The sequence below is a fragment of the Pipistrellus kuhlii genome, unplaced genomic scaffold, assembly GCF_014108245.1.
Source record: "Pipistrellus kuhlii isolate mPipKuh1 unplaced genomic scaffold, mPipKuh1.p scaffold_m20_p_10, whole genome shotgun sequence".
NCBI lineage: Eukaryota > Metazoa > Chordata > Mammalia > Chiroptera > Vespertilionidae > Pipistrellus > Pipistrellus kuhlii.
This window is the reverse complement of record NW_023425405.1, coordinates 45,712,801-45,856,979: the sequence shown is the minus strand read 5'-3', so window position 1 is coordinate 45,856,979 and position 144,179 is coordinate 45,712,801. Positions and strand designations below refer to the sequence as shown.

Here is a 144,179-nt window from a genome sequence, read left to right as displayed (position 1 = left end):
ATGCTATCGATATTTGATAATATATATCTTTATGTCTCCTGCTAGTATTGTTTTGTTATGTTTTATTTTGTTTTAACATTTCTTCTACTAGGCAGTTAAAAGAAATACCAGTGTTTTCTTAGTTAAACATTGATTAGTTGTATGTTTCAAAGTGGCTCCATTTTATATGCTATTCAATTTCACTCAAAGGTCTAGGTAACTTGGCTAAATATAGATTAAATTGAACAAAAAAGATAATGAATTAATTCCAGATTCAATCATAAACCCAAAGTGCAATGCCTTAAACTAGGGGTGTCGAACTCAATCAGAGAAGGGGCCAAAATCTAAAATCCAGCCTAAATCGCGGGCCGAATGGTTTACTGAACAGTCATAAACTGTCATTGTGATGGAAACGCAGCAGAGTGCAGTGATGACAGCGCGGTGCGGGCCACATTGCAAGGCCTGGCGGGACGGATTTGGCCCGTGGGCCTTGTGTTTGACACATGTGCCTTAAACCTATTTAAAGAAGGCTGTTTGATGTTAACTCCTAGAAACAAGAAAATGAGTTGCTCTTCCAGATCAAGAACAGGAAGTAATTTCTGAAGAGTTGAGAATGTCATCAAATCTCAAACATTCCCCCATCATCCTGTCACACACATCTTACCCTTTAAGTATCATTTATTCGTACATATCATCAAGTGTCCTTTAGAAAAAAAACAACAACCCTGCTGAGGCTGTAAGATATTCACTCAAACCTTCTTAAGCAAACTTTAAATAAGTGTTTACAATGCACAAAAAGAACTTGAGTCCAGTAAGGGGCTGATAATGATTGTACCAAAGTCTCTTGGATAGTACCAACATAGCAAATGTCATAAAATGAATTGTAGCTATATAGTGGAAAAATGAATTTGTCACTCTTAAAGGACTTAGCAAGAAATTGTTCTTTTCTACCACATTAGTTTCAAGTTCATTTATAAGATTTATACCCAATCTTAGCTTGGCTACCTATATATGCTTTGCCAACTTAAGTGGGACAGGATATGAATGCTCAAATAGTTTCAATATTAAAATTTTAAGGTTTTTAAGTTCATTTCATTTATTTGATCTTCAGAAAGATTTAAATTTTATTGATTTATTATTTAGTTTTTCTGATTAGAAAGCTACTTAAATTTTTTTTCTTTAAACTTCTTTTAGATAGATCTAAGAAGTTAAGATGTGATCTCTGTTTTTAATAACCACAGGCTTTAATCTAGACTTTTGATGAACTGCACTAATTCTCATAAAAGAATAACACAAAATATTACTTTCCCATTAAAATAATAATGTGTTTAATTTTTCAGGCAGAGGTCAACATTGTAAAAAATATGTCACTCTATATAAAATAATAAATAAATATATTAATTACTTGATATCCAGCATCAAAATCCAAGGTATCATTGCCTCTCAAGCTAACAACACCACTTACAGAATCCACTCCAAAACAATTTGCTCCTTTTTTTGGTCCAGATAACTGTGTCTCAATGGTGTACTAAAAAATTAAGATATGCATTAGTCACACCAAAATAAATGGGAAGGTATTTGGAAGATCATTAGGATATAATAATAAAGCAAATATGTAGATAGTTTTCTATTTTCACACTAATTATTCTTTATGATCTATTTTGTATTAAAACCACCCACATATATTGATGCAGAATACAGGAAACAGAGTAGGGTAGGATATTAATGCAAATTTTTAAAATATATTTTTATAGAGCTGCACAACACTACACAGATTTTTCTAAGAAAAAGTTTTAAATGCATAATTTTAGGAAACAAGACAGGAATTAGTATGATATAAACCAATTTTGAATATTAATATAGTTAAATATGAAGTTTTATATTCATCACATATTTTTCAGTATTATGTGTATAATCCTCACCCAAATATATACTTATTGACTTGAGAGAGAGAGGAAGAAAGAGAAACATTGATGTGAGAGAGAAACATTAATCAGTTGCTTCCTGCATGGACCCCGACTGGGGATCAAACCTGTAACCTGACTGGGAATGGAACCTGCAACCTCTTTAATGTACAGAACAATGCCAAAGCTATTATTTTCCACCAACTCTGAGAAGTGAGAGTAGATATATACTCACACAAGTATCTGAAAAAATTGTAGTTTGCAATGAGGTAAAATTTTATTAATGAAAAATTCAATTATATCTGCATTTTGTTTGTTTGTTTTTTAATATATTTTATTGATTTTTTACAGAGAGGAAGGGAGAGAGATAGTTAGAAACATTGATGAGAGAAAATCATCCATTAGCTGCCTCCTGCACACCCTCTACTGGGGATGTGCCTGCAACCAAGGTACATGCCCTTGAGCGGAATCGAACCTGGGACTCTTCAGTCCACAGGCTGACACTCTATCCACTGAGCCAAACTGATTTTGACTATATCTGCATATTTTTAAAATCTGATAAAGCTCTAACTTTTAACAATGTTACTAGTCTCAAAACCCTAATCCTATCTAATAAAAGAGTAGTATGCAAATTGACCATCAATCCAACACACAATATGGCTGCCCCCATGTGGACAAAAGATGGCTACCACAGATGGCCAGCAGAGGAGGGCAGTTGGAAGGGACCATGCCTAAAAAGGAGGGCAGTTGGGGGCCATCAAGCATGCAGGGAAGGGCAATTAGGGGTGACCAGGCAAACAAGAGGGAAGTTGGAGGTAACAGGGCCTCCAGGGAAGGACTGTTGGGGGGGACCAAGGCCTTCAGGGGAAAGCAGTTGGGGGGACCAGGCCTACAGGGGAGGGAAGTTAGGGGTGTCCAGGCCTGCAGGGGAAGGCAATTAGGGGCAAACAGGCTGAGAGGGGAGCAATTAGGCATCAATCATGCTGGCAATGGAGTGGCTAGAGGATGATCAGGCTGGCAGGCAGAAGCGGTTAGGGGCACTCAAGAAGGCAAGCAGGCAAGCAGTTGGGAGCCAGCAGTACTGGATTGTGAGAGAAATGTTTGACTGCCTGTTTAGGCCCAGGCATAAATGGGCAGTAGGACATCCCTCGAGGGGTCCCAGATTGGAGAGGGTACAGGCTGGGCTGAGGGACTCACCCCCCTCCCTCCTGTGCACAAATTTTGTGCACCAGGCCTCTAGTTTTTACAATAATACCTGCTGGGTCCCTTCACGTTGCTGCAAATGACAGAACTGGTAGTAACTATTTTCAACTGAACTATAGGATATTTTTTTAATCTTTTGGAAAGACTTACCTAATAGAAAGGTCTCATATTTCTTAACAACTTAAAATGAATTTTATATTGGCTGGTCTACCAACAAATATTTTTGAGCAGGAATTTTGAATACTTTGACTGACAACAGCCACATCTCACTGAAGGTTAACTGTGGAAGTCAAGGGTGAGAGAGATTAAGTGTCTTCCCAAGGATCACATCGCTAGTTACTGGAAAAGCCATTATTTGACCCAAGTCACCTGACAGCTCCATTACTTCACCCTGATTCAGTGCTCCATTACTTCATACTGTGAGTTACTAAATTAAAAGTAGTAAACTCAATACATGTCTAAAAAGAACAGCTGCAGAGCCAAGCATGCTGACTTTTGTAGTGCAATGTACCACTAAATTCTCCAGATAGAGCTTTATAGGTTTATTTTATTTTGCCAAATCTCTAAAAGACTTTAAAACCAGGAATCAATTATGAGAAAAGCAAATCTAGTACAGTTAGTAATTAGGATACTGAAACATCAAAAAAAATATATAATCACATTCACATGTGTCATTGAAAATAGCTAGAGAAGTGAAACAGTTCTCAAGAGCATCCAAAAGTCAAAGCCCAGTTTCTGCTCAGCATTGATGTCTTTCAACCAGCTGTCCACCTCCCTTGGAAGTCATATAAATTTCTTGTACGCATCAAGAAAATATCTTCCAGCCCTAACTGGTTTGGCTCAAGAGCATCAGCATGTGGACTCCAGGGTCCCGGGTTCGATTCTGGTCAAGGGCATATACCTTGTTGCAGGCACATCCCCAGTAGGGTGTGTGCAGGAGGCAGCTGATTGATGTTTCTCTCTCATCCACCGATGTTTCTAACTCTCCCTCTACCTTCCTCTCTGTAAAAAATCAAATTTATATGAAAATATCTTCCATAAATCCTATTTCTAACACAAATATTTCATTATAGTGGTTATCAATTTCACTATACCCTCTCTAATTATCAAATTAAATATATTAACTTCTCTTGAAAAATATATCCAACACAAAGCTGTATGCCAAAGTGATATATACATCTCCCACCATATCCATATTTACCATCAATCTGTCACCATGTGAAGAGTCCTCATCTGTGGCTGTCACTCTGTAAATGGGCTGAAATAAGGGGTAGTCCTCATCAATTTCTAAGGTAGCTGTGAAGCCAAAGTTAACTTGTCACATAAAAAATTAAAGAATATGATGCAATACTAATTTCAGATTGTATGGTATTTTTCAGATAATACTTTAAAATAGCTACATATTTTTTCCTTATATTTATAGTTTTTCCTTTGGCTTCCTATCATCTCTTCTGCACCTACAGAGTGCTTTTTCTTACTTCCTGGATCTGTCTGTGGCAACTTTAGCTTGAAGAAGAGCATGAAATATATGCTGACAGACTGTCCTGTGGGGAGCCAGTAGGGGAGCCGCACAAAAAATTCTGATGCTCCAGTTTCTAGACCTTATCAGCCATGCATGGAGGAACTTTTTCTTAGAAATACACTTGCAGACAACTCTCACATCCTTTCTTTCCATAATCTTGACCACATTTGAAAAACCCAAACTATATATAATATGGGTGAATAGACTAGGAAAGACTCAGGGTTATTGTGTGTGTGTGTGTGTGTGTGTGTGTGTGTGTGTGTGTGTGTGTGTGTGTTATTACAGTTCATACAGTATTCGTTTGAGAGTTTAACTCAAGTTCATTAATAAGACATGTTAAGATTTTCTATTTCTTCCATATACTTGAAGACCAAATGTATCCAGTGTAAAAAAGCCTAATATGCTAAGTGTCCATTTGTCCGGTGTCTATTCAACCAATCAAAGTGTAATATGCTAATGATATGCTAAGGCCGCTCAACTGCTTGCCATGATGTGCACTGACTTAGGAGGCAGACGCTCCAACTGGTTGGTTAGCTTGCTGCTGGGTCCCGCTGATCTTTACTAAGAGAGACAGGCCAGACATGCCCTCAGAGTCCCTCCTGGTCTGGCCAACCTTCATATCCCTCCCTGACCTCGATCATGCACCAGTGGGGTCCCTTGGCCTGGCCTGTACCCTCTCCCAATCTGAGACCCCTCAGGATATGTCAGAGAGCTGGTTTTGGCCCAATCCTGCTCAACACAGGAGATGACCCATGGTGGTCACTCCCATAGAAGGACACTGCTCAGCCTGAAGCTGGGCTCATGGCAGTGGTGGGAGCCTCTCCTGCCTCCACAGCAGCACTAAGGATATCTGACTACCAGCTTAAGCTCACTGCCCAAGGGGAGGCGTCCCAAGCCTTTGTCAGACATCCCCTGAGTGCAAGAACTTTGTGTACTGGGCCTGTAGTATATTATAACAAATTTAAATTTTCACAACTAGCCCAACTATCTTTAATTGATCTGTTTTCTAATGTAATTGCATTTACAATGGGTTACCAAGAGATTTGAAGATAGGTGAAGAAATAAAATAATAAAGATAATGGTTGCTGCCTAGAAGCATGTCTCCCAATAATTTCTCAAAGAGCATACAGAAAAAAAGAAGAAATAGAATTCCACAAAAAGCCTGCCCTCAGTGTAACTTGAAGATAGATTGTGACCAAACTTTATAATAAAGTTAAGGTTTTTTGTTTTTTTAAAGAAAAGAAACAATTTTAACAAATCCTGGCAAATAATGTCTCAAGTTTCCATCCTACCATGAGGCCTTGTGTTATGCAAAGGGTAACACATAAAAGCTGTTGGGAAAAGAATAAGGGAAAGCAAATTGCAAGCCTAAGAGTGATTTAAAATTGCTGCCAGAAAGAATAAGTAAAAGTGTAAAACAAAACAAAACAAAAAACAAAAAACAAGAATCAAAACTTCTATTATGTTGAAAGTACCATGCTTGCAAGATACATAAGTTAAAAAATCAAGTTTCATATTTTCCAATTTTGTTTTGTTAAATGCAAAGACATACTTTAAAAAAAGTGATTTTAAGATAAATATTTTTAAACAAAACAATAAATGAAGTACAATATGTGTTAGAAATACACTGGCATCTACCGTATAACATGTCTTTGACTCACATAATCTGAAAATTGAGTTTAAATTGTTTTTCATTGTTTAACATTTAAATAAATGTCAGATTCTGTGATACTTTTGTATAAGCCTGCACTATTTAATGCACAGAAAATTAATAGAAGAATAAGTGGATAGGACCCTCAGTGTTCTTGAGCAAGTCTCTGTTCTATTTATTTAACTTTCTACAATAATTATTTCAAACTTTGCTCTTTTGCCCCAAATCTTACCCTGTCCCTTCTATCTTACTTCCCATAGGAGATCTTTCTTTTTACTGCACAGAATAAATAGAAACTTAGGCTAGTGATAGCTCATCTTTTCCCATAAGATCTACAAGCCCACTAATGATAGTGTTGTTATAATTAGGTTATTTTTTTTTTAACAGGAAAGGACTAAAGGGAAGACTAAATAATATAGCCATGTCCTTTGCACAGTTTTGCTAATTTAACACTCTCCAAATCTGTTCCCAGCTGATCCAAGGGAGAAAGGATTGGACAAAGGCAGTTTTGATGAATGCCCAAAAGACAAAGTCAGAAAGGCCTGTTTGACTTGGGAAGCACTTCCCTGGCTGTCAATCACATCTGGGAACAAGTCAGTGGTCACAACAGATGTGGCCACTGCAAGGGCTTGAAAACTAATTTAAACTTCTGAGCAAAGGAAGTTCTCTTTCTTGGCTCTTGCTCTCCTGCCAGCCTGCACCCCTGTGACTCCTGTTGCAGGGAATAAGCCCCCCTGCATGTGCCCATGGAGCTCTCTGCTGTGTGGGTCCCACATAACGGACTGAGGGGCTTTCATTAGCCCGACTGCTGCACTGGACCCGGCTGCAATATGGAACAGAAGCTCTGGAGGATGGCTTTCCTTGTGGCTTCGCCGAATCCACAGCTGTTCCTTTTCCAGGACTGGTTTAAAGGGCATGGGACTTTAAACCGGAGGAATGTAACTGCAAATAAAGTCTTCTACCCATGCCTCATTCTCCAGTGGGGGCTTCTGAAAGTGCTCATTTCAGCAGCTCCTCAAGAACCCCTGTCCCACTAACAGTGGAGGAATCCTACTCATGTACTCCTCCGATAGCACCAACACCTGAACCTTTTCCCCTCCCCTTAGAGTGAACAGAGAGAAATTCATTAATGATAAAACCTGTCCATTGGACGGTGTCTCCTCTTCCACTTTCTCAGGAAGTTGACTCTAACCTTATTTTTCATTTTCAGAATACTCCCTCATTACGGTCTAATTTCCATTAGCATGTCCATTAAAAAAAGAAAAAGGAAAAGAAGTACCTGACCTCAAGCAAAGTTTAACTATGGCCCTGTCTAGATCCTGCTCTTCTTTGTATATTTCTTCACCTCCCTGTAAGTCTTTAGTTCACTCTGCTAGAAGTTCTGCCCCCACTACAAACACTGAAACGTCTCTAAGTCATCAAAGGCCTTTTCCATACTCAGTGTCCATCTTAACTTTTCTTTGGTGTTTACACAGTTGACTATTGCTTTTTCTCTTGGCACAAAACGGTCATTGCAAATCTAGAGGATTTGCTCTAAAACTTCTGAGTACCTCTAAAAATATTGCCTGGGAAAATAAAACTTGGCAAGCTTCCTAGACATCCATTAAGTCTTCAAATCGGACAAAATCCTCATGATTGCTTTTCAAATAGTTTTTTTTAATATATTTTTATTAATTTCAGAGAGGAAGGGAAGAGAGAGCTAGAAACAGCAATGATGAGAATCATTGATCACCTGCCTCCTGCAGACTACCCCCCCCCCACCCCCCATAGGGATCAAGCCCGCAACCCAAGCATGTGCCCTTGACTAGAATGGCTGATGATTTCTTTATCCACTAAGCCAAACCAGCTAGGGCTGCTTTTCAAATCTGAATCAGACAATTTAACAATCTTCTGTCTCTGTTATCCACTAACCTATTCTGCCATCCCTGAGTGCACACTTTCACCACCTCATATCCTGGACCAGATGACACTGGGGATGGAAAACAAGGACTCAATGGTCCTCAGTATGACACAGAAGGGGGGTTGGAGCCCAGGAGAGCTTGGAGGGTTTGCTCAACGTATTACCCCTTGATCAAAAGAAAAAGACAAACAACAAAAATGATGCAGGTATTGTAGTTACTTATGCACATTGATACCCAATATCATTTTCAATAAGTGTACTTATGTCTGTGTGTACATTTGCTTAAAAAAACCTTGTATATGAATATCAAAGATTATTGCCTTTAACAATGAATATAAAAAAATACTTTCGCATTAACATAATAACAATTACATTTCTGTTTGTAATCAATGTCCCTTTTTTAAGAAAATGAATGTGATATTTTAGCACAGTATAATAGAAATGCATGTAGAAAATCCTAGTTTATTTTTTTAATCAATTTAAAAAATACTTAATATGGTAGTTAAATTAAATGAATAATTGGTTTGTATTTATATGGTCCAAATTTCAAAATATTGGGTCGGCAAGTAAGTAATTGCGGGTTTCACACATATATGGCTTCAGTTGAATTTTTAGGTTTGCAGACGTAGTAAAAATGTAAAACACATTTTGTTATTTGATAGTTGGCTATTCAGCTGTTAATCAGTAAAAAAAGTTTTTTGATCTGTTTTGTAGTTTTCGTTTGGCATTCGTTGAAAAATGGAAAATCAAAAGGAACATTTTCGTCATATTTTGATTTTTTATTTCCACAAAGGGAAAAACGCATCGCAAGCTCATAAAAAGTTATGTGCTGTTTATGGTGACGAAGCCTTAAAAGAACGGCAGTGTCAAAATTGGTTTGCCAAATTTCGTTCTGGTGATTTTTCACTCAAAGATGAAAAACGCTCTGGTCGTCCAGTTGAAGTTGATGACGCCCTAATCAAAGCAATAATCAATTCGGACTGTCACAGTACAACACGTGAGATTGCAGAGAAGCTTCATGTATCACATACATGCATTGAAAATCACTTAAAACAACTTGGCTATGTTCAAAAACTCGATACATGGGTTCCTCACGAACTGAAAGAATCACAGTTAACGCAACGCATTAGCAGCTGCGATTTGCTAAAGAAACATAATGAAAATGATCCATTTTTAAAACGACTGATAACTGGCGATGAAAAATGGGTTGTTTACAACAATATCAAGCAGAAAAGATCGTGGAGCAGGCCAGGTGAACCAACTCAAACAACATCAAAAGCTGATATTCATCAAAAGAAGGTTTTGTTATCAGTTTGGTGGGATTACAAAGGAATTGTCTACTTTGAACTCTTACCACCCAACCGAACGATCAATTCTGATGTCTACATTGAACAACTAATGAAATTAAACAATGCAGTTGAAGAAAAGCGGCCCAAATTGACAAATCGAAAAGGTGTTGTATTCCATCATGACAATGCAAGGCCACACACATCTTTGGTCACTCGGCAAAAATTAATGGAGCTTGGTTGGGATGTTTTGCCACATCCACCATATAGTCCTGACCTTGCACCATCTGATTACTTTTTGTTTCGATCTTTACAAAACTCCTTGAATGGTAAAAATTTCAATAATGATGATGATGTCAAATCGTACCTGATTCAGTTTTTTGCTAATAAAAACCAGAAGTTTTTTGAACGTGGGATTATGATGCTGCCTGAAAGATGGCAAGAGGTCATTGATCAAAATGGGCAATACATTACAGAATAAAGTTATTTAGTTCCATGAAAAAATTGTCTTTGATTTTCTTTAAAAAATCCGCAATTACTTACTTGCCGACCCAATACTTTTTAAGTTCTTTTATATATAGTTTTTTATTATTATTATTGATGACTTTTTTCAAATTAAAGGATAATAATGAATTTTTTCAAATACTGTATTTAAATACCAATGATAAAGAAAATTTATTTCAGGTACACACTCGAATAACCTGGGACCCTCACTTCACTAGCACTTTTTCAGAGATTAGAAGTACCATCTGAAAGGAGAAAATTTAAAGCATCATGAAATTTTGAATTTTCTAAATATAAAAATAAAAGTGTGAAGATTGATATATAAATGTTTATATGATAGCTGAGATTGATAAATTCTTGATTAATTGATCCCACCTAAACATAGATACAATCTCTCTCTTACTTTCTTCTTCATGTATCTTCAACCACCCAGTCAACTGTATTCTCCCCATTTGTTTGTAACATTACCCCAAAGTCTTCTTTTAAACCATATACACCAGACACAACTCTTAATCCAAAATAATTTTGCCATTGCTTTCTCTCCATTTTACATGCTAATTTCCTTTAAAAAAATGTTTTTTATTTCCACAATCTCAATGCTAAGTCTGCTTCTCTCTGGCTTCTACTCCTGTAAAACCAATAAAATAGTTCTCAGTAGGCTCATTAGTTATCACTAAAATACCTCATTTTACTTGATTCTAGAATTCAAATCTGCTAACCACTGGCACTTTCTTTCAACACTCTTCCTTTGCCATTCAGGATATAACTCTTTTTTGTTCCACCACCAGTTTAGCTGTTCCTTAATCTCCTTGGCAGGCTGAGTTTCTTCCTCACATCATTGAGGGTAGGAGTTCCTCAAGGTTTGGCCCTATGCCTTCCTTTTTTCTAATTCTCTACTCACCAGCTGAATAATCTCATCCAAATCCATGGTTTCAATTACAAAACATTTATAACCCTAGGCAAGACCTCTGAGCTCAACTGCTTACTTAAATCTCTCCTCTGAATAACAAAGATATATCAAACACACGATATTAAAAAATGGACTCATAATTTTTTTTCTCCAAATTTGGTCTATTTCTAACTGAGTATCTCCAAATCACTTATATAAATCAGAAATCTCCATCTTCTGCTTTTTCTTATATTAATTTAATATAAGAAGAAAAATGTTCATTTACTATTTAAGTATCTCCATACTATTCTTTTATCTTTATCTCCATAACTTTCCTGTGTCAAACTATATGATTTCTTGCCTGGATTACTGAAATAAATTGACAATTACTCTTCGTCTCTCTATCCCATGGGTCTTCAAACTACCGCCCAGTAGCCAAATCTAGATTGCTTCCTGTTTCTAGATTTCTTTAGATATTTATGCAGTATTTATATAGCAATGTAGGAGAAAAGTTTATATAAATTTTGGCCTTTAAGCTAAACTTGGTTTTTATATTTATAAATGGTAAAAAAAAAAAAAAAAAAAAAAAAAAAAAAATCAAAAGCAAGAATACTATTTTGTGAGATTAAATTTACATGAAATTCAAATTTCATTGTTTATAAAGTGTAGCAGAAAACATACATATGTAAATCCACTTGTCTACATATTGTCTATTGCTGCCTTCTTAGTATGGTGGCAGTTTAGTAATAGAGATAGAGACCATATGCAATGCTCTTGTTATTTCACATACTGTAAATTCATTAATCCAGTCATAACAGCATTGTGAGTAGTTATTACTTATTGCCAGGCCTACCTGTTATGCATATTATTATATATATTACCATCCCTACCTATCATGGCTAAACAAAAAGAGAAATGTAAATTTTGAATGCTGCACTTTTAAAGCATGATTGAGTGTGGATTATTCGGTATTGAATTATGTCGCAAAGCATTGTGTTTTTGATAAAAGGTCACTGTAAGTGTCATAAAGGAACATGATGAACATAAGAATTATAAGACTAAGAACTCATCACAATATCCTCTTTGGCAGAAGAACAATGGTCAGGGGGGAAAATTAATGATAAATGATTTTATTCACAAAAATAAATTTAAATTAGGCTACAACAAAAATAAAATTCTAAATGGCTAATTTCTTAGCCAACAAGGAAAACTATTTACTGATACAAAATTATAACCAATTATTACTATTATTATATTTTTAAATTTTTATTAAAATTTATAAAAACTTTTCTCCTACAGTGCTATATAAATACTGCATAAATAGTATCTTTGATTTTACCTTTTAGCCTTCAAAACTCAAAATATTTGCTATCTGGCTCTTTATAATATCTTTTGACACCTCCTCTAAGTTTGTTTCCTTCAAATCTTGCTCTACTCTCAACCAGATGAATCTACTGAAAATACTTAACTGCTTAAAATAGTTAAGAGGATTACCACACCCTTAGAGCAAAGACAACATTCTTAAAATACCCATATTTTTTTTTTCAACAATTATTTTGAATTACTTACATAGTGTTCCCTCCTTTGCAATTATGGTAGACATTCCAATTTTATTACCTTTTATACTACCTCTAGGCATTTACTTCCTTCTACATGAAACACTGTTCCCTCTCTTCTTGCTTATTTACTAAGAGGTTGGACCTAAAATATTGTCAGTTCTTAAGAGGAAGTTTCCCTTATGTTTCTGACTTGGTCAACCCCCATACACAAACACACACATTATTTACTTTTATAGTATGAAAATACCCTTTGAACCTCAAGGGTATTAAAGTCAATTATTCTTTGTGACATTTTTATAAGAAAATATTTAAATTTATCTACTAAGTTGTCAAAGCCTTTTATTTTTTCTCTCTACTGCCCCATATATTTGACAATAGAAGAATCTCTATTGCTGTTTTTTAATATATTTGCTCTCTAATCTCTTAATTGTAGAGTGAGAATTTCTATCTGGCAAATATATATTTTTTTCAAATAGTTCTATAGAGATATTATATGTTTTCTTGTATACATGAATAACTGCACATATTTTGGTATATTTATATAAACACACATTACAGTATATACATACTAAAAATCACTAGAGTTTCCAACTAGACACATGTGCCTGGTCTCATTCATTATAGATAGCTGTTAAAAGTAAATTATAAGAAAATGATGTATCATACCTGTGCCTGAAGAAAACTGGGGATCAGCAGTACAGTCTGGAGGTTCCGGAACATTAATGATATTAATGGTCAAAACATGTCTCACAAGTCCTCCAGTATCGACTATCAATAGAAACCTTCTAGGATCAGTTTCATAATTAAATATTTTGGTAGAAGTGATTACTCCAGAGCCTAGTAAACAGATAATAATATATTATAATACACATAAATATATAGAAACATATTTTTTGAGTCTTGAAAGATTTTAGAATTTCCCCTTTTTATTTTTTGCTACCTCACAAGAGAATATTTAAAATATGAAAATAAATAATAAGCACTAATAGTTGACTTATTTTGTAATGTCTGTTTAAACCTATTTTAAATAAACTATATTTTGTTTTCAAACATTTTCATTAAAAACCTTTTTGAAGATTAGAGACTATAAGTGACAAACATCATATTATGATCACAATACATGTCTAATTTTTATTAACAGCAAAAAAAAAAAAAGTTGCTTGTTTATATCCAAATTCATTAGTTACTGTGAGTTTAACTGAAATCATATAATAGGTTTAGTATAATTTTGAGCAGATATTTTACTACAAAGATATCTGTTATCAAAGGAGACATGGTCTCCGAAAAGGTACTTTTATATGCTATTTACTGTAAAAGCAGACAATTCCCTGCTGGGCTATCCTAAGACATTGATGTAAAATAATTAACTTTTTTTAAGTAAAGACAAAAGAAAGTATAGGTAAGGTAAAGGAGAGAATAACATAGATACTAATAAAAATAATATTTTATTATACAGTTAAAATTGTGGGAATTTTTAAAGATAATCAATTTCTAACAAAAAAAATCTTTTAAAATTAGTGAAATATTTTTATATTCTTAGAAACCTCTGAGTCACAAAAGCTATTTTATTAGAGGAAGTGAAGCTATCCTTAATTCTTGGAAAATCACTCTTCTCTATAGGCAACTTTTAAAAAGCATTTACTAACTAATCTTAGTTAATGGATTCAATATAGATAAAAAAGTTTCTCGGTAACAAATAAGATTTACTTCAAATTTTTGCAACATTTAAAAAAAAGGTATATTGAATAAATGCCCAGCTTTTGTGGCAAAGTGGTTGAGCATCAACCACTGAACAGTTTAATCCCTGTCATATGCCCAGGTTGCTAGCTCAATCCCCAGTGGCAGATGTTCAGGAGACAGCTGATTGATGATTCTCTCTCACTGATGTTTTTGGTTTTGGTTTTTTTCTCTCTCCCTCTGCCTTCCTCTCTGAAATCAATTTTAAAACATTTAAATATAAATAAAAGGTGTCGGGGGTTTTGTCCCAGCATTACAGAGGGGTGCAGCAATCTGGAGAAAGGAGCTACTGCATAGATTCAATAAGGAGTCCAAAGACGAAAGATAGTTTTGAAAGACATTTGGGGGGTCAGAGGAGCTCCAGCTCAAGGAGCTAAACACTACCCCTTGACTCAGGATCCTGTGCTATTTAATAACACAAATTGTCCTCCTAACATAAGGTGGAGATAATACACTTCAAAGGATAGGGTTTACAAAAGCATTGTCAGATTTGGAACTAGCCTACAGCTGTTCAGGTGTTTGGCCAGGAGGCAATAACATGCAGATTAAGATGCCCTCTGAGCTGTCTAGCAGCAAAGGATTATCCTATTCAGGTTTGGGGGAGTTGCTTTTTAGCCATTTCAACAGGTAAACTACATATGTGGCTCAGCCCTTGTTGAGCCCCCTTTTGATGAAACTCTTATAATCATGGCATGTTGGAATTGGTTCCCAGCAAAGGTTTAAAAAATTATATTGAGTGATTCATCAAGCAAGCTCATAACAAGAAATAAGAACAACCCAATATTGAACTTCTTTCTAATTGAAATAGAGCTTGTATATCCCTTCCCAAATAGGACAATAAACAATTTAAAGTGTATCATTGGGTCAAACCTGGAGGGAATATTAATAGCTTCAACCACTGGGTGGTTATAGTTTCCTAATAGGTCTCCTCCAGTCAGATTAATGGGACTAAAACTTCATTGAATAGTCCTATGAGTCTCCCTTGACCCCTGTCTCCAAGCAGGATATTTTTAGCCTTCATCTTTGGTATCAAGGATACAAGGGAAGAAGAGTCTCAGTGTTAAGTCTTGCCAATGTATTAAATAACTTGTGGTTTAATGGAATCAGTTGGATTCATGAGGGTCCAGAATTTGACAGACAGGTTTCAGAAGTTGTCATGCACTTTCCTTTGAAAAAGATGTGAAAACTTTTGGAATTCAGCCTTATCAGTGAAATAGAAAAACTAAGAAAAATAATTAATCCAATTCACAGAATTGTGAAAAAATAAAATAATCATTTAAAGCAATTATATTTTGGAATGGTTTGTTATGAAGCTTCAAAAAGCTGATATATGAGGCATGTAGATTTGAGGAGTTGGGAGAAGAATTAGAAACACACTCAAGAATCTTGTAACATAGAAACATGCACACAGATATATTATCATGATGTAAAACAATTGAAGTAGGCATATTCATTTTGCTTAAGAAATTCAACTAGAGGGGGGGAAATTGCTAAAGAGTGATCTAAAAATACAAAGAAGGACATTTTACCTAATGTTGGAAGGAGGATGGATGCTAAAATTACTTTCCAGAGGGAATTGTTTCTGACTAATGCTTGATAATGTGATTGAGTTGGTCAGGTGGAGAGGAATAAAGGAGAAAAAAAAAAGACATGATCTTTGCAGAGGCTCACAGAGAGAAGAGATTTTAGGTGAGTAGGAGATTTGAAATGGGATTGGAAAAAATTTAAAATAGCCAAGTTGGCAAATTAAAAAGACATATAACTAGAGAAATTTTGAAGGATTACCAGAAAGTATTATATATTGGGCCAAGTGCAATTAAGGGTTAATATACTGGTTTATGTAATTTCTTTAATAAAACTCGTCAGCCCAGGTATAATAGACAACATCAACTATTTGATCTATTTCATGGTGGAGTTTTGCTAGGTAAAATTTATAGAACAACAAGCAAATTATCTGAGGATATTGTCAAAGAAGGGTTGAAAGATAGGTCAAAGTACTGGATAGAAGAGAAAAAAGAAGAGGTCAATGATAGAAAAAAAAAATTCAATGAGTTTGTGGCCTTCGTGATATCGACAAAACAGCATAGTAGGGGAAAATGAAATACAAAATCTGAAGAAAGTATAGGAGTGAGAGGTCTGAGATTAATAATAGGGAAGAAGAATTGTTGTAGGTACCTGATGAGGTTCTGGTTGCAGCCATGGGAGTGTGTGGATGAAAGAAGCTTTTAAAGTGAGAGGGATTTAGGGAAGGGAATTGACATCAGCTAAGGTAGAGGGTTTGAACATGCTGGATGGGCCATTATGTGAATACTGAAGTAACCTAAGAAATGGTGGCAGAACTGAGAAAGGGAAAAACACTGTAAATAATATATTCAAGTCCCCAGGGCTAGAGAGGGAGTGATTGGCATGTTTTGTAAGGAATCAAAAATCCTCGAAATGAGTAAGGGGATCAGAGTAATGGTTAGGAGTCAGCTTGGGCAGTCAGAAGAATGGCGACTTCCCACAAACTACTAACTGATCCAGAGAGATGGGATGTGCGGGTGAATGAGTAACATCAGCTTGAGGCATGCTGTGGTTATTCCACACTGCAACAAATTTTAATTAAAGTAAGAGGTAGAGAAATGCCACAAGATAGGTTTGCTTGTTTACGTATGTGTTTGCCACATAATGGGGATTTCATAGGCTATAATTGAAAGATACAAGAATGAAACAAGAATGTGAAATTAGGTTATGGGAGAGGAAGCTTGGAATAGTATAAAGATGAGAAGAGACAAGGGGATAAATATATATTTGCAGGAGCTTTAATCTTAGGCAATTATCAAGGGTTTAACAAATATATGAGAAACAGGGAATTTAAGTGAGTACAAATTCTTCATATAATTAGATTCAGACATTTTCACATTATTAAGGAAGTGGTGTGCAAAGAGAATGGGGGATTCTTCTGGGATTTGGGCCAAGGTCTGTGGTATCACTCCCACCAGACCTCAAATAGAAAAAAAAAGAAAAAAAAAAAGTCTTCGTTCCAAAAGGCAGCAATGAGAGAGCCTGAGAAGGTAGATATTATTGCTGTCTGACCACAAGGAATCAGAAACTCTCCAATCAAAGAAAGGTTTCCAGTATCTTGACCCTTCTTGGGAGGTAACAGAGGGTCTAGGGTGGCTCAGATATTTGGAATTTGGAGATTTAGGGTATAGTCCTAGTCACTGAGAAAAAGAGAAAAAAAAAAAGCAGCAAACGAGTTAACTGAGTTTGGAATTGACTTCTGAGGAGAGGGGTTGGGTTTGTTCTGGGTGTGGGACTGTGCTGAACCACAAGCCAAGTGCTCAAGTGAAGCAACACTGGGCAGAAAATGAGACAAAATACTGTCTATTCTTGTTTGCAAAACCATTTTGTTTAATTTGCAAAAAAAATAATGTAGGACAATATTTTAACATTTCCTAAGCATAACACACACAGCTATACATACACACTATGATGGCTATCTGAAACATGGGCAAAAGTTATGCTATCTTAGGTCTTAGCTTAGAGTGAACATTTAATTATATACACCCATAGAAATCATAATCTGAGCAGAAAACACCCAGGTAAGAAAATAGGTGGACTCTCTTTCATAGAAATTCAGAAACATGTTTGTGCTTGTAACAGGATTTGGTTGGATTATTAATTGTTAAAACAAAGCTTTTTGAATTTTGGTTTTAACTGAAATATGCTTTTGCTTTGGCCCTGCTGTGCAAACCACCTGGTTAGACACTGGGTGCTGTGAGGAACACACATTCCCTGTTCGAACTGGCTAATTTATTCTCCCTTTGCACAAAAATTTTAATTCCCTTGACCAGTTTCATGAATTTTCTATTTTAATTTATTGATCATTTGAGTCCATTTGTTTTGTATATTCACATAAGCTATATTTTCCATGTAAATTTGTTGCATTGTGCTTATTATTTTTTTGACATTAGTACAAAAATATATATTCTGGATCATCTTTCCTATTATTGAAAAACCTTTATTTTGCTGAAAAGAATAGGCTGACTCTCATGCCAAATTCATGCACAATGATTTTTCTTTTTTTTAGAAATATTTGCAGCAATGTTGGGATATCAGGAATGTGGAGTAGGGTAATAATGGGAAACTCTTTTAGAAATTGTTTATATAACTACCTGCAATGGGTTTTAATCCAGAAATACAATGGTTAGTTTTAATTTTTTAAAGTCTGAGTCTTAAAAGCAATAAGGATAAAATTAAAATGTCAAAATGTATTTACTTGCATCGATGATAAAGTCCTTTGTTTTATTCAGAAAGTGGTAGGCATCTGCTTTTCCAACAACATCCTTATCATAAGCTCGACTTAGTTGAGTACCAGGAAGCATGTTTTCAGGTAAATTTACTGGGTTAATTAATAGCTGAATTTCTGCTGCAGTGTATGAAAGTACTGAGAAAATAACACAGAGAGACTTTTAAGTAAAACCAAGTTAAAATATAATCTTGAACAGCTTTATTAATAATTATTTCACATATTTGTTCTTATAAGTTACATTTACAGGTATTTGTGATTTTGGGGGAAAAAATTTCAACTCAAACCAAGTCAATATTTTTTTCACTCATATTTCAATATTTTTGTGTGTTATACAGAACAAATTTAAAAGAAAGAACAAATTGAGATCTCAGATTTCCTACATCTTTATTTCATTCCTTCATGAACAACTTCTATGTAGAATGGGTATTTTAGTTAAAAGCCAGTTTCATTAATTTCTCCTTGACTTTATTGATCATTTCAGTCAAATTGTTTTGCATGTTCACATAAGTTATATTTTTCATGTAAAAGTTTGTTATATTATATTTTAAAACGCTAGCTGAAAGCAATCAGTGAAGCCTACTTTCTGCATTTATTTACTTATTTTCATTGCTTTTCTTTTTATTAAAAAGAAAAGAGTCTCTGTTTTTGGTTAAGTTGTGACTCATTGTAAATTGTGTTATGCTGTACCTCTAAAGCAAAAAGCAGAAATAGGCATATCCTATAACTCAGTCCCAGAGTATGTAGTTTGACTGAAAGGAAATATAAATTACATTAAAAGGCCCAATATTTTAAAATAGCCCTATAGTAATAAATAATATTTGAGATGACATTTTGTTACAAATGAAGATTTTTTTATATAGCAAATTACTTTAAGAAGACCCCAAAGGAAAAATAAACAAAAATAAAAAAAAACACCAAAAGTAAAATTCTGTTTGAAATAATTCAAGATTTAGTAATGAATTTTTGTTCTGTATTTAAACACACAAATGTGCCCCCATAAAGAAACTGAGAATGAGAGAGAATAATATTCGTGAGTAAAAAAGTATCTCAACAGGAATTCAAATTCCTTAATTAACAGGTAAACTTAAGTTGATTAGAAGCAATGAAAACATCAAAAGTCAAACAAACCTGTGCATATTAGTAAAATCTTGAAGGTGTTCATATCTACATCAGCTTTCCTAATGCCCATGGCAATGTCTACTAACAGATGCATGGCTTTGGCTATATATACAAATGTAATCTGTATTATAATTAAGCCAACAGGTCAACAAATTGTTACTCAAGATTGAACCCTATCATTTCATTCTGTTTAGTGAGTCATTGTGCACATAGGTCATGTTTCTGTTTCCCATATTTATCAGGTAAGAGGATTACCAGCAAAGCCAAGATCATTATATAACATCAATTTAAATTATAAGTATTTAGAGTTGAGTAGGGTGCCCTATGGAGAACTTTTGTCAATTAATCTAGGTGATTTGCTCTTTACTCGTAATCCTTGTTTACCTAACAGAAGGTTCTGTAATAGGATAAGGAGTTATTTTTAACACGATACTCCATGCATACTTGCAAACCCACATTTTTCTTTCTTTTTCTTTTTTCTTGCAAAAAGCTTTATTGTTTCATTTGGCCCAGTGCATGGGAGAGAGCTCCAGGGTGGTTAAAAGAATAGCTAGGAGTCTCGGAGACAGAGTGGCTCAGGTAAAAGCCAGACCCCAGGGGAATGCAGAGGGGCCCTCACAGGCCTCTGGGCGCCAAAGGCTCCTGGTTGAGCTTGAGGGTGAGCCTTTTGAAGAGCTACTGGCCCAGCCCAGCTTGGAGGCCAGCAGCCTTGGGAGCTGAGTCAGGTGTCACCCATCTTCTTGATGAGTTTCACCTGCTCACCCGGAAGTGGTTCTCCAGGAAGCCACAGGAGGGTCAGTGCCAGGAGGGCCCAGGGCCTGCAGCTGCACAAGAGCCTGGGTCAGGTTCCTCTCCAGGGCCAGGAAGGCTCCCATGGCGCCCTGAGTTTTGCCCACTCCCCCTGGGGAGACTTCAGCATGTCCTGGAAGAGAATGTGGCCACCGCATTGGTTTTGCAGCTTTAAGAGACACTCAGCACCCTCGGGCTACGGGCTTCTCCGCCAACTCGTGATAGAAGCTGCCCGCACCCTCCAGAGCCACATCCTCCACGGAGATGGAAATAGAAGCCCAGAGAGAGGTAGGAGTGGGAGGCCGGCGGTGCAAGCTGGCCGGGGGGGTTGACCGCAGCCTCCTCCTGGGTGGCATAATTCTGACGGATTTGGGCGCTCATGGTTGTTCAGTAATAAGGAGTGAAGGTAGAAGAAAAACAAAACAAAACGGGGTGTTGGCTGGTCTGGGAGGTGGTTCTGAGGTGGTGACTGGATAAGACACTGGAGAGTGGCCTGAGGCTGGAAGAAGGGGCGTCCCTGGGTCTGTTCCGCCCAAACACTGTTGGTGCAAGAGACAGATCCGGGACCACGAAGGGCACTGCCAGTAAATACGGATTTCTGAGTGTCACTAACTAGGTGTTCACTACTTGGTGAAGACGAAGGTGCTTCAGAGATGAGCACACGCTATTCTTAGGTAGCGCATAACCTAGTAAAGATAATGAATAGATTTTAAAAAACTGTACCAGTTGTCTAAATGTACCACGGCTCTTTAATCCCTTCATGTATGGATGGGCACTTGGGCTGTTTCTAGATCATAGCCATTGTAATTAATGCTGGTATGAACATAGGGGTGAATAAATTTTTTTTTTTTTCTCATTGGTATTTTGGGATTCTTAGGACATATTCCTAGAACTTCTATACTTATATGCATAGCCCACAGACACAGACAATAGTGGGTTGAAGTCCTGGAATGGGGCAGGGGCTGGGTTGGGTAGAAGGGGGCAAAGGGAGATAAATGGGGAACATGTATAAGACTGTCAACAGGAAATATTTAAAAAAAAAAAATTGCACCAGCATAGCAGATGATAGGTTTCAGTAAAATCATATGAAAGTTAAAGAGAAGAAAAAAAAAAAAAAAAAAAAAAAAAAAAAAAAAAAAAAAAAAAAAAAACACTTTCAAAAAGGGGATAGAGAAAAAAGTGCAAGGAGGCACTTTTATAAAATGAAACTTGAAAACACAAAGTCTTCTGATAATAGCAATGTATTAGTGAAATGGTTTTAGTGTTGTTTCCTAATATATGTCTATTTATATATTTACTAGAGGCCCAGTGCACAAAATGCATGCACTTGGTGGGGTGTGTGTGGGGGCGTAAGGGGCCCCTCAGCCAGGCCTACACCCTCTCGCAGTCCTGGAGCTCTCCGGGGATCCGGCCTAAGCCGTTGTTGACATCTTTAGCACTGCCACTGCTGCTGTGCTCACCAGCTGTGAGCCCCGCTTGTGGCTGAGCTGCACTCCCTCTGTGGGAGCACACTGCATTGAGCGCCTGCCCCCTGGTGGCCAGTGCACATTATAGTGACCAGTTGTTCGGCTGTTTGGTCGATTTGTATATTAGCCTTTTATTATATAGGATCATTTATTTATATGTAACAGCATATTATATGTGCTCACAAAATATAAATTAAAATAATGATATAAGGATGAAAAATATATAACACCTATATAAAAAAGAATTTTCATTATTATTCTCTATCTCTTTACAAAATTGTGATTCCTAAAGATCCATTTCCTCAATCTAACCCACAAAGTAGTCATAGTGATAACCAGTTTCCATTTCTGCCTTAAATTTCATTATTGCTGCAATAACTTGCCTATGAATAATTCAGTGAATGTATTTCTCATATGATGCTATTTTTGTAAGCTAATTTTTAATTATTTATTTTTTTAATTCTGTTCAAACAGCCATTTTATTAGAGATTATCCTAATATATTTCCCCCCAATATTTTACTTTGAATAGTTATAATTCTTGAGAGCATTGTTCTTTTTTTCTCTTTTCTTTTTATTATTCAATAATTAAAGTTGACATTTAACGTTATATTAGTTTCAGGTGTACAGCAGAGCTGTTAGACATTTATGTAACTTAGAAAGTGATTCCACTGATAGGTCTGGTACACACCTGGCATGATATTATCGACTATATTATTTAGTAAACTCTCTAGTGGTTCAAAAAAACAAACAAAATGATTTTTAATTTTTGTTGTTGTGGTATAACAGAATCTAACAAGTACTGTAAACTAAGACATGTTAGAAACCTGTACTTTCATCCAACTATTGTGTATACCTCTCCCACTAAGTGATTAGTTCTAATAATTATTTTTTAAAATCTTTACATCTTTTAGAAATTTTGATATCAAAGCAATTTAATTCACTTTGTCTATTATTATACATAAACCCTTTTAGTGTTGGTTTTTTTTTGTTTGTTTTTTTTACTTTATGAGTGATTATTATTAACTCAATCAAATGTGGTTATGAATTTGCACTATAATTTATTGCTAATTGGTAAAGTTTTGTCAGGTTCCATTTGTACCTCTAACTTGCAACACTGCTAAAATTATTGCATAATTTTGACCTCATAGTCTGGATACAAAATTTTAACCATTTGCTAACTATGATGTGTGTAATTTACCATGAGCTAATAATTCTTAGGTTGAAATTCATCATTTATATAGTACATGTAAATAAATACCACAAATATTTTTTTCTGAATAATGTTGAATTTTTTTGGCAACTTCTTGGTATATTAGATCAATGTTTAGCTTCTACTAGCAGCAGACATGCAGGTCTAATGTCATTTCTTGCCCTTCCCCCATATTTCCTCCATTGTTTTTGTATTTAATTTAAATTTATTTTGTAAAGATATTTAGTTAAACAAGATGATATAATACATAAATTCATTTCATCTACATTTACATGAAGTGCAAATGAGATCAATATGCTGGACATAAACAAGCATGGGAGAAGGCCTTAGTCTGTACAATGGAATTCCCCCCTGCTCTCCGTGTGGCACATAACTCTTTGATATGAGGACCGAGTAAGAATGCCACTGCATGAATGTTAAAGCTTAGTTTCTCTTTTGTATATGAGATTTTTAAAAATAAGGGTAAATAGAAGTCCTAATAGTATTTTTTTTCTAGCACTACATTAGATTGCTTTCCAAATTCCTTCATGTATGAAAATCACACTTTGGGAAAAAATTAATTTGCTTGATTTGTATGATATATTCTATCTATAAATATGTGCCCATTTATCCACTAATTTATACATAATGTGCAATAATGGAAGAGGAAAAGAACAGAATGAGACATTGGTGAACAGGTCATTATGAGCAAAAGTAGGATAGTAGGAAAATTTTTAATGAAATACATAGAAGTTTCATTATTTGCTTCTGAATAAGGCTGTGACATCTATACTAATAAAAGGGTAATATGCTAATTAGGCTGGAAGTCCTTCTGGGAGACCTTCCTGACAAAGCCATAGTTTCGGGACGAGGTAGAGGTGGTTAGGGGCGATCAGGCTGTCAGGGTGGGGCAGTTTGGGGCAATCAGGCTGTCAGGTGGGCAGTTGGGGGCAAGCAGGCCAGTGGGCGGGGAGGGGAGTTAGTGGTAATCAGGCTGGAAGAAGTCAGTTGGGGTCAATCAGGCAGGCAGACAGAGTAGTTAGGGGTGATCAGGCAGGCAGGCACTTGAGCAATTAGGAGCCAGTGGTCCCAAATTGCAATTGGGTCTCAACTGGCAGTTGACATTCTCCTAGTTGTCCCTGATTGGAGAGGATGCAGGCCAGGCTAAGGGACTCACTACCCCCCCCCCCCCCCAATGCACAAATTTCATGCACTGGGCCACTAGTTTATATATATGATTAAAAATATATATTTTTTTAAATCATATATTTGTATGTAAGGATAGGTAGTCTTTGCTTTACATGACATTGCAAGATGAAAACATGTAAATCAATCTTGATAATCAGTAACAATAATACAGTTGTTCTAGTACTTTTAAATTTTTTGCCAAATATGATAAATTCTCCTATCCCAGGTAGGGAATTTTAAAAAGAGTAAATAAATATTTATTTGATATATAGTGAGAATTAACCATTTGTTCGCATAAGCATCTATAGACACAAGCAGTGGGCCTTTTTTAATTAAATTCAAAATATTGGGGCAGTTAACTGGCTAAAGTGTTTTTTTATTTCTTTGTATAAAGACTTATTTAGAGTAGTCTGAACAGTACTGACTTCTTATATTAATAAAAAAGATAAGGAGCAAAGATCTTAACAAATTGTCCTATTTCTTCCTAGGTTTAGATCAACTTCCCATATGTTATCTTTTGCACTTTTGATGTTCTTAAATGTCTTTGAGATTAATGTGAAGTTTTTTGTTCTGTTTGTTTGTTTGTTTGTTTGTGGGGTTTATTTGTTTTGTTTTTTTTACAATGTCCCACTTCCTCTGGGGCATCTTTATTTTTTTTGGTCACAAGACTCTCTTCCTTTATGTTGTTAAGTCACCTTTACTAAGTTTCTCTGACTGCTTATCTAGAGTTCTATAAATTTTGGCAGTCAACAATCCCACAATCAGCTATTCTATTAACTCCATTTATGCTCAATTGAAACCTGCAATACATTTGCACAGTACTGTAAATGCTTCTGCCATACAACATCATTTTATATACTTCTTTTTTCCTAGATGTTCTTATTATTTCAAATACATCCTTTATATCACATTTCACCCAAAGTTCAGCTAAGAAAATTGCATGATATTAGTTGTGTGAATAACCTTTCTGAAAATCCATCTTAGGGTATAGGCTTTACAAGTTAAAATGTCTCCTTAATCTGTTGACTGGAATAATAAAGTTTTATTTGGTAGTAAAAAGAACATTTTCACACTTTTATTCACATCTCCAAGAAAATCAGAATGATGGGAAGCATTATCCAGCAATCAAAGTGCTTTAAAATAGTAAGTTGTTTTGCCTACAGAATCTCTCTATCACTGAGAACAAGGGTATGTATAATTCAAATAGTAACAGTTCTAGAAAAATACTTTGAGACATTTAGCAGTGGTATCAAAATCTACCAAGGAGTAAGAGTTTTCTGTAATTTGATTAAAAATCAATTTCACAGAGACTTGTTCATCACATAATGAAACCTGCAAACATTTACACGGCTCTGGCAGTGGAATAGAACTTGGCTTAAATTATCCAAGTGAAGTTCTAGGAAATTTTTGCATTTCCGGTCTGCAGTGGGATTCCGGACATATAAAATGGAAATGGTGGTTTGTTAGGCTTCCTCATATACCCGCTAGCACAGGTTTCCTATGGGTGAGATGCTGGGAGACAATCTGCCATGGGCCTCTTGCATTTCTCTAGGTCTCCCAAACTAAGGATCTGACCAGCTTTGTTCTAGACTATGTGTTCAAGGGTTCTTGCATAGGAAATCATCTGAAAGATAGAAGTAGTATCTCTCTAAAACAAGGGATGGTTTGTTTCCTGTCCAATATAATATAAATGTAGTTGTCCTAGAAGGCAACCATTAAGTAGACTTAATGCTGCTATAAAAGAGTCAAGTTTTCTAAACTCACTCCAATGCATGGTCCTCTGCATTATTCTTTGGGACTTGGGACTTAAGGAACCTGTATGAATGCTGACCAGCTTCTACCATTCCCTTGAGTAACAATGTCCTTTGTTTTTTACCTTAGTCTATCATGCTTTGTATCAGCAGCCATGAAGTGTGGGAAGTAAACCCCTGTGCCTCTGTAAGCAAGAGAAAAACTCATACCCCTCACAAGTTCTTGTCGTGAGAAACCTCAGTATATCCTTCCAGTCACTAACTCAGGTCTCAGTGCATAAATGGAAGCAACTTCAAAATTTATAGAAGAGAAAATATCAGGTATGTGTTGTGCTTTAATGGGAAAATACTGCAGACACAAATACGTGCCAGATTTTCAGAGAAGTGGTATAACAAAGCACTTGCAAATCAAAAGTACCTGATTCCAATAAGAACTGCTTTAGCTATTATGTTACTTAATCTTCATACATATCATTTTCCTCATTTATAGGAAGTTATGACTACCTCAGAGTTGTTTTTGAAGAGCATATGAGGTAATGCATAAAAGAAACAAGCATACTACAGGATATACGAGAAGCACTCAACAAATATTTTATATTGCTTTAGAGTTACTTAGGATACCTCATTAAATAACCCAAAGTCTAGAATGGAATGTTGTGTACCCTCATATTGTACACCCTATAGGATTGCGATTTAAATATTTTCGGAAGTAACCTATCCTGTTCTGAGTTCTGTTCTATATCACACTAGCAGTAAGGTTTCTATGTAATCTTATAAAGCTTTCCCTGATGAATTAAGTCATCTTTATACATGTATTTACAGAGATCTCATGACTAGCTGGTAACTAGAAAGTTGCCTCAATGGGGCAATCCATCCTCTATGTCCACCATCAAATAATTCTCATTTACAAACCTGATTATGTCAGTTTTCTACTAACATATCCTGCTGACAAATGAGAATCCAATCCAGATCACCTTAGTATTTCACAACTTACTCATTTCTACTTTTTCTTCTCTTATACCTGTGAAGCCAAGATTTCTTCATATTCTTTCCTATATGTCCATTTTTACAGATATGCTTCTGTGCCCAGAAATACCTCTCTCATATTTCTTCCTTGTGAAATCTTACTTGTTCTTCAGGAACCAGATCAAATATCACTTCCTCAGTAAAGCCATTCATGACTTCCCCAGGATGGCTGGTCACCACTCTTCTATCATCCCAAAGCATTCTGTAAATACCCATGATTGTGGAACTTACAATGTGAGATGTAAAGATTTGCTTACATAAGAGTTTCCCTATTGTCCAACTCATGTTTCCAGGATTTAGGATAATGAAAGGCTTAGTATTAATTTGCTTGGTCCCTGAATGAATAAGTGAATGAACAGAGGACTCTGTGTTTACTATGATAATCTGGATTAAATTCTATCTGAAAATTTACTTCCTTGGGGTCTTAAGGATGTGTATTCTCATAGAATCTTATATTAAAACCCAAAACTTTCTGGCAGGCACATCGTGTTAAACACACGTGACCTCACCATTCTCCCTGCCTGTAACATTCTCTGATTGGAAGATTATATATCCTGATCCATCATCTCCTTCAAGTTTTTGCTCATTTTCCACTTTCTTATTGAAAGTGCAACATCTAATTTAAATAAGAACTCCGCATTCTCCCCTTTCCCTGTCTAATTTTTTCCATGGAGTTATCATCCTTTAACATACCATGCAATTGTTTATAGTATAATATCTATTGCTGATTTCCACTCACTGCTGTGTAAACTATATGAGGATATATACATACATATATACATATATATACATATATACACACACACACACATATATATATGTATAGTTTTTTTTTCTTGAAGGAGGCATCTCCAGTAACTGAAAGAATATCATCTGAATGATTTTTGAGAATAATAACTCTAAGAGACAAACTATGACAAAGCTTTTCCATTGCATTCTTTATCAATTCAGCATACTACAAAAACTAATTCAGAGAAAAATATAAGGATTTTGTTTATGATATTAAAATGAGTTTTGAAATGCTTCCAATACAGATTTCACATTTCCTTCCAAACCCTGGATGGATAGATAGTTGGATGGATGGATGGATGGATGGATGGATGGATGGATGGATAGATAGATAGATAGATAGATAGATAGATGGTAGATAATATATTTATATATTTTTTCTCTCAGTGATTATCTGTTAGCTTCTTCTAGAATATAGATTAATGTATAAGCTAAGTATAGTTATTTAAAGCATTATTGATAGTCAAGAATTAAGATAAGCAATGGAAGGTTATGCCAAAAACAAGCAATTAATTTGTATGTTCTGGCTAAGCAGGGGAGAACAGAGGGGACTGGGGGATGGAAAGAAAACTACTGGCTGTTATTAATCCTGTGAGTCACTGGTTGCATGTCTGAAAAATACAGGTCTTTCATGAGTAACTCGAGCTCTTTTGAACCAAAGGTTCAAGAAATGCTTGGAGGAAATGGCCTTTATAATTGATCTTATAACTGGCACAAACCTATAAATAAATACATGAATTTCATCATTTCAGATATCAAACTAACAGATATAGATATATATTAACAGTGTAGTAGTTTCTTTTCCTTAGTTGATATGTTTATTTTATTAGGGCTAAAAATCATGCAGGTAATTGATTATTATTTGCTTGAGTGGTGGGTTTTTAGTTATTTTATTTTACTCCAAAATCTCCCAAAACACTTCAAAGACTTTAAATATTTTTTTTAAATTCTAAATTATCTTATATAGAAAAGGTATAGGGCTAAAAGGCACTCCATTTGTTTTGTTTTGTTTTGTTTTCCTGAACAAAATATTTATATTGACAAATGGAGAATTAAGGGGGAAAAATCAAGAGCAAATACTTTTCTTCTTTTTACTTTTTTTAAAATTGTTCTTTTGAAAGTTTCATTGTTTATGCAGTATGGAGAAATAGGCAGGCCTTAAATTAAAATTATTGACCAGTATATGGGTCACACCCAATCAATCTGTCGCAAAATGAACACTGGAAAAGATTTTGCTGAGTTTTAAATACACTGTTAAAAGTCAAAGTTAATTACACTAGTTCCTCAAGTTTTTACATTGTAACAAAATAATTCACTAATACACTGAATTATATCAACTAAACATATGAATACAATCTTGGTTATTTTGATGTTATGCAAATAGATGATGAATTTAATAGGAGAATGTGAAGCAAAGGGGTATTCTTTGGAGTTGGAGAAGACATAAGTATCACTTCTAGTGTTTTCTTCACATAAAAAAAGACAAGATTATGAGTGGATATGTTTGATATTTTATTCCCTTTTCAAGTACTCCATTTACATACATTGTTGAATGCTGAAGAGAACTGGAAAGTTGCTTTCCACTTAATAGTTCTGTTATTTATATCGTCTGGAAATCTCTCACTATTATTCTCTTTAATATAAAGATAACATTTTATCAAAGATATTTAATATAATTGTTTTTTAATTATTTTTACTTAAGTATATTTGGCATACAATAATATATTGGTTACATTAGTTTCAGGTGAACAGTACAGTGATTTGACATTTTATACCTTGCAATGGAACCACCCCACTAAATCCAGTAAGCATCTGTCACTGTGCAAACTTATCACAATATATTGACTATATTTCCTCTTTCCCTTTTCACTCATCCCCCACCTCCTCCTTTCTGATAGCCATTGCTTTGCTCTATGTTTCTATGAGTCTGTTTCTATTTTGTATGTTCATTTGTTTTTGCTATTTTAGATTTCACATGTAAGTGAAACCATGTGGTATTTGTCTTTCTCTGCCTGACTTATTTCTTTTAGCATACTACCCTTTAGATCCATCTATGATTGTTGCAAATGGCAATATTTCACTTTTCTGATGTTGTATAATATTTCATTTTATATGTATCCACATCTTATCAATTTATGTATTGATGACACCTGTGTTGCTTTCATATCTTGGCTATTGTAAATAATACTGCAGTGTATATAAGGGTGCATGTATCTTTAAAAGAAGTGTTATCATTTTTTTATTTTATAAATATCCAGAAGTTGAGTTGCTACTTTGTATAGTATATCCACTTTTAGTTTTTTGGGGGAATCTCCATGTTATTTCCCATTGGGATTGCAACAGCTTGCAATCCCAGTTACAGGGCTCAAGGAAAATTTAAAAGTACATACATAAATGGAAGAATATACTGTGCTCATGCATTGGAAGGATTAATATTGTTAAGCCTGGCTGGTGTAGAGCTCAGTGCTTGAGCATTGACCCATGCACCAAGCAATCACTGATTCAATCCCTGGCCATAGCACATGCCCCAGTTGAGGGGTCAATTCCCAAAAGGAGGCGGCTGATCAATATTGTTGTTTTTCTCTCTCACTGATGTTTGTATCTCTCTCCTTCTACCATCCTCTGTCTCTAAAAATCAATAAAAACATATTTAAAAGATATTATGACCACACTATCCAAAGCACTCTACAGATTCAATGCAACTGGATGCCAATCAAAATGCCAATGTCATTCTTCTCATAAAACAAATAATCCTAAAATTTATATATAGCTAAAAAAGACACTGAGTTGCCAAAGCAATCTTAAGAAAGAAAAGTTGTAAATGTCATGCTCCCTAATTTCAAACTACTACAAAGCTATAATAATCAAAACAGCATGATACTGGCACACAAACAGATACATCAATCAATGGAACAGGCTAGTGAGTCCAGAAATAAATCCTTGCTTATATAATGAACTAATCTATGAGAAAGGGGGTAAAAATATACAATGGAGTAATGACAGTCTCTTCAACAACAACAAAAAAATGAAACTGGAGTACTCTCTACATAAAAAAGAAGAAAGAAGAAAGCAAGAAGGAAGGAAGGAAGGAAGGAAGGAAGGAAGGAAGGAAGGAAGGAAGGAAGGAAGGAAGGAAGGAAGGAAAGGAAGGAAGGAAGGAAGGAAGGAAGGAAGGAAGGAAGGAAGGAAGGAAGGGAGGAAGGAAGGAAGGGAGGGAAGAAAGAAAAGAGAAGAGAAGAGAAGAGAAAAAAGAAAAGAAAAGAAAGAAAGAAAGAATCTGGACTACTCTCCACACAATATATAAAAATAAACTCAAAATGGGTTAAGCACTTAAATGTAAGGCCTGAAAGAATAAATTCCTATAAGAAAATATAGGGAGTGAATTATTTTACATCAGTCTGAGTAATATTTTTGATATGTCCCCTATAGCAATAAAAATTAAATAAAAAATAAACAAATGAGACTTCATCAAACTAAAAAGCTTCTGCACAGTGAAGAAAACCTCCAACAAAATAAAAAAGCAACCTACTGAATGGAAGAATATTCTCAAGTGAAATCTCTAATAAGGGGTTGATGTCCAAAATATATGAGAATCTCTTACGATGTAATAACAAAAAAATTAACAATCTCATTTAAAACTGGGCAGAGGACACAAAAAGACATTTCTCCAAAGAAGAGACATACAGGTGGCCTACAGACATATGAAAAGATGCCCAACATCACTAATCATCAGGGAAATGCAAATCAAAACCACAACGAGATACCACCTCATACCAGTCAGAATGGCTGTTCTCAAAAAGTCAACAAATAACATGTGTTGGCAGAGATGTGGAGAAAATTGAACCTTTTAATATAATTATTATACATGGCATACATATGACATGTATCACAATTTTTTGGCTCATAGAGTTATTATGTATGTTCAACTTCATCATCCCCAATTTTTTTTCTGGAGATACATTAAACAAGCCTCATTGCAATTTTTTTTTTTTTATTGTTTTATGAATTTGAAAGGGAACCATTTTTTAAATTATTCAATTATTCTATTGTCTAGGTTAAACATTACTAAACCTGTAACTTTTTTCGATGATGTAATCTCAGGTGTTCTACAAAAAGTAGTTATTTCACAGGCACATCTATAAATTTCTGCAATGCAATGTCTTGAACGCTACTCAAAACCTGCAAGGTATTGGTTCCAAGTAGAGTACAATTATCTTGAGATGTTCATTATACTTGCATAACAATGGTAAGATGGCAATGATATTTTTTTATTCTCTACTAACTTTTTTTTTTTATATTCTTCTGTAGTAAAGAACAAAATGGCTGCCAGTAATTATATTCAGCCTTGGCCAAGTGGCTCAGTTGGTTGGGACATCATCTTGCATGTCAAAATAATGCTGGTTCCATTCCGGGTCAGGGCACATACCTAGGTTGCAGGTATCATCCCTGGTTGGGGTGCATACAGGAGGCTACTGATTGATGTTTCTCTCTCCCTTCCTTTTTCTCTCAAATCAATAAACATATCCTTTGGTGAGGATAAAAATATAATAGTAATAAGTATTATTATATTCAGAGAAACTTAAATTTGAATATAAACTGCATATTCAAAGCCTACAATATATCCCATAGTTTCTATTATATTATTCTAAGAAGTGCTGACTTCATTTAAATCATTTGCCCTTTCTGTCAATAAGGTTGTATTAAGTATGAGTGTTTAGTACTTGGAATAAACTTTAATAGTGATATTAGCTGAAAATTATAGTCATAGTTTTTCACCATCAACATTATGGAGTGTTATAAGAACTTGCATGTCTTTTAACTACCCTATCTTTTTTAAAGAAACTAATCTTGAAATTGTAGTTTTGAAATATTCCTTTTCTTTTTTAGTCATGATAGTTTTAAGCTGTGAAGTCTTTTTCTTGAAATTATAGAAATCCATACTTCTAATGTATAGGAGATATATTTAATCACACCCAGTGTTTTCTACTTTCTAAAATGGCCTGGTCACCTTTTCTCCAAATAGCATTAATGTTACTTAATCCTCATTCTTTCAGACTTAAATCCAAAATAATAGCTCTACCAATTACTTCCTTTATCCTCTTGAGGGGAAAAAAGTATCTAAAACAGAATAAAAATATAATAAATAAAATTTATATTTGCTATCTGCATAATCAAATTCCCATATCACAAATAGTTCTTGACTGTGACTTAGTTTAGTGATCAAATCTTTGTCATATCATATAACTCACCCATCAAATGCAATTACTTTGGGTTTGAAATGACTGACATTTATTTTAATACCAAGCAGACTATGGTATATTTATTTTTCTTTCTCTAAGATTTTTATAAAAAGTTTTCTCCACCACCCTGTACATTTTTATATACTTGGATGTTTTCTTGATATAAAATATACTCATATATGCTTCTTTGGAGAAAAATATACCTTTTCTTTGAAATACTATAGACATGGGCCCAGTATAATCAGTATTAGTGATTTTTTTCTGATTTATCATTTTTCAGATACTATTCATGAAAACACATATTTGTCTGGAACATGCATGCTATTAAATATTTCAGAGATTGGTGACAAAATGACTATCCCCTGGTTGGCCTGGGATAGTCCACGTTTGTACTTGTTATCCTATCATAATTACCAACTATCTTTTCACTCTCAAATCATGGCCATTTTAGAAGATAAATTATACAGTTTCTCTTGTTGAGAATATCAGTTCACTTAAAAATTTACAGCATATTGATATAATACTAAAAACTCAGCCCAAACAAGGTAAATTTAGTTAGATTATACTCCAGATAACAATATATATGATTTTACAGCTAATAATTTTTGAAACATTCATTTATTCCTATGTATCCTGATTTTTTTTTTAAAGAGTAAAATACCATATTGATTTTAGTGCAAACATTCTAAGGAAAGCTGCCATCTGATTCATTCAATATGTTTGCTCAACAAACAGTTAATGAGTAATGTGTGGATAGGCCAGTGGTGCTGTGACAGTTGTCACACTATATAAGGATTATTATTATGGATTCTAAATTCTAAAGTGTAATTGAGGAAAATAGTCAAATACACACATATAAGTAATATGCTAATAAATATAGATATGATAATATGACCCATGTTCCTATTTAGGAATAAATGTTCCATTAGATATTGTTTATTCTCACTGGTCTATATCCTTTGGTTTCTACCACTCCTAATAGCATCTTCTGTTCAGGCCATATGGAATTTTTCAAGTTTCCCAACTGTACTCTGCTATTTTAAACTACCTAGGCTTTCTATATATCATGCTTTTCATGTCTTTTCTCCCTGGCAAGTTTGAAGTTATAATTAAATACCATCCATATATAGAGTTAATTATACCTTCCATTATTAATGCACTTATCAAAAACATTTTAGTTGCTTGTTACTATGTCTCTTTTCAATATCAAATTGAAAGCAGGGATAATTCATTTTTATATTTGTACTGTGTGCATTGAACATAACATGGAATTCATTGAATGATAGAAAAATGAATGAATGTATGGAATACACAAAAGAATGAGTAACTAATATTATAGGGATGGGCCCAGTACAATCAGTGTTAGTGAATGAAACACTAAATGTGTAATGGTTAATAAATGAGTTAATACATAAATAACTATGAAGAATGTTATTTCCATTCATAAAAATAAATGAGGGGCCAAATGGATCTTATTTAGGCATTGCCCATTAGAAATCCCTATTGTTTAGAAAAAGGTTAGTAACATGCCAATAATTAAAAATCTGAGTATTGCACATAAAAAAATACACATTCCTAATTTCCCTTGAAAAATCATAAGATTTGGCAGCACATAGTATGTGCTCCTACGTGATGACCATTGACTCATGTTAGATGGTAGCTGCCCCCTTTAGTTTGGCACATAGAGTCCTTGTCTCTATAGTCTTTTCTACAGAATTCTCTCATTCACTACTAGTACATGAATTTGACCCTGGGATTCAGTGAGTTTTATTAGAAAACTAACCTGGGACTGTTTTAAGTTGAACACCACTATTCTTAGTAAAAGGGAGTAATAGACATTTTAGGGAGGAAAGAAAAGAGGAGAGAAATATGTGAAGATAAAGCAAATGTAATAAAAATGAAAAGAACATAGAGGATGCTAAAAGAAGTAACATAATGCGGTCCTTAAGAGCAGCAACCTTGGATTCAGAGATCCAGCCTGGAATTCTGCTCCAAGGGGCAAACCATTAACTTTTCAGAGGTTAGGTTTCTTCATCGGAAAAAATAGGAATAATAATAATTATATTATTTCAGATATGCCTCTTAGATTGTTGTAAGAACTAAATATGATAACTTATGTGCAGGCTCACCTGAGCAAAAATGATTTAGTCATGCGTACACATGTGTAGACATTTATAAGGCCTAGATAAGCACTTGAGCCCTACAGAAAGAGGGGATGTCTAATGAGGGTCTCTGAGAGATAAGAGGAAACAAGCAGAAATGCTTGTGAAGAGTGGTGGAATATGCCCTTCTAAATATGCCACTTTAGCATATTTTGAGCTACAGACGCTTGAAAAACAGCAGATGCAAGAAGAGCACTCTGATCTGCCCTTTTGTTTCTAAAATAGGATATAAATCTCTTGTGTAAAAGATTTTCTCCCTATACCAGGAGAAAAGAAACGTTCTTATCACCAGAGATGGGGAATTGAGGCCAAGAAAAAGCTAGACAAACAGACCATGTTATAATTACTTTTATATTTCTTTGGTCTTCCCATATATTTTAGGGTTTTTTTTTTCCATAATTGCAATTTTTTTTTCAACTTAGTATATAATGTATAAGCATGCAGGTCTATCAGCTGTTTGGGTCTTCATTTTTCTATAGAAGATCCTGCATACATATGAAAATGGGTATGTTTTTCCAGTGTTAATATGTCTCATGTCCATTGAATGCTCAGGCTCAGGCAAAGACTCTAGGAGGTTAGAGATAAAGTTTTGCCTCCCCTCCACCTGGATGCACTTCTAACAATCTTTTACCCATTTTGCAACAGAATATTGTGTAAATATAACATCCCATAGGTCTATGCTATCTTACTTTCAAATATGCACAGTAACCAGCAGTTGATCCATCAGAAGATGCAAGTAGATATAGTAGGAAGTGGTACATAATGAATGGACATAGTGGTACTCAGCAGCCTGCCTACAAGATACAAGATGGTGTGGCAGTTGTAGGTGTTTTCAGGAGTACCCACAAGACATTTTTAGAAGCATACTTTAGGATTAATTTATAGATAGTCAATATTCTATGTGAAAAAGAGAGGCACAGTCTAGTAACATCTATATATATATAAAAATCTAATATGCAAATTGTCCCCTTAGGAATTCAACCAGGAGATTGGGAATTTGATCACTCACTATGACAAGTGCTGACCACCAGGGGGAGTGGTGGAATGAAGGAAGGTCCCAGCTGGCAGCTGGCAGCCCGGGAAGGGAGGCCCTGGCTGGCAGCCAGAAGGCTCCGATAGGCCCTGATCACTGGCCAGGCCTAGGGACCCTACCCATGCACAAATTTTGTGCACTGGGCCTCTGTCCTATCTAATAAAAGAGTTATATGCAAATTGACCATCACACCAAAACACAAGATGGCTGCCCCCATGTGATCAAAGATGGCTGCCCCCATGTGGACACAAGATGGCCACCAGAAGATGGCCTGCAGGGGAGGGCAGTTGGGGAGACTAGGTCAGTAAGGGAAGGCAGTTGGGGGGAACCAGGATAGCAGGTGAGGGCAGTTGGGGGGCACAAGGCCTGCAGGGGAGGGCAGTTGGGAGCCAGCAGTCCTGGATTGTGAGAGGGATGTCCAAGCGCCCATTTGGACATCCCTTAAGGGGTCCCAGATTGGAGAGATAGCAGGCTGGACTGAGGGGCACCCCCCATGTATGAATTTCATGCACCAGGCCTCTAGTTTTTTATAAAATAATTAATATGACCTTGTTCTGACATTTACATTATATCTATAATGACATATAAAATATTATATTTTAATAGTTGAAAGACTTTCTATTTAAATCCACTCCTGAGTATAGCAGATATAACTCTGCATTTACCAAAGACCATATCCTATTTCTCCTGGTACACAGCTAGAGTACCAGAGTCTTCCTTTTACTAGCTGTGGTCAGAGAGACCTGGAAGGAAGTACAGTACACAATTCCAGGCCTGGCACATAAAAATCTCCAGTATGATCCTATAAACTCTGTCTGATGAGCAGATACAGACTAACCTTCAGTAGTCTTGGAACTCTGCTGATTGAGAGAGCCACATGATTAAAAAAACAACAACTGGAACCTTGAAAGACAAAATAGAAAGCTGCCCACCAACCAAAAACATCACCATTGGGCTTCAATGAAAGAGAAACTTCTATTGTGTTAAGACACTAATATTTAGGAGTCACTTGCACTAAGAAATAAACTTAGTTAACCAGACGCTGTAGTCTGAAATTCTAACTCTTCACATCTTTTCAGGTGGTTATCCTTTTGAGACAATGTGAATAAGAACAAAACAAAAGAAAACCAAAACTAGCAGAAACCAGAAACCACAAGCAGTCTTTGTTCACAAGTAGTTATTTGATCTGATCCACAATCATCATTATTTCAGTCTTTGCATTGTCTACCTGAAAACTATCAAAATCACTATCTGTCATACTCTGTTCCTTGTCTGGAAGAAAGTAGACATGTTCAAACCTCCATGGTCACTCCAGCAGCATTGTTAGAAATCACTGAGCACTCACAAATCTGTGCTTCCCTTCCTAAAAAAGAGTGCTGACCTCAAATGAAAACAGTTTTAGGCTAGCTACATATATATGGGTGACCATGTGTGGCATAAAATAGATTTTCCAGCTTGCGTTTATTTGGCAATGGCTTAAAAGTACAACCAGATGTTCTCATGGAGAACAGCTCTTTTAGCCACAAGTGTTTCCAATTTAAATACGTTTGTTTTGACTCTGCTTTGCTGCAGATGGAAAACATCCATTTTTTTTTTCTTCTTCTTCTTTCCAGTGGGGATAGACAGTGAACGTTGGCAAATCTCATAGAAAATGATTACCAGTGTAGACAAAACTTCAGGGAAAGCTGTGTTTCCATAAGAACAAGTTTTAAAAGACAATTTTGCATTTTAAACAGGTTGGCTCTTTAAGACAAAAATTTTCCCTTCTAATTTGTACCACAGGTTTTAAACATCTGTCTGTATTTGATCAAAGGGAACTACCCTACTTTTAAGCAGTAAGTCAGGTGGATGTTTTCAGAATGACAGCATAGCTTCTGGATGTTGCATCAATAGCTACTACATATAGATATTTAAGAATTTCTTCTCAAAATGTGTGATATGTAGAAGCTCTCTATCAAATTTACTTGCAATTGGTAGGTTGAGAAAAATAACAGGAATTTTAAATATCATATAAAAATAACAGAAAAAAAAAGATTTTCTTAATTCTACAAAAGCAAACTAATGTGTTTGTGGCAAAATATATATATGAATATCTTGGCAAGTGTATAAATTTGGCCGAGACTGGTTTGGCTCAGTGGATAGAGTGTCAGCCTGCGGACTGCAAGGTCCCAGGTTCGATTCCGGTCAAGGGCATGTACTTTGGTTGCGGACACATACTCCTGTAGGGGGTGTGCAGGAGACAGCTGATCGATGATTCTCTCTCATCGATGTTTCTAACTCTCTATCCCTCTCCCTTCCTCTCTGTTAAAAATCAATAAAATATATATTTTTTAAAGAGTTTAAATTTGTTTTAAGAAACTAGGAGTTTTAATTCATAAAATATGTTACTGTCCTTAACCAAATTTCTCTTAAAATTTGCTATTACAGTTTAACTCTATGATTTGTAAGGAGCTTCTTGAAAGACCAAAATAAGCTTTAATGTTTTCTTATCTTAGGTATTTAAATGAGTTAGAAAGAAATCCAAATATTGTTTTGAGCAGCAAAATTGTAATTGTTATTTTTCCTCTGAAAAAATGTAATCTCTAGCAGCCAGAATACTTCCATAGACTGAGCACTATGACATACAAATGTTATTTTAAAAATATAAAACTTTTAAAAAGGAAGTAAAAATGCTAAATATTAATGTTTATGTTAGTCATTAGATTAATGCAAGAACCATTGTTTGTTCCCCCCACTAGTCTTCCCACTTTTAAGTGTCTTTATTTAATGTCATTCCTTGTCTAAAATATTCATGTTTATGTTATTCATATTTTATTTCCAGATAACATTGATATGTACATGCTAAATATATTTTGATTATTCTCTTCTGTCATTAAATCCCTAATGAAATTTCAACATTGTCAAACAAAGGTCATGTTCCTAATACCTATTCATTCTAAGTATAAACAGAGAGTGTCCAGTGTATGTTAACTACTTAGGTTTTTGCCAACCAATATAGGATCATTTTGTCATTAGTTATTGTTATTAGTTATATTCATTATTTTGCAATATATTATTATTTGGAATTAGTTATAATCATTAGTTATTGTTAACATAATAGTTATTAGTTTAGCACTATTGGTCTCATAGTGCCTACTTTTGGGGGATAAACTGAGTTTCCCTATATTCCATTTAAGGAAAAGAACACTGAGATCTTGACCCTATTCCAAAACCTGTCTAGTGGCTTTTCCAATTTGATATGATTGGGGAAAAACTTATTTATTAGATCACATAGCTGGATGGGGCCCTGACATTCAAATGTGGAATAGTCATAGATTATTTGAATGACCCATTGGAATTGGCTATTGGCTGAGAAAATTAAAAGGCACTTTTTTAGCAGCAGAGTTTCAGATATTATCTGGTGTTATCTAGGAAAAAAAGCAATATTTGTTCATGCATATTTTTAATAATACTTATTTTGTTTTATTTGTAAATTACAGTGATGAATAGAAAATATAACCCTTTCCCTATTACTTCAATCTGATATATATGATCAGAATTTTGATGGGAGAATAACAGAAGAATATCTCCTTGTTTCTCTAAAACTAAATAGATAACTTCCTTTTTGATTATTTCTTTCACCCATTGGTTGTTCAGGAATATGCTGTTTAATTTCCACATTTTTGTGAATTTTTAAGCTTTCCTTCTGTTATTGATTTCTAGTTGCAGACCATTGTGGTCGGATATGATATCAGTCTTCTTAAATTTGCTAAGAAAAAAATTGTGGGCTATCATATTATCTATCGTGGAGAATGTTCCATGTGTACCAGAAAGAGAATCTTTATTCTTATCCTTGTGATAGAATGTTTTATGTATGTTAGATTTATTTGTCTAATGTACAGATCAATCTCAGGGGTTTCTTATTGATCTCTCTGGATTACCCATGGTTGAAAATAGTTATTGTTATCTTTATCTCTCTTTAGATACGTTAGTATTTTGCTTAATATTTAGGTTCCCTGATGTTGGGTGCAGTACACTTATAATTATTATATTTTCTTGATAAATTGACCCTTATATCATTGTATAATGACCTTTGTTTCTCATTAATCATTTTGTGACATGAAAGCTAAGTGAGTCTCCTGTTGCAGCATATAGTTGAGTTGTTGTTGTTTTTTTACTTTTTTTTTTTTTAATCCATTCAAGGTCTTTATGTTGTTTTTGTTTTTTTAATTGCAGAATTTAACTCATTTACATTTAGAATAAATATTTATATATTTATATATATGGACTTACTGATGTTATCTTATTGTTTTCTGGTTTTTGTTTGTTTGTTTTTGTTTTGTAGGGGGAAGTTGTAGTTTTCTTTTCCTATCTCCCACTCTTGTGCCTTTGTTTATGAATTGATATTTTCTGAATTGGTATAATTTTATTTTCTTCTGTTATCTCTTTTAAATCTACTATAAGTTTTAGCTGTGTGATAATCACGAGGCTTAAATAAAACATCTTATAGATATATCAGTGTATTTACACTAATAACAAATTAACTTAAATCACATAAAAAACTTTACCCATTTACTATTCAACCCTTTTGTGTTTTTTGATGACACAATATAGCTGTTTTTATATAGTGTTTCTATTAACAAATTAATGTAGCTATTATTTTTTTATATTCTTGAGACTTGTAAGTGTAAAGTTGCTCTCCGATGAATCAATATTTTTCTTAGGATGTTTGCTTTCCCTATTTTATATGCACCTAAGAACGAGTTGAGATAAATTTTAGTATTTCTGAATCTATTAATAAAATGTTCACTTATACTCATTTCTGTTCTTTTTAAATCAGAAATCCAAAGGGATCCAATTGATATTCTATAGTTACAAATGCAGTTACATTTCATAATTATTTGGAATGTGAAATAATCTCTAAAGTACATAGATGTTGAAAATCAATGTTCCATGCTCTATAAAAAATGAAAATAACTTAATTTTAGGAATTTCAATAAGGGTAAATTTGTGACATCATTTTTGCTTATACTAAATTTAGAAAACTGTTACTTAAATAAACAGAAAAAAAGATTATGATTAATTTGTAAACAATAGTTTCCTTTCATAAACGATTTCATGGACCTATGGGAAATTACTGGGCTCTACGTCTGATGGTGACTAATGCTGAGCAATCAAATCAGAAGATCTTGAGTCAGTAACATTGAGTAACTTTAAATAAATTAAAACCTCCTACAGTAACTCAGTGTTAGTCAATAAAAAACTAGCTCCCATAAAAATCAAAACACTTGATTTTGAAATGCATTTAATAAACCTCTATCTAAATTAATTTAAATATGTGAAAAATTAAAATCCTTATTACTTTCACCACAAAGAATTATTTATAAGTCAATGTATCAGAAGTCATCAACTAGAAAATATAATGGTCCCTAAAATACATAAGGTCCAAAAAAACCTCAAAAGCATAACTGAGAACTTGACAAACAATAGACTCACTTTATGACAAACCTCCTCAGTCATTGATTTGTACCAATACTGTGGCAAATTTGGAGAAAATAAGGATAAATTAGTAAAACTATCAGTCATTTAATAGTGATTCTAGCATATTCATCATATATATTATCTTATATTCTCTACCTCTAAAAGAGAAATCATAGGAGCTTATTTCCTTGAAATCTAGATTTGGCTGAGGTTCTTTTTAACCTCATTTATACTGCTTTCTCCTCCACAACACTTTACCCTATTACCTACTTCTAGAAACAGCAAAAATAACAATCATTTTAAAAATATATTCTTGCCAAAACCGGTTTGGCTCAGTGGATAGAGCGTCAGCCTACGGACTGAAAGGTCCCAGGTTCGATTCTGGTTAAGGGCATGTACCTTGTGGGCACATCCCCAGTAGGCAAAAGTTAATGTATGTAGTATTTTCCCTATATAAAAATAGTCCAAATGACTCAGGATTTCAAAAGCAAGATGTTATAAAGGTACTTGATCTCTATAGCTGCCTCAAAACTCACATAGCATTTCTTCTGTCATACTCTATTGGTCACAGAAGTCATAGCCCACTCAGTTTCAAAAGGAAGGAACATAGACTCAACTTCTTTATAGGAGAAATGTCAAAGAATTTGCTGCCATCTTTTAAAAGTGCATACAGTATGTCTTCTGACTGTAGTTATTAAATACCTCCCAAAAGCAAATGCACTCATCCCTTTCAAGAACCTCCAAAGGTCTTATCTAGTGACCACATAGTTCATCGTCAAGAATGCCATCATTTAGCAGAAACCAGTTTGTCTACTGAAACTGGTTTGGCTCAGTGGATAGACTGTCGGCCTGCAGACTGAAAGGTCCCAGGTTTGATTCTGGTCAAAGCCATGTACCTTGGTTGCGGGCACATCCCCAGTAGGGGGTGTGCAGGAGGCAGCTGATCTCTCTCATGGATGTTTCTATCTTGCTCTCCCTCTTTCTTCCTCTCTGTAAAAAATCAATAAAGTATATTTAAAAAACAAAAGAATGTCATTTAAATCAGGTAGAGATACAGATGAAGCTCCTCAGGTTCAAGTCTTTAGTTACAGTTCCTCTTGATTTGCCCCTGCCTTTTGTTACCATCACCATGTCCAATGTTCAGTTGTGATGAAGCATCCATTTAATATAAAAACTGCTGTTTGAAATTTTAACCCTGTTATTTGGCTTCTGTAAATGCTTGCTTGCTTAAATAATAAGGAAAATAAGACTACATTTCAGAGAGGCCATAAACCTTCCCCAGACAAAGTTATCAGTGCTGGTGCCAGGCCAAGCCTTTGGTTGTGGTCTCAAAGCCCCAGCTCATAGGGCTCTTTAAGAACTTGCAAAGGGGACTGGAAAACCCATATTTGGGAGACAAAGAAGGTAAAAACATATAAATAGGGAAAGTTCCTTCATGTTGGGGCCCAAAATTTGAGAGACATTTTCCTTTGGGTCCATGCATAGTAATAATAATAATAATAATAATAATAATGATAAATATAACTCCATCTCTCTAAGTTTTGCTTGGTTCTTCTCTGGTTTTCTGTAACAGTGAGACAGCATAGATATAGTAGTCAGAAATCTCCAGAGAAACAGTATTAAAAGGAGTGGTATAATTTAATCTAAGTCTGAAGGCCAGAGAATGGGGGGGCGGGGGGTAAGGGGCAATAGTGTAATGTCCTGTTTGAGGTAAAAACAAACAACAACAAAAACAGAAGTAGGAGCAGCGTTGTTCAAAGGCAGGAGAAGATAGATGTTTTCAGCTAAAGTAGAGAGAGTGAATTTACCCTTTCTCCAATGCTTTGTTCTATTTATTTAAATCCTGACCCCAGGAAATGGAGAGAGAGAGAGAGAGAGAGAGAGAGAGAGAGAGAGAGAGAGAGAGAGAGAGAGAGAGGGAGAGAGAGAGAGCGAGCGCGAGAGAGCGCGAGCTCACGCGTGAGAGAGCTCAGTTACCTTCCATTCCTATCCAATCAGACTTAGAACAAAATCAGCAACATTTTGTTGCATAGGACTTCACACAGCAATCTGAACCACTCAGGCTAGCCAGGTTTTTGTTCTATTTAGATCCAAACAGATTAGCTGATGCCCAAGAGCTTTGTTAATAGTACTCTCTGTACTCATTCTACTAATTCAAATGCTAATCTCTTGCCCTGGCCTGTGTTGTTCAGTTGGTAGAGCATCACTGTTCTATGCACCAAAAGGTCACCAGTCCATTCCTGGTCAGACTATATCCCTAGTGGGAGGCAGCCAATTGATGTTTCTCATTTTCTCTTCTGCTCTCTCTCTCTCTCTAAAAAAAAAAAAAAAATAAAAAAATAAAAAAAAAAAAATCAGTAAAAACATTTTTAAAAAGAGAATTTTCAAATGCTAATCTCTTCCAAAGACACTCTCACAGAACCCCACACAAATAATGTTTGACTAGCTATCTAAGCATCTCTTAGCCCAGTCTGGTTGGTACATAAAATTAACTATCACACGAGATTATCTGAAGAGACATTTTCAAAAGTAGATTTTACAATAGATTTCAAAAATTCTCATCACAAGAAAAACAGTAATTATGTGTGGTGATGGATGTTAACTAAACTTATTGTGGTGATTATTTTGAAGTGTGTGTGTGTGTATATATATATATATATATATATATATATATATATATACTGAATCAGTATGTTGCATACTTAAAACGGACATGTGATATATCTATTATATCTCATTTAAAAAAAAAGTAGAGAAAAGACCACTTTGTTATTTATTTTACACTGTATCTACCCCTTTAAAAACACTGCCTTTTTAAATGCATAATTTGCAATTCAGTTAATTAAACAAAAGCAATGACTACAAATATTTTCTACTTAAGCCTTTCACTACCTTAAATCCCATAACTTTGAACCTGTTGCATGACAAAACCTAAAAATTCTTAGAAATTCTATGACTTAACATACATGCAAGACCTACCCCTAATATCATTTGAAAGCCTTTTGTCTTTCTAAAAAATCTATGAGAAAGTACCTTAAGTCTTTTTGGGACCTCAGCAAAGAGTTTTTCTCTTAAACCTTGGCTTTGTTTTTCTCATGAGACCATGCTTTCTTGGCAGGGTTCTGGATTTGATTTTTTCTTGCTGTCTTTTTTACATTGAGACTCCTTTGCAGACTAGAAGACAGTTCAAGGTAAAAGTCCTCTTCCCTTAAGCTTCCAATATATTTTCCTCAATTCCTTTCAACCCCTCATAGATAGGCTCTTTAAGGATTGGCAGGTTTCCATATGTTTGATCCCCAAACCACTATGTCATAGTGGGGTTTTTTGTTTGTTTGCTTGTTTTAATGTAACTTCCCAGATTTGGGTTCTACTCTCAAATTATCTTCTGGTTTTCCATTTTTTAATAGTATTATTACTGGTGGAAGTAGAGTTCTTGGAGTGCCTCTAGGAAAAGAATTTCCTGAGGACCTCACAAGAGGATGGGAATTTATGGAAAGCTTTATTGATGGTGTAAAATTAAGGGGGTTCCTTTCAAGGTGCCCTCTCTGCCCAGCCTGGCATGAAAAAAGTCTAAACGTGCATTCAGCAGGGCCAAAATAGAGGCCACTGCCCATAGTTTCTGCTCCATATTAAAATACAGTCCCGTTCAGCATCCTGTGTATGGAGTGTGCGTGGACCTGGGCCATGCAATTGCTAAGGCCACATGACTATTGAGAGAGAACACATAGCAATAAAACAACATTTTACTTATTGTGGCTTTACAATAATATATAATATGCTATAGATAAGTCTTCCAATTTTCTCCCTTTATCATTTTCTGATTGCCTTAAAATTGTCTTGACCCAGAGAACTGATACTGTTGTGATAGCCTGGCTATTATTTAATAAGAAAAAGAGAAAAGGGAAGACCAGATCAAGGCACACCCAGTAAGGTCTGAGTGAGGTGGGAAGGTTCCTACCACTCTGTCAATTACACCTGTAAACAAATCGTTGGCCAGGATGGGCGTGGCCATAGCAAAGCTGAATATTTAAAATTTCCAAACAATGAAAGTTCCCTCTCTCTCACTTTCATACACACACACACACACACACACACACACACACTCATGCACCAAATTAGGCCCTCCTGTTTCAGGAGGCCCAGCTTTCCTGTGCCCACGTGGCTCATGGCCATGTGGGACCCACACTATAGATGAACGGGCTTTAATCTAGCCTGAATGCTGAAGCACACCTGATTGCAACATGGAACATAAGCTCTGGACACTGGCTTTGCTTCTGGCTTTGCTGAATTCCCTGCTACCCCTCTTTCAGGACTATAATATATATATATATATATATATATATATATATATATATATATATATATATATATTTTTTTTTATTATTATTATTATTTATTTTTTTTTTTTAAATGTCAAGGACAATAGGCTGAGAAATGGAGGAAAAGGAAAAAAGGAGAAATGGATTGTTACTGGGAATGGAAAACAAATATTTACCTTCTATTTACAGAAACTGTCTATATTTACAGAAGTGCTCCCAATAAAGCCATGAAATAGGTTATTTTTTCCATTGGAATTTAACATTGAATAGCTATTAATGATATGGCAGGAGGAACATGTAAGTTTGTGCTGCTAAAGTTGGTGATCTTCCAACTCATCAAAAATGTATCAGAGTCACCAGAAGTGATTTAAAGATGGTAAATCTCTAATTGTGGCACAGTTATTATTTGTAGTCTCTAGAATTATAGGCTTTGAGAGGTAGAACGAGGTCAATTTTGCTTAAAGAAAAATATTCAATGTCAGCCAACTTCGGGGATCTTTGGTGGCCCCAAATGACTCATAGACTAAAATATATGAAAACTAGAATTCTAGAAGGTATTTTCTTTGCCAAAATTCTGTCTACTTTTATAGATAATCACATTTCAGCGAATTTATCTTTTGTATGAACTAATTCTCTCTGGACGTAAGTGACTCTTCACTTGAGTCTCCTGGTTTGGACAATACTTATTAAGGATCATAAAACACTTCATTATTAATTTGTAGAAACTTGAACAGTAGATTTAAGAACTGGAGGTAGGAAATAAAAAATAAGAAAGCTTTTCTTTTATACTTTCAACATTTTCTCTCAGATCACAGTATTATCTTTCACTTAACAGCAATTTCAAAAGTCTGACTCTTGGTCAGTTCCCTAGAGAAAATGGTAAACCAATAAAAACAGAGATAGTGCAATCCTTTTTGGCATGAGAACATAACTTATTTGAACATATCAGGAAGCATCACTAAAATATAGTGACGTACAACATAAATGGAAATGTGATATACTATAGAGTTATAGATTAAATAGTGTATCTTCTCCTAATATACATGTCAATCTAGCAAGGAGATGGTCTAAAGCCCTCTGGTATCTCTCAGCCAGGGGTCATCCTGAGAAGATTTAGTGCAGATGATGTAGAGATCTCCAAGTAGATGACTACAAATACATAGAGGGATTTATGTCTACGGATTTCAGGAGATAACGTTTGAATTAGACAATTATAGTTTTAGCCCAATGGAATGACAGAGTCCAGATATAAAAATATCTGAGCTGAAATAGTCATTTATGAAACACTTAACTCCTTTGATTTTGTATATATACAAATATATATATATATATATATGTGAAAAAAATGCCAGTTACTGTACTCCATTTCACAGAACTTCAAGTAATAGGAAAGTAACAAGGTCATGCAATAGGTAAACCCTCAAACCAAATTATGCCTATCAAAATTATTATTAACAATTATAATATGTTAAATTTGTGCTCTACTTCAAATTTCTAAATGTGAAAATACATCTTAATCTTTGGAAAGTAGTAATATTAGAAGGCATCAGTTTCACTTTACTTTGAATTTTACAGTATCACCTTCCACAAAGCAAACAATGTACTATTATTAAAAATATCTATAGTCAATGAAGAACAATGAATAAGAATAAAGATTATTTTAATTATCATACCACATTAAAAAAATCTAAGTCCGAAAACACTTCAATTATGTATTTTTCCTGACATATATAAAACATGTGTTTGTTCAATTAAAGATGTAAATCCTTATCAAAGGACCATTACCTACCTCACTACTAAATGGATGTTTAGGGAGAGAAAAATGAGTAAGATACCAATTTTACATGAGGGAAATTACAGTAATATGAGGAAATGAAGAGGCAAAATTAATTTCAATTTACTATGGTAATTTAGGCAAGAAAGACTTGTATTGAGGAAATTATTTAATTAAATCTTTTTTAAAAAAATCAGAAAACTCTTCCCTGAGGAAATAATACAAGAGCTGAGTTTAAATGAATTGTGTGTTCTAAGCAACCTAGAAATGAAAGGAAATCCCTTCCACTGAGAGGAAACAGTAGGGGAAAAAAAAGCACAGAATAGGAAATGACATAGTACATGCAGTCCTCTGTGTGTGTGTGTGTGTGTGTGTGTGTGTGTGTGTGTGTGTGTGTGTTTGTATGTGTGTGAGTGTCTCCCTGTGTGAAAAAGGGAGGCAGTTCAAATAATGAGTAAAGTATGAGGAAGGGCATGACAGAGGATGTACCTTATGCAGCCCCCTTCTCCTCCATTACTCCCTTCCACCCAGTTCCCACCCTGCCCCAAGCCTTCAACACCCTTTTGTCTGTGTCCCTGGGCAATACATATATACATATAAATTCTTTGGTTAATCTCTTCCCATTCTCCCTCCCTCTTCCCCCTGAGATTCCTCAGTCTGTTCCATGTTTCCATGCCTCTGGTTCTATTTTCTTCTTCAGTTTATTTTGTTCATTAGATTTCATATATAAGTGAATTAATGTGATATTTGGCATTCTCTGACTGCCTTATTTCACTTAGCATAATAACTCCCAGGTCCATTGATGCTGTGGCAAAAGGTGTATTCCTTTTTTAATATGGCCATGCAATATTTCATTGTGTAAATAAATGGACCACAACTTTTTTATTCACTTATCTACTGATGGGCACTTGGGCTGTTTCCAGATCTTAGCTATTGTAAGTAATGCTGCTATGAGCAGAAGGGAGGTAGAGAAAAAGAGAGAGAGAGATTCAGCAAAGAAGTGAGTAATAACCTAGTAATTATGGTAATTATGTAAAACAAGTTAAACTCAGAAAGACATCCAGGAGATCTGGCAGTTAGGAGGACTTGTTGTCTCACCTAAGAGCATGTCTCTGTATTGAGAATCTGACTGGTTTAGATGGAGAGGGAAACAGATGGCTAGAAATTCTAGGGAGCCTATTTCTGATCAAGCTCACAGATTCAAGCTTGATCATATGTGTTTTAAATTCATAAACATGAGTGTGAATGGGCAGAGTACCTGAATAGACACTTCTCCAAAGGGGACCTACAAATGGCCAAGAGACATATGAAAAAATGTTCAACATCACTCGTCATCAGAGAGATGCAAACTTAAACAACAATGATGTATCACCTCATACCTGCCAAGTTTTAAATCTCAATCCTGCCTCTTAAAAACTGTCAACAATTTATTCAGCCATCTCTGTACCTTTCCTCCCACCCCATCTGTATAATTGATTCAATAATAGTACATAAATCATACAGTATTGTTCTGAAAAAATGAGTTCATGTGTAGGAGTTGCTTAGGAATGAGATAATGCATAGGAGGTGGACAGAGTTAGTAGTTAATAAACTTAAAAATAAAATACACTCTGATCACACATTTTTATAAAACTTACTATAAAAAGAAACACAACAAAAATGAACATCTATATAATTTTAAAACTACATATTGGAGAAGAAGGCAGACATAAGAACTCTACAATATATTTAAAATTGGGGAAGTCTTTGTTTACCATAAACTAAAAACCGACTGCAAAAAAAATTAATTATATTATGTACTTTGATTTCACACAAAAAAGTTCAATTTTACCTTTGAAGTAATCTTCCCTTCAAATATCCTTTATAATATTTTTATGCACACTTTACTTTAGCATTTATCAGTTTAAGATTCTGCACCATACATTATGTTTACATTTTAGTTTTACTCAAGCTTAAAATATTAAAATTTTTATAAATTAAAAAAGTAATTAAGCTGGAAAAATTGTACTTTGATTTTATTTGCTTTCCAGTTTAATCAAAATGTTATGTTTCACTTATTTATCCTTTAACATCACGAAGTGTTGAAATTTTTTTTTAATGTTGTGGTTTTCTTGGACATTGCATTACCATGAAAGTGCAATGTTTTAAGTGTGAAAGCATTAGAGTTTCAAGTTTGATTTGGCTTGAATACTTTCCTTTGGCAAACCTTCAGTCTCAAAAACATACATGCCTATTTGTGGTTTCTTATGGTTTTGAGACTCTTCGGGAGGAAAGGAATTAACTTAGTATGGTTAAAAATATCTCTGTGGGGGTGCTGGCAGGTAGAAAGGGAACCAGACAAGAAAGATTGTGTACATGAAAGATTCTCAATAGATGTGCTGGCAAGATGGGGGGCAAAGGGGGGGCGGTCATTCTATTAATTATGTTAAACATAGTACCCATATTTAGTATAGTTTCTACTTGCCGAAATTGTGTTTGATATTTATTTTAGCTAAATTTGCCTTGTATTAATCCCAGCTATTTGGTTTTCTATTTTTAGAACTTGATGAGTTGTCTTTACCTTAGAAATGTATCATCTCATCTGAGTAATCCTCAGTGGTTCCACCCAATTCTCAAGCTCAATTTCTCCAAATACATTATCATCAGCTCTCTCTCGTATCTTTGTGTGGTTGTTTGTTTGTTTTGTTTTATTTTTATGATTTAGGGGACTTCAGGATCTCCTTTGTTCTTTCAGTATAATAATTCAACAAAAATTTTTGGGTAGTTAATATGTGCTATACATTATATGTGCTAGTGAAAGGAAGATGAAGAAAATCTGTTCAAAAGATTCCAGTATGGGACATTCAACTTAGTGAGCAATCAAGTCAACAATAATTATTGAAAATAATTACAATCACATCTTTTTAATAGATATGATGAAAAAAATCCATAACACCTAAAGTTGTCTAAAATCAGTCAGCGAAACTAAATTTCTAAAGTGAAAGAACAGTAAGTGTGAAAATCATGTGAAAAGTAGGTATGCATAAGAATAAGGAATAATCATCAAGGTATTTATAGAGCTGTAAAAAGGCAGTAAGGCTGGAGTTAAAGCTGACTTGTAGACAGAGTGTTGGGATGTTATGAGATAAATATGAAGATGAAGGCAAGAGTTATATCATGCAAAACTTAATATATATTAAGATATTTATTGAGAGCTTCCTAGGCACTGTTCTAAATCTACTGTTATTTAAACCTGCTTAATTTTCACAGCAATCTCGTGTAGGTACATCTTTATCCCCATTATATAGAAAAAGAAACTTGGCACAGAGGATTAAATAACTTGCCCAAAATTACATAGTAAGCAGAAGAGCTATGACTTGAAGTGACTCCAGAAGCAGTTTTATTAGCCAAGGAGTTTTACTGTCTCACTAGATGGACTGCTGGGTGATACCAAGGATTTAATATTATTTTAAATTTAGATTATTCTAAATGCATTTTAAAATGGCATAAATGAGGCTAAACTTTTAAGGAGATAAAGGAACAACATGATCATTTTGTATTAGAAATACCCTGAGTTCATTGGGATTGAAGTCAAGGTACTTATTGCATTTATTAAAGTTTTCTGGTAGTGTAATAATCCTGGCTTAGACTTGGATGATGGCACCAAAGATATTGGAGAGTGGACAGAACTCAGAGTTACTCATGATTTAGAATTCAAAATGGTTGACTGTTGGTTAGGTTTGGGTGAGGGAGATATATGAAAGACAGCTAGGTTACTATCATAAACAATTTTGACTGCTAGAATATGGAAAATATAGGTCATAAACTCCAAAATGGTAAATATACTAATATATGGATATAAATGTGGATATTGTTTATATGCTTCAGGGAATTAATAACCACATAAAGCAAATGCAAGGGATACTCAAGGATTCAGGGATCTCAAGTTAAGAAATTCTGTCCTTCCCTGGCCTGTGTGGCTTAGTTGGTTGAAGCATCATCACTTATAACCAGAAGGTTTGAGGGTTGATCTCCAGGAGGGGTGAGTGCAGGAGATAGCCATTCAATGTCTTTCTCTCTCTGTCTCTCTTCCACTCTGTAAATATCAATTTTAAAAAGTAAATAAATTCTTCCTTATTTATCCTTTGTATGATATTAGAGATGAGCTCTCTTGCTAGTGGAGCCAAAATTCAGTGCTCAGCTAGTTCACCAGAAATTTGACCATATAGTATTGAATGTGAGTTGAAATCTGAATCCATAATAGTAGAAAATAACCACTGTGAGCAGAGTGAACCCTAAAACAAAAATTCAAAGAGCAAATTCCATATTTGAGCCAGCAAGCAAAACTTAGAAGTCACAGCTTTTTTATCCGCTCATCTACTGTTGGGCACTTGGATCTGGCAATTGGTATCATGCTAAGCAAACTAAGCCAATCAGAGAAAGACAAATACCATGTGATCATACTTATATATAGAATCTAAGGGACAAAATAAACTGATAAACAAAGTAGAACCAGAGGCATAGATACAGGAACAGTCTGGCAGAGGTCAAAGGGGAAGGGGGTGGGAGGACTGGATGAAAGAAGGTGGAGAGAGTAGTCAAAGAATATACATGCACAGTCCATGAATACAGACAACAGAGTGGTGAAGGGCAGGGGAGGGGTGGCAGGGGCTGGGTGGAGGTGGGCAAAGGGAGAAAAGGGGGGACATCCATAATAGTGTCAACAATAAAAAACAAAAACAAAACCTTATCTTTAATGTTAAAATAGCTACAAAATAAAACAAAAACTCTTTTAAAATATCCAGAAAATATTCTTACAAATGGATTTAAATGAGAAAAGTGACTATTGCAACTTCATGTTTCTCTAAATCCTGATAAGTTTCATTTTTTTATTTTAAGTTATTTTTTTTCAATTACAGTTGACATACTCTATTATATTAGTTTCAGATATACAACCCACTAATCAGACATCATATAACTTAATAAGTGATCACCCCATAAACCTTAGTACCCATCCAATACCATACATTGTTACTATGGTATCATTGACTATATTCCTTATTTACATCTCCATGATTATTCTGTAACCATTCATTTGGACTTCTTAATCTCTTCACTTTTTTCACCCATACCCCTAACACATTTTTTTCATTATCAAAGAATAACAAATGTGACTTATAAAATAAAATTACTAGATTTCAGTGACATTTAGAAAAAATCAGAAGCAAAATGCTTTGATACTAGAAGTTGTGTAATTGTTGTGGCAGATACCCGTGAAGCCCATAACTAGATTATCTTGGTTTTTTCTTAGTTCTTCTTATAGGAAACATATATTTAGCCTGTAGTATGAATTTATAATCATTTTACAAAATTTCTCTAAAAAGTTAGTAAAAATCTTTTTTCTATTTCTATTGTGACTGTCCTATTTCATTAAACTATAAGATCAAATTGGCAGATGATTGCCAAAACAGTTCTGTATCTCCAACATTTAGAAGAGTTTTCAATCTTTCAGTACCACTGCAGTTCCTCAATAATACTTGTTAAAATATTTACAAGTGTTATACTCTCTTTGTGTTGGATATAAGCTAACAAAATAGCACCTTGCTCAGTCACATATAACAATATATTTGGTAGTTTTCAGAGTGAGACATGAATGAATGCTTTTTTTGTTGTTGTTGTTTTATCCATTCAGTAGTTATAGAGTAGCAAGAAACAAATTCTGGCCAAAACCGGTTTGGCTCAATGGATAGAGCGTCTGCTTGGGGACTGAATGGACCCGGGTTCAATTCTGGTCAAGGGCATGTACCTTGGTTGTGGGCATATCCCCAGTAGGGGGTGTGCAAGAGGCAGCTGATCAATGACTCTCTCTCATCGAAGTTTCTAACTCTCTCTCTCTCTCCCTTCCTCTCTATAGAAAATCAATAAGATTTATTAAAAAAAAAAAAAAGAAAGAAAGAAAGAAAGAAAGAAAGAAACAAATTCTGTTGCCAAGAATGGTAATCATAAAATGTATATAATATTAAGAAATAGCCATTAGAAGGATTTAAAAGAATAGCAAAGGCAGGTGGGACTTAAGGGGTTAGATTGTTGAGACAGGAAAACATATTAAAGTAAGCCCCAAAATCTTCACTGATTTTCAACCCAAGGCATTTGCATATAGGTGATTTATGCAAGCTGATCAGTAGTTTAACAGTTTGGTGGTTCGTGGAGAGGAGAGAGGCAAAAATGGAGTTGATAAGTACAAACTAGTTGTATAAATTATAATAACTACAAATTATATCTGAAAGGTTTAAGTCATAGACAAAACAAAACAATAGGGGAAGAGGCATAGAATTCTGAACTGCTTTTTCTGGAGGCATTTTCTAATCCCTATGTTGTGTATGATAAAAGGCCAGGAAGCCAAGCCTCAAGCATCAAAGGCCAAAATGCTTAAGCAAAACTTTAGCAGTAGCATAGTGCTAGAGAGACAACAGGGGCGCTCAGGGTGTATTCAGAGGGAAGATACCTGCATCACAACCCTGGCCTTCAGCTGAGACTTATGAACCACCTCAGAGTGTATGAGAGAGAATTCCAAAGGAAGACAATGATCGCATCATAATAGTGAGCAAAGACGTGGTTAGTATGGTGTAGCCTAAGTGCCTGAAGGTTAGCTTTTTCTGTTGTAACGCAAGTGCCTGACATTAAGTTTTTGATTGATAAGGCATGCATTTCAAGGATCTATATCTCAAATAAACACATTTCCAGCTATAAAACTAGAAAAAGAGCCAGGCTGCTCCACCCAAGGAGTTTTCCTTTTAGGAAGCACTGAGCCACCTAGATAGCTATTGACTAAACCTGCTTTTCCCTTCCCATGCTTTAGTTCTTGTTCTGTTTTAAATTTACAAATAAAGAGTGAACCCTCAAAATCATTAAGGTCTTAGGACAGTTCATGTCTGGCCAGTATATAGCCGAATCTCAGGTATTTTCTCTCTCTCTCTCTCTCTCTCTCTCTCTCTCTCTCTCTCTCTCTCTCTCTCTCTCTCTCATGTCTAGCCAGTATATAGCCGAATCTCAGGTATTTTCTCTCTCTCTCTCTCTCTCTCTCTCTCTCTCTCTCTCTCTCTCTCTCTCTCTCTTCACTCTCTCTCATCTTCTCTTTCTCCTTGTGACTTCACTGTGTGGCTCTGGGAATGCTGTGAAATCTGCAGGACTTATGAGTAATAAAACTTGTTTTCCTAAAGCTCCCTGATAGTTGTTGCTGAGGTGCATCTTGCAACCATAATGAGAACCACAAGGGCTGGCCCAGCCACAACATTGTCTCCCACCAGGGAAATGTCCGTGGGAGTTGGCCCCAGTAGTATGGCCTACAAGAGTACCCCAGGCATTCCTAGCCCATAGCTGAGACCAACATAAAACATAAAACATAAACAAAACTCAGCTTCAAAAACATATTAGCTTGATAAATGGAGGCAGCCATTTTTTAAGCTACCTAACAAATCAAAGAGAGACATAAAAGTAGCCATGTAGTTTATATAATGTAAGAAATTACTCAGATGAGGCAGAGCTTTCCTGATGACAAAACCAGGATTGAATTTTCTCTAAGTGTTCTAATAAAGAAGATATAGTTTAAAGTAATGCATACAGCTGAAAAAGAAAAGTAAATGGTGTAAATTGAAAGATTGAATTGACTTTATTAAACAATTCATGAATTGGACAGCATCCAACTAGAAGGATGCTCCAGGGACTGTACAGAATGGAAGTTTCTTTTTGTTGTTTGTGTGTTTTGTTTTGTTTAAACGGAAGAAGTATAGGGAGAGTGAGCAATTAACAAAAGGGAAAAAAAAGCATATATTATTTTGGAGGAAAGAAAATGGGTTTTTACATGTATATAGCTCCCTTTTTTTATTGGTGGGGGGGGGGGGGCTAGTTAGGGACAATCTAGAAACCCAAGTGACAGATTACCTGCTGGTGCTTAACAAAGAATTCCAGATGGGAAGAAGTTTAAGTTTAAAAAATTTGGCTCTCAAAATAAATTTCATTCGTTTTACTGTTGATATTTGACACAATTCCTTTCAAGGTGCATGAATTTGTGCACTGGACCCCTAGTATTTTACATAGTTACTAGAGTCCCGGTGCATGAAATTTGTGCATGGGGGGAAGGTTCCCTCACCCAGCCTGCACCCTCTCCAATCCAGGACCCCTCAGGGTACGTCCAACTTTCGGTTTATTGGGCCTACACCAGCAGTTGGACATCCTCATATCGGGACCACTGGCTCCTAACTGCTCACCTGCCTGCCTTCCTGATTGTCCCTAACTGCCCCCTCTGCCAGCCTGGTAGCCCCTAGCTGACATCCCTGCTGGCCTGATTGTCCCCCCCGCCAGCCTGGTCGCCCCAAACTGCCCCCTTGCTGGCCTGCTTGTCCCCAGCTCCCCCCTTGCCAGCCTGGTTGCCCCACACAGCCAGCTGTTCAGTCATTTGGTTGTCCCTAACTAACCGCCCTGCTAGCCTGGTCACCCCAGGCAGCCTGCTGTTCAGTTGTTTGGTCATCCTTCACTTACCCCCTGCTGACCTTGTTGCCCCATGCAGCCTGTGTTCAGTCATCTGTCTGGTTCTTTTGGTCATGACGACCCTTGGCCTTTTATATATTAGGATGATATAGCAATGCATGAAGGGCCAAAGTGGTAAAAATAATAGCACATAATAAATAGTTTACCTACACTACAATGTTAAGAATGCCAATGTATTAAGAGGTAGTAGCAATTTCATTCCTATAAAATGGCACAGTTATCTGATTTAGTATAAAAATGCAATTTATTCAGTAAATCTTAATTTTTCCTTTTGTAGGGATTCAGAACACACTTCCCCCAAATGTGTCACATTAGTAAATATATTATTTTGAGTTGGAGATAATCAAGACCCTATAGGTTCACAAGAAACTTTTACCTCTCCCTCAAAGAATTTAAATTAGGGGCCTTGCCTACAATAAGCATTATAACCAGGAATAACTTTTTATGACCTATTTGCAGATCAGGACAAACTTCTAATTACTGAATATCTGCTCTTATTATTGTCCTACACTGACTCTTTGGAATTCCAAGGCACTTTATTTCAACCTTAGTTCAGAATGCCATATATACCTCCTTTTAACTTCCTGTTCCTAAACCTCTCCTATGTGGGATTCCCATTCATATGAATGTAATTAAATTTGTTTTGCTTTTTTCCTATTGTTAACCTGTCTCATGAAAATTTAATTATGAGGCCAAGCTAAAAACCTGAGGATAGAAGAAAGTACCCTTTCTTTACTAATAGCTGAAGTACACATTTTCTTTTCTATGACATTTTTTTTCTTTTTCAGGGTTTTCACCTAGTTGGATAATTACTTCTTTCTCCACTGCAAATTCCTTCTTGTGCATTTCTTTCAGCCAGTCATTGCAGTCCATATTGGGTTTAATACCATTATTCATTATCTGCACAATCTTGGGAAGTTTATTTCTGTTTCCTTATCTATAAAATAGAGGCTGTATTAGAGCTTCCTTGTTAGATTAGTATGATATATTAAATTAATATTTGTACATTATTTAAAACATTGTTTAACATATACTAAGTTTCACAAAACAGCTAGGTTAAGTTAATAAACACAACCTTCAATATATCTGTTTTACAAAATGAATAGTAAAATGATCTTCTTATAATGAATAAACTTTAATATGACTTCAGCTGGTATCCCATTGTGTTCAGCCTATGAGTGGCACTTTTGGAAGACTGGATGGGATCCAGGGGATGGGAGAAGCCAGAGTACTTCTTCCCCTCTCTTTGTTCTCTGTAGATGCGGTCAGTAACCGCTGCTTCTCTGTGGCCCTGGTTCCTGCCAGACAGGCCTGCAGCAGGTCTAGCTCCTATGAGGAACCTTCAGTCCTTGTGTCCCATGAACACAGCCTCATCACCAGGTCCCTTCAGCTGCAGATGACAGCTGCTTCCTGCTGTTGTTAATTTCTGGGTTGCCTCATTGTCCCTTATTTGGTCTCTCCCATACCTTATCACCTGTATAAACAATGTCTTCTATTAAATTCACTTTTATTAAAACATGATTAGACCGTTTTTTCTGTTTTCCTGGTTAGAGCCTGACAGTTATTTTGCTGAATTTTATGTATTTACATAAAAGTTGTCTTAACTCCTTTTGGAATAACAAACCCAGAGACTGGATATATGGGGCAGGGGGTGGGGGGACAAAGAGACAAAGGGAGACAGAGACAGAGTTGGACACAGAGAGAGACTATAAATAGTCTAACTTTATAATGATGTAGATTTCTAAGGTAAAATTGCTTTCAAAGTTGCATTTTTCAGACTGCAATTCATTCAGGTTTCTAAATTCAGTTTTGCGTTCTTCATATTCTTTATAAGACTGTTGGGAGAGAATGTTAAGGAATCTAACTTATAAAGAGAAACAACTGCGTTGTTTTTTTTGCATGACTTTGAAAGTAGTTGAAATCTTTTAGCACTTTCCATTCTCATTTGATTTTATCTAAAGCATTCTTTAGGTTTGCCTAAAATAATGTTTCTTACTTACATGCTCTTACACTTTTAGTCAATTCAAAAATTACGTTCAAAAATCTCATTTTTCAAAGAAAGACACACTTGTTTTCTTTTTAATGTCCTTAATATTAATCACTCCTAGAAGTTCTTGATATTAACATGTGGGGAGTATAGTGGAGATGTTATAAATCTGTTTAACCTTACGGCAACAGAACAGCTGTCTTATTCCACATGTGTTCCAGATATTTTTCCAGAGTCCTGTAATGAGACATACTTGTATCATTATATACACGCAATTTTAATGTTGGTTCGGAATTTACATTTTTTACTTTTTTAAAAAACACATTCTTTTCTGATATGCCATATGTCAAGAAAAGACGCATGATGCCTGTGAGTTGTAGCTCTTCAGTAGCAAATGTAAGTCCATAGGAGACCTTGGGTTTCCTTTTGTTAAATATTTATGTGACATTCATACCACAAACTAAACTCTCAACAGGCAGGACTGATTTCTTCCTCCACACAAATCTCTATATCATAAATATATTGACAAAGGCAGCTATTCTCCTTTTTTGCCAAATATTAATTATTAACATAAAAATCAGTAATTAATACTAATTACAATTTTAAACTTTTGAGATAGGCTCTCTCCTCCCTTAAAATCAAGGCTAAAGTTTCACAGACTGGTAATTGTAATACTGCTAATAATATTGGTATGTATTACATTGTACCATTCATTTTTCACAATGCATACATTTATTTTTTTCATCTTAATTTACTTATGATGCATGTACTCCACTGTCTTCCAATAATATTTTGGGAAGAATAAAGTTACATATACAGGAAAGGATTAAAAAATACATTATGAAATTTAAAAATAAATTTAGGACCACAGATATAGAAATTGTCAAAACTTAGATAAACTAATTACCAAAATTAAGTGATAAGTAATGGTTATACATTTCCTGAAAATTAAGGCAAAACAAGGCAAACAAATATATCACGCACAGAGTACACTAATTATATGTATCTGGTTTGAAGGACTAAAGGAAAGTAGAGCAATCCATTAGGTTAGCTAAAACTTCCTCTGAAACTGTATTTACTTATAATTTACTTGTAATTCACTTGCAGGTTTCCTCTCCCAAGATCTCTATTTTTGTGAAGGAGTTTGCATGTATGTAATACCCTCTGATAATATTATTCAAACTATGGAGGTCAAATATTAAAAATTAAATACATTAATTTTTTTTGTATGTCACAATTTAACAAGGAGATTTACTTATAAAGTTTAGTCTTGGTGACATTAAATTTTGAAAACTCCTCTTTATGAAATGATTTTGGCTTTTTTTTTTCCCTTGCATAATTTAATTGCCCTGTACTCAGATTTCAATTGCCTCCACTAGTCCTACTGAATCGAAGTGTCCTATTCCCACAAAGTTGTCTGTTGTCACTAACACTTGGGGTTGAAAAAAATCATAACTATGAATGGTGTGACAAGGGAAATATTACATAATTTTAAAGTAGACATAAACTCTTATTCAAAGGTTATAGTTTCTCACAGAACAAAGATAAGGCAAATTGTTATCTTGAATCATTATAGCAACTACAAAGATTGGTTAGTAAGATAGCTGAATTTACCCAAGAAACCACAGAAATAGAACTTAGTTGTTGACATGCACAAGGCAGAATCCTTACATTTCAAATTTAACTCTAATTCTAAAGTAAACTTTGAAGTTAAGATAAAATGTATATCTTCAAGCCAAAGGTGAAAGAGTTAGAAAGTAATACTATAGGAACTTGGAAGTCAAACATGGTGACTTAACATTCTCTGAAAGGACAAAGGAATGAGTCCTTGGTTCTGAGATTCACACAAGCACATTTTCAGGCAAGTATGCTTAATTTATCAGTTGATCTTAATATGATTTAGTCAAAGGATATACATATATTTATATTAATAAGTTTTGCTCAACTGTGGTAATATTCTCTTTTGCTTTTATAAAGAAAAAAAGAAGGAAGAAAGAATGAGAGTGAGGAAGAAGGAAAGAAGGAAAAAAGGAAGAAAGGAAAAGAAGGAAGGAAGGAAGGAAGGAAGGAAGGAAGGAAGGAAGGAAGGAAGGAAGGAAGGAAGGAAGGAAGGGAGGGAGGGAGGGGTCTGTCAGTAAAACAACTTGGACACACATTACATTTTATTATATATCAGCCTATTATGTGCACAGGGGACAAAATGTACTAAAACATCCCCAAGAGATAAGCATTAAAGAAAAAAAAAATACAGAGCCAATTTGTGTCTGCAGTACTATCAGAGAAGTCAGAGCAGTGAGCTAATTGGAACAAAATGGGTGACAAATTGGGGTGACAATTTTCAAATTTAAAATACACACTTCTGCTTGGCCAGCATGTCTCAGTGGTTGAGTGTCGACCTATGAACCTGGAGGTCACAGTTTGATTCCTGGTCAGAGAACGTGCTGGAGTTGTGGGCTCTATCCCCAGAGTGGGTATACAGGACGCAGCTGATTGATGATTCTTTCTCATCATTGATGTTTCTATCTCTCTCTTCCTCTCCCTTTTTCTCTGAAATCAATAAAAGTATATTTTAAAAAATGAAATGTACACTTCTATTCTCTTACAATGCAGAAATATTTGTTTATTTGCTTCCTTCTTTGCTGCTAGTATTTATCTTTTTCTTTTCTTCCATGTATTTCTTTATCTTTCTGCAGTCATTTCCAAAAGAGAACAAGAATTCCACTCTTGAGTTGCCTTCCTCCAGTAGGAGCCAAGATCTACTCTTAAGAACTTTCTGGAGAAACTCCCAGTTGCTGGGACAAAAGTTGAAACCCAGCAAATGAATTTACCAATTGTTACAAGAATAAAATATAGATGTTTCTAAGCTTTAAGAACCTGCACTACAAATTAACACAGCTTCCTAGATCATATTAATGGCCCGGCCTGGACACCATTTCAATAACTGCCTCAGTTCTAAAGCCAAAACAGCTTAATTTATAAAACTGCCTTACATTTATACAAGATAAATGTGCAATACAGTTGCTTTTGCTTTTGATTGAAAGTTACATTGAATTATAAGCCATTTTTCAGAGGAAATTTTACTTTTAGATTTATTTTTCGAAAAATCAAACAGCTGCTTTTAGTTTAAATAGTTTACTCTTGCTAAAAGCGATGGCAGTCCAGAAACATTTTTTTTATCAAGGTTTATCTCCACTTGTTAAGTTTAGATAAGAGACTGCCAGATTTTCTGCTTCAAAAGAGATAAGAACAAATGTAACCACAGACACTGCTCATTTATCAGGAGCATGGATGGTTTCACAGAACAAAGTAAAAATGCATCTATCTCGGTTTAGAAAGAGGATACATTTGAATTAGCCTAAGGAGGAAACATCAGATATTTAATTTCAAAAGATAGCCACACACCATTTTTGTACAAGAGGAGAGAATAATTTAGAACTAATACAATAATGAAATTTTAAAGATAAAGTTGATAAATTAGTTTTGAACTTCTAGACTCACATCTTCTCAAGAGTTTTTGAAGATTGAACATTTTAAAGTACTCATCTTTATTCTAATGCTCAGGGTTGAAACATAGTGATTTTATTCTATGCAAAAAGATTTGATATTTTTATACTAACATATTTTTTATTCATCCATCAACATTTCTATTCACTTAAATAAGTTGGGAATTATTATTATAAACAAAATTATCATTTGGTAATTATTGGTTAGCTAGTATAGTCCAGGCATAATGGTAAGCATAGAGGATTAAAAAAAAAAAGTGTAAAGACTCTCAGAGGTAGAAGATACTTTGAAAAATGCAAGCAAGCAGAATATCATATGATAGGGATTATGGGAGAACAATGAGTGAACATTTATGGATAAGGCAAGATTCATGGAAAGGAGGATAATGGACTTAAGACTAATAATTAGGATTATACCAAATGTAGAAGGAGAAAGGGAAAGGCATTCTATTTAAGGGGCATAAGCAAATGGACTGAATCATAAAAGGATATTAGAAGTTTGGGGACAAAAATGTAGTATGACTTGATTATAAATTACCAGGTGCTGAAATGGTCTGCTGAGAAACAGAGTTGGAGATATAGCTTTGGGCCCAGTAATGAAGAAAATGCAATTGAAGCTTTGGCAAAACTCATAGGGCATCCTTGTCCTGGCAAATAAGTCAATGTGGCTACAGTAGCTTTGGGTAACCAAGAGGGAGAAGGAGGCAGACAAAGTGACCGAAGAGATAATGTATAACAGATTAAGAAAGTTTTACACATGATTACAGGCCAAAAAGTTTGTATTTAATTTCAGTCAATGAAGGACCACTGGTTCAAGGGGGGAAATAACTTGAGATCTGTCAATTGGGAAACTGCAGTGATGCTGTACAGTGTAAGAATGGGAAGGAACTGAATTACACAGCCCAGGGTCATGTTAATTTTTCCTTCCCATCATTCTTCTCCCTTTTAGTCAAAGCACTTTTTTTTTTTTTTCTGATTCTGAGAGCAAAGAACATCCTAGCCAACCTTGGCTGGGCTAAATCAAGTATCCTTTATTCTTGGCAGTAAAAGGTCAGACATTGGTTTTTATGCCTAGCAGAAGAAATTAGAGGTTTTCCCTGGTTTGATTTTTCAGCTGTTCCTGAAGAAGAATTTACTTTCATTATAAACACAAAATGTCTTGCAACCTTAGAACCAGTCTTGTGGGAATAGCTGCCTGAATATCACAGATTAGAGTTGAAGAGAGGAAGAGAGAAATTGATTCCTGATAGGCTACTGTTCCCATATCTAATCCTCTCTGAGACAGCACTATCCCATTCCTAAATTTTGTTTATGTGAGTATAGTATTGAGTGTAAAAATGGCACCAACTCTTCCTCTCCCTTCACCTGTGCCTTTTGTAGTTTTGAATTATAAGTTCCTTCCATTAAGAAGTGAAATCCATTTCCCCACCTTTTGAATCTCAGATAGACTTATGATTTACTTTGACCAATAGAATGAGTTAGAAATAACTATACTAATTCTAATCCAGGACTTCAAAAGGCCTAGGGCAACTACCCCTTTTAAAGCACTGCCTTTGCCTTGAGAAAAAAAAAACAACCCAGGGCAACCTGCTGAAGGTTGAGAAACCCAGTGAGTAAAGAAGAGCTTAGCCAATTGGTGGCCAACCTGCCAACCTCCCTTAGACACACAAACTAGCCCAGCCAAGACTATCCAAACCCAGTCCATATCTGCAGAACTGCTCCCCTAATCATAGACTTATAGATCAAAACAAATTTTAGCATTGCATTCCACCAAGATTTTATGGTTGTTTCTGATGCAGCATTATTGTGACAGTACATGATTGATACAATAAAACAATCCATTTTCTCTTAATTAAGCTAGTTGGATTTGAGATTCTGACACAACTGAATCGATCTTAATATAACTGGTTAATAAGACATTGCAATATCTAGATAGAGTTCAAGCCTGAAATAGTGTGGGATGCATAAAATGGACATTCAAAACCATTTAAATGGATAATGCACAAAACTTGTAATATTGTACAAATTGGATGTGGTTTGTGAAAAAGAGGCATTATTTAAAATGATGCTGAGGTTTCACTCTAGAAAAAAAATGCATGATTTGTCAAGTATAGGATCACAGGATTGAGCATGCACCTCTCTGCCCTCTTAGACTTTTTTTTTTTTTAAATATATTTTATTGATTTTGTACAGAGAGGAAGGGAGAGAGAAAGAGAGTTAGAAACATCGATGAGAGAGAGTCATCGATCAGCAGCTGCCTCTTGCACACCCCCTACTGGGGATATGCCCACAACCAATGTACATGCCCTTGACTGGAATTGAACCCGGACCCTTCAGTCCCCAAGCCAACACTCTATCCATTGAGCCAAACTGGTCTTGGCTAGACTTTATATTCTGTTGAGAGAAGAGAGACAATCAACAGGTTAGATTTTAAGTATGTTGGATGATCATAAGTGGCGCAGGGAACTAATGCAGGGAAAGATAAAAGGAAGAGCCAGAAGGCTAGAAATGCAGTTTTTAACAAGATGGTCCAGAGAAGCTCTCACTGAGAACATTGCACTTTGTTAAAGACGTAAAGGAAGTAAGTCATGAAATAACAAGTATTTCTGTGCAGGGGTAGAAAGTGAGAGCTGCGTGGCTCAGCTTTCATCCACTCAGCTGCCTACAGAGAGGAAGTGGAAGAAAAGAACCAAACAATGGTGTGAGGTCAGGAGAGGATATAGCCCATCCACCCTCCCAGTCAGCTGAACTGCGTCACCTGGCCAGCAGCCACAAAGAGCAGAGAGGCACATACCTTCACATGTCCTTGTGTCCTTGACAGCCAGCAAGTCTCACCAGACTCGTTTTTGTCTTGGCCTGCACACAAGCTGTTCCAAGCAGGTCCCTTCCCCCTCCCCTCTGCTAGATAGACCCTGGCCCACCATCAGTCAGCCCCATGTGTGAGTACTGAAGCTTGTGTTCTTCCCTCTGGTCCCCCTGGGTGTGTTTTCAGACTATCTAAGAACAGCAAGGCACTCCCAGCACTGGAGCTCTTAAGTTACAAATGTCATGTCTTAGATTTGTGATAGGTGAATAGAGGATCTTTGAACAAGTAACTCCAATCCATGCTAGACTGTATTCAAGGGATTCGTTTTCCAAACTGACTCCCCTGTGTTTTCACTACGTATGCATCCACGTCACTTAATTCATCACTAAAATAAAGGCTATGCTTAATAAATATTATGATTAAATATAGCAGTTGTTTTATAGTAATCAGTTAATAATAAAAGGTAGGAAGTTTAAACATCATAATGTAATTAACCACTATTTTGTTAGAGTTCTCCCACTGAAATGTAATCTTATTTTTAGTAAAATATTGAGTTTCAGATTATAGAAATCAATACTTCATTGGAAAAGAATTTTGTGATAGTATAAATATGCGTTGAACCAGTAAAGTTGCTCGTAAGAGGAAAACAACTTCCAAATATAGGCTATTATTGAAATTAATTTATTATATATTTCACTGGAAGACTTTGTTTCTAAAATTATAACAAGATGGTGCTTTAAAAATGAATCAAGGCACTCAAATGTAAAATGGCACTCAAAATCCTGTAAAAAAGACACTAACATGGCTTTCCAATGTTGGCATTACCAGGACTGGAAGAATGTTTAGCTATAATGAGGCTACTGAAGGTTCTAATGCCTTAAAAAAAAAAAAAAAAAAAAAAGCCAGGGAAGTTTGGGTCTGCTTTGCCCCCCACCCCCCCAAAAAAACACACAAACAAACAAAACAGTATACCGTATGAGATCTGGGCCAGAGATCATAGTAAAGTCTCACAGCATCTTTTGTCTTTTTATTGTTCTATGAGAGGCATGATGCATGTAATTTGTGCATGGCTGGTGGGGGGATGTCTTTCAGCCCAACTGGCATTTCCAAATTGCTTTAGTAGCTTATAGTAGAAAGTGATTATTCTCTCTGAGGAAGTTTAAGAGGGCTTCCCGGAGGTGGTGAAAATTTATTGGAATGTGAAATATGAACATAAGTTCAACATTTGTAGAAGTGAGGCAGGGCAGCAAGTGAGAAAGTATTCAATATATGCAAAGCTGTGAAACAATATGTCATAATTGGTGAGTGAAAACTAGTTCTGATGATAGTTTGTATAAAGAAGCAGGTGACAAATGTGTTGGAATAGCTTTTAAACATTATCAATAATTTAAAACTATATCCTTTAGAGAATTGGAAGCCGCTGGAAGTTTTAAAGTAGGATTATCACATTTTATTTTTAGAGATAAATTGTGGAGAAATGCAAAATAAATACTATTCCTTACAAACACTTAAATAAGTGACATTAAATTATTTAATGGAAAGAATAAAGGCTTTTTTTGTATATGTACAGACATGTTCAAATACTATCATGACCACTTATTACCTACTTTTTAACCTTTGGAACCATTTTATTTTTCTTCTGTAAAATGGCAATAATGTATCTAACTTACATGATTGCTGAACAAAATTCACACAACATCAAGTACATGGTAGGCGTTTAATAAATATTTTATCACCAATGGCTTTTATTCACAGGGTTGTTGTGACAATAAAAATAATTTATTTGTTTGAAGTTCCTAGTGTAAATCTTGGCACAGATTAAGCACAATGTTTCATTTCCTTTCCTCTTTATTTTTAAACTGAAATAAGTATTCTTTTATGGTTATTTTCACAAGAAAAGACAACAAATAAGAACTTTCTTTGAAAATACCATTAGAAAATCTTGGGAATTAAGCAGTGTAATTTTTTAAAAAGTGGTAATAACAAAGTGATATACATTCATCCAAAAAATAATAATCTTCAAGTGAAATGTTGACTTTATATATAACTACAATATATAGTTATTTCATAGATGGGAGAGAGAAATGCTGTATAAATGTGATCACAATATGTATAAAAAAATAGAAAACATCTATAGGGTAATCACATTTTAGGGGGAAAAAACTGTTCTGTTATTATGTAAATAGAATATTATTTGAAAAGTATATGCCGAACTGTTAATGTCATTTCTGTGATAATGTGTTACTTTCAGTTTTACTTTTTATTGTTAGTGTTCTGTATTATTTGCATTTTTTCATAAACCTGTGTTGCATTTATATTATAAATACAAAACTTAGTAATTCTCTCTCTCTCTCTCTCTCTCTCTCTCTCTCTCTCTCTCTCACACACACACACACACACACACACACACACACACACTCAGCAAGCTACTTATTTATTTTATACTAAGATAATACACCAAAGATAATACACAAAACACCAATCCCTTTTACACAGGGGCCCAGCTCACAAAAACACAAAGGGGAAGTGGCAGCTTTACCTTAATGAAGATAAAGCTGACACTGAGAAAGTCCAGGGGAAGGTAATTGAAGAGACATGCAGAGGTATGTCTCCACTCATTTATGGTTACTGACTACCAACCCTGCTGCCGTGCATGGATGGCAGAGGCAATCTGTGAGCTTACAATTAAGTAAATAAAGATAAATCTTCCCCTTTATGCTACACTGAATTAGAAGCAAAAGGGGTCAGGGACCGAAGTGATAAATAGCATAAAATTAAACTTTCGCATATGGTACCTGCAGCCACACAGGATGTGCTTTCTGAGATTTCAGCTAGAGTTAAGAAAGTTTGTGTCATTTTCAAAAGATAAATTTGAGGTATAATATTATGAAATGGATTAATGTGGAGTCCAAAAGACTCTCATTTTGAGTTGCACCAAAAGAAATGCTGGCAATGTTAAGGGGGGAAATGCTATTTTTCATGTAGAGGAGAACTCATATTTTCTCTTTTAAAAACATTTTATGAACACTTTGCATTTGTTTAGATTATGTTTTCTGATTGGATAATCCCAGAGAACATTTGGAAAATCACAAACTAAAATTACCTGCAAATCCAAGATACCGTGCTTAATTTATCTTTTACCTCAATTGAATCTTATCTGTCTAAGATCAACCATAGCACATTCTACCTGCCAAACCTTATAGCCCCTATTTTTTCCTGTATTAAATGTGGGTGTGTGCTTATACTATGGAGTAATAAAAGTTAGTAAAAAGTGGCAAGAGTAATTTAAATCACTCCTTAGTCACTAGTTTAGTGCCGAAAAAGAGAGAGAGAGAGAGAGAGAGAGAGAGAGAGAGAGAGAGAAAATCTCATAAGCACAAACATTTTACATGTAACTTCAGCAATGTAACATTTTAATAGCAATATATATATATATATATATATATATATATATATATATATTTGCGTTTGTAATATATATTCTAAAACTGTATATGTAGATGTTTTTTAGTATATCCTATATAATAAAGAGCTAATATGCTAATTAGACTGAACAACAGAACAACCATCCAGATGACCATCCTGATGAAGTCAAGACAACAGCAGGGGTTGGGGTGGTTGTGGGGGAGGGAGGGCTGTGAGGGCTGATGCAGCCGGGGCTGTAAGGATCTACCCTTGCATGACTTTTCCCGGATCAGAACTCTAGTAAGTATTATAAAATTCTAATGATTTACACATGTTCATGCTTTTTTTGTCCCCCATATATGTAATAGGCTAGATGAGTTAGCTTTTTTGGCCTTGCTCTCAGGAATCAATAGTAATGCCTGCGCTACCACTGCAAAGTCTGGGCGCTGGGTTTCAGCCATGGCCAGCTGCCGGCAAGAAAGGAAAGATCCAGTCATATTTATGACCAAAGAAGACCATGAAACTCCAGGCAATGCAGAGCTGGTGGCTGAGGATCCCCATGACCCATTCAAGAGGCATAGATTGACCCTGCCAAATGGAGACATAAACTGGAACTGTTCCCACCTTGGGGGAATGGCCGGTGGTCCCTGTGGAGAACCATTCAAGTCCCCTTTTCCTGCTTCACCCACAGCACGGAGGATGTCTAGGGATCAGACTGGGTAAGCCAGTTCCCAGTCATGCATCAATGGACCTCGATTCCCAAGACAATGAGGAGAAGGAGGGGGAGAAGCCAGCAGAACATTTAGAAGAGCCAGAGCTCTCGCTGAGGCCACCAACCAAAGAGGAGGACTGTCAAGCTAATGAAGGCCGTGCTGCTTCCCTGGGCTCCAGGCCTTCCTCCTCAGAGTGACAGGAACCTTTTGCAAAATGTCCCTGGTTCACTCTCCAAGGAAGTGTCCTTCCTCTAATGTTCTGTGCACTGTAATGTACAGAATAATGTATTTCAATGATCAGGGGTCTTGGTCTCTTGACATATACAATGAAAAAATAAATGGGTTTATGAGTGTGTATCACATCTATCAGTGACTGCAGCTGTTCCTTTAGAATTCCCCTCTCAAGGCGACCTGAATTTTGCCACTTAAAAGTCATGTGCTGCATATTCTCAGCAACCAACAATCATTCATTATCTAGGAGTGCCTCTTATAACTGAGCTGATTTATTCTGATTCATTTAGTAGATTTTATACCTGCTTGGGAAATAAAATAGAAATAAAATTATCTTTCTTTAAAAATTCTGGAATGGGGTCACTCCTAATACAAGAGGCCAAAATAATCAGATACTTACTCCTCAAAAACCATCTTGACCTTGAGTATATGAGGAAGTCCTACCCTTCGTTTCTGATGTATTTTGGTTTCCATTTTTCATACCGAGTTCCAGATTTTCTTTTAAGAAAGTAGAACTTTGGACCCTCCGATTCACAATCTATTTGTAAACAAAGCAAAACATGGGTTTGCTGCTTTTGTTATTCTAAAAGCCCTCGTGTGGAGCTGTGTTCACACGGACTCTGTCTCAGCATGTTCAGATATAATATTATTAAAAGATGTGACCTGCTTATTACCAAAGCAGCAGCCAAGAAAGAAATATAAAATAAGTGGTCAATTAAAAGGAAAACATGGTTTGGGGGGGAAAAAATAATAGATAGTAATTTGTATAATAAGTAGGTCCCTGACACCAGTCACCCTGGTCCAAAACAGAGTTGCCTATGGGCCTTAAGTCTCTTATGCAATCATGACTGGTTGTGTAGTCCATACTGAAGCTTTTGCATCAGGCTGAGTAAGCAGAGACCCACCACCTTCACCATAAATGCAAACCCCTAATCATGGCCTAGAAAAGTCTGCCTATCTGAGCTGGCTCCTGTCTAGTACTTCTCAAACTCATCTTCCACTACTCTCCAAACTCTCCCCAACACACTCAGTCTTCAAGCCATTGCACGTCCTTTATTCCTCACACAGCATGGCTTTATTTCTCTGTCTATTCCCTGTCTCTACCCAAATATGATCTTCATGAAGAGAGAGGTCTTTCCCAACCAGAAATCCAACTCCTTATGATTTATCTCCCTACTCTTTTTTTATCTTCTATAACCATTGTTTTTAAAATATAAAATGTACTTACTAACTGCCTGTATCATTCACTCATGCATTCCCAGTGCTTAGGAAAGTACCTGACACACAGCATCTGTTCAGTGAATATGTGCAGGTTAAGCTAGTTAACAAATGTAATGGAACATGGCTGAGTTTCACACTCTTGAGGAGTGCTTTGCTGTCTTTTGTAAGGAATTTCCATAATTATCAACATGCAGAAAATAAATTAACTGAAACACCAGGAAGGCAGAACATATAAATATGACAGTAAAATGAACATATATGTTAAAATACATATTTTAATTTCTTTATCTGGATAGTGTAAAAGAATGAGAATAAAGTACATCTTATGATAGAACAAAATGAAAAATCTATAAGAAAGAGCACAAATTGGATGCTATCACTTAAGACCTATCGTGATGCCTAATTCCTAATGTTCTGTAACTTGCAGTAAAGTAAAAATACGCAGATTATTGTGAAGATTAAATCAGAAGTCTTTATTCATTTCTTAGTCTAGTATCTGTCATAGAGGAGGCACTCAATATTATCTATTTTATATTATCTTTAATAAGTATGCTTTGAATTTTAGATATATAACATCATTATTTGGAAGTAGATTGCCTAATCATAAATATTTTCCAAATGAAATGTGTAGTTAATAATGAAAATGTAAGCATTACATTAGATATATACTTTAACCAAGAATTTGGTCATTGTAAAATAAAACTTTCTTCCTCATAAGTACAAAGAATCCAGATTAGAAATTCCTATAGAATATCAGGTGTTAGTGGTATTATTTTGATGTACTACATTTTTATTATTAGAATATAAATAGGTTTAATTTAAATAGAAATATCACTAGAGCATGCATAAAATAAACTATTCCAAATTCTTTCCTGTATGAAATATAACGCTTTCATAATTATCTAGTATATCATCAAATCACATGAGTGTTACCTGAAATATTCATGACAAGATGTTAAGAACAGTTTTATCTTCTGAACTTAACAAGGGATTTTTAGATATTTTTTCTTGTCTTTACAAAAAGCAAACCTATCTGATTGTACATTTTCTTCCTAAAAATTATTAAAAAATTGTTATAATAAAACTATACATAATATACACATTTATGCCAAATCATTTTATGTTCAATTTTTAGAAACACATTTTAAAATATAACTTATTTTCTTGCTTAAAATCTTTTAATTATTTTCCATTGCCTACACATATCTTCGTTAACAGTCCTTGACTGTTCCACTCATCCATCACTTCCTTTTGTTTGCCCACTGTATCCCAGCTACACTAGACTCTTTCCATTCTGGGAATAGGCTAAGCTCTTTTCTTTTTTTTTTTAATTCTTTGCATCTGCTATTTTTTTCTGCCTGAAGTCATTCCTCCATCCACCACTATTTGCCTGACTAATGCCTACTTCAACTTTTAGTTTAAATGTCACCAAATGTCTTGCACCCACTCTCCTGACCCAGTTACACAACTCAAAGTATGAAGCACCAGTTAAATTATTTACACACACACACATGCACACACACACACTCTAGAGGTCTGGTGCATGAAAATTCATGCACTGGAGGGGGGATCTCTCAGCCCAGCCTGCCCCCTCTCACAGTCTGGGAGCCCTCAGAGGAGCGAGGCAACCCAGCAATCATGGGAAGGCAATACCCCCATCACACCTCTGCTGCTGCCATTGCCAGCAGCACAAGCCTCAGCTGGCCCTGGTCACCTGAACCTTGGGTGGCCCTGGGCAGCTGGGAAGGCAACATCCCAGGCTTGCCTGTGCCTTGGGCAGGTCCTGGGTGGCTGGGGGGCTGAAAAGACTGGGGACTCTGGAGGCAGGTGCACAGAGTGACTGGACCTGCTTGGGGGCCGTGCCACGCACCTGCTGCCCTGGAGGAGCTTAGGGGACTGGGCTCTGCCATCTTGTGCCTGTTGGTGCCTCTATCTTTGAGGACATGGCAAACAATTAGCATATTCCCTCCTTATTGTCTGTGGGTGCTGCCATCTTTGTGAGGACATGACGTCAATTAGCATATCCCCTCTTTATTAGATAGGATGTGTGTGTATGCATTTATGTATAGGTTCTCCTACTAGCTCCTTGAGAACTTAGGCTAAGTCTAACCTCTTCACACATATATCTTCATTACTGGGTAAATGCTACATGGTAAATATTTGCTTAATGAATGCACCAGTAATTATCTGCTTGCAGAATTATTTTTTAATTCAATTCCAAAATACAATTACTTTACAATGTCTATTATTTTGTTTACTATTAAAATAGTAATATCTCTGAATTTTTTTGGTGGTAATGTTGGTAGTGTTGTTTTTATTGGCTTCTGTCATACATAAGCCCACAGTTATTGATCACTTACCATGGGAACACAATAGTGAATATATAAACCTTGAAAGGCCAGCATAAAATCTGGGAGGCTAGCATAAAATAAGAATCTCACAGTGTTCACTGAGAAGTCCAAGTAGCTTCTGGAGGGTATTGCAAGATTTTACTCAGCTTTTTGGCTCACCTTCCCTTAATCTTCTAATATTGTTATAATCTTAAATCCTGCCAATTTGAATATTAGTTTTCTATTTTTTTAATACTTTTTCCATTGTATTACTAGTAATTTGACTAAGTTTAGATTTACTTTCTTTTATTTTCCCTGTTTTTTGTTCATTTCTTCAAGTTCCTAATATTTTAAATTCTGTCCCTTCTTCATTACATTCCCAAGAATCTTATGACACTCTTAGTAGATTCAGAGACACATTTATTACCAAGGGAATAATGTAACTTTCCAAATGATAAGTACACCGACCATTTTTAGAGATAAAATTACGTAAAGGTTTCTTTTGCTAGCTTAAGATTAATAAAATGTTTATCATCATAAGTTTTTAATTATATTTGAAGATGATCTAATAATGATAGATCATGCTTATTCAGTGCTTTCTACTTGTCACGCTCTGCTTTATCTCATTTAATTGTCATTATAATATTCCATAGGCAGGTTACATCTATTTTAGAGAAAAGGAAGTATTCAAAGGACTTGTAATAACACACCGAGGGGAAGATTTTCAATATTAATTGTGTTTGACCTTTTAGTTCTAACCTGTCTAATGAATACTTAATTTAATTCTTTCCAGAAAAAAAAAGAAGAAAAAAAAAAAAGAGGAACTCATTTAAACAACAACAATAAACACTGCCATCATCTGGGCAGGATATGAGCAAGAAGCTATTCAGAAGTCAGACTGCTTTTCAAGCAGGCCTTGCCCCCAGAGCATCACAGAAAGGAGCATGGCCTCCTCACCGTCAAACAGAAATGGCTCATATGAGTTCCTTGAAATGCTAACTCCTGTAGAGTTGAAGGCTAGTGGGGTAAGGGACTAGTTTAGCAGGAGAGGTTTCTTTAGATTTGTTGGGACAATGATAAAGCTTTTGGTTAAGAAAAATAACAGGCTTATGAGATAGAAATAGTAAGAACTGCAAAGAAACATATAGCGGTAAAAGTTTAAAGGAGCCGGAAAGAGAAAAACAAAGAAGCACAGAATTTATTCTAAAACAAACAAAGATTGCTTTCTCTTTAATGCAGATACCAGAAGGTGTTTTATGAAAAAGGAAAAACACCTACAAAGGATATTATAATTTCTTATATAAAGCCACTTCAGTCCTGGTAAAAATACAACTTGATTTACTTTTTCTTTTTTGGCATTATATCATATGGAATAATAGGCTTTTACAGCTTCAAAGACATGCTAAAAGTCACCTCATCAATTTACAATGAAAAAAGAGAAAAGTGTAATGACTTTCCCAAGGTTACACAGAGCCAGCGAGAGACAGAGCCAGTCCCAAAAACAAAACCTACTCTTTTAAAATTAAAAATCTTGGTTTTATTATTTACTTATATTTAAACTGAGATCATAAACATAAAGTACATAATACTGAAATTTAGTCTAAGCCTAAAAAGAATTGAAATATATTAAAACAATTTAAAACAGAACTTAAAATGCCACCCAACCAAAAGTGAGGTCTAGTCTACCTGACAGCCTAAAGGGACCAGTACCAACCCTGGCAGAGATGGCCACTGTAAGTAAGGATCTAGCAAACTCCTTCATGAGGACTGAGCCAAGATGGATGTGATTAGGTTTTCTTCTCAAGTCCAGTTTGTGACCTGGCTCCGTCTTGGACTGGTAAGAAGTCTTCCCAGTAAGGACAAACTGGGGGATTTTTTTTTTTTTTTTTTTTTTTTTTTTTTTTTTTTTTTTTTTTTTTTTTTTTTTTTTGCAGAAGTGCAATTGAAATGCAGAAGAAGCAAGAACACGCACTACCAAGCAGTAGCATCACATGGAATGAAGAGTGTATGGCCGTCCTTCCCAACTCTGGGGAAATGAACCTGCCAGGACTAACCAATTCAGAAAATTGCAAGAGTTCCTCACCTAGAGAGGAGATTTAATTTTTAAAGCAGCTTTAAAAGATTGGCTTTGTTGGCAGGTTTGAATTGCTTGTAGTTCCTTAGATAGGGCTAGGGGTATTCTGTGGTTATGCAATCTGTGAGGAGATGAGTTTGAAACTCTAGCTCTAAGTTTCCCAAATACATGCTTATACAATGGGATTAAAAGCTTATTAAATGTACTGACAGTTCACAATGTTATGTCTTGGCCACCTTAATTCAGTAGTTTGAATCTTCAAATTCTTCTATCCACCTTAAATATTATGAGTGTTCTCAAGACATCCATGTATCTAAAAACATAACATAGCCCACCTTAGTCCAATGGCCCTATCTAGAAACTGCAATTTCTTTCCTTCATCTAACAGTCCTGATAGGGAAAGAGGTAAGGTTGGCAAACATGGTCTTCTGATCATTTGAAGTTTTATCACTTCAGCACATGGTCAGTGGTGTACAGTGGCATAAGTTGGACCTTTTTTCTTTTTTGTAATAGTAATGACAACCTGAAAATGTTGACTTTATTAACTTCACAATAATGTGGCATGCATTTTAGTCGATTAAATTTTTGTTACCCATACGGTTATGCTTCCAGTTGATTTTATCTGGAGTCCAAAATGTTCTCCTGAGGTTTACTCAGAAAGACAAACCCCTATGCCTGTCTCCACCTACGTGCCCAATAGGGGCTTCAAATAGTATCTTCCCAGCCCAGAACACGTTGCTTCCCCCTCACACGGATTTTCCTCTATTTTCTATTCCAGTTGAGGCAGTAACATCTGCAAAACCACCAAAACTAAAGCCCTGCCTCATCTATTCTTCTCCCACTTGCTAAGCTCAGATCGCAGGGTCTGCTGATTCTGCCGCCAAGTTATGCCTGAAAATGACCATTTCTCTTCCCGTTTATCTCCATTTCCTGGTTGAAGCCTTCATCCTTTCCATCCATGATTTCAGCATTATAAAAGGCTACATCTAAAGCGGTTCTCCCTTAAGCCATCCTCTTCTGTGCTGTTAGAGTGACCTATGGAAAAGGCACATATGAAAAGGGCAGCCCATGCCTATAGTCCTTCTCTGGCTCTCCATCTGAGCCCAAGCTTCGGAGTGACCCCAGAGCTCCCTCCTCCCCTCCTTCCCTCCTCCCTCCTCATTAACTCAGCTTCTGGCAGAGAGGTACCATGGTAGCTGCTTGAAAGACCAGTGACTTGTTTTGTTTCATTGTTAATTTTTATGTCTCCTTTGTGTCTTGCTTCAATTACTTCAGCATGGAGCCGTGTCTTCCTGAAATAGTTCTGCCTACCACCTCCATTGGTTGTTGAATTCTACTGAAGTTTTGCATTTGACCCTAAGGGTAGCCTCCTCTTTGTCTCAAGCAGCTGGCTGGCTGTTTCCCCCTTTCGTGTTTAGTCCTGCCAGCCTCATGGTCTGGGCGGAAACCACCGCTCTAGATCTGTTCCATCTGTTTTCAGCTGGATATCCTTAAAGAACCTGTTTTCCCTGGGGCACCAGGATCTTGGCACTGCAGCTCTGAGCTGGGCCTGGACAACTGTCACGTGGAAGACCCCGGGGGCATGGTTCATACCCTCAGGCAATCCCTCTTCCTTAGAGCTTCGGCTTCCACATCAAATGTGCTCAGGCCTGCAGGGGGAACGGGTGTTTATCACTGAACCAGAGATGCTGAGGTTTTTGCTTTTCCTTCCATGAAACGGAATTCAGAAGATTGCACACATAAGTGTCTTGGCTTTCATTTAGATTATTTTTAGTGAACCAGCAGTAGTTTGGATCACTCTAATTTCTACTCAAGAATATCATTATAAGATGTTAAGGGAATCTGTATTTTTGTGGTTTTGTTGTAGTTTGCAAGGTTAAGTATTCGGATAGCAACTGTTTTGTTTATTAATATAAAAGGAAGTCCCATAGGTGTGGGGTTATCAGTTATAATTAGATTTAGCTACGAATGACAAAAACTGGAAATAATAACTTTATATCTGTTTCATATAAAAGCAGTCTGGAAGTAGAAGTCCAGAGTTGGCAAGGTCAATTCAGGAAATCATCAGGGACTCAGGCTCTGTCGGTGTTATTGCTATGTTAGTCTCAGCGCTCAACTCAGTTTTATGTCCAAGTGACTGATCAAGGTTCTGTCATCAAGTCTGAGTTCCAGGAAAGGGGAAGGGAGAAAGAAAAGGCACTCTCCCTTTAAGAACACTTCCCAGGAGTTCCCAGGCCATAACCTAAGTAGCTGAAAGGGTAAGTAACAAGGATATATGACATCTTAGGCTCCATGTGTCCAGCTAAACATTGGGGATTCTGTTACAAAGGAAGAAGTGGAGAATGGATTTAGGGGAATACTAGAGACCTCTATACTAGAGGAGATTTACTTTTATCAAGAAAACCTTTACACCTTCTTTTTGTATTTCTTCCCAGCCACAGTAACACACCTCCCCACCCCCAAACCAGGGATTTGTTCAAAGACCCCATGTCTGAAACCTTGAATAGTACAGATGATGACAAAATTAGCACAAATTTCTTTTTCATTCTTCACAAGTTTACAGATAGAAAATTTATCCTTACTGTAGATCTTAGCAACCTCAGCATCCATTTTTTTCTTTCCTTATTAAATCAATAAATTTCACTTTTTTACTTAGGGGAAGCATTTTACAGGTTTTCTCTGGCATATCTTAATGATCAGCATCGCTGTTTTTGTGTTTGTGGTCATTATTAAGTAGCATAAGTGTTACTTGAGCACAGGCACTGCAATGCCATAGCAGTGGATCTGATCATTGGGATGGCCCCTGGGTGACTAATGAGTAGATAAGCTTATAAAGAGTGGATTTGCTGCTCACAGGGATGATTCACATCCTGGTGGGGCGGAGCAGGATTGAGCAAGATTTCACCATGCTACTCAGAATGGCACGCAATTTAAAACTGATAAGTTGTTTATTTCTGGAGTTTTTTCTTTAATATTTTCAGGACACATTTTTGACTACAGGTAACTGAAACAGTGAAGTGTGAACCCGTGGCTAAGGGGGACTCCTGTATTCAGAATTGTCCCTAATTTGGAAGAAAATACAGAGCATACAGCTCTCTTCCAACTATAGTAGACTTAGATAAAAAGGATGGGAAGTAACAAGATAATATTTGCTTAATACTGACTTAGAGGAAGTATTGATATAATTTCCTAAAACACCCAGTGATAACAGGATTTCACTTAAATGACAGGGTCAGGCTACATAAAGGGACCATTTGGTATTTGTAAGGGGTTCAAATTAGCATTTCCAATGTCTAGAGTACGAATATGAATATTTGCTAATATCCTCCACATTATCCTATATTCATTTTCTACCACTTTCCTTTTATTATCATCCTGAAATTTTAATTTTTAGTACAGAGTGGGACAAAAGTAGGTTTGTAGTTGTTTGTATAAATAATAATACAATAATAAATAAATAAAAATGCAAGAATAAACTCTGTTTTATGTATTCATAACTATAAAACTACTTTGCCCCACCCTGTACAAATGGTTGTGACTAAGAAGGAAAGAGGCTAATAAATAATACTTTAGATCTTTTTTGTTGATTTTACTTCTCGCGAATGTAAACAACTCCAGAAAACTTTCCCAAATTTCCTCCAGGCTTATTTTTCCTTCCTCTTCTCTATTTTTTTTCTTTATAATCTTTACTTGTCTTTTTCCCCCCATGATACGAGATGTCAAGCAGATGGTACACATATGTCAAGAAAAATATGCCTCAACTCCTAAATGTCCAAATTTTACTCAAATTGAGTATAAAGAGATAAAGCATGTAAAAAAGAAAATTGATCTGAGAAAATTCACCAAATGGAAAGATGGCTGGGAGCTTTTTGTAGAGAAGAAAAATTATTGTAAGCTATAAAAGACCATAAAAGTCTAGAACTATGTAGTTTCTACTGCTTCCCATTCAGAAAATAAATATGTAAATCAAGTTTTCCTGGACTGCACTTAGCAGAACTCTAATGCTAAAGGGGCAAATATTGTCTCCACAATTTTAAGGGGATTATGTAGCACAGTAAATTTAAAGTATATGCCATACCATGCCCCCTCATGGAGCTTCAAAACACAATATGAATATCCAAGGCCCTTGGCAATTCTGCAACAAAGCAACCCATATAAATAAAGCATCTCAGCATCTCTAAAACTTACTCAAGCCCTGGGCATTTTGTTCTTCTCAGCACAGCTTTAAAATATATATATATATATATATATATATATATATATATATATATATATATATATATAATTGATTTCCAGAGAAGAAGAGAGAGGGAAGAAAGATAGAAACATCAATGATGAGGGAATCATTGATCGGCTGCTTCCTGCATGCCCCACAATGGGGACTGAGCCCTAAACCTGGGCATGTGCCCTTGACAGGAACTGAACCTGGGACTAGTCAGTCTGCAGGCCAATGTTTGGTCTACCCAAACCAGCTAGGGCCTCAGCACAACTTTCAGTGTTCTTCATACTTCTTTGCAAGAGACAGTTTGGGTAAAGCTTTCTCAAGTCATTGAAGAAATACTTCCTTTCTTAAAAAATGTCTATAGGGAGGGACTCGATGTGTTTTCTTATTCATTTATATATTCTGTAGCCCTCAGAATTATAAAATTCTGCCTGGTACCTAAACTGTCTGGCTCAAATATCAATCTTTTTTCCCCCTGAAAAGTCTTATTCTTAATCAGAAGGACTTGAGAACTTTCTCTCATAATGGCTCTTGGAACAACCAATTAAAAATATTAAATCATAAGTACACATTGTCTTGGTACATTAAAGGTCTTTAATCACTTTTATAATTCCGTAATGTCAAATTTCCACTTCTATTCAATATTATTTTTATAAGATATAACGTCTTTGTTTCAGAGTATAATCATATATCTTAAACTATCACTGTTTTTGGATTTTAGCCACCTAAAACTCAGTGGTCTAAAAACTGGATATTTGTAAAGCTTTAAAAACATGTGAAAAAAATAATATAAAAATCCATCTGCCTTTTCTCTACATTTTATTGCAACATGTTACCCAAGTTAACTTCTCTTCGTTTAGAAAACTCACCAAATGAAAACCTTTTGCTAATTGAGTAACAATATTGTGAAACTTCTCAATGCACACAGCAGATGGCATATTTGCACATCAGTAGGGAGTGGACTATTGTTGACTTAGAATTTTTTGCAATAATTGTTATGACTTTTCCCCTCAGTGTTCTGACATCAACACTTCATGCAAGAAACTCAGATGAGAAATGTTCACCTGTAATCAAAACTATATTAGGTTGTATGAAGTAAACACCTGTATCTATTAACAAACTAGAATCTAGTTTTCCATTTTTAATAACCACATTTATAAATATATATGTATTATATCTTTAGAGTTAATGCTTTCTTTTCTAACTGTATCTTCTAGTATTTGAAATATAATAAACCACTTAAAAATAATCCCATTTATTATTTCAAACTTACACAATATAATTAAATACAAAATCCTAAAATTCTTAGTCCTCAATGAGAGTTGTCTAATTTCTACAAATATTATCAATCTCTGGGTTATACTGACACACCTTCAAAGAGATGATAGATTATTGAATAATTATAAAATATATAGGTTATTATTATGTATGAAACACTGTGCAAAATATAGAATATATAAATATTAATATCAAGATAAATCTATTGTCTCCGAAGAGTTTAAGTGGGGTGGAGGTAGATTGCACATTAAATACAAAGCAAAAAAAAAATCAACTTCATATAGTTATAGGAAGACTGTTATAACAAGTGACCAGAAAGCTTTAGCAAACCCAGTGGTAGGCTGGGGAAGGGATGATTTCTACCTGAGGATGCTGAAGATGGCTTCACAGAGAAATTACATGACAGTTGAAGGTTTTGAAGAGTTAAAGAAAAGCTTAATGTTCAAAGAACTGTTGAATGCAGCCATGACGTCTACATGGGAAGTAATGGTCCAAATGATGAAATAAAATGATGAGTGTTCAGGAGTATTTGGGAGAGATGAGAGTCCAAAGCTAGTTCAGAGTTAAAGTTAGACTGATAGTTTTGTTTGATGTTGTTTACCTATTTAAAGCATACATAGTCTTATAATGTATCTATAAGATTATACATTAAGGATGGTGTCTGTGTAGGAAAATAATGGATAGAATTATGATAAAAATTCTGGATTAACAAATCGAGAAGATGCCAACCAAGGTGATTCTGTTTTGAACACTAAAACATGATCACTAATTAAAGCATTACAATTTATAAGAGTGAATAAATAACTGATATTAAAAAGCTAATAACATTATTGTCCAAGTTTTATTTATCAGATTCCAGATATTTACAACTGCTTGAGAATCTGTTCAGTGCTATCTACTAAATAAACTAACACCAGAAATAAGTGCATATATTCTGCTTGCATTAAAATTATGAAGAAGATCAGACATTTTATCATGGGCTCTAGAAACAGATCCATTAATTGTGACATAATTATTTATAGCATAAAAAATAGAGCAACCTTTTTGGGAAGAGGCAGAATTGCATAACTTGAAATAACCAGTGGTGTTACTGAGCTCTTTTTGGTTTGATCAGTTGATAATTAGTCCTTTTAAACTTGCTTGCAATTTGAATTAAATGAACCCATTTGGTTCATATTTATTCTAAGTTTAATACCTATTTTGAAGATGTACTCCAAATTAATTAATTGAATTATCTATGATTATCTTTGTAATAGAGAGTGATATAGTAAAGACATGTAGGTGATCATTCATGATAATATTATATATATATTAGCAAATTATATCATAGCGCCATTCTAGCAAATATGAAGGATGACATTATTTCATAGTGGAAGAAATTGAAGTGCACAGAAATTAATGGTTTAATAAAGGCTACTGTTATTGCCATGGATATCTATTGCAATAAAATAATAACTTTTATCTTAAGTTCTATAAACAGGTTATATGACATTTCTTTTTTATAATTTATCTTTATTATTGAAAATATTTATTTTATTGTTTAAAGTATTACATATAATAGTACATCTCCTTTTTTCCCCCCATTGAACTTCCCCCAGCTTCCCCCACTTCCTGTCGCATGCCCTCATCCCACCTCCCCAGTGTCTTATGTCCATTGCTTATGCATACAAGTCCTTTGGTTGATCTCCCCCCCGCCCCCTCCCAACGCTTCCCAGCCTTTCTGTGTAATTTGACAGTCTGTTCGGTGCTTTACTGCCTCTGTATCTATCTTTTTGTTCATCAGGTTATAGTGTTACAGATGTGCCCTTTTATTTGCATGTTATTAAAATGATTGTCATTCATTTCATTAAGCACTACAGCAGATTCAAAGATGTTCATATACTAGAATATCATTATAATAAGAGAAGGGAAGCATTTTGGTAAAATATTTTATTATCATTAAGAATAATATTAATATAATCATGGTTATAAAAATAACAACTTTATTAACTACAGACACTTCATATATGTCATAACCACAGTGTTCCCTTTTTGGGTAAGCATCCTGCTATACCACTGAATAGGCAGCTTATCAATTTCCTATTTACACACAACATAAACAGTCATAACATCCACAGTATTCCATTTTCAGTTTCTAAAAGACAGAAACTTTTGTGCAAATGGAAGTTATCTACTTAAAATTACACTGTCAAGATTATATAAGGCCCAGAGTTTTAATGGATAGAATAGTTTCTTTTATTGTATTAGTAAATTCAGACCTTAGTTGAACTTTAAAAAATAACCTGTTTTGGAGCTTTGTTGTGAAACGTAATTTGTTCACACTATGTCTTTTTACTCAAGTTATTTTTTATCAAATGAGTTTGTCTATAAATATGAGATATAATTATTTGAAAGTAGTCAATTTTGAACCTTAGTAAATCACCACTTTAATTTTTTTTTTAGTATTAGCGTTTATTAAAATTATTTACACCATGATCCCTACATTGCAAAACCAGTATTTCTTTATTTTTTTTATTTTTTTTTAAATATATATTTTATTCATTTTGTACAGAGAGGAAGGGAGAGAGAGAGTTAGAAACATCGATGAGAGAGAGTCATCGATCAGCTGCCTCTTGCACACCCCCTACTGGGGATATGCCCGCAACCAAGGTACATGCCCTTGACCGGAATCGAACCCGGGACCCTTCAGCCCCCAAGCCGACGCTCTATCCATTAAGCCAAACAGGTCTCGGCAAAACCAGTATTTCTTTAAAAACATGTTTTGAAGCAACAAGAAAATTTTTAACTTCTTGACAGTGTTTCTTTTCTTCAAGAGAATGTTGTGGCTCTAACATCCACTTTGTATAATCAGTACCATTGGTACCAACAAGAAATATTCACAGGAATAAGTGAAATACAATTTTGCTATCACACACCATTATTGTTATTTTTCTTGCTTTCCAGTGTTTCACATTTCCCACAGTTTGAAACACTGAGATAGCAAGCAAGAGCCTGTTGACACTAGAGATTGCTTCAATAGAAACCATTTTACTGAGGACCTGCCCACAGCACATAGGTAAAAGTCATTACATAGTTTACAATAAAATTAAAGAAGCATACAAAAGGATCATCATCCCTTCTGCACAGCAGAGGCATTATGACACACATTTTAATTTTACATTACTATTCCTGGTAGACATCAGAAAATGTCCATAATTATAACAATATATGACCATTATTCAAACAGCCAAAACAAAAATAGCAATGAAAACTTTTCATTTGGAAGATATTGATAGTTTGGTCCGTGACTCACAATGAAATGTATTTTGGGATAAATTGGATTTTTCATGTTTGTAGTTTATTAAGAAAAGAATGCCCAGGTAATAGTTTCCTTCACTAGATAAAATATATATGATTATACCCTGTTCTACCACCTAAAATAGCACAGATTTTGTTCATCTTGCTTTTATTGTCAATTCCTCCCATTTCCCTCTATTACAAAGAAAACTTCCCAAGGGGAGAATTTCTTTGTGCCCCATGTCTGATGGATTATTGGTGGTGCTGTTTTTACCCTTTAATAAAATCCTTGGCCTTATTAAACATCATTCAAGAGAAACTTGTTGGAGAAGTGTGGACGCTGGATTTGAATCATTCAAATCATTATTTTTAAAGATCTTCTATAAGGAAAAATTTTGTGAAAATTCAGAACCTATCCTATTACTCTTTTTCTTATTTATTGACAATAAATGATATTCAGCTCATCACAACAAATACAGTAATATGATAATTCAGTTATTATCATACAGAATATAAAATTTGAATGACTATTCCCCATGGTGTTAGGAAATATCTATGTAAGATGAAGTTAAGATCAAATAAAGCTATCTTGATAAAATAGCCCATTTAGCAGATTCAATTTTTAAAAAAATTGAATACAAAGAGTTTGGACAAGTCATTTTTTTCCTTTCATTTTACATTCTTCCTTTACTTGAGTAAAGTTTTATTAGGCTAAAAACTTCTAGGTAGAAAAAAAAAGGATTTCGATTTTTTTCTTCAATATATACTTTAATGAATAATTTGAAAAGGGGTTATTTGCAAATCTTTGGAGACATGAAAAATTTCCCCTGAAATAATGTTTAAAAATACGTTTAAACTTCAATTGCATATTCATCTAAGATTTTAAAAAATACTATAGGAAAATAAATCTAAAAATATCTTACATAAAAAAGTGGCCCCAAATTTGGAAGAAAGGAATGGCACTAATACACCTATCACTCTCTTCCCTTTAAGAATTAGAAACTACATAAAATAACGAGGATGATTACTATATGTAGCCACCTAGATTAGGTGTTATTTAACTTTGTGATTCACGAACACACCCGCAATGCCAACCCTCGAGGTCATCTGCAGATTGCATATCAGGATGAGCTTGTCATTTCTATTTTGCACTTTTTCTTAATATTTCTACTGGTCTTTATGTTTGTTTGTTTGTTTGTTTGTTTGTTTTTCTTAAGGAAAAACTATAAGTACTCTTTCAGAATATTAAAGGGTTACACTAGATAACACCACAATTTGAAACTCTAGTGCACCCAGGGTTGTCTATATGAGTACAAGTTCTTATGAAAAGTATGTTTACTAGTATTACAGGATACACAGTAAGGAGGAACAAATGAAATATAATGTATGGCATATGAAAGATAATATAACATATTCAGTTACAATTTTTAAAAAACAAGATATAAATTATTTTGTGAGGTTAAAATAATTTTAACTTATGGTGCATTCATTCTTAAGAAACTAACCTTGGAAAGCAGTGTAGAGAGATTAATTGATTTTCCCGTTAAGTCTTTTATCATCCAGCAATGATACCTTTGCATTTTTTTTAATCCATTCAAGTATCTTCAGGAGATATGTTACTGCACTTGCATGTACCTTAGTTCACTTCAACATTTACAAAATAACACTCACAAACAAAACAACAGAAAACACTCATAAATAGTATTGAGTATCTAACAAACATGACACTCAAGTGTCTTAGGATTGTTTTAAGTGACATTTTAATTCCATGTTCTCTGAATCCTCATGTAAAGGGGAGTTGTATTGATGGAAACTTCAGGCACAGTTATATTAGCTATGACGGTGGTACCTTATATGTTAATATAACTTTATGTATCCATTTGGCATAATAGGCTACTCGGACAAAAATGCCAGGACGATTGGCAATGGCACATCCTCGACCAGGAACAATGACACCAAGCACCATTCTCATTTTATGTTGTTCACACACAAGCGGGCCACCATAATCCCCCTAGGAAGAAGACATGTGACAATAGCAACAACGAAGTATTATTTTAGAAATAAAAATGATTCCTTAACATTTTCTATATAGATTTGTATCTCAAAGGCACATATATACAAAAAAGAGAATAACTGTAATTTAAATAAAATGTATGTACTAAACCATTGATTATATTTCTATTGAGCTAACTAAGTAAGACTGAAATAAGTACAAAAGTTGCAAGTGTCCTATAATGTGTAGTATTCATTTGAGAATGATATATTTTTTTATCTTTGAAAGTGGATTTTGCCTCTTTTGAATTCATACTAACACATAGCCACTGGTAGCTATTTGAGAAGGTATATTTTATATTTACTTTTACTTTCTGCTGATATTTAAAATATGTTCAATACAGAATATTTGAGAAATGTAGATAAATGCAAGTACCAAAAAACCCACCTGTACTTATACCTGTTTAATGATTAAATTGCATTAAGTTTTATTTCTAAAGCTTTTTTTTCTTTCTTTCTTCCAATCCTGTCTCTAAAATGATATTAACAAGTGAAACAAAAACATGTAATTGAAAAAAATAATTTTATTTACTGTTTAGATATTGCTTTTCCGGGCATAAAAAAGGAATGTTTTTGTACTTACTATTGGCATTAGTAGTTATACATAATTATGTTTATATTTTATACCCCTCCTTGTGGAAGGCAGCCTGTGATTTTATGGCATTTTTGTATGGGAACCCTTTTAAATCATCAAATATAGATATGTGATAGATAGATGAATAGATTTTTTTGTATATATTTTTATGGTCACATATATGGGGTAGAGCAAAAGTAGGCTTACGGCCGGGACCGGTTTAGCTCGATGGATAGAGCATCAGCTTGGGGACTGAGGGGACCCGGGTTCGATTCCGGTCAAGGGCATGTACCTTGGTTGCGGGCATATCCCCAGTAGGGGGTGTGCAAGAGGCAACTGATCGATGACTCTCTCTCATCGATGTTTCTAACTCTCTATCTCTCTCCCTTCCTCTCTGTACAAAATCAATAAAATATATTAAAAAAAAAGTAGGCTTACGGTTGTTTGTATGGAAAATAATACAATAATGAATATATAAGAATACAAGAATAAACACTGTATTTTGCATACTCATAACTGTAAACCTACTTTTGCCCCCACCCTATATTTACACATATTGTTGTATATAATCATTATAAATGTTCTTCATCACCTTCATGAACTATGTAGCTTCCTACAGTTGTGATAAATGACTTTTTGGCATCCTGGTATGAAGAAGAGTATTTGAAAATATCTTAATTCTCTCACAACAGTGACGTGATGAGATAGAACTAAACTGCTACACTTAGTTCTGTGATACAGATGGAAATAAGAGAGCTATCAGCATTCTATGATGGGGAAAATCAAAGTAAGGGTGAAGTAGAATATAAAACAGTAAAAATATAGTCTATTCTATGAGACTTCATATAAATCATGCCACATGAGTTAATACATTTGATTTTAAAATAAAATCACCAGTAAACTACGTTATCGTCAAAGCAATTTACATCGGGTAACTGTTACTAAATGTGATGCTACAAACATTTGGGAGACTTCTTTTTAAGTGTTTAGATTTCAGTGGTTTCAGTGATTTATTGCCCTGTTTTAAAAAATATTCTAGAGGACAAATCTATTTTTGAGAAGTTGTAAAATCAACTTGAAGTCAAATCTTGTCCCTATAATAAAAATAACAAGTATGTGATAATGTGATGAAAACTCCAATGCTAAAGTTAGGAATCTAAGAATGTATAGATGATAAACCTGATTACAGGTTATTCCTGAAGAACAGTTGCCAAAGCATTTTTAGTAATGGCAGTAGGGCTGGGATAAAAAAAAAATAGCTTCTTAAATGATAGCAAAGATTGGGTCTAGCTCAAACTTCATGCTCACAGGGCTCTTGTGGGGAGGAGGGGAGAAGAAAAGAGGGAAGGAAGGGAGAGAGGGAGTGAGGGAGGATTCCTTTCTCCTTGTTCTTTTCATTTGTTATAATGAACACAGTAATACTGACTTACTGGAAAACAGGGAATTTAAAAGTGGTTATAAATACATAATCTGTTTCTAATGATATCATTTTAAGCAATTTTAAAATATCCTTAACTAAGTAAATGCTTTCTTCTCAGGAATAAGTCTCAGAGCAATGTATTTAACACATGCAATTCTATACATATTAATGCTCCATACTTAGGCCATTTCCTACAGGTCAAAAGACATTTCACTAATACTGAACTCATTCTATGCTTTGCTACACATAATATTCTACAATCCCACAGCTCCCAGGCTTGAGAAGTGTGTCTCTTACATTCAAAAATACATCTAAAGTAACAGTTTAACAGCTTGTCTATGTAACACAGGGATAGGAACACTGCCAAGTTAAAAGAACAGTTGCCTAACAAATTATAATGTCCAAGCTCTTACAGTCATAGACTTTGACCTTTTGGTTTTTAAAATAGAATTTGTTACACACACACACACACACACACACACACACAGAGAGAGACTTAATGGAAAACAGATTTAAAAGTTAAAAACTAAGGTATTTCTTTTAAAAAATTTATGTTTTTTGTTGATTTCAGAGAGAGGGGCAGGGAGAGACAAAAACATAAAGGATGAGAGAAAATCATTGATCAGCTGCTTCCTGCAAGCCCCCTACTAGGGAGTGAGGCTGCAAACCCGGGCATGTGCCTTGATTGGGAATTGAACTGTGACCGCCTGGTGGACTCTCAACCACTGAGCCACACTGGTTGGGTTAGACAGATATTTTTTTTTTCTTTTTCTTTTTTAATATATTTTATTGATTTTTTACAGAGAGGAGGAGAGAGGGATAGAGAGCTAGAAACGTCGATGAGAGAGAAACATCGACCAGCTGCCTCTTGCACACCCCCAAACGGGGATGTGCCCGCAACCAATGTACATGCCCTTGACCGGAATTGAACCTGGGACCTTTCAGTCTGCAGTCCGATGCTCTACCACTGAGCCAAACTGGTTTCGGCGACAGATATTTCTTAATAAAATTATTAATATAGTCCATTTAGGGAGAATTTGGGAAGATTAGATAAATTTAGAAAAACATTAGAACAATTAAAGCTATTATATCAAACTCCTATTGTATGTTTTTCATTAGAACAGCTTCTTTTAGAGTTCTGGCTCTGTCAGTTTATTGGGGCTTTTTGTTTGGGGTTTGGGTTTTTGTGTGTGCTTGTTGTTTTTAGAGACAAATGCCATCATAGTTTACTGCTAATGAAACATGGATTGTATCACTGTTTAGTTCAAATAAAAAGTACAAAGATAATACCGGGTTATCTTTCCCAATTCCTCTCTCTTGGAACATGTTGGTGTACAATGATTTTTGTTTGAAAAATATAGACAAAAAATAAACATGAGAAACTATGCTACTAATCACTTTTGCCTTATTTAAAAAGCTCCCTTTTTACCTCGCATGGTCCCGCGGCAATATTTTCAGCTCCAGCACATATTTCAGATTCATTCAGAGTCACCTTCCCTTGATGGTACTGGCTGCACTTCTCATTCCCCATAATAAAGAGATGTGCTACTCGTAATAGACCATCAAAGTTGATCGCTAGAGTGGTGGGGAAAAAAATGTACAGATAATGAGCACAAAGTAAGGTGAGAAAAATAAGAAACAAATAAAATTTTTTAAATAAAATAAATATGGTATTGCCTTATGAAAAATAACTTACATCCAGTGTAGCCCCAGCCGTAAACACTGCAAGTGGTTTTTTCAGGAATTATGCATCCATAATTAGGTAAATCAATTGTACTAACAAAATTATCCAGGACAGCAGGTCTGAAAAGACAAAATATAATGGTAGCATTCTTGACTGGATTCAGTACAAATTAACAGATTGAAATGTAGTTTTAATATTTAATATGATATTTAGAGAGAATAAAAAGTCATGTTTCTTAACAAAGAAAAGAGAAAAAGGGAATGTTTAATATATAATTTAGAAATCTGTAGTAGATGGTAGGTAAATTAGTTATACACACACATATATGTTCATATATAGTACATGACTTACATTTTTTATAACAAATCTACATAAGAGCGGACGAATAGCCACATAGTGGAAAGAGCTTTAACAATTTCAGTCTAGGTTAAAAATGCAAATCCTCCTGTAGAAACTAACCTAGCAAGCTTTAGTAATACCAGATCTGATCCTTCCGGCCCGTATACCACCTGGGAAACATTGAGGACCTGTTTGCGCTTCTCATCTCCTCTCCCATGGACATCGTGAATTCCAAGCCAAACTTCATAGTCTTTCAAGTCTCTGTTTCTAAGTAAAAAAAACAAGAAAGGGTAAAATATAATTTTAAATTGTGTAAGATTATTCATATATATTATTTTAGCTTATAAGTGCAGAAAAAATCACCTAAATGTAAAATCTCACTCAAAATAAAATAAAGAGCAACATATTTATTATGCAAAGTTCTGATGGTTAAAAGTATGTATAAAAAATAGCTTATAAACTGATGAACATCAAAATGGCCGTTTCAAAAATTTTAATTATGTTTTGCTAGAGAGAAAATTTTTTTTCAGGCAATTTTACTACAAAGTTTCCTTTTACTTCAGCTGTGTGTATGTTTGGTTTCTTACTGGGGGTTGAAAATTTATATTAACAAAATCGGAGTGACCTTGATGAGAATTAGGAAGTTAGCTTACAAATGCTGTCTCCTGTCTTTTCCTTAGACTAAGTTTCAATGGAAATTAGCCCCAGGACGATTTGGAGGCTCTCTCTCCACAAGAAAGCAGAAATGAGGATTGGGAGAAAGTTTTTGATAATTCACTAAATTTAATAATAAGAAGAAACAAAAACAGAAAAAGAATTTCTATCTAGAAATATAAAATGCAATATGTTGTAATTAAATTATTTGCATAATTCTAGCAGTTTCCCACTCAAATAAGAGTAATGCCAATTGTGGGCAAAGGTAAATAAAAGCAGTACCCAGTAAGTAAATATAATTAAGTCAAAGAAAGTTTTGCTAGCTAAATCTTAAAAAATAAAAAATAAAAACTAGTGTCCTCACCCCATGCTGGTAAATCTCTGTTAAATAAATACGCATACTAAGCCTAAAAGCTAAGTGGAAGCCATGAATTTTTTTAACTGCTCAAAACAAATAATTGGTTTCAGAAACACTTTACCGAGAAGGGAAACACTGCCTTGCGGTAAGAATCCAACTTTCCTTTATCAATGATCCTCCGCAGATATGTTTATTTCTGCAAGAAAGAGGAAAGAGAAACAAGTAACATCTGTGCAAGGTTGGCTGCCAATTAACTCAAAATCTACGGCTATATTTGTTAAAAATAAATGCATTTGAGAGAAAAATGTAGAAATTAACCCAACTAGAATCAAATGAGTAATCCTTTTATCAGAAAGAGATGTTTGGTAACTGCAGTGTTAGCATTTTTTTTTTCATAATGTGATTACAATTTTATGAAATCAACTCTATTTTTGTATTTGGAACCCTGTCACTACATACCAAGATCCATTCCTTATGAGAGAAAGTATGTGCTACACATATAGGATAATTACAAAAACATGAACCATAAAAACAACATAATTTCTTCAGTGTTTAATTATGAAAAATGCAAATTTAAGTTTTTATTTAAACTAAAAGACATGTGGTGGCAGCAATATGTAAAATTTGGACACTATTTCCTTCATTCATTACCATTATTTAGCTCTGATATATTAACTTAAAATACAACCAAGTTTGAATACATTTGTTTGTTCAGTTTAAGACCAGCAACATATCATTAAAACAAGTTTGCAAGACATATCATCTGGAAAATTTTAAGATATTTGTGGAGAATAACAAATACTAGTACATTTATTTTGGTGATATCCAAAATCTGTAAGTCCATTGGTTTTGGCAGAGAAATTTTTAAAAAGTACAACTTTTCACAACTTACATTTCCAAAGTGTACAGATGTTCAGTGCTTGTGAGAATTATAGCAAAAGATTCCCAGATTAAGACCATAGTTATTTATGGCCTGTACCACACAGGAGGATAAGAGTATATATCTGTTTTAATTTCTGTTCCTCTTAGTATGTGTTTTGGAAGAATAACTAAACAGCTGTTGTTTCTACTAGAGAACTTGGATTTAAAAGAAAAATATTTTCCCCTAAAAGTTTATAGTAATCTGATCTAATGAAAGACAGTTTTCTCTACTTCTCCACAGAAACTTCCAAAGGAGTATCCTTATATATTGTATTGGTAATAATAAATTCATATGTACATATCTCTTTTTATGGAGTTATGAGATTTGCAAAGAATAGCTAATTATTTTAGAGATGTAGATTTTTGAAAGATTTTCTATAATAAATAGAATGAAACAGTCTCCATAAGTTTTGGAGCCTTCATTAAATCTTCATCTACAATTAGCTTTAAAATTCTGGTAGGTTTCACAACTCTATTTCAGTACTACACACCTAGGACAGCTACCCTACAATTATCATCACACATATTTATAAAAGTTGTCATTTATTGCTCAAAAGGAAGGCATACTGAAAGAGAACTTTAGACCATCTTCTACCTGGTATATATCAAAGGATTCTATTTGCTAAGAATTGGCTTATTCATACAAGAACTTCGATTTCAAGTTGTCTCTATTCTACTTTAGTATCACTGTGACTTAATTGTAGTAAACTATGTACTTTCTTTCACTACTCTAGGAGGCTATAGTTAAAGGAACAGAGAGAGTTTCCCAAAACTAGATATATTTCAGTTGGTATTTGAAGAATGAGAAGGATTTTCCAAGCACAAAATATGGAGGGAGAAAGCTACAACATGTATTGGGAAGAACAGCACAAAAGGCTTGGAGGGGAAATGTAAGGTGCCTTAAAAACAATAGAAAACATAGTTAAAATTCAGGTTCATTGTTAAGTAATGAGGCTTTGGTAAAGATGGTTATTGACAAAAATATTTTAGCATTCTGATTACCATATGGTATAATATATTATGTAGTATACAGAAAGTTTTAGGATCATATTTTAATGATGGGAATGCATCTTCTGCGAATAAGCCAAATACATATGATTTGTATCATTAATAATTACCTGTATTTCAAACTAACCATCCATCCTACATTTGTTCGTGTTGGAATTCCATTTACAACTCGTAATTGTTTTGTTTTGGCACAAGATATCACAGGATCTAAAGAGAGAACCAAATATAACTTCTATACATGATTTATATACATAAATGGTTTTAATTTAAAAAATGAATGTTGATATTATTGCAGGAGTCCTCCTTCCCCCATTTGCCCACCTTCACTCTCCCCTGTCTCCGCCTTCCTTGGTCCTTACAAATGGGGTATGCACATATATTCTTTAGCTGTTTCCTTCACTTTTTAAATCCAGTCACCCTCACCCCACTCCCCTTAACATTTTAACTAAACATTTTTTAATACTGTGGCGCTCGGCAAAGGTACCTAGGCAAATGTAACCACCACAATTCTGTAAGAAGAACATGTGATGGTGAAAATGTTTTATGGCTACAGTGCCAAATTAGGCCCAAAATGTTTGCAATCCTCATCATAGATGAGTAACACAGAAAAACTAATCAACTCAAGGTCAACAGCATTGCCATGAGAGCAACAGTGGCTTTCCTCACCCAGCACTAAGAAAGTAGAGTTCTCCATGTCTATATTTCCCCCACCAATCTCAACATAAAATTTATGTCATTTATGGTGGTAATTTCTAAATGCCAACACAAACCAATAGCCTGAACAAGACAAACAAACAGAAATATATTGGGTTTATTATTTCTGAAATAGTAAAGTCAGAATGCATAGCAATTTTAAAATAAGTTATCAATATTCTATATAATTATTGATATTGTATACGAATGATATAACCATTACATTCAAATCATTATATCCAAATGACAATATAGAATCCTCTGAGGTAAACTTTTTCCTGACCCTCCTCTTTATTCCTTGCCTATCCTAGCAAAAATTAAAAATCAGTAGCTCTCAACAGATTTTCTTAAATTGGGAATTAACCGAACCTCTCAGGCTATGTCATCTTTGGCCTAGTAGAGCATGCAAAGAACTTTAAAAATAGAGTGGGATAGAGATGCTGCGTAATTTCCCAACCTTTTGGTTTTATTCCTTCTGATTTTTGCATCTTTATTAACTTAAAAAGAGAGTAAAGATCCATACATACATTTTGGCCAGAATTATAAGAAATATAAATGCTTTTTTAAGGTTAAATATAACTTTTTATAGTGTCTGATAACAGAATTGAATTTTGATATTTAGTAAGCAGTTACCTTTGTATCCCCCTACATATGCACATTAAAAAAAAAGTAAAAATAGACCAACTTATTTTTATAATGGAAGTTAATATAGTGATAAGGTATTTTCCTATGAAGAAAGTAATGGTACATTTCTGACACATTAGAGACACAAATATACAAAATATACAAAATATACAAATATACACAAATATACAAAATATTACTTACGGTCTAAGTTGACTATTGTAGGTGTGGTGTCACCTTCACCTGTAAAAATAAGTATGTACATATATACATAATTCATACATACATATTTCTGTAATATAAAACCAAAGCTATATACTGAGATTGAAAATCCACAAATTGGATAATTTACTAAAATTTTTGACGTTTTATTCAAAGACAAATTGTAATAGTACTCTTTTGAGTATTTATGTATAATTTTTACTGGACAATAGGGAAGGTGTGTGCCTACTGGTAGAGGGTAATGTGGAGAAAGCCCTGTTTTATGACTGTGGAGGGTGTCTACTGGCATCAAGAAGCTACCTCACTACCAAGATCCCCAACACTGCACACAGGGACCATTTCATTTATTAGCACTAATACTTATGATTGCTTGCTTGTGCCATTCATGTCGATACATTATGTTTTTATTGTCACGTGGCCTGTTTATATTTTTTCTGAAAATTATTTTTAAAAAATACAGTTGAAGATAATTGAAACTTCACATGCTTCAGAAAACCTTAAGAATTCCAGAAGGTAGAAATCTACATCATCAATGGGGAAATAAAACAAAACCAATATAACTTTTTTTCTTAGAATATTTCAAAATTAATTTTTCCAAATGATAATAAAAAATGTGGGGAAAAGAGAATACTCGAAACTGGAAATTAATTCTAACTAAAACTTCATAACTTACTCCTTTTTCATAACTTCCTTACTGAGGCTTAATTGTTACAAAGAGATGCTAGGATTTGAGAGAACTTTGTAACAAATGAGGCACAATTCATTTCCTGGAGTTTAATGTCCGACTGTTCAGAATTGATGGCATAGAGTTTAGTCAAGCGCTGTTTAGACACAGATTGTTGTTAATCCCTGAAAATGCTCTGAGCTCAAATAAACCGATAACAAGAGAATAATGGCATATGGATTCCTCTGTAATAGATGCAAATTTGATTGTTATTTATAGAGAATCTCAAGGGTTTTTACTGAAGCTCATTTACCAGGTCTAAGAAATTTAAATGAATAAAGATAAATTTCATTATTTGCTTTCCCTTTAGCTTATCCTGAGGGAGGGTTTTGTCTTAGAGTCAGCTGAGGTCAAGGTTTTAGTTTATAGTACAAATAAGGATTGAGGCTGACTGTGGGTAATTAAAACATCAAGGACATTGGTTTTTCCACTCAAGTCAAGTACTTAAAAATTCTAAAATAAAAAAACTATATTTTTATTTCTTATTTTGTCCTGCCAAGAAAGACTATTTATTCTATCCTTAATTGCATATCAAGTTTTCTAAGTAACAGAACACAGTATTTAGTTAATTATTGTACCTTACTAAAATATTTAAAATTTAAAAATATATACACATAGTAAATTGTGGGCTTTAATAATAATTAATTAATATCATTGATGTTAATATAAATTAATCACTGATAATATATACATATATATAGTTTCATGTAAGCAAATATTTCTCCCATATTAGAATTAGCTAAAATACAACTTAAAGTCAGATTTTTGGAGATTCTGAGTTGAAGGCTAGATTGTGAATTTTTTAAAAACATTCCAGTTTCTTCTGCTGTACACTTTGAGCAAAATATTGAAAAACTGCTCTCTAGGCCTTTTCTATTTTACCATCAAATACTATTTTCAATTTTCCTCTTTTACTTCTTTCCAACTATCTCCACCATAGTATTCAAATATGAAAAAATATATATATGTATTGATTCAACTTATATTTTGAAGAAGGAAAACATGTCAATGATAAAAGTTGTATTTACGTGTTGTGTGTTTCTATGGCCTCAGATTCAAACTATAAGCTGTTATTGAAAACAAAAGAAACCTATTAACATATTCTTAAATTTTATGAGTCAGGTTCAAAACTTTATGAGCATCACATATTTCTCCAGGCAGATATCGATGCTCCCATTCTCATTATTTATTTTAATATGAAATATATTTATTAAATAATTATATTTGCAATTATTTACATAAATGTCTTCTTTCTACACTGAAAACTATATAAAGTTAAGAAACATTGTTTAGATTGTTGTATATCTAGAGTGTTATATAGGGCTTTGCACACAATAGTAACTGAATTTTAAATTGTTAAAAATGAATAAGTAAATACATACTTAGTTGTAATAACTTGCCCAAGGCACTTATAGTAATAGGGTTGGAATTCTTACCCAGAGGTCAAAGATAAAGCTCTAAATCACTGTTCTCTAGTTGTTAAAAAATAATATTTTTTTCTAAGCTATATTGTGTTTGTGTACAGATAAATGTCTAAACATTTCTCCAGTCTTATTTTTGCATATTTGATGTTAAAAATATATGTTAGGTATAATTTTGTAAGGTAATAAAACCTTTACATGTTTTGTACCACAATTGTATAGTACAAAAATGATTTATATAGTCTCTGCAGTTAAATAAATAAGACCTCAAATCTTCTAAAGATAAATTTTATTAGCCTTTCAACAGTGGTAAAATGTAAATAAATCCTGGCTATAAATATTAGTTAGAAAGATGACAGTGTAAAAATATTTATTAAAATTAATGTTTAGAATAAATTGAAATAAAAATGAGTTATCTGCAATAGCATTTAATCAAATACTAGCAATACCTTGAAGTCTTTCAATAGCACATGACAACTTTTAGTTTTAAAATGTTAGTTGGAAATATGTTTTTAAATTATGAGAGCCCTGTAATCCAAAGCACAGTTCCCTGAGATTCTATGGGAACATTTTACTCTATGTGCTAAAACTAAACTACCAGGATTTTTAAATATCTGGAATTCTGTAGGAAAAGCATTAGAAGATGTTTTAAAAGCCAGATCATTGGTTTTTTTTTCCTTCTCCCTAGATCAGTGGTCAGCAAACTCATTAGTCCACAGAGCCAATTATCAACAGTACAACGACTGAAATTTCTTTTGAGAGCCAACTTTTTAAAACTTAAAACTTCTTCTAATGCCACTTCTTCAAAATAGACTCAGCCAGTCCGTGGTATTTTTGGAAGAGCCACACTCAATGGGTCAAAGAGCCACATGTGGCTCTCGAGCCACAGTTTGCCAACCAAGACTTTAGATCATTGGATAGTATACTAGCTTTTATCAGTCTTTTTTTTTTTTTTAAATATGTTTTTATTGATTACAAAGAGGAAGGGTGAGGGTGAGAGAGCAAGAAACATTAATGAGAGAGAATCATTGATTGGCTGCCTCCTCCATGCCCCCTACTAAGGAGTGAGCCCACAATCCAGGCATATGGCCTGGCCAGGAATTGAACCTGTGACCCAGTTCATAGGTCAATGCTCAACCACTGAGCCATGCTGGCTGGACATCCTTATTCTTAATCACAAAAATTTTCCTTGAGGTAAAAGTAATATTTAGAAAAATTAATTCCTTTAGCTATTTTTTTTAAATCTGTATGTCAAAGAAGTACTAAGTTTGTTTGCTTGTTTGTTTTAGCATTAAAACTTGAAAGACATCTTCTGTAAAAGAACATTTTCAGGACCTACAAAAACTCTAATGTGTGAAAAACAGAACACCAGAGAAACACTACTTATTTTTGAGGATTCATTTTCTTTATTTTTCTCCTGAGTTATCACTTTCTTACTGATATATAGGAGCTCTTTTATGTGAAGTATATCAGACATATATGGACTTCTTAGTTTTGGGCTAAATAACTGAGAAGAGAGAGGCACCACTACCTCAAGTCTCTCCCTGGGATGGTTAGTGGGGTGGGCCTTTACTGAAAGCTCTGGTACATTCAAAGGCTGAACAGATAGTACTGGTGATGCGAATGGGGCGTTCTTCCTAGAACAGTCATATTAGAGCCATGACCAATGATTATTTCCGAATTAAATTTTAGAATCTTCTAAGGAAGGAAAATCTTCTTTTAAAAGGTCAGAAGAATGCCCTGGTTGCCATAGCTTAGTAGTTGAGCATTGACCTAAGAACCAGGAGGTCACGGTTCGATTCCTGATTGGGATGCATGCCCAGTTCTCAGTGTGGGGTGGGCAGGAGGCAGCCAATAAATGATTCTCTCATATCATTTGATGTTTCTATCTCTCTCTCCCTCTCCTTTCCATATATATGTGTGTGTGTGTGTGTGTGTGTGTGTGTGTGTATATATATATATATATATATATATATATATATATACACTTAAAGTTCAGCAGAATATCTCCTTGTCTAGATGAAAGAGGAAGAAAGTGTGTGTGTGTGTGTGTGTGTGTGTGTGTGTGTGTGTGTAGTACATTCTCATTAAGGGATCAAATGCATCCCTCCTATATTATTATTTTCACCTCTTATTAAGATACCAATTTAGATAAGATGCAGTATATTTAAAATATTTCACCTGAAAAAGATCATTGAATATACTTACAACGAGAAATAGGGCAGTAATCCCAAGGAATGAGAGGATTTCCTGTGTAACACCAGGGGCCATGGGCATCATCATCAGGATTCCGACAGTAATTCTTATTTAGCTTGCTAGCATCTGGTTCCCAGAAGATATGCCTGCATAAACAAACACTCTGAACATCACAAGATGCTCATTTTGTCCAAGAAAAGCAAAATGTCAACAAGAAGATAAAATCCGAGCACATAACTTTCATTATAGATATGGCACAAACTTCAACTGATATGAATTTTGATTATTTTGTTTGATATTTATTTTGTTGTTTCTACAGTTTGGAAGCAAGTTCTCTAGCTCAGGAATATGGAATAGGGCTGCATAATTAGCATGGTTAAATTGTGAAAGATTTTATGACTTTTTTTCTATTTAATAATTGGAGTGGTAAGGCAACAGTATACCTGTGCATGGAAATGGAGAAACATTAGCAAAAAAAGAGCAGATGACAAAGAACATCAACATTATAAAATAACTAGAAAACATAATCCATTGCAAAGTATGCTTTTGTTTTAGTGATATATGAAGCATCTCTTACAAAATAACTATTCCAAAATACAAGAAGAAACATTGAAAAATTAATAATAAATTATAAAATATCATTGGTCATAGAGTTACAAAATGTGACTTCTTGACAGATAACTGAGTAATACTTTGGCTTTTAATATTTTACATCTTCACTAAATTTATTACAAAAGAAAAGCAAAAATACCGTATATAAGACCATACTTGCTTATATAACACTAGAGGCCCAACGGACAAAATTCATGTGTGAGTAGGCCCTCACAGCCCTGGCTGCCTCAGCCCTCAAAGCCCTAACTTCGTCTGGAAGGGAATCCAGAAAGCCGTCCAGAAGGTCACTTGGATGGTCGTTCCACTGTTCTACCTTTCGGTCAATTTGCATATTTGCTTTTCTTATTATAGATTGATATTCATATTTACCTCAGTAATATTAGTGAAGTCAAAATCTACATGGCCATCCTAATCCAGTCATAAAAACTATACCTCTAACTGGATTTGTATGTACTGGTTTGAATTTCTTATTTAAAAGTTTGCTACTTAGAGGTAAAATATTAAATTGAGTTGCATGAATAATCAATCTAATGTTTTTGTTAGCTTATGATAATATATAATGGAAAGAAATAGCAATGCAGATACCTGCATATATCTATTACTGTTATCACTACATACTATATATTGTAAAAAAAAAAAAAAAATGTACACACCGGTGTAAATCTTCCATGTTCTTATCCCACATTGAACATGTTAGTCCAGATCGTGTTTTGGATAAACTGCCCATATAATTTTTGCCATTTCCGCGATAACAATCTAAACATAAATATATGGGGGGGAAACTAGTGAATTCTAGGAAATACAGATAGAACAAAAACATTTTTATGAGCATATACATTCATAAAAGTCATATACAAAATTAAATCACTCTAAAATCTGTACAAACTAAAGTACTTTATTTTCAGCCAAATTTCTTTTTCATTAAAATGAGATTTTTATGCAGTTAACTGCACATTTTTTAAAAATCAAAGAAAAATTAAATGAGTGGCTTTTAAAGACACTTAAAGTGGGAATTTTTAGAATGACATATATATTTCCCAACATTTTCTTCAGAAAAGAATGACATAATGAACACTCACATACTCATCACATTTGTTGTAATTTAATTTTATCTTTCATGTGATTGGCATTCTGAGTCACCCAAGCCAGCTGTGTTTTGTTTGTTTTTAATATGTTGGTTTTAGAGAGAGGAAGGATGAGAGATAGAGAGATGCGAGAAACATCCCATATGTTAGAGAGCACTGCCACCTGCACACCCCCTACTAGGGATTGAGCCTGCAACCCGCAACCTGGGTATGTGCCCTGATTGAGAATCAAACCAGGAATAGGACCAGTGACCTGAGTTCAGGGTCAACATAATTAGCATATGCTCAACCATTTAGCCACAACATCCAGGCCAAGCCAAGTGTTTTGCAAATGCTCCTTAATTTCATCTTTTATTTTCTCATGAATAAAATCAAGTTAAAGACAGGAATGTTGAATAGGTGATATTTTGTTCTTTTCAGAGTTTTTATCATTATTACTGGTGAGTTTGATATCTTCGTTAAGTGGTGTAAAAGGAAAAAAATTATTTTTCTATAACAACAAAAACAAAAAATGTTGAGACCTTTGGGACTGAATAAACATCCTACTGCCAAGTAATAATCACTTAATGGCTTGGGCATACTTTGGTTAATTTTGCATGAATTAGTTCTATGCTGGTTTTAAAATGGTTATAAATAAAATGGTTTATTTTCCACACTTCTTTATTTATTATTATAGTTGTCATTTTCTTGTAAATGAATATTTTCTTCTCCCCTGCTCCTTCCATTTAGGTTTTATTACTGCCAGTAACAGCAGTGGTCGTGGTACCAATACTATTGTCAGTAGTAGAAGGAGTGATATAATTGTGGACTTATGAATTCTCTGAAGTGTATCTCACATAATCTAATAAATTGTGTTTTATCAACATTTATAAAGAAAGTCTGTAATTTAAGATTTTGTTTTTTAAACAAAGTTATTTAATATCCAATTAGAAGAGCATTTATACATATGCTAATTCAGGAGTTGCAAGATTTAAGAAGTTCTAACTTATCAATCTATATGTGAAATTTATATTTTCTGGTATATGGAGAGAATAACAGCTACATTCTTGTGAGTGTATGTGAATGAGTGTGTGTGTGTGTGTGTGTGTGTGTGTGTGTGTGTGTGTGTGTTTGTTTGAGGGGATGTATGTGCCCTCTTAGCTTGGCAATATCAAACAATAGCATAACAATGTTAAAATTTCACAGCTGTATGTTGAATTGTCTATTAAGTAGGACTTCATTTTTAAATTGCCCCACAGAGTCTGTGCTTTGTTTTAATGTATTATAGAAAAAACAATGCAATAAATGTTGAAATATTAATAAAAAAGATAAAGCATGGAATAATGAAAAGATCATTTTAAGGAGAGTTACATTCAGTCACAGCTGTGCTAATTTGAGTATTTAGGTAAGTTATTTAAATTCTATAAAACTAATTTCTTTGTCTTTTAATTTGTGCACTTATTAGATAAGCAGTAACATCTACTTAACTTCTAAAATACAAAAAAAAAAAAAAAAAAAAAAAACCTTTCATTTTATATTACCTGGTCTTTTAGTAAGTAATATATATGTACTGCACACAAAAGTGTCTTTATACAGAAGCTTATAAAGCAATTGTTCTTTTTTGCCTCTGTGATCACAAATTATCAGTAAGGGTTAAATAAACAAAATATGAATAAAACATCCAGCTAATACCAAGACTCCCTTAATCATTGGTTTCAACTTTATTTCCAAATGACCTTTAACATCCCCCAAAGAACAGTGAAACTGACTGACAAGGGACTCATCCCCTCTTCTCTTTGCAACTGGGTTCAGATTTTTTTGTGAAAAATGTCACTGAGATAGAGATTTAAAGATGGATGAGTATATATAGGACAGTAAGCATATGAAATGAAGCTTTAAATTTGGCTTGGACTTTTTAGAATAATTTAGGGCTGACCATGACTCTCATAATTAAATTTATGTGAAAAAATAATTATTTGAAAATTAGAGCTCTCCATTTACTATATATTAATACATGCCCATAACCCAACATTATTAATGATCTTTGACAAATGATTTCTTTTTAAAATCTATTTCAATCTGACTTTTCTCTACTACTGCTCCTGAAACAATTACTTTCAATGGCATCTATGTTTTCAAGTATGATAGGCCCCCTGGCTGGCCAGGCCGGGGGACTCCGCCCATGCACAAATTTGTGTACCAGGACTCAAGATAAAATATAAAATAGCCAAACCTCTCTCTTCTAACTGGAACGCTTTCTCTCTAGCACTCGCCACAAACTAACTCACTACCCCGACCTCGTTTTCACTTAGCTTGTTTTCTATTTACCAGAATTTAGTTTTAAGGGGTCAAAAAATTTTGTTTTGTTTCCAAGGATATTTTGTTTCCAAGTTCAGTGCCTAGAACTGTGTCTGGCATTGGTATACAGGCAGATAAGTGAATAAACATGGAGCAAATGAATATGAAAAAGAAATCCAATTTTAGACTCGGGGAAAGCAATGCAGTGAGAATTAGCTTTTGTGCGCTTCCTTTAGGCAGTTTCCCTGATTTTAATCATGTCCATATTGCAAAATGTCAACTATTACCTTGTCCTCTTGACACGTCACATTTTGGAATTTGGGAGCAGTAGCCAACTCGGATGTTTGGATCAGTGGTAAAACACCAAGGTGACTCAGCCCCATCTGGATTTCGGCAGTAATTTTCTCTTAGGTCCCTATTGAGAATAAGCATGTTAATGTAAATTGCACTACTACACCTCTAGAACCCCCAGAATGAGTGCATGTCAATAATTAGAGTTCTACGTTTTAGTGTTAGGCTAGTTAGAACAATTTGGAGTTCAGTATATGCAACGGACACTGCCCCGATACTGAAAAACGTGCTGTCAGATGTCAGTATTCTTTTCCTCCTGCCAGCCTGAAGTTCCAGACGAACACTCCTGCTTCACAAAAGAGAGAACTGGTACCACTCACTTCATTGTTCTCACTCATTGTCAGGACTAGAACTCTCAACTATTACACATTTGAAAACTAAATTCTTATTTATTGTCTTTATGGCTCATATATAATGTGGAAACAACATGCATCTCTCTGTGGAATAAAGGCTATTATTAATAGTCATTAATTACTCATTAATTCGCTAAAAAAAAAGTTTTGCCTAATCAAACATTTGCCATATAAAAACATCATACCTAATTATTCTTTGAACTCTGTCTTTTCTTGATTCATTTAACTTGCTACATATATTTATTTTAGTTACGCATTACTTATTTCTTGACTCAGAGATGTTACCTAAATCTTCATAAATATTTTTGTAAAATAAAGACATAACTAAAACATAAAAACCTAACTATAGAAGTCATCAATCAATATAGTATATGTTCATCCTTTATTTTACCAGTAACTTGTAAGTATTTAGAGTTCTCAATAAGGAAAAAGTCTATACAAATATTCTCTGTCTACAAAAGTATTTTAATGCAAACCTTAATATAAAGTTTGTTTCAAATAAAATCCTGAATTTGTGGCTTGCTTTCCTAAACGTGTTCTATAATTTGAAGCAAGTTTGTACTGTCTTTTCTTAGATCTGTGAATAATAATTTAACAAAATTGATATTCAATCTATTGAAGCCACATTATTTACATCCCTTAGGTCCAATTAGAAGCACTGCCCTGGCTGGTGTGGCTTGGTTGGTTGAACATTGTCCTGTGCACTGAAGGGTCACCAGTTCCATTCCCAGTCAAGGCATGTACCAAGTGGAGGGTTTCTTTCCCCGTTTGGGGCACATGCAGGAGGCAAGCAGTCAAGTTTTCTCTCTCCCATTTATGTTTCTCTCCCTCTCTCTTTCTAAAATCAATAAAGACACATTTTTTAAAAGAACTATAATTTTATTGATACAAAAATAAGCTATTAGAAACTGAGAAGTTCTTAAGGAAGAGGCTTGGGTTTGATTATAAAATCAACAATAATTTATCTAGTAAAAATATATCCTGTCACAAACTTCGTTATTTAAGGTTATAATAAAAGTGATTGCCAATAGTTAAGGCCACAGTACAATAAGTTTTCATAGGTTATAACTATTCAAGCCTTTCGCCTTCTTATAAAATGATAAAATTATTAACTGGAAAGGTAAAGAAAATCTGTTATTTTTTTTCAAACAATTTATATTTAGGTTTCAAAAATGTATGTCAGTACAAAATATGTGCATTAAATTTGCATAAAATTTTTTCAGTTTTGTAATTTTAGATAAAAAATTGCTTAGTTAAACTTAGGGCAAGATCATTAGAATTCTAAGGCTAACAAAAGTCTCACTTTAGGCCCACTTTAAAAATCAAAATCTAATTGCCAGTGAGGTTGAACATCTTTTCACATATCTGTTGGTCATTAGTATGTCTACTTGGGAGAGGTGTCTGGAAATCTATATTATCTTCTTAACCAATGTCACCTCAAAAATTTTAATTAAAAAATTATTTAATACACACAAAAATCTGTATCTAGAAGCACCTCATTAATCTAGATTAAGCAAGCATGAGAGTCAAGACGTGCCCAAATATTTTTCCTATGATCTTTCCCTTCACTTGAAGAATTGTGTACAATTCCTAAAACAAATTAATTACTATATGATTTATGTAGATTCATCACTGGCACTATGTTTGAGTGATAGTTTTAAAATTGTCATATGTAAGGAGTCTCAGTATTGTGGCAAATGGTGTTTAATGCAACCACAGACACCTGACTAGCACATTATTTTCTGCTAGACCATAAATATTAAATGTTTTATATAAAAAAACTCACTGGGTGTTTTTTGTTTTTTGTTTTTTTTTATACGTGGGTTTGGTTATCTTTACCAAATAAATAAATTAAGGAAGGATAACTTAAATTCTGATAAATAACAACTAAGCTTTTGGTAATTTTTAATTGTGAAATGTGTGAATTACATTATTCTTCTTTTCTTACAAATAAATTTAATTGGGTATTGACACATACATGATTTCTTACTTGAGTATTACCAGTCTTAGAAGTTAACAGAAAGTGTGACTGGCACTGACAGTGTCTTCTCTATCTCTCTAAACTAATCTTTTTTCATATTCTTTGCTTTATTTGATATTTATTTCTGAGGTGTGAAACACATAGGTCAGGAATAAAATGTATACTACTGTGAAAAAAAATGGTGGAAAATAAATCCAGAATAACAACTATACATTTGTTATTATAAAATAATGAAAAAACTCATAAGCGATGAATATTTATCATCTTAGTAAATATATTAAATTAACTTAAAAAGAAAAACATAAAATATCTCCCTTTTCCAGTAGATTGGCTGACTAGTGCTCAAAATTCTCCATCTTGAAATGCTAAGCTCTCTTATTAAAATCCAATTACATAAAGCCAATATATGTTATTTATAGGTGCTATTTCAGCAAGGCACTATGAATGACAGGTGTGTTATAAATTTCAAAAGCAATCATTTTATGTTCCCCATAACAAGGTGGACCATTTAAAAACACATGGCATTGTGGCTGTGTCTGCCCAACAAGTCAAGTGGTGAAAAAAAGCAGCCCCAGAGAAGGCACATATGACCAAATAATTGACATTCAAGGGAAGTTTCTTTGGCTAAATTCATCTAAATAAATGTTTTACTTCCCCGTTTTTAAAAAGAAAATCAGAAACAATATAAAATATTCATTTAACATTTAAAAGATAAGTTTGCTTCAAGGCCAAAAATTCATCAATTCACAATATTAGCTGAAAATAAGGTATTCCTCTTTTTGCAGGAGAAAAAGTATGTAATCTCACCTAAAGTAAATATAAAAATGTTAAAAAACACTAGTTTAAAATTTGACTGGTTTCTATTATCATTTATTGGTTTGTTAAATAGAGCTGCAGAAAAAAAAGCTAGGGCTCTATCAGTGGGTAGAGCATCAGCTTGGGGACCAAAGGGTCCCAGGTTTGATTATGGTCAAGGGCATGCACCTTGGTTGCAGGCTCCTCTAGGGCCCTCATTAGAGCTTGTGCAGGAGGCAACCAATATGTTTTTCTCACATCAGTGATTCTCTGTCTTTCCCTCTCTTTTCCACTCCCTAAAAAATCAATGGAAAAATGAAAAATACCCTTGTGTGGAGATTAACAAAAGAAAGAAAGAAAGAAAGAAAGAAAGAAAGAAAGAAAGGAAGGAAGGAAGGAAGGAAGGAAGGAAGGAAGGAAGGAAGGAAGGAAGGAAGGAAGGAAGGAAGGAAGAAAGGAAGAAAGGAAGAAAGGAAGAAACAAAACTGTGATTAGAAACCTGTACATGTGCTTCCCAAAGCATGGTACATAAACCATCTGATTTGGAATTACCTAGAATGCTTGTTAAAAATGTATATTTGACCTAAGGAATCAAAATCTGAGTCGATTAATCTGCCTTTTGATTATCTCTAGCACACTAAAGTTTAAGGATCACTAACACAGAAATTAGTGAAAAGTAACCACCCTACCTCATTTTCCCAGAGCTTACTGCACTTTTATAATCTTGGCCGAATTTACTCACTTGCACTTGAAGTTTTCAGGAGTTATGTCATGCTGGTGAGGATACTGGGAATCCCATCGCTGACATGGAATCCCATTCCAAATGGTATTGACGGTTCCTCGATAACCTTCTCCTTGACCTTGAATGCATTCGGTTGTTTCCATAGGGACTCTGGTGTCATTCATAGTACTGTGAGCTATTGATTAAAAGAAATGCAAATTAATAAAATCTTTCAAACTGTCATCCTTCTAAGTGTTCATTTGCTTTGTATTACCCAGATATTTTGTCACATACATTTTTATAATAATAGAGTGGAATAAATATTAAATGTTTCATTGCCGAAACCAGTTTGGCTCAGTAGATAGAGTGTTGGCCTGCGGACTGAAAGGTCCCAGGTTCCATTCTGGTCAAGGGCATGTACCGTGGTTGTGGGCACATCCCCAGTATGGGGTGTGCAAGAGGCAGCTGATTGATGATTCTCTCTCACCGATGTTTCTAACTCTCTATCCCTCTCTCTCCCTCTCTGTAAAAAAATCAATAAAATATATTTTTAAAAATAAAAATAAATGTATTATTATTACTATCCCACTCCACCTAACGGAGCAAGTAGACCTGGTGGACCCGCCTGTGAAATTTTTCTCCATATAAAACAGAATATTTTAGCTTGGCTTCATCTAGACCAGTTTAAAAAAGCATCAACTGGTAATTCTTAAATTTCCTGGATTTATCTACTCATGTTTTAACATTAGATATAAAGTTACTCTATTTATAAATGTTTAAGTATCCTATATGTGATTTATAATCACTTTTCTTTGGAAATTGAAAAACTTTTAGGAGCAATATAGTGATCAAGTAGGAAAATGAAAAAATACTTTGTTCTAAGTTTGGCCACTAAAAAAACGTTAAGAAAAGTAAAATTAATGTCAGTCTAGAGATTAAAGTTATAAAAAAAAGTCAACTTATCATTATGGCTTATCTCCTTTCCAAATTTCCTTTCAAACGTCAAATAAGGTTGTTCTTAAAAAGTTCTTCAAGGCATTATTTTCCATATGTCACTATAACATATATGCTAAATGTATATTTAAGAAATAACTATATAATTATTCCTAAAATTAATTTGCTTAAATACATAAAAAGTTGGTAATGGTATTAACCTTGGTTTTTCTCTAATAGTGTAAATATATTTGAAGCTGATGTGCTAATTTTTTTCTTTTTAATAAACTTGTTGCCATATAAAAAACAAATTAGTTGTTCTAGCTCTTTTCTTAGTCCAACTGTAATTCTTACCATTTTTTTATGATGATCATGAAAACTTCAGTAAGAAAAAAAAAATTAAATTTTTACCACAACTTGGACTTTATTTTTGCATTTAATGTTACTCAAACAAAATATAACTCAAAACATTCTGGAGCAACCAAAATTCATATCCCTTCACTAAACATACATGAAAATGTTTATGATTCAAAAGAAATCCAATGTAAACTCCTCAGTTACCTTTGCAATTCCAATGGCATTCAAGATACTATTGGATAAAACTCAATTTGACACCCTCCTGGACAGTTTAAAATTTGAATAAATGTCTTTGATTTACTCAATCAGGAATTAGATGAGTCAGTTCTCCAAAGAAGAGGTCAAAATTAGACATGGCCTTAGAGGCCGAGGATGTCTATAAAAGTGTTCCTTATTTAATAAAGTTTTTAATGGCTTTTCACTTTTATTTAACTTTATATTTTTATTACAAATAATTACTACTTCATTTGGCGAAATGCTTTATTTCATTAAATTCCATGGAAATTGCATAGAGTTTGAAGCTATTCTATGAAGCTTTGTGAAAAAAGGAGGAAGATTAGTTAACAACCATCCCAAAGACTAGAATATGTTGTATATACAGATTTCTACAAATTTGCCTTTAATAACATCAGCTCATTTTTAAATGTTTTAATTTTTATGTACCTACTTTAAGAAAAAAAAAAAGTGCCTCAGAATTATCCTAAGTTAAAAGGAAATTCAAATTGAGATGATAAAGTGGCTGAAGATTGACCCATAGACTGCTCATGGTCGATAGCTTAAAAAATGTTTACATATGTATTATAAGAACAAAAATTAATAGGCAAGAGAAATAACTTGTATAAAAAAAGTTGATTCTAATTAACCAAGTCCTCTATGATTTTAATGTTTCCTAAAGTTCTTTCAAGAAATAGCAAATAAAAATGGATTTCATAGGTCCCAAGGAACAATATATATATTTCATTAAAACAAATGCCACTAAGCTGCTATATTTCTGATGATTTGAGTTTATTGTTAAATTATGTGAAGTACTATGGGGGAGTCTTTAAAAGATGATAACTCTAAAACAGATAAAAGATCAAGCTCATATTGACATATTTCACATATAGCTACAAAACTATATGTGACTAGAGGCCCTGTACACAAAATTTGTGCATGGGAGAGTGTGTCTCTCAACCTGGCCTGGACCCTCTCACAATCTGGGACCCCTGGCTCCAAACTACTCAGCTGCCTGCCTGCCTGATCTCCCCTAACCACCTCTACCTTGCCCTCACCACCGTGGCTTTTTCCAGAAGGACGTTTGGATGGTCCTCCAGAAGATGTCTGATCTAATTAGCATATTACCTTTTTATTAGTATAGATGAGAAAGAAGACAAAAAAAAAAAAAAATGTCCTGAAGAATCCATAAGTTTGTTAGCTTAACATCTTAAGAATAAAAGTTTTCATCCCCTCACTTCTTGGACACAAACTCCTGGATAGCAAACCTATGAGCTTGGTCAGAACTTATTGTCCTGACAATGGGAGGAACAGAGTTAGAGCTGTCAAAGCAAAAACACTTCTATTAATCTTTCCACAAACCTCTTTCTTATTTGTATATACTATTTTATTTTTTTATTACTGATTCATATTTTTTTCAAGGCTGAAACTATGGCTCTTTATTTTCACATGGAAGTAATCAGTAGCTTTTGTTTAATGAAAAAAAAAAAAGAAAAAAAAAAAAAAAAAAGAACTGCCCCTCAACTCACACTCTCTCTCTCTCTCTCTCTCTCTCTCTCTCTCTCTCTCTCTCTCTCTCTCACACACACACACAACACAAACAAACAAACAAACAAACAACAACAAAAAAACCCACAAATAACAACAACACAAAATAAAACCATGCTTTGACTTAAAGGAAACCCATCTGTCACCAGGAGCATGGTTGAAAGATTCATATTTTAAAAGGGAAATACAGCCAAAACCGGTTTGGCTCAGTGGATAGAGCATCGGCCTGAGGACTGAAAGGTCCCAGGTTCGATTCTGGTCAAGGGCATGTACCTTGGTTGCGGGCACATCCATCCCCACTAAGAGGTGTGCAAGAGGCAGCTGATCGATGCTCCTCTCTCATCGATGTTTCTAGCTTTCTATCCCTCTCTCTTCCTCTCTGTAAAAACTCAATAAAATATATATATATTTTTAAAAGGGAAATACAGTACAGAATTTTTTAGAGAACAGTTTTTAAAGAAGTTTGGGGGCAAAAAGTTTTAAAGCTATTTTGGCGGGCTTATTTCCCAGGCTCAAGTATTACTCTGGCAACGTGAACATGTAACAGAAAAACTTAGTCTGAAAGAGTCCCCATCAATCACCTTTAGCTAGATATGGGTCCAACATATTTTACTAGGAACCTAGACTGAGTCTGAGCCAATCAGAGATTAACATGCTCTTCTTCTCCTTGAACAACAGTATCGTTTGCCAGAACAATTAAAAAAAGGGAATATGATATTAAGAGATGGTGAGGGATCTGGCCATTATTTGATAGAATTTCTAAAAGTGGCAGCAAATTCAGAGGGCTGTTTCCTCTACTACTATATGTGAATGTAGCCTCTCATTGTACAACTATGCCTTGTGGAGATGAGAGAGCAAAATGTTATGCCTACTGTGTTAATGTAAGATTAAATATAAAGTGCCACTTTTAGGGAGCATTGCATTTTCCAAGTAATTTTTCATAAGCACCTTTTACAAACTGACACTATTGTAGAAATGACCTAGAATCCTTAAAATGTGAAACAATACATAGAGCTTTAAACAATTTGAATTACACTGCTCTTTGTAAAAGGGAGATAATTAACATAAATAAATATCATAGTTCATTAGGAAATTAATACTGGGAAAATTAAAGGAGTAAGTAATCATATGATCAGAAAATATTAAGAGAATGATAATAGATAAAGGCTAGTAGAAAATAACTATTTTCCTAATTTGAAGGTAAATATATAACACCAAACACTTGATGGTTTTACTTATTCTTGTGTTTTTAATTCAGTGGAAATATTACCTATGATTTTAACTACAAACTAGCAGTATTGACATTTTACTTTAACTAAAAAGTACCTTCTGAAGTTAGTGCATCTGTATTTATCAACCATTTGACATTCACTGCTAGAAGTAACCACATAGACAAAACTACATAATTCTTGTGGCAATGTATAAGAATAAATAACAAAGGCCAAAAAGATAAATTAGTACAATATAGTTTTCATCAATCAATAACTCATGCAGCTTCCTAATCAATATTATGCAATGAGGACCATGATGAATGTTTTGTCCATAGATCCTTTAATGTGATATAAATGTTTGATCTTTGCTGCCTACATACATACTATTCAAACAAGATGATTTATTCCTGAACTGCAATAAAATATACTTCTTCAGCTGTCCTACTGTATAAATATCAAAACCTGGTTCAAAAACAAAACCAATGTTGTATGTCAATTACTCAGGGGAGGGCTATTCAATGTTAGGAAAGGTGTTCCTTTAGACTTAATACTTTCACATGACACCTAAATTAAGGGATGGATTTGAAGAGTTCCTGGAAGCCAAGTGAAGTGTGAAATAAGCACAGAAATATCCTCATATATTGGCGGAAACTGATGAAGTCTAGCCAAAGCAACATGTTCTTTAAATACTGCATTCCCACGTACACAAATATTTTTGCAAGTAATGTCTACCAAACTCATACCGAAACTACCCAGAACTCTTCTGAGAGTTCCTAACAAATAAAACATTTGCCAGAGACGTCATTCGCGATCGCCCTTCAGAGCAGATGCAAAGATATTTATATGATCCTTGGTGGCTTATGAGAGAAAGAATGCTTTCCTTTCATGAGTGGCATGAAATTTCCTGTTTGGAAATGCTTTAAGGAAAACAACATTTGCTAATTAGATGTTTTACTGTCCTATTAGGATACAATCAAATACAATGGGTACTTCTTGGAATGTTAATTTCACTTTACTGGTTTGGATTGCTAGTGGGGAACTTTAAGGTTTAGGAGAATGGAGATTAATTGTGATGCAATGTGTGGAACAAACATCTGCTTCCCCTCAACCAAAAAAAAACAAACAAATAAGAAAACCCAACTGAACATCAACAGTAGAACAAGATGACTAATAAATTTGATCAGTTTTCTCTGTGAAAAGCTAGCCAAATCTATGCAAAAAGACCGCATGGCCCTGATAGAGGTCCATGGCAACTGAAGAATTCTAATGCACACACACGTTACTGAGAGCCACCCCATGGTGCTAAAAGACTTACATGGACAATAAGTAAAGCCTTACATTTACATTTCCCCTGCGCACCCCAAAACTTGGTTCCCCGGTGGTGATAAGCTATTGCTGTTCTTTTGACTACAGTGTGAAGAACAAGTTGCTTCACAGGCCCTTACATCAAGACTTGCTTATTCTTCTGACTAGTTCCATCCACCCACTTCTTACTCCCAGCTATTGAAGAGCAACTGAAATGCAGGCTCTACTCTATGATGGTCCCTGGAGATTCAGAACAGTGTGTTAAAGTTACTCGCCTGTCAACAGACTTGTATTCTTTGGGGCCACAAAAGACAGGACCGGGCTCAATGTAAATTTAAAGAGTTTCTCGTTTTAAAATTGACGTGGGAAACTAGTATAAAGACCTCCAAAGTGCAAACCTCAAATTGCTTGCACGTTTGCTTTCCATGTGAACCTACAATTCCTAACTGAAACTTTTCCCTGGACTTTCTCCAAGCCTTTTCTGGTATAAAATGCTCAAGAGACAAGACTTTCTTCAATTCTATACTCAGTTCTCAGTAGATGACTTGGAGAAAAAAAAACAAAACCTTGAAGTATAAGATATTTCCCTTGAGAACAGTATTGATAGTATTGTTTTTTCCTGACTCAGACTACAGTAAGGATATTTTATTCCTATGAATCTCTGTCTGGCATTAGATGGATTAATAAAATTCAGAGAGATTACCAGCTTTCTTTAAGAAAGAAAATAATTTCAGTGTGTTTGAGTGTAATTTTAAGAAATTATTTTCTCAACATACAAACATACTGAATTGTTAAAGGTAGACATTTTCTTAAAATGATATCACTGTATATTAGTTATTAGAAGGGAGGGTTCTTTTCATTAATGGCCAATGGCAACATAACTGTATGAGCCTGTGCAGGCTGCCATAAGAAAATACCACAGATATCCAATAGATGTGTATTTTCTCACAATTCTAGAGACTGGTAAGGCCAAGACCAAGGTGCCAGTCAATTTGGTTCCTGGGTTGCATATGGCTTATATGGTAAAGTGAGAAAATAAAAGAGATCTCTCTTCTTCTACTTATAAAGCCACTACTTATATGGTGAAGTGAGAGAATAAAAGAGATCTCTCTTCTTCTACTTATAAAGCCACTAATTCTTATTTTACTTTATTTAACCTTAATTACATCTAAAAGCCCTGTCTCCAAATACAAATACAGAAAGGGTGAAGATTTCAAAATATGAATTTTTGTGGGGAAGGGACAGAATTCAATCTATAATAATATTTTTAATAGAAATCCTAGCTACCAAAGATCTGCCTAGTGTAGAATTCTGAAGTGGGAAGTTTTTCAACAGATGTTAAGTTTCAGTTATGCAAGGTAAGTAAATTATAGAAATCTACTATACAACATAGTACATATAGTTAACAGTACTGTACTGTATGCTAAAAAATGTTGAGAGAGATCTCACTTTGTGTTTTTACCACAATAAATAAATAAATAAATAAATAAATAAATAAATAATAAATAAAAGAGGATGACAGAAGGAAAGTTTTGAAGGTGATGAATATGTTTATTACCTTTATTTGTGGGTATATGGATGTGTTTAAACCCATCAATTAAATATGTGAAGCTTTTATATAAATTATTAATAAAACTGAATAATAAAAAATAAAATGGTCTGGACACTTACATATCTAGAAGTTTAAAAAACAAGGAAAATAAGTAGAAAGAAAAAAAAAATGAGGCAACTCATGAAAAGTCTTGTCTATTTTGTCTGTAAGGTAAAGACCATCAAGACAACCAGCAATAAAGGGGCAAAAATTAGGCCAGGGAAACAAGAAACCTAAGGATGACTCGATGAGGTAATGGGAAGAAGGTACAAAGCAAATTTCCTGGTAGACAATGTCTGACAGAAGCTAAATTTTCATATAAAAATCAAGAAGCATAGAAGAAATTCCAAGAAACACAAAAAGAAAATTAAAACTATCAGTTTGTAGGAAACTAATATTCATTAATTCAACAAATATTTGTGAAACTACTACCATGTGCAAGACAAAGTAGTAAGCACTATGTGATACAAAAAGAGTTATGGTCCTTGTTCTGTAGGAGCCTGAAAATCTTGATAGTGCTGTTAACTAAAAATTTTCAAAAATAAGTATAAAAACTGGATTCTAAAAAATACATGGAAAGAGAGGCTGATGAAGATATAAATATATACAATATAAAGGATTTGACCAACTCAAGGACATTGAATAAAGAAATGATAACTGTGTTGAACTTTAAACTCGTGGAGGAAGACAAAATTGTTCAAGGCAGAGGAGATGGCAGAGGTGAAGGAACTATTATGACCATATGGAAAATAGTGAGGTATAAGAAGCAAACTATTCTGGATAGAATGAAGAGCATGGAGAGAAATGTGGTAGAGATAGCAAGAAGTCTGTTAACAACTGATTTAAATAATGAGAGTTCCTGAAGGACATCAACCACAACAGTTTTTCAATTGCCAGAGAACTGTTCAAGTTCAGTTCAGAAAAATACAATTAGTGCCAACAAATATTATTATTTATTTCTTTAAAAGAGTGAACAAACTGTTTATCAAAATATAAAGTTATTATAAGAAAAAAAACATAAGAAAAATCAGTACTTCATTTAGGCACTATATAGGCCCTTCTATCTTACATGTTTGCAATGCTTTAAAAGTTCATATCCCTGGCAATCTGTTAAACATGATATTGCTAGTATATGTGGGGCTGCTGTCGATGGGTAGACACCCTGTTCTGAGGAAAGTGGTGTGAAGGAAGATTGGGAAGGCCTGTTCTGGACCACCCTGGCTCACACTGGTCAGGTGACCAGCAAAGCTCATTCTTCACTTTCAGTGATACACTGATAGTAAGATTAGAAGGTTGGGAGCAAAGTGACAACATATGTGTGCTTCATTCAGCTTTTTAACATATGAAAGTAACTGAGCAGTATTCAGTCCTTGGCTCGGAAAGGTGGATATCCTAATGTCAAGGCAATGTCAGCTTGCACTGCACTAGTTCGTGCTCACGCTCCAAAATTGCAGTTTTATCAGCAGTCTTGGTCTATTTTGTTCACTTCTACATCCTGAGAATCTAAAAAGCATTTGGCATATCTGATCTGCTCTGTAAATACTTATTAAATAAACCCTATAGAAAAGAGACAGACAACCTCTTTGTGTTCTCCATGTATTCCCTGGAATTGCTGTTATGTCCAAGGCTTTTACTTCCACTAGTAATTACTCATGACTTTGTATGAGCTTCAGAGAAAACTGAACTTAGATGTGCTATGAGCACACACATCCATCACCTGTATTTCATTATAAGCAAAGTTAAACTTATCTTTCTCTTCAAAATTTTAACTTTCTCAACTATTCATCATCTACTCATTGATATAGGATATATTTTAGACATTTCTCAATCCCTACATTATCTCCCACTACATTCAATTTGTTTTTATCCTGGACATTATACCTACTTGGTATTGTTCACATCCTCCCTCACCCTGTTATTCTCACATCTTACTGCCTTAGTTCACATTTCTCTTTATTTCTAATTGGCCTGTTAAAATCAGAGTGTATCAGACCCGTCTGCCTCCTTACTCAGCCCTCTCTATGCCAAATACTTGGAATGTATAGTAATTCTTTTAGATCAATGGTCTTCCAATGTTCATTTTTTTTTTCCTGTTACTAAAGGAATTTTGAAAAATCATTCATATTTCCTCTTATGTTTTTAAGCTGGCCTCTTTACTATTTATGGTCAGTTTAAATAGTTACAAAATATGTGATTTCTAGCACACATATTGACATTTTTTAGACAAAAAAATTTCATATAATTTTTAAATGGATTTCATAGACTATAAATACCACAGGGATTTGATACCTACCTGTTTCCTATTAAAATGTACATCAAGTTCTTTTTCTCCTTCAATCATCTTTCCATTCCACTTTACCCTAAAATGTTATTCTAATGGAATTCATTTTCTTTTATGTTGGAGAGTCTTTTATTCCTTGCCCAATTATACTTTTCTAAAATATTTTAATATATTAAAATCGAGTTTTTTAAATTTCTTGTGACCACAAGATTCTAAGAGATACACACATTCATTAAACACACACATACACACACACACACACACACACACACAATGTGTAAATGTATATATAGGTATATATTCTGGATAGACAATACACCATATATAATAAAAGGTTAAGATGCAAATCAACCAAACGTTAGACCAACTGGTCGCTATAACATGCACTGACCACGAGAGGGCAGATGCTCACTGCAGGATCTGGTGGCAGCATAGCAGCGGTTGTGGGGAGTAAGCTAGCAGTCAGATATTCCCTGAGGACTCCCAGACTACTAGAGGGTGTAGGCCGGACTGAAAGGACTCCCTCCTGAGTTCACGAATTTCATGCATGGAGCCTCTATTATTATATAATGTAACACGAGTGTAAAAGTTTCCCTTAAACTTAAAAAAAAAAAAAAAAGTTTCCCTTAAACTTTAGAAAGGATAGGTGACATATCAATTTTATTTTTTTCTTCAAACATATTAAAAACTCAGAATTGGAACTGAGAGATAACCAGGAAGCTCATCTAAGAATCAAATAATACAAATAAAATATGATAATCAATATTCTCTTACAAGCAGTGCGTGTGAACCTGTGCTTGGTATATAGAATACAGTTATGGCCCCGAAGATTCCCATCCACTGGTGTACACACTGTATAATTGAATGTGGGTGTGAACATTATGGAACCACTCCTGTGATTAACTTATTAGCTTATATCAGCTTCATAAAAATGAAGTGAATTTGCAGATACCGTTAAAGTCCCTCATCAAAATCAACTTTAAGTTAATTAAGGAAAGACTACCTTAGATGAGCCTTTCGTAATCAAGTAAGCTTTTTAAAAGAGGGTATCAGGGTAAGAAGCTTTAAGGAACAAATATCGATTCTGTTGGCTTTTAAGAGTTAAACTGACTTATTGTGTAGAGGATCACATAGTAAGAAACAACACGCCCTCTATATGAGCTGAGGACTTCAGCACTATAACCACAAGAAACTGAATTCTGCCAATAACCAGTGAACTTGGAAGGGAACCCTGAGTCTTAGATGAGACTCTAGTGCTGGCAGGCATCTGGATCACGGCTTTGTGAGATCCAATACCAAGAACCCACCCAAGTCATGCCTGCACTGATGACCAACAGAATCTATGAGATATTAAATATGTATTGTTTTAAGCCATCAAATCATTTTTGTAATTTGTTATGCTGCAATAGAAAACTAATACACAATTGAAATTTGATTTTGCATTATAGGCTTTGCCAAACTAATACCAAATTTCTTGATTCTTGCATTATAAGCTTTATTATATACTGAAGCCAAAATATTATGAAAGGATATTCATAAAACATTATCTCATACTTTGCAGAACTCCAAGTGTCAACTTTTATTCATTTTATGTAATTTTATATACTAAAGCTTCCCTATAATAAATTATTTCTAAAATATTTCCAAAGCTCAGCAGAGTATTTTAACATTAGGTTTGACTCACTTGTACCATTTTCTTAGAACTAACATCCTATAAATCCTACCCTCTGTTTAACAAAGCCATCAGAATTATTGCATGCTACTTGCATAATTAGTTGACTTTTCCTCAGACAGAAAGAAAGAACATATAGTTAGGAAGTGTTACATTCATTCCATTCCTCTCCTCTCCTAATGTCCTTTAAAAATAGCCAATGGTCGGTTGGGAAAATGAAGAGGAGAGCAACATGTGAATATTTTAATGGGGGGGGGAGGGGGAATCCATTGAAGGGTGAATGTACAGGTGAGTATGCTTGTGTGTATGCCTAGAACACACAAAAATTGGAAGAGACAATTTATAAGTGTACCTAAAACACAAAAAATGGAAGGAAAACAATTGTTTTGTTATACCTAAAATGGTCTAGAATGATGGAAAGAATAACAAGATTTTAAAAGTCAACAAGTGGAACTAATACAATCTATACAGAGAAAAACTGTCGCAGGAGTAGTCTTTTATTTTAAAGGACCGAGCAGATGACTAAATTTCCATGGAACTTTGTGTTCACATTGAGAGCCTCCAGATTCTGCAGTTACTTCATCCAGACATGGCCCCTTTCTATGGGCTTTGATTTGTCCAAAATACTTTCTTCTATTAGCAGGTCTAAGTGAAGAGAGATTTACCTTGGCAGTATCATACTGTGGATAACACTGAATTAGGTTTGTTCAAAGGACTATCCCCATCCGCTTTATAATATCAAGTCAATGATATCTTTATTACATCTTACTAAATTTATGCAATTCTACTGGTCTTAAAGCCTTTTAGAATGCAGCTGGAAAAAAAAAATAAGACCCATCTGTACTCATAGAAATAAAAGCATATCTATATCTAATTATTATTCATTAGTATTATTTTAGAAAAGAGTAAAAATGATGTGAATGAACCATGAAGGAGAGGACCAAACATACAGATACCACAAAGCAAGTAAGAAAAGAAACTGTTTACCATAAATTCAGAGAGTGGGAGTGGGTAAAGGACAGTGTGTAGAAAAGAATTGTAGAACTACTAAAAGGGTTTGAAAGAGAATGCAGGTTGTGTACAAGGACAACCTTGGGGACCAGCTCCCAGAGATTAAAGATTTATTATTCATCACTGCAGCTTCTGTCATTCACCAAAGGAGGTTCACAGTGAGCTGACAGCCAATGTAATGTCTAGGGAGGAAAGGATACAGTATGGGAAGGTAAGAGTCTCAGGTCCTAGCTTTTACAGTCTAATGACATTATGACACTGCATATAATCTCTGATCTTTTTCCCCTTCTGTGGATTTTTCCCCCCTTGATGACATGAGAATGGTTAGGCCTTTTGACAAGTACAAATGTTTTGTGTGTATGTGTTCCGTTGCGTATTTCTCTCAAAATAACGGGTTGGGTAGGGTTATGTAACACATTTTTAAAATATTAAAACCTACACACATTAAAGCATCAAGTAAAAATAGTTGTTAACCTGTCTCACTAATAATCACCTGCTTCGATTCAATCTGTGGGAGGAAAAGGAAGCAATAAATTTGACCCTAACTTACCACACATTTTAATTGCACAGTACTCCCAACGGGTGTCAGGGTCAAGAGTATAGCACCATGGCCTCGGCTTGCCATCAGGATTGCGGCAATAATTATCATCAAAGCCCTTGTCGGGATATCTGCAAACCACACCAACAAAAGTGTCACGTAAATCTGCCTGGAAACACCTCCCACCTCCCAGCTCACAAAATAACTTCTGATTCAGCTCAGATACAGCTAGCTGAGGGGGGGGGGGGGGGGTAAGAAAAAAAAAATCTCTGTGTTAAAAGGACTGCTAATCATGGACTATTGAATCTATTAACTTATACATCTTCCACCCGTATAGAGTACTATCACCTTTACTAATAAGTTAAGTCCATTGGATACCTGTCTACCATTTGAGGTCCAAAACCTAAACCTCTTTTCATAAATCCCAGTTAATAACAGATTGCATAAGCATGACCTCGTGTAAAATACTCATTAAAAAAATAGGTCTAATTCCATCGCAGGCTTTAAGTTTAAAATAAAGGTAGGATTCAAGAGCTGTTACTAATGATGGGTCAATTCTGGAACCAGAGCCTTTCTAGGTCATGCCCTCACCTCCCTTGGAGCAAGAGACAAATTCCATCACACCCCTTTCTCCCTACCCCCCTCCCTTTCAATTAACTGGGGCCTGCATTGGTAACTTGATTTTAATTGCTACCATGTCCCTTCTGCTCTCACGTGAAGGACTAGAGATGCACTGAAAAATAAAGCAGAGTTTTCACCTCATTTAGAAGAACAATACATAAAAATATAAAGAAGAAAAAAACACTTTTCTAAAAACACATTTCTAAACAAAGATAGGGGTAAAACTTTCTCTGAAGTTATCTGTATTTTTAATCTTTATAATAAAAACAAGACTTTTTTTTTCAACAAATGTTTCATGTGAAATGAATGAGCCAACATAGATATTTCTTTTAACCATTTAAGTTCAAAACCTACTTCTGAGGAGAAAGTAGACTTGGTTACCTGACTTTCCCAGATTGACAATATCAAAATACAGCAGGATAAAGCAGCCAAAGGATCACTAGCTCTACTTCCCATTCCCTTTGCCTGGGCAAGACTATGTCATGTGGTCACACGTGGGAGCCATGTTACCTAACTCCCTGAAGATGTGGCCCTAAAAGGAGACTGGCCTATATTTAGCAATTATTCCTCCTCTCAGAGCTCAGGTTGGTCATAGAGGTCACTATTGAGTGGCCCTTTGTCTTTTTTAGCTGTGAGAGAGAAAGAGGAAACTTCTGTTAGTGTTTCCCTTTCACACTCCACAGATGCTCCTCAGGACCATCCTGAGAAGCATGGGAATCGGAATCTAGTCAACCAAGACCAACTGCAGGTGTACATAGCACTCACATACCTCATCCTAAACCCCTTTGCCCAAGACTTTCCAGAAAACATTGTGTAAAGAGAATTTCCATTCCAGTTTGTCAGGGAGCACATCACCCCTTGAGAAAAGAATCACTGGTAGCATGGTTGGCGGTATTTTACCTTTCTGGCACGAATTTGTGCCGATGTGGCTTCTGATGATCCCAGCGCTGACAGATCTTGCCTGATTCCGTATGATCCATGGGACCTCGATAACTTTCCCCATTGCAGGTCATGCATTCTACTAATAAAATTAAAGCATGGCATGTTAATTGCTTCTGACAGAAAAATCAAAAACACAGCTGTTCCACTTAAAGGACAGTAAATCATCTGTTGCACAAAGAGATTTCTAGAAAAACTTACATATTTTCACTTTAAATTATGGCCTGATGTCCATAAAGAATGACATAAAATACTCCTTAAAGAAGGTTTCATACAGCTTAAATGAGATTTTTGTACTCAGTGTCATACAGATTTACCACAGGGCCAGGAAATTACCTTTGTAATTTTCCAATAACTGTCCAAAGGTTCTCAGAAACTGGAAATATCAGACAGAGCCTTGGGGTTTTCCTCTTGGTTTGTCTAAACTGCAAGGGATCTCAGCAGTTATACTGTCAGTACAATAAAGCCCCTTTGTCAGCAGAACCTCCAATTACATGCACAGGAAATGAGTATACACCTGACTCCTACGGGCAATGCCCAAATAGGGATGAGGCAGGTTGTAGAGACCAGCTTGGAATAGAAATCTGCTACTATTCAAAGAATATTTTAAAAGAAGAAAGCATAGCTCTCTTCTATTAGCAAATATCCATGTTGAATAATGGGGCAGGCTTTATTCTTATCTAGTTGAGGATTGAAGTTGACCTACTATTGAACTCCTTGTACTCACTGTTTTTAAAAAGTATAAGTTGACTGAGTTATGCAGAATCTTACTGATGATTCTATGTGTTTAATTAATAGTTCTCTTCTGGCTGGCCTCTTATATCACACTAAAAACCCTGAATCACCTCAACTCTCTGAAAAAGATACTTCTCAGATGGACAGGTTGATTTGTAGTCCAGCAGGCAACCTGTGGAATAAATCATTGCTTGGCTTTCCTACGGATCAGGCAAACTTCCCTAAACACATCATTTGTATCTTGTGATTGCTGATCATCTAACTTTAGCTGAAAGGGAGCAAAGAGGTTAATGTTTAATTTTACCTACCAAGATCTAGCCTACTTAGCATTTGTAATAATTTGGAGTATAATATCAGAAAGATCACTTTGAACCTTTGGTTTGTATAATCTAATAGGACATTAACTGTTAACTCTCAGAAACATGAGACAGTTTGGCTTGATCCATCTACTTTTCATGTAGTTTAATCTATGAACTAAGACAAGGACACTTCAGCTTCCTCTCATTTGGTCCTGAGATTCCCAGACTACAGTTCATGAGCTTGTGCTCTATACATTTCAGGGGTCCAAGAGCATATTGATAAAGGTTCTCTGTTTGGGCAAGGTCACTTCAACATTGAAAGGCTCAACATAGGTGATGCCTGATCACATAAGAGCTTTCCATTTGAATGTGGTACAGATTGACTTAGTTCCCTTTCTTAAAAGAAGACAAGGTTTGATATCGTCACAGAAAATGATGTGACAGTTATCATTGTTGTCTGCTCCTTTGTAATGAATAACATTGAATGAAAAACTGAATGCAATTCAATGAGAAAACAGAATAAAATACTATGGTCAGACATAAGAGATAAGGGTCCACATTCTCAATTTCTAACCTTATATAGTACTCAAGGAATTAAAATATATCCATTTTGTCTTCAGCAAATGCAATTTATAAGAGTATATCCCTTGCATGCGAGCGCATAAAGTTATTATCTAGGAAGCTGTACCATGGGGATTAATATAAAACATTTTTCCTGGGGACCTTAGGATTTTTGATTTTCTTATGACCACTTTCTAGAATAAGTGTGGTAGACCAGTGCTTCTCCAAGCATGAATGTGAGTAAAAAGTCACTTAGAGATATTTTTTAAAGGTCAAGTTCTTATAAAGGGTTTTGGGGGTGGGGATCCTCCCAGCAGATGCTGCTGCTTCTGGTACTTGGATCTCATGCTGAGTAGCGAGTTTGTAGATAATTTGTCCTATTCTAAGTGTTTGTCAGTAATAGCTTGCTAGAAGAGAGTAGATTTTACCTGGTCCTTTGAAGGATGGATGAGAGTTGGCTAAGCTAAAAAAGGGGCAAAATACCATAAAATGGTATAGAAACATGAATTAGCATGCTATGTTTGTAGTAAAGCAAAGAGATACTTATGGATGCAGTCTCAGACCTAGTGAGATTTTTTTTAAATAATAAAAGTTAACAAGAATAATGTTAGATTTTGGAAATCAATAAATGTGTTATGATGATAGAAGAGAAGATGCTAAATATATTATTGTTACATATTCTTTGATTATTCAGTACTTTTAATGTATAAGAAATCATCTGATCTATGTAGGGAGGAAAGAACTCACAAAATCTTAAAGGACTTACCTAAAACAGAAAATGTCAAACTTGTGCTGGGAACACAGGTCTTCTGACCCATAATAGTCCAGTGTTCTTTCCATTCTCCCTCCTTGCTTGTGTCCTACATATTTTAATGTGTCCCCTCCCTATACATTCTAACTAGTCATACTTTAAGATAGACTGGTAACAATAATTTTAAAAAGTCAACCTCCCTGACTTTTTCAACATTGTCCCAATTACCTTTTGCTCTCCTGTTTATAACAGTAGGTTGTCCTCCTGTTGGATTTCCACCTATTGAGGCATGTGGAAAAGGAGGCCCTGGGAAAGCAAGTAGGTTGGCCATCTTTTCCAAGGTTTATTGTTTTATCACTGTATCAAACCATCAGGTTAGTCTTTAAAAAAAATACCTCAAGAAAGCCAGTCTTTAAGCTTACAGTCACTTCTCCAACTTCCAGAATTCTAAGACTCTTCTAAGTTTTTGTAGCTCAAAGTAAAGCAGGATAGGTAGGACAGGTAGAAACTAAGTCCACCTGCTCAAGGAACCAGGTGAAAACATAATCTATTTAACAATACAAGAGGATGAGGATTGCCCTTCTGCTCTATATTTTTTTTTCTCTTTTTACTGTGGTGACAGTACAAACAAACAAAAAGTACAAAAAAGTAAAATACTAATCCAGATCACATAAATGCAAACTAAATAAATATTTCTATTCATAAGTAAAATGTTCTTTTGGAATATAGTTTTGACTTAAGTAGTAGTAGAAAACTATAAAATGACATATAATTGTAACATAAGTAGAAGTGACTTAACATCTTTCTCACCATATTAGCTAAGTAACTCAAAAAATATTGTGTTCCATTTTTCTCAATCCTAAAATCACAGCGAGCTGAGTTTACAGACTAAAAGAGATATTTCAAAAATATTTTACAGCAAATTCCATGCTGGTGATTATTTCAGAAAAAACTGAATGTTTAAAATATGGATAGTCTCACAAATCCACATATATAGATAATAGTTTTATTTAAATATTTGCTTTTAAAGTCTTTCTCCATGCAGAGTATGAATTTAACACACAGTATTATTTGGGATATTATGTGTGAGACATTAAAAATTAATGATTATGGATTAAAATGTATTTACTCGGATATCTGACAATCATTAAAAAGACATCTGTTCCAATGACTAGTGTTGGCTTTATTTTAAATCCCAAGCAAAAGTTAAAACAAGAAATTAGATTTTACAAAGCTCAGTTTTCCACAACCTTTGAACCAAAGATTGGCATTTCTACTAAAATGCTTAATATATTTCAAAGTTTTAAATTATAAGAAAATATTAACCATCAGACATCAGATATATATTGTTTATGAACCAAACTTTCTGAAAAATTTCAGATGAATATTTAGTCAAAAGTTCGTTACAAATATTTCAAAAAATATATACTGTTCATGTATTTTCTGAAAGAACAGTTTGAAGTTTGACTTGAGGCATTTTTCTTGCTTAATTTTTAAATATCCACAACTATTTTATTATTACTACCTCATCCATAATGATGTAACCTTTGGAAATTGCCATTTAATAAATGAATATACATAGATGAAAATGGCTCACTGATGATATTAAGTATTCTAGATTTTGAGGTTTTCCCCTTATAAATGTATCGTAATATAAATGAACATGATTTGTACATTATTTTGAGTATTTTATTCTTTTATAAAGAGTTGTTTTTCTTTATTGATGTATTGATAGTGCTTCTTATTTTAGATCTTCTTTATTAAAATCCCACTAAAACACTGTTCATTATAGAATGAATTTAAACATCACAACTCAACTCAGTTCACACTCCCTGAGATATGTTTAGCCTATAGGGCAGCATTTACTCCTCTCATGGGAGCGTTTTTCTACTATTGTCAGATTTCTAATTGTTTCCAGAAAAAGCATATCTGCAACCTTCAGTGCCACTGTAACCATCAGCCTCATGCACCGTTATATTAATGAGCAATGCCCTTTTCCAATGACCTGAAATGATTAAAGGATGTTAGAGATATATAATCTAATGACATAAGAGTAACTGGAAAGAGGACTTTTATAATTACTTATTTACTAACATGTTTGTTCTACATTAACTCTCAGTTCAGATCTATGCCAGTGTATTTTGATGAATGTTTCTCTTATGAACCAGTGGTTGAAAAGTTATGTTCTCATACAGACTAGGCAGGTAACATAAGTGCTAAACTGTTTACAGTGTGACCATGTTACCTTTCCTTGAAAACACTTTCCAAGATCAAACAAAATTGATTACAAAACTCCGTGCAATGATTTTCAACCTCAGAAAATGGTGATAATGGAGTTTCCCAAAAGCACGTTTTTTTCTTCCAGGTGTAAATTTAAGGCAAACATTAATGACGGACTTATTCATACAAAACAGACTTGTTCATCATGTTGTCACAGATCAGTTTATTATTTTTAAAAGAAAAGAAAACAATGATGAAGAAGTTATAGTGAACAGAATACGATATGGACTGAATGAAAAGTAAGGATTTACAAACAGAGATAGAACTGACACATGAAGTCAATTTTAAATTAACTAACAACAGAACACAAATCCACCTTCTCTGTGACAATTAACTAACAATGATTTTTTATGTGATACTACCAACCTAATATTAGATTGATATTTATGGAAAAAATGTCTTTAAAAAACTGGTTCATTAACAAATAGGTAAGATAACTTACTATAAAAACTGGACAGTATTTCAGCAAACATCCCCTACCCCTAAGAACTTTGAACTACTAAATTTCTATCAGAATGAAATCCATGTTTCATTTGGATTTTCAGAATTTTAGGTTCTGACAGAACAGCTATTCAGTAGCCAGATAACTAAGAAAAATAAACCGCATACAATGTTGAAATGGTTACTCTTCCTTCTCGCCAGTCATTCAGTTTTCCACTGCAAAAGCAAGCACAGTGCCCTCTTATGCAGTGAGAGGAGGTAAAAACATAGACATGGATTTAGGGTGCCTGCCTTCAAGACAGCCTTGATCTCTCCAGATACTCTTCTGAATAGTGTTCCAGTCTATGTGTTAGATTTGGTTTTAGTCACATTTGCACCAAAATGCACACAGGTGTGTCCAGTTCCAGTGATCCCCTCCCCTATGCCCTTCTGGGTTCATATACCCTTGCTGCACCGCTGCTGTGGCAGCAGGCGTTTGATGAACAGAGAATTAGCTCTGCTCATAAAGAGCTGAGTTTCCTTCGGTTCCTTTCAGATGAGGTATGGAGACAGACTTGGAGGCATGTGAGCTCCACCCAGTTAATGAAAAAGTCCAAACTTACACTCTCCCCAGAAGGATGCCTCAGGCTCCATTAAACGCACAAGCTGATAACCGGCTTCCTTATTCTGCATTCACCTGGTGACGATCAGGTTTTAAAACTGTGTATAAAATGCTCAGTTAATTCTCTATGGCTGTGTTTGAATAAACAGCATTTTCATTGCAATTCAGTTTGTTTTTGTAAACCTTTCGCACGAGCTGCGGATCTACACAAAGGAGGAGCAGAGGGCCCCACAGGGCATTCAGGCTCATTTACCTTCTGAACACTGAGGAATGTCACAGACTTCGTAGCGTACCTCTGGATTGCTTGTGAAACACCACGGTCCCCCTTCTTCCCCTCGAGGATTTCGACAGTAGTTTTCCTGTAGGTCTTTACCCCGATAGCTCGAAGGCAAAAAGCTAGTTTTAAAATGATAATCATTACAGTATAAGCGCATGCAACTTTACTTTGAGCCTATTAAATTTACTAATTAGTGGGTATGTTTTCCCTGAAAGTAGAAAAACATTTATTCTAACTAAGACCTCCATCTGCAGGGTGGGGCAGAAGTAGGCTTACAGTTTGTGAGCATGCAAAACACAGAGTTTATTCCTGTATTATCATTTATTAATTATGTATTGTTTTCCATATGGACAACTGTACACCTACTACTGCCCCATCCTGTATATCAACTTTAATTGTTATTTCCATCCATTCTTAAAACCCTTAAGTTTTATAAAAACACTTAGCTAACAATTCACATGTTCATCATTCATGGCTGGATTTTCCAAGAGCCAAACATTTAAGAACCTAGTGATATTGTTTGTACCACAATTTCAAAGCTCCATTCAAAGGCAGCAAGTGATTGAGCAAGGCCACTAAAGAGAGAACTGAGGAAACACTACAATTGACCTTGAAATCTCAGTTACACTGCTTATCCCACATAATTGCTTGTTATTTGTTGCTTTTATTATGAAGAATGTTCCTCTTATTTTCTGAGCAACTGAGAAATAGCCTGATGAAGTAACAGGAACAAAGGGTCTAGAATCAAATTAAACTTGGACTCAAATTTCAACTCTCTCACTAACTAACTGGAGACCCAGCAGGTAATTTGACTTCTCAGCCTATTAGCTTACCTGTACAATGGATATAACCATAACTTATAACACAGTATACTGTGTTACCATATCTTACACAGTATATGGTTGTTTTGAGAATTTGTAAGGATGACAGAGTAATTGACAATAAATGCTATTATTAAGCACATTGCACTTAGTAGTCTTTACTCTGTGGAAGTAAAAATTAAACAATTGAATGAACAATTAAAGCTCGTATGATTTCACAATTTTCTAACAGTTTTCATTTTCAAAGGAAAAAGTAGTCATCCTTTGTCTTAGTTTTAGTCTTATTATTCCAGAATAATTTAGTATACTTTTTGTATATGCCATTGCTTGAAATTTATTTTCTTTCATTTTTGTCAGTTCTCCAATATTTGATAATAACTTTATAATGAAACACTATTGTTCTGATAGATTCAAAACTGCTTTTACTATTTTTCATAAAGTAATGTATTAATCAAATTTACCTTAGAAAATTCTTTTATCACTCTATTTTATGTAAAAGCTTAGTATAGTACAGTAGTAAGAATAAGTTATTGTTAATAACAAAATCTACATCGCTGCCATATATGACACCAGTTCTTAGATTACTTATATAATTTTGGGGTTTTCAACCTCCAGATGTACAAAATGAATGGAGTGAATTAGATTATTATGAAGTCCTTCATTTTGTATCATTTTACATACTAAGTTTACTTAAGAAACTAAATAATGGATTTAGCACATGTTAAATGAACACATTAACTATATAGCTTTAGAGAATATTTTTGTTATACACACACATACACACACACAAATATATATATACACCTATATCTTTCCAGTGGATTTTTAAAGCAAAAAATAAGCTGTGAAGAAGTAGTTAATGAATAAACAACTTAGTAGGAAAAATACAAGTAGAAAGGGAGATAAAGTGTAAATCAAATCTAAAAGTGGCTGAAAAATGAATAAACTTGCCCCACTGGAGTTAACAAAATGAGAAATGAAGAGAAAAAATGTGCTTCTTTTCATAACTCTTTATCAATTCATATAGAATTCCTATTTAAGACATGCAATGTAACCAGAACACCAGTTATCTCTGCTCTTCATTCTTTGGCATATATGGCTTTTTACTGGTTTTCCTTTGTGCTTTGTGGTGTTAGCATGATTTTCTTTAGCAGCCTGTATCTCACTGAGGGGTGAAGTCTAGTCCCTCTCTTTTCACTTATTTGTGTTCATTCAACAAATGTTTATGAAAACCTGTTACACCAAATCCAGATGCCAGTCAACAGGATTTGTAATAAACTTTTATTTACATATATACTATTATTGGTTCTTTGTCCTTGTTGGCAAGGCTTTGAGATAAGTGAAGAAATACTTAAAATTGAGTTATATTTAAAGATACTTTGGAATATAAATTAGATCTTCTGGAGCTAGTCACCTTTTCTTTTCTTTTAATATAAATGGTGTTCATAGGAAACTTGATCTATTCCATCATCTGCTTCATTAATGAATGCTGGGTGGCCAATGAAAGATAGAGGTGTAGATATCAGGTCACCTGATTTTCTGGTTAAGTTTCTATACTAATTTCATCATCTATCATCATCTTCCCATTAAGCCACTTGTAAAATATTTCAATTTAGGAAGTCAACAACAAATCATTCCTCTAGACAAAGACATGTATATATTTCTTTTTCCATTCCCCATGAAGTTAATCATTAGTTAACACTTAAGAGTACTAAGCAATCATGTTGATTTTTCAATAAGCTGATAATTGATGATAATTAAGTTTTGCTCCCACTGAATTTTTTAAAATTTTGATTAATGTACAAGATCTTCTCAGCCCTAGACTCAAGGAAATGCTTGTTGGAAAAATAGCTGATTGGACTGGAAAGCCTGTTCCCAGGGAGATCTATTTCACATTTACTCCTCTAGTGGAGAATCACAATCATAGAGAAATTGGGTTGAAATAAGACCTCTACTGGGTCAGTCCAGTGCACTCTCCTTAACTAAAGCTGGATTGGTTTCAAATGCTATTCATTTGTTCATGAAAAGCATAGATCTATGTATTTAAAGACGATGTTTTCCGTACTATCCTGAGAATGACACCATCCACATACCATGAGAGGACAAAACAAATTATTTGTTTGTTTGTTTTTTTAAATATAAGAACAATTCTCTATTTCATAGATATCTGTGTATAATTAAAAATAAATATGATCCCCTTATGTGTGGATCAAAATAAGCTGACCAACAAAGTAGAAACAGAGGCATGGTTACAAGGGACAGACTGATAGCTGTCAGAGGGGAGGGAGGAGGGAGAAGCTGGATGAAAGAAGGTGAAGGGATTAGCCAAAGAACATATAGGCATAACCCATGGACACAGACAACAGTGTGGTGATGGCCAGAAAAAAGGAGGAGTGAGGGCAGGGTGGAGGTGGACAAAGGGGGAGGGGGTAACGGGGACATCTGTCATAGTGTCAACAATAACAATAAAGTTAGAAAATAAATTTAAAATGAAAAAATCAATAACCTGAAAAATTAGTTGTTTTTTGTTACTGAGACACTGGAAAGCTGATCAGTTTGGGCACTTATTAGCTGGTATTCATTAGGCTGAGATCTTTAGTTTGATCCTAATGTGAAGCAACAAACTCTTTTTCTTTGTAGATGGGCCAATTACCTAATCTTTGTTACTGAAGTGAAATCATCTTTCATAATTATACCCTCCAAAAAAATCAATGGAATGGGATAAAAAGTGGATTCATTGAGACTAAGTTATCCTCACTACTGCAAAAACAAGTGACAGCAGGTGTCCTACTGACCTGCTACGAGCATGATGCCCTGGGCTTCTTAAAAGCAGAACTCAGATTCTGGCAATCCCACTGACTAGGTGTGAATGACCTTGAAAAGTTACTATGGCTCTTCATGCTTCAGCTTCCCCCTATATTAAACGGAATTAATAAAACCATCCACTATGTGTTTCTTGGAAAGATTAAAGGAGACAGACCCAGTATACTGTTCAGCAAGGTAACTGCCACCTGGTAATCTAAATCTTCTAATGCATCTAATAACCAGGGAGAGCTGTTTTTCAACTACTTTAGTTCCAGTTAAAATTATTTGTAAAATAAACCTTAAAAACTGGCTAAAGATAGTTCTCTAGTGGGCAGTAGATATCTATGTTCCTCCTCCATTATGATTCACACTTTCGGACTAATGAGTCTGTTTACTCATCTTTAAATAGCAATCATCTCATAATGAACACAATTTTAAGTGTAGAAATTTAATTCCCAAGAAATGAGAAAGTTGAGTTATGTTTGTTTTAGTCATTGCACAGTAGGTAAAATGGGAAAGCTGGTCAGAGGCATGAGTTTTTAGCAGACTTTCTCAGTTTTGACTGTACTTTGAAATCATCTGGTTAGCATTTTTTTTTTTTAATGACGATGCATGGGTTATTTCCCCAAGAAATGTTGATTGAATGGGTCTATGCTGATACCTGGGTGGCAGAATTTGTCAATGGGCTTCTAGCAGGTGATGTTAATGTGCAGCCAAGGTTGAGAACCTCAATGGTTTAAGAACATTTGGCCCTGGCCACTGAGTAAGGTCAGAATGTGACCCATCTCTAACTTACACAGTCAACCTCTCCAACTCCAGCTACACAATGCGGAGCCTTCTTGAAGACGAAGGGAGGGGGGAATCTTTTAAAATTATGTTCCCATTATTTTTTCACAAACACTAAGATCTATAAATTGAAGTTTTGAGGTAGGATGACCTTAGGCCATATCTGAATGATAAATTTGTTCATCTTTGTCTAAATACCAGTCATGAATTCACATAATCCTTGGCCCAATATAATTTAGCAAGGTTGTCTAAGTTATTATAGAACTGTAGAATTATTCTGAAGGACTAACACACATAATAAAAAAAAAAAAAAAGAAAAAAAAAAGAGGCTTATCCTCTCTTCTTCATGCTGTTCTTACCTGTGCTCGTGGGGTATCATGGAATTCCAGGGCTGGCATTTGATGCCACTCTTAGTGATAGATACTGTTCCCTTGTAGCTACCTCCTTTACCAATGATGCAGTTTCTAATATAGTCTATCAGAAGAAAGCGGAGAAAAACGTTGTAACTGTGAGTAACATGTGGTATATATCTAAAAGTAAAAGAAACTTCCATTCAAACTTTTAAGTAATTACCACTTGTAAACTACTGTTTTTCATATCATATTGAAATGTCTTGCCTAAAGCTTCTACTAATATTTTCAAAATAATACATTTCAGAACAATACAAAACAACAACAAAAAAGTCCATTGAGAAGTTTTAATTTTGTGAGCATATACTTGAATAACTGATCGTGTAAGTCTGTGTATTTAACATAGTCTCTACACTCAATTGGCCAGACAAACTTAATTTGGCAGAATGATTTGCTCAATTATGCAGACCATGTTAAGAAAATATTAAAAATGAAAATTAATGGATTTATAAAACCTATATTGAATTCAGAAAGTTACTTTAAATAATAAACATAACTAAATTTTTCTTTCAGTAAAATGGTGTGGGTTTTTTATATATGTGTATGTGTCTGTGTGAGAGAGAGAGATAATTATATTGTTTTGATTTTTTCCCATATTTTTTCTAATATTTCTACTGCTAAATTGCAGGGCAATCAAATTGAAACATGCTGAATATTTCCATCAAACAATATCAACTACAATACAGTTGTTAGTTGAAGATGGTCTTATACTAGAGTATGAATTATATTTAGGATTTGTAGAATTATTGAGGTGTATAGAGATCATCTTATTTTCTACCATGAACCAATCTTAATTTAGACATATACCATTATAAGAAAATATCTGTGTAATATATTACCAAATGCCTAAATTAATAAGACAATATGATTGAAGAAAGCATTAAAATTAAAATTAATGCAATTACAAATACAATCCATAACTACTTCTTGTGATGAAAGATTTATCTTCTCATATTCATATTTATTTAACATTCTTCAATTATTTGATATAATTATGTGTTTTACAAAGTAAACACCCTGTGAATATAATATCAGAATACTAAAATAGACAAATTAACAAACAATTTGGTCTCAATTCTTCTTTAAAAAAGTATTTTTAGCCTGGCCAGTGTGCTCAGTGGTTAAGTGTCAACCTATGAACCAAAAGATGAAGCTTCAATTCTCAGTCGAGGCACATGCCTGGGTTGTGGGTTCCATCCCCAGTGGGGGGTGTATAGGAGGCAGCCGATCAATAACTCCCTCTCACTATTGATGTTTCTATCTTTCTCTCCCTTCCTTTCTGAAATCAATAAATATATATGTATATAATTTTAAATGTTTTAAAGAACATAATAATTAGAAATAGATCCAACTAATAGATCCAACTATTTTTTTCAATATCTCCACTTTTTTATTATTAGCAATCAGCACTATAACTTAGATATTTAAAGCTGTTAAATTTAAAATACTACAATACTACCCAAATTTGCTGTAATGTAAAATGTCTTAAACTAATAGCTTAAGGTGGCACTTTCCAAAATGACATGGAGACTACCAGTTCTAGGAGAGGCTTCTAGAAATAAACTGAGTAGAGGTCATCTAATTATGGGACATTTGGAAAATGATCTCTGTATCAAAAGTGTCATTCTATTGTCAAGTCTCTAGTGTCATCTGTCTTTATAGATGAATTAACATTTATAGATGTACCTGTTATAGATGTATAACAGATCCAGTATATAACAGAAAAACCCATGGGAAAGAGAACTGTGGCAGGAATTTACATATTTTTATACTTAATTTCATTATGAATATTTAGCAAGTGGCCAGTTACCTTTGTTTTCATAGAGGTCGCATTCATGACAAAACTGTTTTTTCACTCCAGTTGACATGCTATTGAAAGGGAACCAGAGGCATCGTTTTCTTGCTTTATCAAAAACAAAGGCCCTGAAAAAAATATCTGAATGAAAAGAAGGAATACTACTATTTATACAGTTTTTAAAGATTGGGCACATGGTTTAACCAAGGAGGGCAATATAAAGTCTTTCTAAACTAAAATTATAAATGCAAAAATCTCTTAACTATAAATAGTAAAGTATTGGATAACATTTTCTACATAAGAACTGGTGTTGGAATTCTGAAGTGTTTCCTTCCCTTTAAAAAATGGTATTAAAATTCCTTACTATGCTACTTATGATGCCACCAACTGCAAACATTCATTTCTTAGTATTTTGACAACTAAGAAATAATATCAATAAGGGGAAATACTTTTTTATAAAACAAATATAAAAATGCCATAAATTTTTAAAAAAATATTTTACTTATTATTTTATATACTTACTACATTTCATTCTATATCCATAACTTCAAAACATATTCACAAACTTAAGTGCTTTGTATTTTTAAATATCTACCTATAAAACATTTTACAGCTGACATAGTAATTAAAAGCAAATCATCAAAGTATTAGTTTTGTAGCTGTGGCAGAATACCTTGATAAGATAAAATTGGCTCATTTTATTTTTAAGACTTTAGGAGTCTTTATCTTAGCTTTATTTTAATTATCATCTTCATTTCAAGAATTTATTTTGTCTATTTTCCTTGTTGGTCATGGCACAAGGGCAATTGCAGTAAGAGTCACTCAGTCTTGGCTAGAAGAGGAAAGCCTCCAGTTTTCTTCTCTTGAGCCAATTGCTGAACAACAATTTTCTGAAGACCTTAGCTCAGGCACTCTTGTTAGCTTTCCTTCCCAGCAAAGGAAAATTTCAATCTCTACACAACCAATTTTTGTTGATCCCTTCTCAAGAGAAAAGAGTGTTTGACAAATGTTCCACCCCATGCCCAGTCAAGCCCAGATGCTTTCACACAGCTTTGCTGGTATTTTCCAAACATTTTCCTATATTTTCCCTTGTTTGCCAATGATTCTAGTCCATATAACAAGTTGGCAAAAATACCATTTACTTCATTAAGAACCTAATTTCAGAATATCACAGTTAATATATATATATATATATCGAATATATATGTGTGTGTATATATATATATATTTCAAATATATATATATATATGTATATATATATATATATTTAATTCTGAATAACTAATGTATCTAGTGGTTCCAAACACATATGTATAATGCACACATATTGGTATAGATAAATGAGAAGGATGATACAATTTCTAGACAGGAAAACTTGGGCTGTCCATGGGTTTTATAACATGTGATTTTCTGTATAGATTGCCATAAATTTGGAGACTAAATTTAACTCAACCAGAATATAGTAGGAAAATGTGAAACCGCATATACAGGGGGTATGTAAAAATATATTAATCAGGTCACATGTGCCCTCCAATGAACCAAATTCATTTTCGTTTCTACTAAATAAAACAAAGGAAAAGGTTTTTTGTTTTGTTTTGGTTTGGTTTTAATAAGCACAAGGCTGATGAATGTGAAAATTGAAAAGTGGCAATATTTTCCTTACTTGTGGATCCAGGAGAGTGTATTGTCAGATTTAGAGTTAAAAACCAACAATGATTGTGGTTCTCTAATTCTCTCTGCCCTGCATTTCCAACCCCAAGAGGGAAAAATACAGTAAACCCAACCTCCTCAGTTGCCAGAAGAACATCTCCATAAATCTACACAGCTGAGATGTTGATTGAGAGTGGTTTTCTCTAATTTACTTTTAACTAACTCAAGGCTTTTATCAGAAAGCCAGGGGAAAGAAGCAGAATCATCATAGGAAAATATTTGCAAAGTCAATCCCCCACTATTCTTGCCAAGAAATATCTCCCTGAAAGTGGTAGTTTGGCTATAAAATACTTCCAGAGGAGTTATAAATGGATAGGAAGGAGATAGTCTCTCGTCTCTCTAAATCTATTGAAGTTATTCTCTGACCATGTACTTTCCCCTCAGGCCCATAACATTCATTTCTCTGAGAAAGGCAAGATGAAATTCATACCACTTGCCATGACATTACTAAATCTGTGTTCCCATTATATGTCATGACCCAAATGTTATAGAGCAGAATTTAAAATTTACAGGGTGTCATGCTAAATCCTTTAACATGTGGGATGACATAGGGAATGAAAGGGAGGAACATAAGCGAGGGGAGAAATGTTTACGGAGAAGAACTAGGAAACACATTTTCCTTGGGCAGTTAGGAGGAAATTGTCACCTTCATGGCCCAAAATTCCAAATTGTATCCTCTGGGGTTACTGGCAACATTGTAAGGAATTCTCTGTGAGGTCACACAGGGACTCTCACAAGTAGCAAAACTCACTCTGAGTTGCCGCATGCCTCTCTGAATTACCCCATCACTTTTCATCTAAAATGTCATCATCACTACCCTGGCCTAAACAGTCTCTGCTGCTGACACCAATCCCTCCAGTTTTTAATCCTATTCTCTCAACACCTTTTATTTAAATCTCTAAAGACAATGAATGACATAAATTACAGTAAATTTTGGCTATTGCTCAACATATATTCTGAAATTTTCTTTACTCCTCTTGAAAGAAAGAAAAAATGTTTACTCTGAATAGAATATTTTAAATGTTTTTTTAAAAACATTTAAACATGAGATAAAAGTAAATCGAATTATCTTTCAGTTCCTAAAGTTCAATTGTTTATAAGATGATGATATGTAAATTCCATAACCAAAGCCACTGTGGATTAACTTTATATGTACTTCCTTACTCATATTTCCATCAACTGTTAGCTCAGTCTTCTGCTGTAATGTGTTTAACACTAAAGCCAAGCTTATAATTTTAAGGGCAAATTATATTAAGTACAAAAAAAATATGTGATGATGATAATAAGTACATATTGTATTTGGAAATTATCCTAAGAACAAAATGAAGTAACTTACTTGCAAGTAAATGGAAGTCCTTTATTCCTAATACATCTATGAGCACATTGGTCTGTAGTGTTCATTTTTTTTGTTTTCATCTTCAGAAATGGGTCTTCTTTAAATAGTGTTGTCTTTGCTGACTTCTTGAATTCATGAAGTGAGTTTCTTCTTTTCTTCTGTCCTTCTATTAATAATAATTATAAAACACAGATAAGGAATATGTTTTTGAGGCTAACATAAAAAAAAAGTGCTTAAGGATCAAGATAATGATTTTATCTGACAACATACTAGATCTCCAGGAGTTGGGGATACAGTGAGGTGGGCAATGATACTCTCAGATAGTTTAGAGAAAAAAAAGAAATATTATAATCAGTGAAGAATAAATAACTTGTCATGTAGAGTCACTTCACTCATCTACATTCTTTCAAATTAAGGATGTTTTTAAAAATTAGGGCAGAGTTCACTCTAAAGAAATAAATAACATGATATTCTCCAAACAGTATGAAAGCAAGGGCCAGGGCATATCATATCATGCTCTATAATTAAATTTGTCATTTCCTTCCATAAGTGGTCTGTATGTAAGTTATAGTATTAATTAGACAAGCCAATTCAATAACAGATAAGAAACTTCTCACTAAAATTGGGGCAGTGGACACATTTTTCTGACTTGCTCTTTAAAGCATTTCATACTATTCATATTTTAGCTCTTCTCATTTCCTATATAAGTGTCTTCTGTGCTTGGGGGCACAAGTTCTTAGTATCACTGAACTGTTTGTCTTGAAATCAATCCAAATGCTACAAATCAAATGTATGTAAAGCTTCACCCTTTAATCTAACAACATCATTTTTCTTCATGAAAGTACTCGACAAGGCGCCTAGATAGCATGAATCCTCCTATTAAAAACCTGAGAACAGAATTAAAACATGCTAAAAGATGTAATCTATTGAATAACATTAGAGTATCATGAACTTGCTTCTTTAATCTCAATTTGCCGAAAGTGGTCTGGTTTGTAATGATGATCACCATCTTCACCATGAGGATGAAAATGTCTAAGAGACTGCAGCTATCGCATAATAAGGATAGACATGATTGTGCCTTCCTCTGCCTGCCCATCCTTTTGAACACCCTGTAAGAAAGTCAGTAATAATACATTCATTTTAAAGATGTAGATACCAAGACACAGGGAAAAATTGACCACTTAGAAGATCTGACTCAAAATCCAGCTGGCTAGCTTCAGAACCCCCACTCTTAAACACTTATGATGCCTTCTTTTCTCTTAGCATTGCTAAGAAAGAATGTGAGAATATGGCTTGTAAATATTTCATGAAGATTTAGATTAGAGCTATCAGTAGAGAAGTAACTTGGACAGTAGAACAGACAATGCATTCCTGGCTTTTTATGTGATGAAATGTGTCAAGAAAAGAGAGTAAAGACTTCTGTCTAAAAACTTTGGAACCATGGCTAGTAGAGTGAGGTACCAAGAATGGCATTGTACTCTTACGTGTGCCAGCAACCACTGGCTCCAGTCGGTTTATTAAGAGGACAGATGCTACTCATTAATGTCTTTCCTAACCTGAAGTTCACAATAAATAAGAGAAAACATGAAGTCTTCTAAATGTCTAGTTCTCTGTAAAACTCCAGAACACAGGACCCAAAAGAGTGGTATTAATTTCTGTAGTAATGCTTTCATTTTTTAACTTTTCTTTGCCCTACAAAATTAAATGGCTATGGCACAACAGATGTAATTTAAAAGACATTTTAACATAAAAATTCAATCAAGGAAATAATCTATCAACATGTTTTTTATTGAATGTGAACCAAATGCCTTGCATAACGTTGGCAGACAGATGACAACTCTGGCATTCTCATGGACTCGACAGATGACTCTGTTTAATTACCTGAAATGCTAATATCCCAATTACTCATTTTAAGAAAAATACAAGTTGTATTATAGTTGAACTGAAAGTAGCTATTTAAACTATTATCATTAAGTAAATATTTGGAAACCAATTTGGATAAATAATGTTATTAATATGCAAAGTTTTAGTTTTGTTTTTGGAATATTATTGTTTAATTTCTGGCATAGGAGTGAAACTTATTCTCCCAAGGGGGGAAAAATATTACAATTCTTTTCAAATTTGGTTTATAATACAGGGCCATGTTAATGGAAGGAAAGTTTCTTCATTAAGAGGTTTTCTTTCATTTGACCTTAGTGGACTATTTCTCAGGTGCTATGAAGTATATCACAGCATAATAGTCATCTGATTTCCTACACAAATAGAAATATTTCTTAGAGACAAATGTAGTTAATAGATACAGGTCATCTATTTTAAGAATTGCCCACCAAAATGGAAGAATTATATATATATTAAATGAGTTCTGTTAACTGAAAATATTGAATTACAAATGACCTCATGTATTAGGTATTTATTATATACATCTAACTGAGAGAGGAATTTAAAAAGTCCAAGATAAATATTAAATTCAGATACGTATTTTACTAATTATTAAAAAAATAGAATCCCTGGTCAATGCCCTGCTTCTTTTCTTGATACCATGTAATATGAAAGCAAGCATTGAAGACTACTGTGAGAAAGAAAGTCTCGGTGGGTTTGCTGGTTGTGTTTAATTCTACAGCTCCTCAGTTGTCCTATTGAAATGTGTTAATGTGTGGCTGTACCTCATAAAAACAGTCTACTCTTGCTTGCTGATAAATTTTTCCATCACTACATCTCATGTAAAGATCAAAAAGCATTCTAAAAGGCAAATAAATCCATGATTTCCCTTTACTAGATAATAAATAAGAGTGAAAGGCTTGTCTGGGATACAAAGCTAATGAGAGGCGATCAGAACCAGACACCAGGATTCCCTTTCCATTATTCATTTGTCATGACTTAGAAGCTTTCCCTTATAATTCAGCCATTTCTATGAGGTCAGTAACTAAGTACTCAAAAATGTGAAGGTCAAGCTAATTGTACATCATGTAATCCATACACCTATAAAGTTAATTTCTTCTTCAATAAAAGAAAAACTCAAAACAGAAATCATTAAAAAACAGCATCCAAAAAAAATTATTATCATCCATATGTAGTAACAACTGATGCTTATTTTCCTCAAAACAGTTAAAAGACAAGTTTAATTTGGGAAGAAACTAAAAAAAAAATCTTTGGATCAGATTTTGCCCTACTAATTTTGTGCATGGCTGTTAGTTGAAGTTTATAAACAAAATAGTGAAATGAAATCAAAGGGTGAGAGATCACTCCAACTTTGTCATGTTTTCTGTACTTTAAATTATAATGACTCTTTCCTCTTCTCCCAGTGTGGGAAACATTCTAGAAGCTGTGTTTGCTGAAGAACCTGAAGTCCCTATTTTAGAACTGAAATCGTTAGGAGTGTAGTGAAAACCTACACAGAGAGAATAGGGTCAAATGTATCAAGGTGCTTGAAGAAAGACACATTTCTCCCCCTGGTCCCTGGGCCTCACACTCATTTCTCTCAGTACCTCATATATTTTCTTCTCTGTGTGGCTAACCATTGACTTCAAAGGAAAATCGTGCAAGGAAAGGATTTGCAGGGTGTGGAAAGATGAGGGAATCTGGCTGTACATATTCTGAGAAACCTACCCACATGATTAGTGGTTAACAGCTTGAAGTGGCAAGATGTTAAGATGAAAGTATACAAATAATTAATGGGAGGGAATGGTTGTGATAGAAGATTTTAAATGCCTCAAAGACAAGAATCATAAATACTGGTCCAGCATTTCATTGCTATTATCTAGGACTCGGACATCACCATCATCTAGCCTTTTGCAGAGAAGGTAACAGCATCACAAATAAAAATGTCAAGAAGAAAGACATCCTGTCAGGCTTAAATCAAATATTGCTATTTGAGAAGCAGCATAGTGATCTCTTCCAAAGAGATTTGCAAAATGAAGCAATGTTCAGTAGGAGATTAGGGGCCTCCCTAGATATTTCCCTTCTCTTTCATTCCATTTCATTTCATTCCATAGAAGCTCCTCCTGGTCTTCCTCTGTTGTTTCTGCCTACCACTCTCCATCCACACAGCAACCCAAACAGCTACACTGACATGCAGTTTCTGTCAGGTACCTTGTCAACTGGAGTTTTTCTTATATTTCTTAGCAAAATGGGTTCTTCAAAGGCAGTTTCAATTGATTTCACAATTATTGGCTTCAGTATAAATATTTTTTTTATCCCATATATTTCATTCACATAGATTTGGGTAAGACACTCCGGTCTATCCCTTCACTAAGATAATTAAGGTCCTTAACGTCAGTTTTCTCATGTTAGATGAGTCCAACAATGCCAATTTTATTAGAAGTAACTAAGTTTAACTTTTAGAGCTTGGACAATAACTGTTGCTCAATAATGTAGGTTTCTTTCACATTTGTTCATCCTTATATCCCCCACATTAGATGCTCACTTAATGCTTCAGCTGTTACAAGGGATTAGATATTTGTTTCCAGTGTCCTTAGGAACAGATAGAGGGTAATTCTCTGTGCAACAACTTCTCTAAACATGGCTTCACTGCATTGAATATTTCTTTAAAAACGTTTCAGTAAAATATCTCCATAACGCATTCTGCTCAGAACTGGTTGTCACTTCACTATAGTATCCAATTCTTTCCTAATATTGCATGATTTTACAATATGTACAATCAGATAAATCTTAAGTACCACTGAAGCAAGTAACAACAACAAAATTTTTAAATGTTCAACATTTGATGATACTGAAAAGAACAAACACTCTATGTCCTAAGAGGGCTACCCATGTTTTCCATTTTGAAGAATGTTATTTAAAAATAAAAAAAAGAACAACTATCAAAATAAACTTGCCACCCAAACAAAGGCAGACCTCCTTCTGGTGACAATTTGAGCATGATACACTTCAGGAATTATTCTCAGCATATCTGTAATTCCCCACTGGCCTCTCCTTGCCTGCCAGCACACTCTTGGGCTGCGTTTTCTCTACACTCAGGAAACGCAGTCATTTCAACATTAGCCAAAGTGAAATATAATTACGAATGTATATCTCCTGCCAAAACGTCATGATGCATGCCAAAAGCAAGGAGACACTGTCTATGGGGGATCTACTGTTTGGGTTTTCCCCACTGTGTTCCCTTCGCATCAGCATGGATGACTTCAGGTAACCATTGTCTATTTCAGACTTTATCAACACTTCAATCCTTCAAAATGAAAGCCCTCAACATAGCAGCCCTGGTTTCAACTTATGCTGAAGTTCCCCTAATCCAGCCATGTCTTAAAGGAATCTATTTTAACATGACACAGCTCAAGCATGATAACCTGGTGATGGCACTAACTTCTTTCTCACCTCTTCAGAAGCCTAACCTACCTGTTTTCAAGCGGACCTTTCTAACACAGGGTTGTTTCCCAAAAGGACCAAGTCACAAAAGAGAAGAAAGCCAGGTGGATGGAACCATTTCTTAACACCTAGCACATCCTTGATGTTTTCAATTCTTCTATTACATCTAGAGCTAGAGCAGAGGTCTGAAGAACTTCATTATTTAACTTATCTTACAAAATACAGCCAGTTCTCTGTTTTGGATTATAAAAAATAATAATAATAATAAATAAATAAATAAATAAATAAAGGCCATGTCTACCATCTGGGCATTTGTTCCATCCTTTTATTCCCCTGTGCCCACCCATGATGCTCACTACTTTCTCCGGCTGGCATCCCAGCCACTACAATGATAACACAACCAAATGCAGATGTTTCCTCTCGCTGATAACTACAGAAAACTGCCCAAAGCAGCCAATGACATTTCCCAACGTCCAGGCAATAGGAACTCCCAAGCAACTCCTTCCCAACCTGTACACTCAGGGCAGAAAAGGAGATGCAGAAAGAAGCTCTGCAGCTTTAATCAAAGTTACACAATTTTTTTTTTCTGTCTTCTTGCTCTGCAGTTTCAAAAAGACAGGCATCCATCCCCAGGGGGGGGGGGGGGGAATGAGATCTTAGAAGGCAGGCTTTCTCTTTCATTTTCATCACATACCTATACTCAGAGTTTAATCGGCCTTTCTCCAAATATAAACCTGCATAAAGCCATCATTTGGCTCTGAGTGTTTACAGAGTTGATGTGGGGTCCTGGATGGTCCTGGAAAAGTATCCTCTGGGGAAAAAAAAGAATCCCTGCTGCACTGACCATCACTCTCCCCTCTACAGACCAGACCTCCTGTTCAACTTCAAACTTGTCCAAACCATGCAAGGTCCAGCCAGGGTTAGCACTCCATGCCTACCCCCAAGCCCACAACTACGAAGCTAAGTGAGAAGGGGCTGGGTCACTAGCGGGTGAGGGTGGGGTGGGGAGACACCCTGAGGGGATGTTAATTATCCTTGTAAATGCTTTGCAAGTAGATCAAAAGAAAGGACCTTGAGAAGTTTTAAAAAAAAAGAAAAAAAACCTATACCATATACTGAGCTAAGAAAGGATGCTGGGGATAGGTGGACAGAGAGCGCTGGGGAAAGAACCGGAGAAGGGGAAAATGATAACAAGGAAGAAGAGAAAACTGACCTGCATAGGGGATGGCGATGGGAAGCAGCAGGAGGTGGAGGAGGACCTGCTGCAGCAGCAGGACTGGCAGGAGTCTGGTCACCCACATGGCGCTGGGCGCTGGCGGGTCCCACTGGTGGAGACAGATGCCCGGGTGGACGGATCCCGTTCCGACTCAGCGCCTGAAAGAGCCGCTCGGCTCTGAGCGGCTTTTTATTGCAATGAGCTAAATGTGTTGTGTGATTAACTGGAAAGATCTAGGTCTGAACTCCCTCTTACGGTAAGAAACTGTTTAACAACAGCCCTTGACTCTCTCTCTTCCACCCCCTCCTTCCCTCACCACCACTCCCCCTCCCCCCCAACAACACCAAACAGATCCCAGCGCCCCGCGCCCCCTCCCCCGCCGCTCCCCAGCTCTGCTTAGGAGAGAAACTTACAAAGGAGAGGTCACCTGGCCTGGGGCCAGCTTCAATTTGGAAGCTCGAGCTCCAGATCCAAGGCCTCTTATCCCATCCGAGCTGGGAAGGGAGGGGCAAGGCTCAGCCCAAGAGCTAAATCAAGGCACAGACGGGGAGAGCCAGTTCGCTCAATTCAAACAGAAAAGAAAAAAAAAAAATACATGTGTTTACATATCTGTTTGGGAAAAGAGGAAGGGGAAGCAGCAGCAGAAGAAGAAAGCAAAGAGCTGCTTTTCCTTCAGATGTGCCTTCGCTCTGAGCCGTCTAGTTCCCCTGCTAGAGCGGATCTAGGTGCTCAGAAGGTTGGCACAGGTGCCCAGGGCGGTAAGGGGCAGGCGGGGAGGGGGAGAGGGGGCAGGCGGGAGGCAGAGCACAGGCAGCAGGTCCAGCCCAGGTGGAAAGGAGTGAGGTGAGAAAAGGGTGTGGTGCTATCAGGTCAAAAATAAAGAACCACAGGTGGGGAAATTGCCCCTGTCCAAGGGACCCAGGGCAGGCAGCTGTTTTTCAGAAGCTGTGCTCAGCCCGCGCAAGGCAGGGAAAGATCAGACAGAGGGCGGAAAAACCAGGCCTTGTTAGAGGAGAAACACCTACCTCCCACCTGGCTGCCTGTCAAGGGGAAAAGAGGAACACGTGCAGAGGTGACCACGCCTTTGGAGGGGGGAAAGGGAAGGGATGGGGCTTAAAGGGTATCCGGAGGGCGCTGATTGGTGGCTTAATGTATGGTCCCTATAAGCTGCACGGTTAGGCCCTCAGGTACTCAGGGACAAGGGCTTAGGGTATTTGTCAGGTGCTGATTGGTGGTTCAATGTACAGTCCATATAAGGCGCCTGGTTACCTCATTAGGTACTCTGGTATGTCCCCCTCAGGTGCAGGTTGCATCACACCAGTTGGGGGAAGGATCTATCAGTCACCACAAATATACCCCAAAGTGCATCAGGGAAACTTGTCTGATCTGGGGGTCTGATACAATCTGGTCATGCTCTCAAAAAGGCTAAGGGACTGTGATTA

At 34.8% G+C, this 144,179-nt stretch overlaps 1 protein-coding gene across 2 annotated transcripts; it reads right to left on the bottom strand.

Moving 5' to 3' along the window:
* Positions 1 to 82,832: 82,832 nt before the first annotated feature.
* Positions 82,833 to 143,011, bottom strand: HGF (hepatocyte growth factor). Of its 2 annotated transcripts, none has more exons than XM_036429585.2 (18): positions 142,735 to 143,011; positions 136,200 to 136,365; positions 133,169 to 133,281; positions 131,308 to 131,422; positions 126,513 to 126,640; positions 120,553 to 120,673; positions 119,044 to 119,162; positions 106,393 to 106,567; positions 102,458 to 102,585; positions 99,462 to 99,564; positions 98,209 to 98,342; positions 93,838 to 93,876; positions 92,427 to 92,523; positions 90,509 to 90,583; positions 89,496 to 89,642; positions 89,049 to 89,155; positions 88,782 to 88,927; positions 82,833 to 85,317 (listed from the first exon to the last, which is right to left on the bottom strand). In XM_036429585.2, exons 1-18 carry the CDS (start codon positions 142,820 to 142,822, stop codon positions 85,141 to 85,143), a joined length of 2,178 nt encoding a protein of 725 aa, XP_036285478.1. In that variant the 5' UTR covers positions 142,823 to 143,011; the 3' UTR covers positions 82,833 to 85,140. The 2 variants fall into 2 exon arrangements, with proteins under 2 accessions (XP_036285478.1, XP_036285475.1); XM_036429582.2 differs by having other exon boundaries at positions 126,513 to 126,655; positions 142,735 to 143,010.
* Between the last annotated feature and the right edge of the window lie 1,168 nt (positions 143,012 to 144,179).

Coding starts and splice junctions, on each gene's coding strand:
- HGF (XM_036429582.2), bottom strand. CDS start 142,822: ATGTGGGTGACCAGACTCCTGCCAGTCCTGCTGCTGCAGCAGGTCCTC. Junction 106,568..119,043: donor CTGTGCAATTAAAATGTGTG/GTAAGTTAGGGT, acceptor TTTAATCAATAG/CTCACAGTACTATGAATGAC. Junction 99,565..102,457: donor TGACGTGTCAAGAGGACAAG/GTAATAGTTGAC, acceptor ATTTATGTTTAG/ATTGTTATCGCGGAAATGGC.